This window comes from Pezoporus occidentalis, unplaced genomic scaffold, assembly GCF_034315485.1.
Source record: "Pezoporus occidentalis ecotype Australia unplaced genomic scaffold, CSIRO_AGI_Poc_V1 ctg289, whole genome shotgun sequence".
In the NCBI taxonomy this organism is placed as follows: domain Eukaryota; kingdom Metazoa; phylum Chordata; class Aves; order Psittaciformes; family Psittacidae; genus Pezoporus; species Pezoporus occidentalis.
The window spans coordinates 608,011-746,688 of NW_026914818.1; the positions used below are offsets into that span (position 1 = coordinate 608,011).

The 138,678-nt window shown below is 56.7% G+C and overlaps 5 protein-coding genes across 11 annotated transcripts in view; all 5 read right to left on the reverse strand.

Moving 5' to 3' along the window:
- Nucleotides 1–26,629: 26,629 nt before the first annotated feature.
- On the reverse strand, nt 26,630–107,002 carry OSBP2 (oxysterol binding protein 2). Of its 6 annotated transcripts, XM_062626073.1 has the most exons (15): nt 106,755–107,002; nt 98,448–98,525; nt 82,940–83,148; nt 55,098–55,348; nt 40,293–40,491; nt 38,530–38,647; nt 38,045–38,111; nt 37,531–37,698; nt 33,005–33,250; nt 31,952–32,072; nt 31,220–31,323; nt 30,741–30,836; nt 30,190–30,374; nt 29,101–29,321; nt 26,630–28,612 (listed from the first exon to the last, which is right to left on the reverse strand). In XM_062626073.1, the coding sequence occupies exons 1-15, from the start codon at nt 106,985–106,987 to the stop codon at nt 28,470–28,472; spliced, it is 2,439 nt and encodes an 812-aa protein (XP_062482057.1). In that variant the 5' UTR covers nt 106,988–107,002; the 3' UTR covers nt 26,630–28,469. The 6 variants fall into 6 exon arrangements, with proteins under 6 accessions (XP_062482057.1, XP_062482058.1, XP_062482060.1 ...); XM_062626074.1 differs by lacking the exon at nt 98,448–98,525; XM_062626076.1 differs by lacking the exons at nt 82,940–83,148; nt 98,448–98,525; nt 106,755–107,002 and adding an exon at nt 74,717–74,777.
- Nucleotides 107,003–109,304: 2,302 nt separating this feature from the next.
- On the reverse strand, nt 109,305–116,332 carry IQCD (IQ motif containing D). 2 transcript variants are annotated; one of them, XM_062626080.1, is made up of 4 exons: nt 115,606–116,332; nt 114,156–114,389; nt 110,778–110,849; nt 109,305–109,607 (listed from the first exon to the last, which is right to left on the reverse strand). In XM_062626080.1, the coding sequence occupies exons 1-4, from the start codon at nt 116,287–116,289 to the stop codon at nt 109,329–109,331; spliced, it is 1,269 nt and encodes a 422-aa protein (XP_062482064.1). In that variant the 5' UTR covers nt 116,290–116,332; the 3' UTR covers nt 109,305–109,328. The 2 variants fall into 2 exon arrangements, with proteins under 2 accessions (XP_062482064.1, XP_062482065.1); XM_062626081.1 differs by lacking the exon at nt 110,778–110,849.
- A 7,570-nt stretch (nt 116,333–123,902) lies between these two features.
- LOC134167434 (uncharacterized) lies at nt 123,903–126,589 on the reverse strand. Its single transcript, XM_062626090.1, has 3 exons — nt 126,212–126,589; nt 125,646–125,742; nt 123,903–124,415 (listed from the first exon to the last, which is right to left on the reverse strand). Exons 1-3 carry the CDS (start codon nt 126,394–126,396, stop codon nt 124,071–124,073), a joined length of 627 nt encoding a protein of 208 aa, XP_062482074.1. The 5' UTR covers nt 126,397–126,589; the 3' UTR covers nt 123,903–124,070.
- A 5,712-nt stretch (nt 126,590–132,301) lies between these two features.
- On the reverse strand, nt 132,302–135,064 carry SLC35E4 (solute carrier family 35 member E4). The gene is made up of 2 exons (XM_062626091.1): nt 134,363–135,064; nt 132,302–132,756 (listed from the first exon to the last, which is right to left on the reverse strand). The coding sequence occupies exons 1-2, from the start codon at nt 134,970–134,972 to the stop codon at nt 132,347–132,349; spliced, it is 1,020 nt and encodes a 339-aa protein (XP_062482075.1). The 5' UTR covers nt 134,973–135,064; the 3' UTR covers nt 132,302–132,346.
- A 649-nt stretch (nt 135,065–135,713) lies between these two features.
- TCN2 (transcobalamin 2) overlaps nt 135,714–138,678 on the reverse strand; it is a 3,710-nt gene continuing 745 nt past the window's right edge. The window contains exons 2-10 of the mRNA XM_062626083.1: nt 138,498–138,678; nt 138,358–138,414; nt 137,516–137,658; nt 137,282–137,443; nt 137,026–137,201; nt 136,419–136,593; nt 136,134–136,326; nt 135,904–136,025; nt 135,714–135,817 (exon numbers count right to left, since the gene is read on the reverse strand). The exon at nt 138,498–138,678 is cut by the window's right edge and continues 6 nt beyond it. Of these exons, the coding sequence (XP_062482067.1) occupies nt 135,756–135,817; nt 135,904–136,025; nt 136,134–136,326; nt 136,419–136,593; nt 137,026–137,201; nt 137,282–137,443; nt 137,516–137,658; nt 138,358–138,414; nt 138,498–138,678 (1,271 nt within the window). The 3' untranslated portion in view covers nt 135,714–135,755. The remainder of the gene's footprint in view (nt 135,818–135,903; nt 136,026–136,133; nt 136,327–136,418; nt 136,594–137,025; nt 137,202–137,281; nt 137,444–137,515; nt 137,659–138,357; nt 138,415–138,497) is intronic.

Consider the following 138,678-nt stretch of genomic DNA (forward strand, 5'->3'; position numbering starts at 1 on the left):
ACTGAGAAAGATAACAGAATCAGCTCAGTTCCTCCTGATAGCAACTCAGCCTGGCTTGTTGCAAGCACAGAAAGCGGAGGAGTGGCAAATTCATCAGGGAAGTTACACCCTAGGATGAGACAGTGAAAGCAGCAATTGTTCAGCTGTTGATCTCCCACCAAAATATGTGGGAGGAGGCTGAGCCCAGTCCCAAACTAGCTAAAATGGATTCAGTTACGATTGGGATGCGCAGCCAGTTCACACACCATAGCTCTGAACCTACAGCTTTGCTGAGGACAGTGGGAAGAGAGCAGGGGAAGCTTGCACCAGTGGGCATTTTAAACATTCTTGTCTCTTAACTGAAGATAGAAGGCTGAAAAATGTAACGGGAAGTCCTGTTCCCAAATGTTTATTTAGGCTTTGGCATACAATAAGCATTAAAGGCTCCTTTACGCCTGAAACATCACCTGCCTCTGTGAACAGCACATCCACAGCACATCTTCCACCAGCTCCCTGCCCCACAACACCCATAGTAGGTGGGAGTGACTGGGGCTGCTGAGGGAAACCAACTGGCATGACCAAACTGTGACCAAAGGGGCTCGGATGGCTCCGGGGACCTACGGCACAGCCAGGTTCCCCTGACAGACCAACATCAAAGTACTCCAGAGAGATCTTTGGAGGTTTGCAAATCATAAATGTGTGTCTTTCCATAAAGCTCAAGGGCATAAATTGCCCGAAGGCTGTAAATACACACCAACGTGTTTAAGAAGGACCACAGTCTGTGAAAGCAAAACAGTTTTCCTCTCTCTGGTGCATTCACCACCCATGAGCAATGTCCCAGACCACAGCGAGAAACTTCAGGATAGTGAAAAACTGGGAGGAACAGGCCTATAACAAAGCTTATGTTGTAAAAAATTACCCTTGGCAGCATGACACCCTCAAGTGAATAGGCAAGGGGCTAAAGGGTAGGATTGCTTTCTCTTGCTTGGTTTGCTCTTTCACCACTATGTCCTGGCAGGGGAACTCAGCATAAGGGCTTTGCTTATTTCTTTTCAATTTCACATACCACTGCTTTTTGGGTGGCCAAGTGAAGGCAGAACTGATTTCCAGAAAGTGCTGAACCCTTACCCTTTGTCCTGGGTTCAGCAGTAGCAGTCATTTTTCCCCTTCTTGGTAGCTGGTGCAGTGCAGTGTTTTGACTTTCAGCTCGGGAACAGAGCTGATAACAAGGATGTTTTGGTTTGGCCAAGGGCTTTGTGAGCCTCATGCTCTGCCAGGGAGGAGGGGAGCCGGGAGGAAGCAGAGACAGGACACCTGACCCAAACTGACCAAAGAGGTATTCCATACCACAGCACGTCATGGCCAGGATGTAACTGGGAGTTAGCCGGAAGGGCTGGGGGACTGCAGGGTTGGAGGAGGTATCGGTCGGAGCTTGGTCAGGCTTGGGGGGCGAGTTATCGGTCGGCTGGTGCTGAGATGATGTATTCTCTTCCCTTGTTATTTCCTTTATCATCATTATTACTGGTAGTAGCAGTAGTGATTTGTGTTATACCTTAGTTACTAAACTGTTCTTATCTCAACCCGTGGGAGTTGCATTCTTTTTGATTCTCCTCTCCGTCCCTCCGGGAGCAGGGGGAGGGCAAGAAAGGGGGGGAAGTGAGCGAACGAGTTACCTGACTGGGTTTAAACCACGACACCCTTGAACTCTAATCCTGTTCGAGTTATTAAAACAGCCAGAGCACCCGGCAGCTTGTAACAGCCTTGGCAGGAGGCCACATCTGAGGCCTGAACGGATTTTTAGAAGACAAATCTTCTGGCAGAGGAGCAAGGGTGGAAAAGAAAAATGAGACGCGTTGTTGGAGCCAGGCCACATTAGAAGACTTGTTCCCCCCGGCTGCCCTGAGCATCCCATGGACAAGGGGGGCCGTTCTTCAAGCACAGCCATCAAAACGCCCGTTCCAGCAAGAGCCACAGCACGGTGGAGTTTGTTCCCATTTGCACCTCTGATTGGTGTCGCTGGAAGCACAGCTCTGGGCACAGCACAGCCACCACAGCTCTCCAGGCTGAGGTGGAGGAGGACCCTGGAGCTCCCAGGCATGTCTCCAGGTCCCGTTGCGAAGGGAGCATCCGTACTGGGTTGTTTTCCTATAGGCAAAGCGGGTTTGGGCCCTGCAGCATTGCACAGTGCCATGCCCAGGCACAAGATGCATCAGCCCAGCCCTGTGAGAGCAAGAGCTGGAGGGGCTGTGCGACCACACAGGGAATCATAAAACTCAACTACCCTTTTCATTTCCTCGATGTGGAGAAGCTGCTGTGTGCGCGTTGACAACCTGTGTGCTTCCTCAGGGGATTCTCCCACAAAAAAATATAAGGATTCGTTTAGAGAAGAAAACAGCGAGTTAAAACAAACACACAGGGTTTAGATTCCACTTGAAAGTGATACTGCAGGCTGAATGGATTGATGCTGCTGGAAAGTAACAGTGGAGTTTGACATCTGCTTGACTAATGGTAGCGCTGGGCAATGCACCGCAGTGGGGGTGTCAGGGCTCACATGCAGCCAGGTTTAACAGAGGTATTTTTGGTAACACAGATGTAGATTCCATCTCTTAAACCTTTAAGGCTTATCAAAGAGGGGTTTTTTCTTCCATTTTCAGCTCTGTCTATTCTTAACCACTGAGATCTTCTTATGTATAATAAACACAAAAATGCTTCTCTTTTCAGCTTTGCTGCTAAAGCCTGGATGATTATAAAGCTAAATCCTCAGCATATGGCATGGGTACTGCTCCTGCAAACTTCTCAGTGTGTCTTGTACGGAAGGGCGAGTTAACCCTTGGTAAGCAAACAGGGCTGTCCCCTCTCAGCTACCTGTGCCAGGCAAGGACCTGACCACAGCGTGCAGCACGGGACGGTGGGACACACACGGCATGGGGCTGGTGACATTTCCTCCTGCACAGGCTCACATGCAGGAAGGGAAGCAGAGGGACAAGAGGCAGGAGAAAGCTCTAGGTAATGAAAGCACCTGCATTACACCAGAATTTAGATCCTAGCCTTCTGAAAGCCAAGTGCAGAGAAGGCCAGGGCACAGGCACCATCCCATCAAACAGGATGCAGCCACAGGGAGCTGGGCTTCTCCAAGCTCAAAGCAGGTGTGCCAGGGGTTCTCCCAAGGCACTTTGAAGATGCTCCGTGCAGAGGCCAGCTTCTAAAACCAGACACTCCCTCTAAACAGTGAACGGCTCCGCTGCCTCCTCCGCAGACAGGGATGGTCATCAGGGGAAACTCAACCACCAGCAGCACCCAAATGGGTAGCAGAGATGCAACTGGCTGGTGTTCGGAGGGGTCCCTGACTCTGCAGATGGGAAAAGCCTGAGGCACTGCAGTGCTGAACACACCTCGAGAGGGTCAAAAAGAGCTGCAGGTTAGGGATGTGTCTGCCCTGAAATGCAGCTCCAGTAAGAGCCCAGCTTTCATCAGGTGGGGTAACAGCCCCACTGTGTGGCTCCAGTGAAATCAAGTGCATCTCACACAGTGTAGAAGCACTGGCAGAAGCCTTAGCAGGGAGCAAGGGACAAATTCTGAACATCATTCAGAGGTGAGGCTGAAAGGTGGAGGAAGGCAAAGATGTACTGTAAACCCTTAGGAATTTGTGGTTTTCCTCTGTGTGTGTGAATTCCCAGAGCTTTTCTGTTTCATTCCCAAGTTTTGCAAAGTTTTTCTCAAAAGTATTATTTTTTCCAGTGAAGAGGAAATGTCATTTTTCTCTACCATCACCTCTTACCCACTAGTTGGATGTGAGATGCCAGTAGAAGTATTTATATCCTCAGAAAGAGACAAGGTTCCACAGAGCCTTCAAAAATAGCTAAAGTGCCTTCCCACTTTATCTTGCAAGGATTAAAGAAAGTGATGCTGGTCCCTAAAGTTAGCTCTGACAATAGTGAGCTCTGAAAAGGGACAGCTCCTGGCTTCAGGCCAGGGAAGGACAATGAGGCACCAATGGGTGACAATTTACAGCCTGAACATGCAGCTCTCCAGTGTCTTGTGGTTCATGGGCTACCCTCACATACAGGGAAAGAGCAGGAGGATTCTACTGTGTTCTATGAGAAGGCTCCAGAGACACACTGCAGCTCAGGCTTCTCTCAGGAAGAGAACAGGAGAAAATGGTCACTAGAGAAGGGTTTGGGGGAGAAGAGGGGAGTGGGGTGCCTGTGGGTACACAGACAGCGGAGGTTTCTCTGATCAGCCCCCACAATATTGCAATCCTGTGCCTGGTTGGCACCAGGGATTGAGCTGGAACGGGTACTGCTGCAAGCGTGCTGTGGTCAGAACCCAACACTGCCTCTTTCCATGCGACTTTCCAAGGAGGAAAGCGAAGAACAAAGTGACAGCACTGAGCTGTGTCAGCATCAAGCAGTTTAAATGCTTGATTTGAGAGGAGGAAAACTTCAGTCCAAAGTCACTCTCGGGGCTCTGCCTGTGGCAGTCATTAATGAGGAGCTGGATGGCTGCACAGGTTCAAACGTGGATTCTTGATCACATCTCAAAGACAGGGTGCGTGTGGTCAGCTGAAGTTGTGATTAGTCAGAAGCTCACACGTGGCACCATAAATCAAGCAGTCCTGAAGGCAGTTCAGAGCCAGAGGACTTTGAAAGTATTTTTTGAGTTTCAAAAGCAGGAGGCTGCATTTATATACATATATTGCCTCTGTTCCTTAGGGATCCTTTAGCACTCTGTTCAGGGCACGTGTTTAGTGCATATCATCAATACATCACCTAGATGAGTGCTTCAGACAGCTCTTTGAACAGTGGACACATTTTGTTCCACGGGTTCCTTTCAAATATGTTTTAATCATGGACAAGGAGCTAGCTACACAGATAACACGAAGAGCTCTCTCCCTGCTGGCTCACATATCTCCACAGCTTTTGATTGCTGGACCATCGCGGTGTAATTCATCATAGCAGAAAGGTTGTCAACGGTGAATAACCCTGGTCCTCGTGCATGAGATTAACAGAATAACATCAGCCAACCTCCATGCTTCGCTTACATTGCTGCCCATCCTCATGGACAAGATGTACTCCCTTGTTACTGGGTACCTGGAATATCTCAAGGATCAAGGAGTCTGGAGAACTTCTTTCTTTCAGAAGATGAAAGAAGTGCTGAGATATCTGGAAATCAGTTCTGTGACTCCGGAAGAAGCTTTCAGCAAGGTCTTTTACAGGTAATTTGTCACTTAGCAAAGAAACATCCAGCTCAATGATTGCATTAATGTCTCAATGGGAAGGAAAACCAGAGGTCACTCAGACATCCACTTTCTAAAGGGCAACAGTGTTCAGTCCAAACAGAGTTCCTTTTATGTCATGCAATATTACTGATTAGAGCTTTATTCCCAACTGCATTGCCAGCACTCCCTCCATTGAGCCAGCTGCCTGCTTCCCTTCAGAGCCAAGTGCTCAGCAGTCATCTCCTTTGACCATATTCTACAGCAAATGACCATTGGAATGTTCTAAAGAGGCTGTGGAAACCCACCAGGCATCAAACACAGCCTGATCCAGCAGGATCTGCAGCATGACAGCGTCCTGTGAAAGATCACCTAAGCCAGAACACAACTTGTGCCAATCAGTCTTCTCTATTGCAATCACAACTGTGATTTAGTATTTCACACTCACTCTTTGAAAAGTGGCTATTACTAATAATTAAACCAGCTCGCCTCCCAAACAGGAGCAAAACAATGGAGCGGACAATCCTGCAGATGGGCTTAGGGAGAGGAATGGGAGCCCAAATGCTGTGAAATTACAAGGCAAGGAGAGGAAGACAGTGCATAGCTCTTGGGATGTCAGGTAGGAACAGCAAAAGCAGACCTGTAAATCACAGGATGTAATCGCCAAGCAAACCCAGGAGAAGAGCATGTTTGTGAATCATTGTGACAAGAGGACACCAAAACTAACTGCAGGTGGAGGAAGTTCATTTGTAAGAAAGCGTCTCAAATGTCAAATGGGTCACCTATGTTGATAACACATCATTGATGCCTCTTTGAAAACCTAGTAGAAAATGGTAAATGGTATGATCAAGAGGAAATGCAGTTTCACTGCTCCATAAATCCATGGTTCAGCCATACCTTGGCTTCTGCATGCAATTTTGATCTTCTCATCTCAGATATATACTAGAGCCAGGAAAACATCAGACGAGGTGACCCAAACAACAGCGTGATCAAAGGTCTGGAATGGCTTTTGTATAAGGAAAACTGGCAAACAAGACTCTTCAGCAGAGAAGAGATTGCCATAATGGGCATTTGAAAGAAGTCAACAGAATCATAGGAGCCCCAAGAGGATGTGTGGGGCTCAGCTTTTCCTTTCTCTTCCTACAGAAGGACAAAGAATATAAAATAAAACTAGAGGGAATGAAGCTCAAAGCAAGCAAAAAAAAGAGCTTATTCTTCATCCAACACGTAATAGATTTGCTGGCCTCCTTGTCCGGGAAAATTGCAGATGCTAAAACCTTGCACAAGGTGAAGGGAACAGTGGAAACGATTTGGGGGAGAGATTCACTGAACCCCTCACTGCTCCTCAGGAATCTGCGAGGCACTCTGGAGCAAGACAATGGTACCACCAAGAGCTTGCAGGTCATCTGGGATGCCAAAAGAGAAGATCTTCATAGATAAATGTCTGCCTAAAAAGCAGGAAGCAAAGGACTGGAGTATGTGCTCAGTTTCTGGAGCACAAGGAGGTGGCTTTTTGAAGGGATCTCTGCCGAAGACAGGACACTTATGCATGATCTGTGAAAGGAAATGGATGGAAACATAACCCAATTTGCTGAACTGAGTTACTGAAGGCAATAAGGGCAAGGGCTGACAGCAGAGAGTTTCAGGAGGAGCTCATAATATCAAGAGAGAGGATGACAAAACGGCAGATGAAATTGAATGTAGACAAATGTAAAGTGATGCACACCTAAAAACCAACTCCTAACTTCAGGCGCACCATAATGGGCTCTGAAAAAGAGCTCCAGGAACAAGAGCTGGATTGATAATGGAAATAGCTCTGTGGAAATGTCAGCTCTCTGCAGTGTTCAGAAAGTCAGAAAATGGAATGTTGAGAACAAACAGAAAGAGACAAAACCCACCCTTGTGAAACACTGAGGTTCACCTGCAAGCGCAAAACTGTGGTCTCCCATGTCCCCATCCCAGCTTCAAAGGGCACATGGCAAAGCCAGAGAATACACCAAAAAAGAGTGATAAGGAAGAAAAAAAACAAATGTTATTTGATCAAGAGCTATAAAAGAGAGGTCAAAAGGAGTCCCTGAGGCACAGGCTGTTGGGACCGAGGAAATCACATCTCTATGGCCTGATGCTGCCCTCAAAGCTCCCCTGAGCACTGACCTCTGCGCTCATTGCGGCTCCAGGTGAGCAGATGCCACACAGGACTGTTGGGATGATGAACATGGCCAGCTCACGATGAAGCAGAGGTGTGGAGAGATCAGGGATGGATGAGCACCAAGACGTGGATCCAGGCAGTCAGCAGGCTCCCATTTCCAGCCAGTGGTATTTTCTTTCTCAAGGACGAGCAGATTACATCCACTGGATCCCTGGGCCACTTGATTCCCTGCCTTAGCTGACTCCTTCAGAAACTCCTAGGAGCTCCTAAGGTAGGGTTTCCATTCACAAAAGCCTTGCTGGATTTTCCCATAAGTCACGTCTCACTTACATGCCTCCTAATTCCCCTCCATACTGCAGTTTCACCTCCTTTGGACATCAGTTTTAATAACCTGCTCTTCCTGGATCTGCTCAGAAGCACTTTTGAAAACGAAGGTCTCAGTGCTTGCTTTCCCTCTGATACTGAGAACATTTTAAGTGAGAGCTTTCACAGTAGGTTTAATACAGTTAATAGTTTGGCTATTTCATCCTTGAATTCCTTTAGAGCTCTTGACTGAATAATATCCGGCACTACCGAACTGTTACCGTTTATTTTGTCAAGTTGGTTTATAACTTCATCTACTGAAACACCACTTGGAGACACATCTTCTGACTCGTCCCCCACAGAAACGGTTCCAGGCTGGGGACTCCTCCACAAGGACAGAAAGCAGCTGCTGAGCTTCCCTGCTGCGGGCTTATCCACTTCATCCCATTCACATCCTGGGCTGCAGCAAAAGGAATGTGAGCAGCAGCTCAGGGAGGGGATCCTGCCCCTCTGCTCTGCTCTCATGAGACCCCACTTGCAGCACTGTGTGCAGCGCTGGTGTGCCCAGCACAAGAGGGACATGGAGCTGTTGGAGCAAGGCCAGAGGAGGCCACGAGGATGAGCAGGGGCTGAAGCACCTCCTGTATGGAGCCAGGCTGAGAGCACTGGGGCTGTTCAGCTTGGAGAAGAGAAGCTGTGTGGAGAGCTCAGAGCAGCTTCCAGTGTCTGAAGGGGGCTACAAGGATGCTGGAGAGGGGCTCCTCATCAGGGACAGCCCAAGGGGAATGGCTTTAACCTGCCAGAGGGGAGACTGAGCTGAGCTCTGAGGCAGAAGCTCTTCCCTGTGAGGGTGCTGAGGCGCTGGCACAGGGTGCCCAGAGAAGCTGTGGCTGCCCCATCCCTGGCAGTGTTCAAGGCCAGGTTGGACACAGGGGCTTGGAGCAAGCTGCTCTAGTGGAAGGGGTCCCTGCCCGTGGCAGGGGTTGGAGCTGGAGGAGCTTTAAGGTCCTTTCTAACCAAACCATTCTGTGGTTTTATGATTCAGTGCTTTTGCCTCTAAATCATTAGGGGGCCTTAGTGGCGTGGTCCAAGAGCGGTAGGGTGCCAACAACGAGACAATATGAACATGAAGGAGAACACGTTCTGCTCTAAAACTCCCTTGGCTCCAGTGAGGCTGGCTATGTAAAAATGCTGGTTTATAGAAGAGATGTTTTCTTGACCTTGCTTTGGCTTTGTGGGTCCATGTGAAGTTTCACCAGGGAGGACGATGTGCTTTGAGAGTTGGCTCTGATCTCAGCCAAAGCTTCTCAGCTTGCAAGTGGTGAATGACATGCTGATTGCAACTTGGCAGAGATCTGCATGGGGAAAGACAGCAAATATTAATGAAGAGGGGTAACTCTTTGTTATCCCTCTTTTCTGGGGTTACAGCCCAAGCCACAAGGGTTGGCTTTTGGGTGCTAGATCCAGTTTGGATCTCAGAGGTGGCACATAGGAAGGGTCCTGCAGGATTTGGTCCTTGACAGGTGCCCTTGCTCCATGTCACATCCTGATCTTGAAGAGGTCAGGCTCCACCATCAGGTGACAATAAAACCCAGGAGACAGTGCTTTGGAAACAGCAGTCTTCTAAGACAATGAAAGGCCAGTACCCTCGAGATGCACCCAGCCATGGCTTCATATCGGGCTGTACAGTCTGTCCCAGAATGAAGAGCTACATCCCTCCTTGCTAACCTGCAGCACGATGCATCCATCTAAAGCAAAGCTGCACCTAGATTTGCCACTTTGGCTCACAGCCTTGATGCTGCTCTATATCCTGTTTGCTTCTGCAGGAGTAAAAATGCTCTCAGTCCCTGGGGAAGGAGGGCCTCCTGCTTTTTCATTATGCAGCTTTCCAAGTGCTCTGCAGATGAGCAGCGCTGGGCAGGGGCCTCGCGTTGTGCAGAGCAAACTTGCCATCTAGTGGGTGAGAGCATCTCTGCCTGCCACAGTCAGAGTGGGATTTAGCTCTAATGGGTAGCTTCTAAAAGGCAGAGCTCCCACCTAACCCATCCTTTGGGGTGAGAGGAGCACCTCCCCATAGCATCTGCTCCAGCTGCTCTACAGCTAATTGCAAAGAGACTGGATGCCTGGTTCTGACTCCAAGCTTGCCTTTAACCCACCACTATTAGGCAAGACAGATCCTGTGTGCATGGCCACAGGTAGTGAAAGGAAACAGGACACTGTCCTGGGCATTTATTCTCTGTCTGTGGCCTCCTTTTGAGCTCTGTGGCTCCAAGTGGACCTCCAATGCAGGCTTCTCTGGCAGCTTCTACAGGTTGGCAGTGTACAACGTTATAGTGAGGCCTCTCCATCGCACACCCACAGACATGCTCAGGCTGTAATGTCATGGGGTGGTGGCTGTTTCACAGCTCTGTCTCCTGTTGACTGTGCCCACTTATGAAAGGATGCGGCAGACGCTACAATTCACAGTCCTTTGGTAGAGCAAGCATCAGAAATCCTGCAGGAAGAGTGAAGGCATCCTCTGAGCTCAGCTCCCTCTCCCGATCCCAGGTCCTATGGAGCAACCATGGTGAGTTTTGGTTACAGAAGTGCCACTGGTGCTGCAGCAAGAGCAGGATTTTATCATCCAAGGAGCTGTGTGAGAGTTCCTTAACACTAACGCACAAGTCAGGAGTTACTGGCTCTCATCTGCAAACTCAGGGGCCATGACCTCCATAAAAAGTACAGGTAAGTTTGAAGCGTGATGCAGAGCAAGGTAAAAGTATTCCTCACGCTGCAAGGATGAAATAGTTTGGGTGCCAGGTTATTACTGGCTTTTGCCTATCATAAAAACGACTCTTGAAAATCATTTAAACATTTCTATTAAAGTTGCTGAACAAAAGGGAAAACAGTTAACGTGTTGGAATATGAAGTGGTAAGGCTCTTCATTTGATGGCAACCATTACTCTCGTTCTCCTGAGCCCTAAAGAGTTTTTATGGCCAAGAGCCTTCTGTTTGATGGTCTTTCAGATGTGAAACCATTAAATGTGAACCTGTTTCAGGCAGGATTAAGAGGAATCAGAGAATTAGCACTATGAATACCCAAGCAGTGATAGGTTGCAAGAGTGAAAGGTGCCTGTCCTTATGTGCTTCTTGGGCATGGGGAGGAAAGCCTACAAGCAAAGGAGGGTAGGAGATCCCAGGGTTTGCCTTCCTAAACCAGTGCCCTATACATGGGGTTTGTGGCTTGATCCATCTCTATTTCTCCCCATGGCAGCCCTCCAGTGGGAAGGGATGGAGGATCCAGGGCTGTTTCCTGGTGGTGGGATCCCTGTGTGAGCTTTGGAATCTCTACCCCTAACTGGTTTGCACTGGGGTTATGGTCTCTGTCCATCACCTGAACTTTCCTAAGGATAATGGAGTCTGGTCAGCAAAATCACTTTGGATTGACCAGCTTTGTGTGGGAATTGCTATCTAGGAGACCATTCAGTGCTGTATGACCATGCTGCTGCAAGAAGTGGGGACAGAAACACGAACAGAAAAGATCTTGTTGGCTGGTGTCCTCCAACATAAATCAAACGTGCTCAGTTAATTACAGTCATTTCCTCAGTGATGCTGGGAATTATTAGGAAAACACCTTTGATTAATCCCCATTACCTAGAACTGATGGGAAAAATGTTAAATCCTCTTGTTAAAGCCTCTGCTCAGCCACTGCTACTCACAATGAAATTCATTAGAAAGCTCAGAAACTGCTGTTACAAGGTAAGCACGGCTCATCATCACCCTCATTGCTCAAAATTGCCAGGAGAATGGTCTTATCCAGAGTGAAAACAGATATCCTGATCCCTTATACAGACGATGGCATTTATCACCATAAATTATATGTATTCCCACTGCATGCAGCTGCCTCAGAGTAATTCATGCTTTCAGAAAGTCACTGGTCCCTCCAGCACACTTTGTCTTCATGGCAGTCAACCAGCATACCACGAAACTGGTTTCCAACACAACCGTTCCCTTACGACTGCTGGGAACCGGGTATATTGGTGGGAATTCCCAGGGATACTGGGAATTAACCAGCTGATGACAAACCTGCACCTGATCAGCCATGTCCCCAGGGAAAGGGGGGGAATTACTCACCGTGTACACACACAGGTACATGCCACGTAGCACAAACCCTCTCCAATTAGCTGACGCGGTCCATGGAGAATAGGAAGGAAGCAGCTTGAGACAATTGACTGCCAGTGCCCCAGCCATAAATAATAACGGGAGTTCTTTGGTGTAAGTACAAACACTTAATAAATCTAATTCCCTAGAATTAATCAGCAGAAGACAAGCCATGCCCTGTTTAACAATAGCAGCCACTCCATGCAAATGATCAAATTATGCTTTCTCAACCGAATATGTACCTGATGAAGCAGCGCTCTCCAGGGACGGTGGGAACTGGTCACTGCAGCCAGAGGAATGGAAAGAAACACAAACAAGAGCAAGTAGGGTTCTCAGCATCGGATGGGAGCTTTTGTCACAGGACAAGCAGGTCTCTTCACCCCCAAATCCCCCTCTTCACACCCCAAAAAGCCTCCTTCCAAAAGGAGTTACTCTCTGTAGGCAAAATACTCTTTGGTACTTGCAACTTTCAGAGGTGTTTAGGAACTAAATGTGTTAAAACCAGTGAACAGCTCATCCTGATCATCACAAACACCCTCGAAATAGCAGGAGATAGTATGGGCAAAAAAAAATGCTGCTGATTAAGCACTGTCCTACAGAAATTACTGGAATTAGATAGTAGACAGCAAATATGCCTTTAGTTCAGCGCTGCTGCACCCTGCATGGCTGTGTGACACCAATAACTAACCAGGAGAAAAGAAAACAGTCTTTTCCAGGCTGATCCTGCCTCAGAATGGCAGAAATTACTCAGCAGATGGTAAATGTGCTTCCATAAAATCAGTGCTCCACACTCCCTAGTGATGGCTGGGGTTAGTCATGATAATCAAAGGAATGTAGCCGATTAACCGGGATTGCCTGGGAATAGTGGGAATTTGTTAGTTAACATAAGGCAGGTCCGTTTGCAGTTAGTCCAGGCTGACTGGGAGCTGTAGGTATTTCCCATCATAAGCAGAAATTGCCTGCTTACCTGGCACTTCCCAGGAAGCTGCTACAATCAAATGTGACTAAGATTAAGTGCCATCCCTGAATACAGCAAGAGCATCAGACTGTATCAGCAGAAAGTAAATATACCTTCAATTAGCCACCACCTGTAATTCATACAAATGATGGGAGTCTTTCCCACATCCCCAGATGGCTCTGATTAACCAGCCTGGCCTAAGAATCAGGACAATGAAGGAGCAGGAGGCAAATACATGCAATATACACAAATAAGCACCCTTATTCTCCATCCCCTGGGAGGGCTGGTGCTCCTGCTGTGCTCTTTTTCTCAGTCCATGTGCCCAGGGGGTGACTGCAGCCCAGCTGAGCCCCTTCCTCCCAGCCTCCTGCTTGGCCTGCATGGATGCTCTGACTCTTTGGGAATAAAGCTTCTGCTGAGGGATGCTGGATAAGACCGAGATGCATTAATGCTGGGCCATGACAGCAGCTTGCTCTCCTGGGTGCCCCTATCCCTGGCAGTCAGACTCATTCCCAACACTGCCTCTCCAGCCTCCAAGGAAACCAGCCTTGCAAATGGTTTTGTCCACCCCACTCAAAGCCTCGTACCTCTGCTTCCATCTCTGGCCAGCCCTCAGACCAACACCGGCCAGGGCCAGTACCTCCAGGTAACCAGTGCTGGTCCAGCCCCAGGCTTGGCTGAGAACAGCTTCAGCCTCTTGCTCCCTGGGTCAGGCTGCCCATATTTGCAGTCTGCTCCTATTCAGCTTCCACAGCATCTTTTTCTAGGTTGTAGTAAACCCTTTTCACGTTGCCCTGGGGTCTCCACGCTGTCCTTAGCACATGCTTTGACTTTTAACCTTAATGTTTCTGCCCAGTGGTGGTACCCGTGGCCCAGCTGTGTGTGTGTTAACACATACCTGCTCACAGCTGTGCAAGGAGATCCAAGCGGCATCTATGGAGCACCAGGAGAGGGCGCAGAGCTCTGGCCGGGGATGCAGGCACTCAGAGGTGGATCATTTCCTACAATTAGTAATTCCAGCTAATTACCCTCACCTGCAATTCCTGCAGAAGGAATTCTTGCAGTTTTCCTTTTGCCGAACACCACCAACTATGCGGAAGCCTCTAACATGGCTGGGATGTGATTATCCCAGTGTAACTACTCTGCCTTCCATCTCCCTTTCGGAAAAGCTGAGAACTACTCACATGAAACGAGGATGCCACCAATTACTCTGCATTTCTCAAAGGGGGTATTTAATCAGTGCAAGGCAAGTCTATCAGCCGTGAACCAGCAGTGTCTGCGATCCCCAAGCATTAGGAGATGCTCTCCATAAGTAAATGCCTCTAATGGGTGAGTGCTCTTCATAAAAACATACAGAATTACTCCACAAGGCAGGAAGTGATCTTCCAGCTCAGCAGCAGTGCTGCGGGTGGGAGTCTGACAACGGTGGAAAATATCAATGTGGCCTCTACTCATTCCATCCCAGCATGAGGGGAGGAGCATCTTCAGCTTCACCTCCTTGGAGCCCCAGGACCACCATAGGACAGTTGGGCAGTGACGGTCCCAAGCCTTTTCGCCATCTGATTTAGGATAGTTCCTTCTTTTTAACTTGGCAAAGCATGTTTCAGAACCCCTGCAGTCAGAGACAGGCAGACCCCAACGCTGGGAGGCTGCAGAAGAGGAAGGAAGATGTGGAGCTCAGTTACCAGAGGCTGACATGCAGTACATGCAGAAGTACATGCAGATATAGCTATAGGATTGCTGCTGCCTGTTCAAGGTCTGTAGCAGTAAGAGCCATCCTGTCCTGGACAGGTTTGAAGCAGAGAAGCGTGCTGCTGGCACAGCAGGATGGTTAACCTGGGCTGAACCAGCATCTGAACCTAACCCTAACCCTAACCCTGATGTGACAAACCCTCAACCAGGAGAGAAGCCGGCCCCAGAATCATAACAGCAGCACGAGTTTTAAGAGGTCACATCTCTACCTGGATATATGCAAACGTATAAGGGTTTTCTTTTTAAACCTCTTATCTTTATAAGCAAATCAAAAAGCAAGCCTCAAAAATCTGCCAGGGTTTGCTTAGCTCAGGTTTTTCCACCTGAGAGCTGGAAGCTTCGGGGTTTTTGAATAGAGGAACATTGAGTAACACGTAAGGAGGAGTCCCAAGCACCCCTGGCAAGGGGAAAAGCCGGATCCACACACCCATGGTCACCGTTATCACAGTGGAAATGGTGACAGATGACAACTGCTGGAATTAGCTTCCCTGATTACAAAAAACAGCTTTCCCTGGGGTTTGCCCTTGTGCTACAGGGTCTCTCCCCTATGCTTTTATTTCCTCTCTATAGACGGCAGAGGTGAATGCTCATGGTGCGTTTTCATCTATTACCCCTTCCATCCTTCAGCAAGGTCTGAATTTTCACCTCACCAGAAGCCACGTGGAAACCAGGTACCAGGGAGAGGCAGCCCCAACCCGTCCTTGCAGCCCCATTAAAAGACTGCCAACATAAAGAGCACAAAAGAAATGAGCAGTTCAGGTCTCCAACCTGATTAAAATGAGTTATGCCACAAAAAGAGCGGATCTGATGGGATTGTGTGGCGGTGCCTGCAGTGAGTGATGGGGCAGCTTTCACACAGGAGGTCTTCAATAGAGGGCTTTCATTCCTAGCAGCCTTTCTCCAGCAATTCCTGTTAAACTCCTCCTGAAGAAAAGGTTTTTTGTTAGCCAGAGCATTTCATTTCTGAAAGCTCCTCCTTACCCCTTCCCCATAACCCAGACCTCTTCTCACCCCAATAAGGATTCAATGCCGGCGCTGGCAGCGAGGCCCTCCCAGCTCATGCTCTTTGCACTGAGCAGGTTTCAGCGTGGGGGCAGCTTTGGAAACCTTTAACTAAATAGATGCTATCGGAAATGTCAGCCAAGCCCACGCAGCAAAGGGTCCAGCAGGGCTGGAATCCCAGCTTTAACTACGCAGCCCCATGGTGCTCGTGCTGTTTAATCCTTGATTGAGATCTCTCAAATCCTCCCTAGTCCACCCCTTGCCGCAGGTGCACAAAACGCTATCAAACAGCCATTGTCAGGTAGCACCTTCTTAAAGGATTTTTTCCGTAGCATCTCAAATTCCACGTTGCTTCAGCAGAACTTTCCAGATTCTTTCTAAGCACATCCTGTTCTCATTCTTTTCCCTACACGACAGTCCATCGCTTCTGGTGCAGAGCGGTGGCTCCGGGTATTCCATCCAGCTTTCAACCAGGCTTGGATTACACTAAATTAACATTAACTGCTGCTCTCACATTCCTGCATTGCCTTCAACAGGGACACATCTTGTACCAGATGCTCTCAAGGGCTCCTGAAGCTGCTCTGCCTGAGAGGCCCTCCAAGCACAAGGCAAGGCAGAAGCATCAGGGTGTGTAGTTTCTAGTGACACAGGTTGAAGTCATCTGGCCTGTCCCTCCTCGGGTCCCCAATGCACTGTGCAGCCTCTCCTTCACAGGTCTGTCTCTTCCTTCGTGTCTGTCTCCTCAGCATTTTTCCTTCCCACCAGTTTGTGCATTCCCAACCAAATCCCTTTGTATTGTTCTCACTCTGCATTTCAACCAGAACCTTGGTTTCTGCAGCTCATGCCATGTCTCCGCTTTAACAGCACACCCCTTCTTGCTTCTCATTGCAAGACTCTGTTTTGGCATCACGCTGTGTCTCTGCCTCACTGTGCTTCCATTTTCAACCTCATTACACCCTGTGTTACATGGATGTCAACGTGTACGTGTCAGCCACAGCACCCACAGAGCCAAGCACAGCCGGATCCCTGTTCTTGCACTGCCCCCCTGCAGCAAGCACATCTCATCCTCATTAGTGGATTGAGCCCCAGGAGCCAGGGAAAGAGCCTTGTGGATGCTGCCAAGTGGGAGCTCAGGCTGGGGCACATCAGCTCTGCCTCTAGCAGCTCCCTCCAGCTCAGGGGGGCTGCACATCCCCTGCACCCAGGAAAGGCAGGTGAGGAAGTGAGCACCCATTGAACTGCTGGAACCATTTGAACCACTGGAACCCTGGCACAGGGTGCCCAGAGAAGCTGTGGCTGCCCCATCCCTGGCAGTGTTCAAGGCCAGGTTGGACACAGGGGCTTGGAGCAAGCTGCTCTAGTGGAAGGGGTCCCTGCCTGTGGCAGGGGTTGGGACTGGGTGAGGTTTAAGGTCCCTTCAACCCAAACCAGGCTGGGATTCTGGGATTCAAAAGAAAAAGTTCCAGTATCCCCTCATGGGATTCTTGTGCAAGAACATGGGGAAGAGAGGGGGAGGATGCTGCAGGTCTGTCCTGTCAGACCCCCATCTCTGCAGTGTATCCCAACAGGCCCACGGGACACCCCTCAGCAGGGCTCATTCTCTGTGGCAGTTACCCTCCTGCAGACTGAAGAGCCCCGGTAACGAATGGCTGGGCTGTGACCCGCAGTGCAGGAGCAAAGGGAATTACTGAGCATTTGAAGGACATTCACCCTCTCCCTGCACACTGGCAGGTGTCAGCTTTGACTTTGATTTTTCCCCCTTTTGTAACTTGTGTTTTTCCTGCAGAGTAAACTCGACACTGATGATGCTGGAGACAAACGGACCAAAGCCAGGCCCCAGCAGGAGCCCTGTGCCTTGCAGCTGCACAGCAACAGGCTCGCTCCAGCCTCAGCCCCAGCACCTACACCTCCTCTTGGCTACACAGCTACGGTCTGGGAGGCATGAGCCTGCTTGGGATTAGCGACATCTTTGGCAGCAGCAAAGCTGGCACTGCCCTGCAGGACTTGGCCAAGCCCCAGAACCTTGTGGAGGAGCCAGGGAAGCACCAGTGCATTGGTGCACCCAATGGAAGCACCATTCCCTAAATCCAGCGACTCCCTCTTTACCAGTTAGTTTTAAGGCCATTTTGCAGCTTTGGTGGCAGGAGACCTTAATCCACTGCACAGGAGCTGAAGGCAGCAATGGGACATCCCAGGGATCCCCCGTTTTACACCACAGGAAGGTTACAGGAGCACGTTCCAGACACGCATCTCCTGCCACCTCCTGCCTGCCAGTTCTCCCGCACAGGGCTCCTCTGAGCATTCACCAAGGCAAGGCAGAGGGAATGTTTTCCCCATCCCCTTCTCATCGCAGCTGCTGTGGTCATGGGGCTTCTCTGTGGGGCACTGCAGAGAGGACACTTCCCACCCTCACAGCCGACATTACCCCTGAACCCCCACAGGGTCCCTGCTCCTCTTCAAGTGGTTACTGGAGGAGTCCTCCTTGCCCTGAGGATCTGCCCGGTCCCTGCTCTTTGCTTTCTGCCCACAGGACAGAAAATGCTCAAGAGTTACCTCAGGGACAAGGGGTGATGGGTTCACACTGAAATAGGGGAAGGTCACGTTGGATCTAAGGCAGAAGCTCTTCCCTGTGAGGGTGCTGAGGCGCTGGCACAGGGTGCCCAGAGAAGCTGTGGCTGCCCCATCCCTGGCAGTGTTCAAGGCCAGGTTGGACACAGGGGCTTGGAGCAAGCTGCTCTAGTGGAAGGGGTCCCTGCCTGTGGCAGGGGTCGGGACTAAACGATCTTAAGGTCCCTTCCAACCCAAACCAGGCTGTGATTCTATCATCTTCCTGCAGAGGATGCTGCTCTTCCTCATTTCATTCCCTGGCTTGCTGGAACAAAGAGCAACTCCAGAGCAAAACCAGAGACCTTACATGAACATGCAAAGCAGCCTGGACATGCAAATGCAAATGCAAGATAAGGACCTGATTTGAGGACAGAACGGTTGCACTTTAGGCACTTTAGAAGCAGCAGTAGAATCAACAATCTCAGGATGGTTTGCCCCTGCTCCTGGGATAGGCGTTGTCGTGCACGAAACAGAGCAGCGGCTGGCTTTGGACGTGGGATAATTGAATTTCCATTGTTCAGAGCTGTTTCTTTACACCAACAGGTCCTCCAACAGGAACAACAAAATATCCAAGATCTGAATCCCCCCTGAGCATTCATAGCCCCTTCCAACAGTTCCTACCATGCGAGCTCAAAGCCTCCCTGACCATTTTCATTCATCAGCCCTTGCTGGAGAAGCAAACCCCACCGTTTCCATGAACAGCAGAAGAACCAGCAAGTTCAGCTATGAAAGCCCATCACTAAAGCAAAGTTAACTGTGGCTGATCTTCCACTGACGATGTCTTCAACCACCCCCAGAACCAAAACCTTCATAACAACCGAGATTCCAATGGGGAAGAGGTGAAACTCCCAGTGATGAAAACGTTGTTGTGATCATTCAGAGATATGGGGAGCATTCCTGCCTCAACCTCCTGCTAAAGAGTCAGATTTGTCTTCCCTGGTATTATCCATATGGCCAGGAACCTCATCCTGCTCTTCGCAAAGATGTCCATGGACTTCTGCAAGCATTTGGGGCTTCAAAGTTCTTGAGAACAACAACAAAATACACCGAGTCTGCACCACAAAGCTCTTTGTGAAACTTCAGATCATGTAGTAACCTCAGCAAGGGAACCACTGGGAATTACAAATCATTCCAGAAACCTCCCCAACCCAGCACTGCAGAAACCACCACAAAAAGCCCTTCTGACGTAGCCTGAAAGTCAGCACCCAGCTATTGCAATCCCGTCCCTCCCTTCCCCTGGAAGGAGGCATAGGAAGAAAATACTGCAGGGAACTGGCATCCCCCCCCTTGCACATGGAGAAACCCTCCTTGGACTCACTCCCGTGAATGAAGGACAGTGTCCTCCTCTCCAGTGAGATGCGGAGAGAGGGAAAAGCAGGTGGTGGACTCTGCACCCCTTGCTTGCTTTGGCTCAGTCTTCGGGTGAGGCTGTGGCAGAAGGCAGGTCCCTTGTCCCAGGCTGTCCCTGTGCCTCCTGTGCTGTGGTGCCCGGTTCTCCTCCAGCACTGTCAGGTTACCCAGGCTGCAGCTCCCGGAGGTGGTGCAGGAGCCCCAGGGACCCATGGCCGTGCTGTGGGAGGGCAGGCGCGGTGCTCAGGGACAAGGAAGAGGTGGGACGGGGGCACGGGTCTTCACTCCATCTCTGTGCATGAGAGAGGAAAAGGTCACCAGTTTGGAAGGGACGGGGCTTGGAGCGAGCAGCTCCAGCGGAAGGGGTCCCTGCCCGTGGCAGGGGTTGGAGCTGGAGGAGCTTTAAGGTCCCTCCCAGCCCAAACCAGGCTGGGATTCTATAGAAGCATCACCAAATCCTCAGCCCCCAGCTGCTTGGCACAGGCAGAGGGCACAGCGGGGGCTGCTTCCTGGGTCAGACACCATCAGTCAAAGCCCTCCCTGGCTCAATGGCTCCAAAGGGAGAGACCCATCCCCAATCCCAGATCACCTCCCTCCTTCAGCCTGGGCTCCCTCTGCAGCTCCCTGATGTGCTGCTGGATTTGATCCCGGAGGCCACACAGGACACGGAGCGCGGGGCTGGGGGAGAGGAGAGGAGCTGCAGGACACAGCCCACAGCCAGCCCAGGAGCACCCATGGCTCCTCCACAGGAGCCCACATCACCCCCCTGTGCGTGAGCACCCTGCAGCCATGGGACTCACCTGACCGCTGCCGGCAGCGGGCCCTGCCCCATGGGGTGCAGGTTGTGTTGGCACAGGCACGCTGAGGTGGTCCCCATGGCCGGGCAGCTCCCAGCCTGCTCCCATGGGTGGCTCAGGCGGTGCTGCAGCCATGCGGTCCCGACAGCCCTTTCCTTGAGGAGCAGTTGCTGGGAGAGGCAAGGATCAGAGCGGAACCCGCACCCCCAGGTCTGCCCCCAGCTCCATTCAGCCTCTTATAGAAACTGCTGGCCTTGCAGCCAGGTCAGAGCTCCTGGGAAAGCCCTGGAGCCACCTTGGACGCATAGGGCTGAGCAGGAAGGGTTTGGAATGAGCAGGCACGAGGGCACCCGATGGGCTATCTCCTCTGCTCCCTGAGCATCCCCAGCCCTGCCAAAGTGCAAGCTGCTGAGCTTGCTGCCTGCTGCACCCAGCAGTCCAGGGTGACCCCGGGGGAGCAGCACATCTGGGCTGATGTGCTCCCCAGTGCTGCTCCCATCCCTGTGTGAGCCATAGCCCCTGGACCGGGTGGTTTGGCTGTGGCTGAACACAACGGGCCATGGTGTGTGCTGGCAGATGGACCCTGCCCGTGTTCATTCAGCTCCAGTGCCCTTGAGTTATTCCATATCCCCCCCATTCCTTTCTCCCTTCCCCACCTGCTCCAGAGCCTCCTGGAGCTGCTGAAGGGCGTCCACCTTCTCCTTCAGGAGCAGCACATGGAGCCGGCGCAGCACCTCCTGCCTCTGCCGCAGCAGGCAGTGGGAGCGATGCTCCAGCTCCCGGAGCCTCTGCAGGAGAAGCTGGGCTCACGGCACCCCTTGGGGCAGCCCGTGCCCCCCTCCTTGCTCTTCCCAAGGGCAGTCACTGTGCAGGACACCCCGAGCCCCCCCTCAGCCAGGCACAGGGGGCGGTGACACCCCGGGAAGAGCTGGGGTTTGCCGGGAAAGGGTCACCAGCACCAGGATCACCACCCGGCATCAAGCCCTGCCTGCACCCAGGGGCCTCTGCCGGGACTCTTCAGAGCAATGGCCAGGCCTGAGCACAGCCGAAGTCGTTTCCCGACAAATCCTTCCCTCCGAAGCTCCAGCCCTCAATAAACCCTTCCCACAGGTAAATTTAGTTTGGCTCCTTAGGAATCTGGGCAGTGCTGAACACTTCCCATAGGACATGTGCATGCCTGGCTAAGGGGCTTAGCCTCCAGCGGGGAATGTGACGTGCTCCTTCCCAGGGAACCTCCAGTGTGATCCTGACCGTGCTGGGAAGCCAAGAGGCCACTGACCTTCTGTAGCTCCAGTTTCTCCTCTTGCAAAGCCATTCTTTTCCTCCTCTCCATCTCCAGCCCCTCCTGGCAGCAGTCACAGGCTCTTTGCCCCTGCCAACACTGGAAAATCCCCCTTTTCCACCTCCCATGTCCTTGTCTCTTCCGGGAGCCGGCTCTGGTCCCCCTGTGGCACTCAGGAGCCCCAGTGCTCTCCCCCCCTAAGCCCAGCGCCTGCAGCCCCCTGTCCCCCAGCCTGTCCCTGCCACCGGGGCTGTCCCTGGCCACCCCGCTTTGCCCAGCTCTAGGGCACCTCACCATCCTCTCCAGGCCCATCGGGTCCCAGCAGCACGCGTCCAGCCCAGCCCTGCAGGGAGGACACCATCACCCACTTCCCCATTGGCACCACTGCAGACAGCGGCCCCACAGATGCCCACTCTGCACCAGCGGTCCAGAACCCTCCTTGGGCTCCCAGTGTCACGTTCTGCTCCCAGGCACTGGCACCTGTGGGCATCCCCGAGCTGTGTCTCCAGCCTCAGCACAGGATCCATCATCCCTGGACCCACGGTACCTGGCTCTGTCCACTTTGCTCCGAGTCCCCTTTGCAGCAGCTCCTGTGTCCCACGTCCCCTCCTGCCTCCCCTGCTGGGACCAATGCAGCGACACCGGCCGCCTCGCTGCATGCTGGCGACAAACCCATTGTCCTTTCCCACCGCATCCCCATGGCCACCACACGGGACACGAGGATCAGGACCAGGTTTGGTCTCCAGGGGCCCATTCCCACCCCGTGCACCCCGACACAGCCGGGGCTGCTCCCTGGGCAGCCCCCACCCCTCGGTACCCCACAGCGGGGCACAGCCGTCCCTTGGGGGCTGTGTTTGGGGCCGCACCTTGCAGGGCAGGACAACCCCCTGCTTCCCACGTAGCCAGGGGGCCGCTCGTGCAGGGCGGGGTGACCCCTCCGCCCCGGCCCCACATCCCCCGAGGGGTCCTGATGCTGTGGGACCTGTGAGAGAAACGGCATCTGGGGCTGGGGGGAGCCCACGCACCCCGTGAGCAACTGGTGCCGTGCCCAGGGCTGCCTGCCCCGGCCATGCCCCTTCCCCATGCTTGGCACCCCCAGCACCCTGCAGCCAGCCCAGACTCACGGGGAGGGGCGCAGGGAGCTCGGACCCATCTGCTGCCTGCTCCTCCCTTCGCGCTGCCACGGGCACCGCTCCCGTGCTGTCCCTGGGGTGCCTCCCGCCGCAGCGGGACCGGGGCCTCGCCGGTGCGGTGCCCCCTGCTCCTGGCATAGCCGGTCCACGGCACAGGGCCCGCAGCTCCCCGCGGACACCGGGCAGCCGGGTCCTTCCCTTGCCCGCCCCCGGTGATGCCCCATTGCTCTTGTCCGTGGGGAGAGGCCCCCAGGGCCAGGGATGGGTGCGGGGAGGGCCCTGGCCGGGCCCCCCCTCCGCTCACCCCCAGAGCTCCGCTCCGGCTCAGGCTGGAAATCCTCCCTCCCAGGGAGTCCAGGCTCCCCGCCCTCACCAGCGCTGGGGACCTGCCCCGCACCGAGGGCGGCCGGACACGAGGGCTGCTCCCTGTGCGGACCAAGGGCTCATCGGGCCCAGGAGCACGGCCCGCAGCGGCCTCCTCCTCCTCCTCCTCCTCCTCCGAGGAGAGCAGGGCCCGCGCCGCGCCCGCCCGGAACCTGCCCGCCGAGTCCTCGGTGCGGACGGAGCCGGAGCTGCCCCGATCCCCCGGGAGGGGCCGGGAGCCCAGGAGCGGAGCCAGCCCCCGGCAGCGCTGCTCCCCCCGGACAGCGCTGGCGCCGCCCCGGGGACACCCGGCTCCGGGTCCCTGCAGAGCTGCGGGAGAGAGCAGAGCCCTGAGCACCCCGCGCCGGACCCGGACACCCGCGTGGGACCCAGCTCCGGGGCACCGGCACCGCCCGTTCCCACCGGGGAGCATTTGGTGCTCCCCGAACCCTGGACTCTTCCCACCCTCCCCAGCCAGATCCCGACTTCAGCCGCTCCTTCCTCAACAGGGACCTGGAGAGGGGCCTGGGACAAGGGATGTAGGGACAGGCCAAGGGGAATGGCTTGAACCTGCCAGAGGGGAGACTGAGCTGAGCTCTTAGGCAGAAGCTCTTCCCTGTGAGGGTGCTGAGGCGCTGGCACAGGGTGCCCAGAGAAGCTGTGGCTGCCCCATCCCTGGCAGTGCTCAAGGCCAGGTTGGACACAGGGGCTTGGAGCAAGCTGCTCTAGTGGAAGGGGTCCCTGCCTGTGGCAGAGGTTGGAGCTGGATGAGCTTTAAGGTCCCTTCAACCCAAACCAGGCTGGGATTCTGGGATTCAAAACACAAAGTTCCAACATCCCCTGCTGTTTTTTTAACCCTGGTGATGTTTCCTCTGATGGACGCTCCCGGGTGCTGCTGCAGCAGCTCAGTGGGTGCAGCACAAAGCCTTGTTGGGGCTGCAGGGCACAGGGGAGGATGCTCTTAGCTCTTCAAGCACAAACTATGGGAAGCCACTGCCTGATGGGAGAGCGCTGCTCCCAACCCACCCTTTGGCATCCCTGCAGGAGCCCCTCTGACATCTCCCAGCACCAGGTTTGCTCTCCCAGCCCTTGCTGCTCTGCCATCTGCCATGTGCCTGTCCCCACCGGGCATCACTGCAGGACAGGGGGCAAGGCAGAGCTGGGAGAGCACCCAAGTGCCCTGTCCCCACTCACCAGCCAGCCAGGAGCCATTGAGGAAGGTGTGAGGAGCGATGGCACCGTCCCTGCCGCTGCCTGTGCCCAGGCTGTGGTGCTGCAGAGGGGACACCAGGACATGGGGCACTGCGCACCCTCCATCAGTGCCCCCCGGGGCTGTCCCACTGCACCCCCACAACGTGACCCCCTGCCCCACACCTGGCTGTGCTGGGCATCAGCGGGGTCCAGCCCTTGGTCCTGGTGTTTCCTTGCCCAGGATCCTGCAAATCCCAGCAGCTTCCCTGGGCCCAGCCCTGAAGAGAGGAGGAAGATCAGTGCTGCAGGTCAGGACAGAGCAGCAGCTCTTAAAGCCCTGGGGGGCAAACCCCCTGTGCTGGGGAGTGGGGAGCAGGCAGGGAGGGCAGCACCAGCAGCCCTGGCCTGTTGCACCAGGGGCTTCCAAACTGCTCCGCTGTGGCGTGGATGGGACAAGCGTGTCCCTGGCAGTACGGGACCAAAGGCATGGGGAGAGACAGACATCCCTCTGGCTGCAGCCTTACTGCGGGTCTGGCCTTTGGAGACCGCCTCCTCCAGCTCCATGCCTGCCCCCAGGCCTGCAACACAAGGCAAGGTGAGGGTAACACGCTAGAAGCGCCCGTGCACTCATCAGGCTTCAGAGCGAACACACCGACATCCCCACAGCCCCCCAGCTCCAGCGCCGTGGTGCCGGCGGCTCTGCAGGTGCTGTAGGACACAGCTTTGCCTCCCATTGAAGCCAAGATTCCGGCACGCTGGAGCTGCCAGGCCCTCACCTGGGGCCGTGTGCCCCATGTGCTGCTGTCTGCACCCAGTGCAGGGATGCTCCTCCCCAGCTCCAGGGCCTGCATGGACAGAGCGGGTCCAGTACGAGGGTCCCCAACCCAAACCTTTGCTTACCTGATCAGACTGGGCTGGTGTGGGCAGGACAGTGGGACGGGACAAGACAGAGGGACAGGACAGCGGGACAGGACGGGACATTGGGATGGGACAGCGGGACAGGCTGTGCTGTGTGTGCCTGTCTCCTGGCAACGCTGCAGCCTCCAACCAGTCTGAGCCTGCCTGGGCTTCCCCCACCCGCCTGCAGCTCCCCTGGGCCACCTCTCCTCTGCCCTGGGCAACCACCTTCTGCCTTGGCCAACCTGCACTGGGACATCTCCTCCCGGGTGCTCTCCTCCCCTGGGCTTCCCCCTTCTCTAAGCTCTCTCCTGGACAACCTTCTTCCATGGGTCCCTGCCCCTGGACGTCCTCTCGTGTTCCTGCTTTCCTAGACCTCCCCTCGGACATCTCCAGCCTTGGACAGCCCCTGCTGAGCCAATTCCTCCCCTGTCCTCCCCTCCCTCTCCCCAGACCACCTTCCCTGCACCATCTCCTCTCTGGGCAACCTGATCCTTCTCCATCGACGCCCCTTGTCCCCTGGGCCACCCCTTAAAGCCCTCATCCCTGGGCCATCTCCTCCCTTGTCCCTCCTTCCCTGAGCTACCTCCCACAGTCCATCCCCTCTCTGGATCCTCTCCCTGGCCACCCCACCTGCCATCCACCATGGAGCTCACCCACCTCAGGGCTCCTCCATGCCCCGCACCTGCATCCTTGGGGGAGCGAGTGACCATCTCAGCACTGCGGCTTTTAAAACTCCCGAATCCAAGTTTTATTTCCGTGTAGGAGAAGAGGGATCACTCACAATATATTGTTCCAAAAGAAATACATCCGACAGCATTTACAGTGGAATGACATTAAAATCCTCGGGGAGGGGCAACAGAAAGAGCAGGGGATGTGCTGTGGGTAAGTGCTGCCGTTAGGACGTCTCCGAAGAGTGGAATTCTTAAAATCAGCCTCAAAAAGAGGGAATTCTGCCTTGGGGTGCTCCTGGTGCTGCCCCACGGGGCTGAGCGGGGTCTGGGATGGGCTTTCAAAACGGCAGCAGCAATGGGGGTACAGCAGAGAGCACGCCCCAGGCTCCCAGAGCCCAGCAGGACCCTCGGTGCCAGCACTTACTGAGCTCTCCTCTGGATGGGGAACGGCCGGGGCAGGAGCTCCTCACCCCTCCAGCTGCACTGACAGAGCAGACAGGGCACATGAGGCAGCTGAAGAGCTCCATTTCCAGCCCCTTTCACAATAAGCCCCACCCTGGGCAGCTTTGGTTGCCAGCACAAACCACGCTGCAATGCCCATGGAGCCGGGAAGTGGCCTGGAGCAAGGGGGGGGGACACCGAGCACCTCCCTTCAAACCCCAGCCGCAGCGTTCCCAGAAGGGGATGCCTGTGTAACACTGCCTGAACGCTCCCGCATCCAGCTCTGGGGTAACGTGTTGCTTCTCTGCTTTGGGAGTTACTCGGCTGCCATCAGCCCTACATCCTACCTCGGGGGTGAGCCCAGGGAAATGGTGCTACAAAAACTCAGACAGACACTTCTGTCTTCATTATTTTTCATCTATTGTGTACCATAGAAATTTAAGCAAAATAATTTTATATATATTTATATATATATGTATAAATTAGAAGCAAATAAATAAGATTAAAGGGTACATGGGAATCCGTGGGTGTTGCCACTCCCAGGAGCCAACTCACTACTGTTATGCCATATAAGGTCTATATATACTGTACATGTAGGTGTGCTGTGAAGAACGGGTATGGAAGGTGCTGGAAGAGAAGCCAACCAGGAGGAGACTGATGGTTGAAGAACCTGATTGCATACGTGTCCCATGTGCAGCCTGGGGATTCCAGTTACCATTGCCTCAAAGTTCATTATTGCTAATTATCTTCCAATGTGGATGTGACAGTCCGGCTAGGGGCGGGCTCTGAGCCCTGCGAGGCAGCAGCGGGTGATATGGTGAAGACATCAAACAGATCCGATGGGGCAAACGTCCAGGTCCCTGACACTCTCTGGCCCAGCAGATCCCACGTTCAGGACCTGCCACCTCCATCCTCCCGTTCCATGCCCCAGCACCGCTCGCTCCTGGTCCTCGCCGATCATCAGCAGGGATTGCTCCGCTCCTCCCGGCAGGTCCAGGGCTGCAGGAGGGGCCAGGAGGGACGTGGGGCTCCCCCAGCCCCGTGCTCAGGCTGCGTTAGCGATTACCTGAAACTACTCCTGCAATAGAGCAGCCACAAGAGGAGGACGAAGGGAGCTGGGCTGTGGGTGCCCTCCAGGCTCAGCCCCACCATGCCAGGGGACCATGGACCAGAGCTGCATGGCTTGATGGGGAAGACACAGGGATGGGAGACCCAGGACCAAGACTGTGCCTCAGGGAGGCTCCATCCCATTGGCACCATGGCACCTCTTCCCTCCCGGTGTCTGGCAGAGCTCAGCAGGGAGATGCTGCCTACAGAGCCAGCACCGAGGTTCAGCCCCTTGGCTGCAGTGGTACGGAGCGGGAGAGGGCCAGAACGTGGACCCCAGAGCATCACTGGGGACAAACCTCTTTGCCCTGGGTTTGCCAAGTATTCCCAACATCGGCAAGGCTGTTTCTCCTTTGGATGTGGCTGCAGGAAAACCAAACCAACCCAAACCTCACTCAAATCATTCTAACAAAGCATCATGTTAAAGACAGTCCCAAACCTTGGCTAAGCACAGCAGACTGCAGGGAATCTGCTCCAGTGCTTCTTAAAGAAAAAAGGAAAAAAAACAACCCAAAGTCACAGCTGAAATATCCAAATTGGTGTTACTGGGACCACTGGGCACCGTGGGACCCACCAAAAGCCTCCAGGATCAAGTGTCACAGCCCCTGGGGACCGATTTCCCAGCAGGACACCGCGTTGTTCACGTCTGTCTTTGAGGGAACCCGAACCAGGAGCCGACGTAAAAAAATAAAGTAATTCCATCAAGTCCACACAGAAACGGGGGGAAAAGAGAACACCACGTCAAAGGGAAGAGCTCACACGTGTGCACTGCATCCCCACAGCGTGAGCATCTTTGGAAGCTGACATCTCAGCCAGCACAGCCGAGATGCTGCAAGACAGAGGCAGCAGCTCCTGGCAGCAGCAAACGCATTCGGGTAGGATGGAGCCAGCCTCGGGGCTCCTCCCGCCTCGGCAGCTGCTGCAAACCCATCGGTGAACCCCACCAGCCATTTATTAGTGCGTAAAAAAATAGGTTTGGAGACCCTGGGTACGTTTGCTTCTCACATTCCTGCAGGGGCTGGCTCGGGGGGGATGTATTTGCCCTGTCAAGCGCCAGCGGGATGCTGCCAGCGTGGCCTCGCTGTCCCTCTGTCTTGTCCCGGTGAGCAGAGGCCGGCCCGGGGGCGGCTCAGAAGATGTCGGGGCACGTGCTCCAGTCCTGCTTGTCCTTGGCCTCCCAGTAGCCACCTTTATAGACACAGATGAGCTCCCCTGTCATGGCGTCCAACTTGCGCTCAAACCACAGTGGGATGTAGCCCTCGTAGTCCTTGCCTGGCAGGGGGAATCGCAGAACAGTTCGAGTTGGAAAGGACCTTGAGATCATCCAGTTCCAACCCCCTGCCATGGGCAGGGACACCTCACACTAAACCATGGCACCCAAGGCTCTGTCCAACCTGGCCTTGAACACCGCCAGGGATGGAGCATTCACAACTTCCTTGGGCAACCCATTCCAGTGCCTCACCACCCTCACAGGAAAGAATTTCCTCCTTAGATCCAATCTAAACTTCCCCTGTTTCAGTTTGAACCCATCACCCCTTGTCCTACCACTACAGTCCCTAATGAAGAGTCCCTCCCCAGCATCCCTACAGACCCCCTAAACACAGGATAAGGGATGCTTTTCCCAGCCAAAAGCTGGTGAATCCCACGCTAAGAGCCACAGGGCCCTTCCTGCATCCCCCAAACCGAGCGGGGGGGGTTCAACGCTGCATCCGCCCCTCCCAGGGTGGTCCCTGCCCCGCCAGCATCCCACAGGATCTCACCTTCCTCCAGGGCCTCCACGGCCTCGGCCTCCCTCCGGCGCCGCACGGCTCGCTGCTTCTCCTCCAGCCGCTGCTTCTCCACGTTGGCCTCGTCCCAGCGGCCGCTCTCCATGAGGCGCTGGTCGGGGCGCAGGCGGCTGTCGGTGGGGGCCACGCGCTCCTCGGGCTCGTTCAGCGTGAGGGCCAGCTCCGAGAAGAAGTACATGTTCTCAGCGTTCTCCCTGCGGCCACAGAGCCCCGGTCAGCGCGGTGGAGGTGCTCCCACCTGGAGCAGAGCTCCCCAGCCCCCAGTGTCCTCACGTCTCATCCCAGCCCCACTGATGCTTCTCCTGCCACCCCAGACCAGAGGTTTTTTACAGGGTGCCCAGAGAAGCTGTGGCTGCCCCATCCCTGGCAGTGTTCAAGGCCAGGTTGGACACAGGGGCTTGGAGCAAGCTGCTCCAGTGGAAGGTGTCCCTGGCCGTGGCAGGGGTTGGAGCTGGAGGAGCTCTGAGGTCCCTTCAGCCCAAACCAGGCTGGGATCTGGGGAGCCCCTCCTCCCACCTGCTAAATGGAGATGCCGGTGATGCTTTGACGGGTGTCTTGGAGGGGAGCAGATCCCTCCTCTGCTGCCTCCACACGGGCAGGCTAAAAGCCAAGCCTATGACTTCTGAGTGCACAGCCAAGACAGAGAATGGCTTCACCCAAAAGCTGCTGGATCACAGAATCACAGAGAATTCCAGCCCGGTTTGGGTTGGAAAGGACCTTAAGATCATCCAGTTCCAGACTCCTGCTATGGGCAGAGGCACCTTCCACTGACTTCAGAGCATCCCTGCTGTGGGCAGGAGAGTCAAGAGGACCACTCTCCTGAGGGCTAAAGCAGCTGGTGGAACAGGACGGCCAGGGATGCCTATGCAGCCAACACACCTCCTGCCATCACCAGCAGCCCAAAAACCAGTACCTCCAACTGCCCCAACATCCCTCAAAGCCACCCTCCCCTTGCAGGGACCTGCTGTGTGCAGCCACACAAGCCCTGCTCCCCTTCCCACGTCCTTGGCTCTGGGCACACGAGTTCAACCCGTGGGGCTCAGGGTGACAGGAGGGACTCACGGGAGGGGGTACTTCTTCCACAGGACCTTTGGAGACAACGTCTGGTAGACGGTTTTCTGCTTCCCCTCCATGCTGGTGCTGCCGTGGCTGCTCTGCACGATCTTGGAGCACTCCATCTTCTCATCCCACGTGCCAGACATGACGTAGTGCGCTTTGCCATCGGCGTCGCTCACCACCCCTGTCACCTGGCAGGAGGAGATGGCTCTGGTGACGTTTGGAAAGGCCCAGAGGACAGGCAGAGGTGCAGGGGGGACAACACCCTCCAGGTCCCCAACCAGAGCCCAGGACGGGGGAGTGTGCGCCCATTCTGACCGTGAAGGGGGGTCTCCAGCCCATCAAACCCTTCCCAGGTCTCAGTGCTGCAGCTCCAGCACATGGAGAACCCAACATGGGCTCTGCTTGGAGGTGCCCCCCAGCCCTCCCTGGTGACCCATGGCAGAGGGGCCAGCATGGGCAGGACTGTGGCCCTCTGAGCCCAGCTTAGAGGCAAGAGCCAGGTCTCATCCCAGCCAGGCCAGGCAGAAGGAGCAGGGAGATTGCTGGATACACACCTTTCGGGGAACATCTCTGGAGAAGTAGCTGTAGGGGGTAAATTTCAGCTGGCATTTATCTTTTGACTTATGGTTAACAATCTCTATTTCACCAGACTAGATAAAAGACACAGAACCAGAGCAAGTGAGAGGCTTGGCAAGGAGACAAATCAGGCATTAGTTGTAGTGCAGGTACAGATCAACACCAGCTGCAGCATCACCCACGTCTGCAGCCCCCACCCGGCCACCCCAGGCAGCCCCATGGGGTCGAACCCATCACCCACCCTGCCCCATGGAGGTGCTGGATTTGGGAAGAACCATGAGAAGCTGCTCCGGGAAGCTTCGCCCCATCCCTGCAGGGAAGCACAGCTTCCTACTGTGGTAGGAGTACGGTGAGGACACCAACATCCACCTCAGGAAGGCAATGCCTCTCCAGCCCCCCTGCCCAGAGCCAGGTGAGGCCAGGCAGGACCCATCACCTCAGACCCGTAGGCACCAACCTGGTCAATCCAGAGCTTGCCCACAATGATGTTGTGAACAGTGGAGGTGACTTTCCTCCAGACATAGTGATTCCCACTGGAGTGGAACTCGAGGTGGATGGCACCTGCAGAGAGAGGGCAGGGCTGTGGGCACCACCCCAGCACCATGCTGGTCCTCAGAGCCAGCCCAGCCCCTCTACCTGCCTCTCCCATCATTCATCCCTCTCATTGCTGCATGCTCCATTTTCTGCTGCAGGCAGGGACCTGCAGAGCCTCTGCCCTCTTCCCAACACCCCAAAACCACTCATTTCAAAAGCAGGTCAGAAAGGTGCTGCCTGGTTGACTCTCAATGTCAAAACCACTTCTACTCAGCCCAGGGACAGGCAGAAAACAAACAGAACAGTGGAAGGAAGCAGCTTATTGCATCTGGCTGCTGGGGAGGGGGTTAAACCAGGCAGCAAGACAACCTGTAAGTATCACTTTGAGAAATCAATTCATGGGCAAGCAGGGCATTTCCAAAGCACCTCTGCTATGGTGCCAGCAGCAAGCAACGCAGCCTCTTTGCAGCTGATACATTCATTTCCAGGGGAGATGAGTTAGCACCAGTCATCAGGAGCACCAATCCGTGCTCCCAGGGTGGAATTCATTGAGCCCTGGGTGAGCCCAAGGCACTGCCAAGCTGCTCTAAACTTTAGGTATCGCGTGAGCAGTGCAGGGATAAAAGCAAGCCCCAAACCTCGGCGTGTCACCTACCCAGTGGCATGATGGAGAGGTATTTGCCCCTGAACTTGCTGGCGATGGTGATTTCCTGCCACAAAGTCCACCCTCGCGTGGAGAAGACATGATGGGCAGCTGCAGGGGGGTGGTGGCTCACCTGGCGAGAGGAGAAACAGCCCGTGAGGGACAGCCACCAGCACCAGAGAGCCCTGGTGAGTGCTCGCAGTATGGCTCCTGGGAGCTCCATGCCAGCTTCAGCCCTAAGGATGCTCCACTGCGCTGACCTGAACACCCTGCTCTTCTCCTGGGCACTGGGGTGACCTCCCGTGAGGTTCCCCAGCAGCAAAAGGAGGTGAATGAAGCTCCTGCCAGGATCTGCTGAGGCTTGTTAGCAAAATGTTACCTTAGAACCACGGCCTGGTTTGGGTTGGAAGGGGCCTTAAAGCTCCTCCAACTCCAACCCCTGCCACGGGCAGGGACACCTTCCACTAGAGCAGCTTGCTCCAAGCCCCTATGTCCAACCTGGCCTTGAACACTGCCAGGGATGGGGCAGCCACAGCTTCTCTGGGCACCCTGTGCCAGCGCCTCAGCACCCTCACAGGGAAGAGCTTCTGCCTTAGAGCTCAGCTCAGTCTCCCCTCTGGCAGGTTAAAGCCATTCCCATGCCAGGGTGCTGAGTGCCCCAGGCTGCTGGATTACACACAGGAGCACAGCAAAATGCTCCCTGTTAAATCCCACTGTCACCAGCAGGAGACAATCCTATTTGGATAACAGGATTTCAGGCACCAGATTATCAACGCTTTGCTCAGTGCCCTGGGCTGAGCAGCACATGCAGCATTCAGGGGAGGTTCAGAGCAGCTGGAAGAGCATCCATCTGTCTGTCCCACCTTTTGCTCTACAACACTGGGATGGACACTCTGCTGCTGAAAAATGGCTTGGGTTGTGCCCGCTGCAGCTGCTGCCAACACCAACACCAACCTGCAGGCTGCCTCAGCCAGGAGGATGCTCAGTGCAAGGAAATGCTGGTGCTTTGGCTGGACATGGGCAGCAGGACAGGCACACTGAGCCCCTCCACAGCCCCCGGCTCACCTGCTCGCAGAGGGAGCGGAAGCCCAGCTCCTCGAGCCGGTCCAGCTCGTAGGTCTCCCCCAGCAGCGGGTTGAAGGGCTTCGCGGTGCGGTGGACGGTTGTGGAGTAGGAAGACACAGAGAAGGCAGCCACGAAGCACATCTGCTCCGTGGAGCTCTCGCACTTGGCCGCCTTGTCCAGCAGCTCGTGGTACTCCAGGTCCTCTGTCAGCCTCTGCAGCATGGAGAGTGGCTCGTTGAAGTTCACCTGGAGGGGCACAAGGAATGCTCAGCAAAGCAGGAGAGGTGCCAAGCCGGGCGCTGCACCCTCTGCCTCCTCACCCCCCAGCACCGGGCCCTGCTGCCACCAGCACCCCACACGTGTGGCTCTCTGAGCGTGGAGCAATGTGCGCCAGGAGGCCGGATCCAGGGAGGATGGAAAGGGCTGAATGGAAGCAGGAGCCCCCAGGGCGGGGGGCTGGATGAGCCAAGGCATCCTGCCTGCACCTTGCCTGCTCCCTGACTGCACACTGCTTGCAGCCTGCCTGCACACTGCCTGTTCACTGCCTTCACACTGCCTGCTCCCTGCCTCTGCAGCATCACAGAGGCATTAAAGGTCAGAAATCCACGCTCTGCTCCCTGAACTGTACCACAAGAGCTGGGAGCCCCGTGAGCTAACCAGATAAAGCATCATGGAATCCAGCCTGGTTTCGGTTGAAGGGACCTTAAAGCTCATCTGGCTCCGATCTCTGCCACGGGCAGGGACACCTTCCACTAGAGCAGCTTGCTCCAAGCCCCTGTGTCCAGCCTGGCCTTGAACACTGCCAGGGATGGGGCAGCCACATACAGTCTCAGGTATAAACTTGCTCTGGTGATGGAGCACCAGTGACCCCCAAAACAAGCCACAGCAGCAAAACCAGCTCCCTCCTGCCTCCCGGCCAGTGTCCACCACCCACAAGCAAGAGGCTGCACAGGGCAGGGACACGCTGCTCTCTGGCTGCCCTCCATCTCCTCCATAACCTCCTGACAAAGCCATTCTCACACCAGCTGCAGCCCCGCTGCTCAGAAAACCTTGAAAAACCACATTTGGGGTTGTCCCTGCATAATACTGATACTAATGTCATAATTCCTGGCAGTAAAGATTCACTTTTCACTACCAGTTCAGAACAAAGAAACGTATTTTAGAAGGAGCAGATGGTTGAAGGATGGGAGCACCACTTCTATAAGCCAACCTCCATATTTCATCCTAGAGAAAACAAACTCCAGCTTGTTCCACTCGTGGATTTAGCCTGTAAATAGCAGGGCTCTTACAGCACCTGAGAAGGAGCGACAGACAGGCAGCATCACATCCACATGATAAAGCAAATCACTGCTGGCTCGAGGTAACGCTTGGGAGAGATGCAGAGAGAGAACAAAGCAGCAGCTGCATCCTCCCCACTAGCATCAGCAAAGCTAAACCTTTCCACAGGGAGAGAATATAAATGGCTGTTGGAAGGAGATGAAATTGTCCTCACATTGCCTCACCATGGGCTGCTTGTTCTTGGGGTGAATCTGCCAATGAAATGCCACGTGTGGCTGAGCTTGTGGAGGCAAAGCATCTCCCTGCTGAGCTTGTGGGGTGCGAAGCATCTCCCTTCCTCTATCTGTACAGATATGCAGAGGGGAGCTGACAGTGAGTGGCTGAGCCCCTTCTTAACAAGCAGTGCTGGGAAACCAGATCCACTCACCCCAGGGAGGGATGGAGGAATTACATCCCCTGAGCCAGCAGAGGGGCTGCTGTGCCAGCAGAACATACTGCCCTGAGGTTTGGGCTCGTTTTAGCAGCTCCTGGCACGATTGGATTGATAGGGAAGGTATTGATTTCCTCTCTCCAGGAACCAGCAGCTGCTGGTATTTCACATCCTGAGCTTATTTCTGTTCCCATCATGCCTCTATCTGACACTGACACTGCTGCAGAAATGCCAACAGACAGTGCTGGGCTGTGTATCTCGGCTGGAAATAGCACAGGCAGAGAGAACCCAGCGGTCTCACTTGGAGAACATCAGGTACTGTTTTAAGAAGAGATAAAATACCAACAATTCAGCATCCTGGCCCCTGTAACACATTCCTTCTGCTCTACCCAGCAAAGGAAGGACCCCTGATAAGGCTCATGGCTCATAAGGCTTTTTGAGGGAAAAAAAGAGGCTTATAAAACATGGAAGCAAGGACAGACAGCCTGGGAAGAATACAGGGATGTTGTCCAGGAAGCTAGGGAGCAGGTTAGGAAAACTAAGGCCCAGTTAGAATTAAACTTGGCTAGGGATGTGAAAGATAACAGGAAGGGATTCTACAGGTACATAGTGAATAAAAGGCAGACTAGGGACAACGTGGGCCCCCTCTGGAAGCCATCAGGAGAACTGGCTACCCTGGATTTGGAGAAGGCTGAGGTTCTGAATGACTTCTTTGCCTCGGTCTTCACTGGCAAAGGCTCTGACCAAACCACCCAAGTCTTGGAAGGCAGATGCAGGGACTGTGAGAATGAAGACCTTGCGCCCACTGTAGGAGAGGATCTGGTTCGAGACCATCTTAAGAACCTGAATGTGCACAAGTCCTTGGGACCTGATGAAATCCATTTGTGGGTCCTGAAGGAGCTGGCAAATGAAGTTCCGAAGCCACTGGCCATCGTATTTGGGAAATCATGGCAGTCAGGTGAAGTTCCCAAGGACTGGAAAAAGGGAAATATAACCCCCATTTTCAAGAAGGGGAAAATGGATGACCCGGGGAATTACAGAGCAGTCAGTGTCACCTCTGTGCCTGGCAAAATCCTGGAGCAGCTTCTCCTGGAAGGCATGCTAAGGCACATGAACAAGGTGCTTGGTGACAGCCAGCATGGCTTCCCTGAGGGGAAATCCTGCCTGACCTATTTGGTGGCCTTCTATGATGGGGCTACGGAACTGATGGACAGGGGTAGAGCAGTTGATGGCATCTACCTGGACTTGTGCAAAGAGTTCGACACTGTCCCACATGACATCCTTGTCTCTAAATTGGAGAGACATCAATTTGATGGATGGACCACTGGGTGGATAAAGAACTGGCTGGATGGCCGCACACAAAGAGTTGTGGTCAATGGCTCAGTGTCCGCCTGGAGACCAGTAACGAGCGGCGTCCCTCAGGGATCGGTGTTGGGACCGGTCTTGTTCAACATCTTTGTCGCTGCCATGGACAGTGGGATTGAGTGCGCCCTCAGCAAGTTTGCCGATGACACCAAGCTGTGTGGTTAGGTTGATACCCTGGAGGGAAGGAATGCCATCCAGAGGGACCTCGACACGCTTGTGAGGTGGGCTGATGCCAACCTCATGAGGTTTAGCCATGCCAAGTGCAAGGTCCTACACCTGGGTCAGAGCAATCCCAGGCACAGCTACAGGTTGGGCAGAGAAGAGATCCAGAGCAGCCCTGTGGAGAAGGACTTGAGGGTGTTGGCTGATGAGACAATGAACATGAGCCGGCTTCAGTGTGCGCTTGCAGCCCAGAAACCAACCGTGTCCTGGGCCGCATCCAAAGGAGCGTGACCAACAGGTCGAAGGAGGTGATCCTGCCCCTCTACTCTGCTCTTGTGAGACCTCACCTGGAGCATTGTGTGCAGTTCTGGTGTCCACATAAAAAGGACATGGAACTGTTGGAACAAGTCCAGAGGAGGCCACGAGGATGATCAGGGGACTGAAGCACCTCCTGTATGAAGACAGGCTGAGGAAGCTGGGGCTGTTCAGCCTGGAGAAGAGAAGCTGTGTGGAGACCTCAGAGCAGCCTTCCAGTATCTGAAGGGGGCCTATAGGGATGCTGGGGAGGGACTCTTCATTAGGGACTGTAGTGATAGGACAAGGGGTAACGGGTTAAAACTGAAACAGGGAAAGTTTAGATTGGATATGAGGAAGTTCTTTACTGTAAGGATGGTGAGGCACTGGAATGGGTTGCCAAGGAAGCTCTGAATGCTCCATCCCTGGCGGGGTTCAAGGCCAGGTTGGACAGAGCCTCGGGTGCCATGGTTTAGTGTGAGGTGTCCCTGCCCATGGCAGGGGGTTGGAACTGGATGATCTCAAGGTCCTTTCCAACCTGAACTATTCTGTTATCCTATGTAACAGCCATGATGTCAAAGCCTTTCACCACAAAGCAACTGGCACTCCATCCCCATGCTGCTGGGGCAGGTTCAGCTTCCCAGCTCTCTGGCAGCAGAAAGATGATTCCAAGGGGCAAATAAATTGCAGTGAAAATGCCAGGGCTTGGAGTCAGCAGCACAGAGCAGTGAGGACACCCTGATGCTGCAGAGCAGGGCTGGGGCGGAGAGTGAGGGGGTTCCAGAGGGCTCTGCCCAGTGCAAAAGCCAGACCCAGGACGGGGTTGGCTCCTGTCCCACTCGGGGCTGCTCTGCTGCCATGGGACAGAGCAGGACCAGCCAGAGCCATCGCCCAAAGCCTCTGCACAGGCAGGAGCCATGCCCACACCAAACCCTCAGCACCAGCACCACAGCAGCACCCCCTCCCCTGCCCTTGGCACTGGGACATGCTCACTTACGGGCATGGGGATCTTGGAGAGCTCTTTGCCAATGCAGTTTTTCATGATGCTCCAGAGGTTAAGGCTGTAGTTGGGCTTGTCGGGGATGCGGCTCCGTCTCCTTTTCTTCGGCAGGAGATCTTTGCAAGTGGACTCATTGTAGCTGCTTTGATTTGAGCTTTCAAAGACCTGCAGGAGCAACAGAAGAAAACGCGGATGTAAGTTGGACTTGCCCCAAATGACCCAGCGGCTCCCGGGAGCAGCAACCACAGGTCAGGAGATACTGTGGGCACCTGTGCTGGGGAGCAGTGCTGGAGCCTGTTCTCCAGGGCATGGGGGAAATACCAGTGTCCCCAGCACCCTCCTGCTTCCCTTGGAGGGGGTTTGGGTGCCACTCTAAGAGTGCTGACATCTGTGGCTCACAGAGCAGCCAACTCTGCTCCTTCCTGGAGGCATAGAGAGTTCCTTCCCTCCTCTCCTGCTCCTCTCCCATGGTCCTAAGAACCATCCCTTCCGCCCTGCCCGGCCAACTCACGCTGTCCTCCAGGGTCCAGTCCTCGGGGTGGCCCTCGCTGGCCCCACTCAGGTTACTGCCCGAACGCCTGTGGGGCAGGAAGTACAAGTCAGGGCAGAGAAAGGGAGAGAAGAGCCGAGGCTGGTGCAGCACAGCCAACATCACCCACAGCATCGCCCTGCACCACCCCAGGGTGCTGCAGGAGAGGCAGCAAGGTGACAGGGGCCATGCACAGGCGCTGGGAGGGGATGCTCAGCACGGTATGACCCAGCCTGTGGGCAGCAAGCCCAGTGATGTGACCATGGTTCAGATCACCAGTACCTGCAGCCCAAACAGATGTCCAGGGAGGCACAAGAGCATGAGCTCTGCACACAGAGCAACCCCATGGAAGGGGATGCTGCCCTCAAGCCCAAGCACAAGGCCCAGCAAACCACTCCTTCCTGCTCTTCCTGCGCTCACAGCAGGTCACATTCTGCAGCACATGGCCCTGGGGCAGGGGCTCGTACCTGTGGTGCTTGGGGTCTGCAGTTACAGTGATAAAAGCTGGTGCATCCTCCATGGCATCAAAATACTCTGTCTCTTCATCTTCATCACTGGCCTCTCCTTTCGCAGACTGCACACTCCCTGCTGGCACAAAGCGTGTGAGACACTCAGGTGCTGCTGGTTCCCTTTAGAACCAATTGAGCACGAGTCTGTCCCCAGCACCCACCCTCCACCAGCCATTTCCCTTCCAACACTGCCTCCATCTACAGCTTGCCCCCTCCTCTCCATCCCACTCCACAACAAGAAGATGCTGTATCGATTTCCAGCTCCTAAAAGGATGTGCCCTGGCAGCACATCTCCTGCTCCCGGTGCTGCCACACAACAGCTCCCTGCTGTGCTTGGGAGAACCTCCAAATGCCACCCAGAGCGTCTGGGACCAGCGCAGCCACCCGGCTCCAGCCACCCCACCACAGCAGCCCATCAGGCTCAGCACTTGACTCAGCTTCCCAGCAGGGTTCAGCAACCTCCTTCCCTGCATCATTCCCAGGCTCCTCCGAAGGCACAGGGTCACCCATTGTGATAGGGTTGGGCTGGATTTGTGCAGCGTTCCCCTGCTCTCCCTACAGTGCCCCAGAGTCATTTGGGTTGGAAAAGCCCTTTAAGCTCATCCAGTCCAACCGTTCCCCAGCACTGCCAAGGCCACCACTAACCCATGTCCTGAGCACCGCATCTTACACGGCAACTCCATGGCATCCCTGGGCAGCCCGTTCTGGTGTTTGACAGCCCCTGTGATGAAGAAATTGTTCCCAATATCCAGTCTAGACCTCTCCTGGCACAGCTTGAAGCCGTTTGCTTGAGGCCACACAAGAAAAAGGGCAGAGCCTGGCACTGCCATCACCCTCCCCACAGCCACGATTCTCCTGCTTGAGTCTATCTATCCTTTACAATGAGACAAGGCACAACTGGCAGGATTTGGCACTGCTGCTTCCCACAGGGAAGGAGATTTGGCAGGAATACAAAAGCTATTTGATTTTATTGCCCAGTAACTCCTGCGAGCAGCAAACAAGTCCCAGTGGAGCCACCAGCACCCCTCACAGCCGGGAACCCTGGGATTCCTCCAGGCACTTCCAGCAGCCAGAGAGGTGCCCACAAGTGAGGGTTCTGGCTACCAAATAGTCTGGGGTGAGTCCTCTCCTACATTTGTATCTTGGGGACATCCTCAAGCAAGGAGCAGCAGGACAGTTAGGAATAATTAATGTGTAATCATGGAATCCCAGCCTGGTTTGGGTTGGAAGGGACCTTAATGCTCCTCCAGCTCCAACCCCTGCCACGGGCAGGGACCCCTTCCACTAGAGCAGCTTGCTCCAAGCCCCTGTGTCCAACCTGGCCTTGAACACTGCCAGGGATGGGGCAGCCACAGCTTCTCTGGGCACCCTGTGCCAGCGCCTCAGCACCCTCACAGTGAAGAGCTTCTGCCTAAGAGCTCACCTCAGTCTCCCCTCTGGCAGGTTAAAGCCATTCCCCTTGGCCTGTCCCTGCAGGCCCTTGGCCAAAGCCCCTCTCCAGGTTTCTTGCAGCTCCCTTAACACACTGGAAAATAGAGGGCCTTTGGAAGGTGATGGATTGGGCAGTATTGGAAGTAATGGGACCTGTTAAAAGCTATCGCCAGGAGCATGCAGGGCACTGCTCTTGGCATCCTTCCCATCCATGACACCTTGCTGGGACCAACCAAGCAGAACCCCTCACCCATCCCACGCTTCCCACAGGGCTCTGCCCCGGCGCTCACCCTTGGTGGTGCTGGTGATGCCCGTGGTGCTGGAGGAGAGGCCAGGGGCTCCGCGGCAGGCTCGTTCCAAGCTGTTGTGCTGCTTGGCTAGCTGCTCGATGGTCTCCTCCAGCCGGATGCGCTGCTCCCGCTCATACTGCAGCGCCCGCTGCCATTTCCGGCTGTGGGTCTCGGCTAAATCCAGGAAATCACGGCAAGCCTGGAGGGGAGGAAGGGATGGATCAGCCCCGGCACAGCCCTCGAGCCTGGGAGCTTGCCATGGAGCCAGTGCTGGCACGTGCTGACTCCAGAACTGGCTCCCCATCACCTCATCTCCCAGGACCCAGATCTTCCCAAACACATCCCAGAGCTCTGCACAGTCACCCATAGCCACGGGGCAGAGGACACAACTCTGACCATCCAAACATCAGTCATGTCCAAGGAGCTGCATCATGGACAGTGCCTGGAGTCCATGAAGTGATGTCCCCGCTCCTGCGGCCATGCCCAGCCCCTCAGCCTGCTCCTGTCCCCAGCCCCATCCCTGGTCCCCCATAGCCCAGGCTGGGCTCACACAAACCTCAGCCCTGAAACGTGGATGCCCTAAAACCTCAAGCAGCCACATCCATCCCCAGTCCTGCAGCTGAGGCAAAGCTGAACAGGACAACAGGGACAACAGTCTCCAGGGTGACAGCCACAAATGGCAGAGAATGCTCTCACTGGAACCAGCCCTCTGCTCCAAGGAGGCAGAGAGGGAGGGTGCCCAGCTCCTCCCAGAGCCACACAGCCCAGAACACAGTGAAGGGCCTGGCCCAGCCCTCATAACATGTTCACCATGGCCAAAAGCCCTCTCCTCTCCACAGTGGCCCCTTGGGACCCAGCAATCACAGGGACACACACAGACACACTGGGCACAATGAAGGAGGGCACATGGGATGCACCAAGCGATGCCTTAGAAGTCCTCTTGAGATAAAACACTGCCTGAACAACCCTAAACTATTCAAAAGGACTAAACCCAGAGAGCCCTGCATGTCTGACACTTTAACCATCGCCCAGGACTCGGTGCCTTTCTGTTTCCATCGACTTGGGTTTCAAGTGTGATTTATTCAGCTCTTCTTGGCAGGTTACTCTGCATTTGGGCTGCAGGTGGCACCTGAATATTGAGTTACCTGCTGATCAAGCAACCAGCTCAGAGCTTCAGCCTCCATGACCTGGCCTGGTTTTACCACGATTTGTCCAAGAAAGGCACCAATTCACCAGTTCTTCACCAAACCAGGAGCCCTCCACTGCCAGAAGATCAGGTCAATGAAGAACAATGAGTTTGGGTCTGCCCTTTGCACAAGAAAACTCGTCACCCATCCTGTTTAAAAGCTGTTTTGCTTTGTCCTCATCTCTGCACCCTTCTGCTTCCCGATACAGCACAGAAGGACCTGACCTTGCATCTGTGTCATCTCCATCCCTCCTTGCTCCTGCCTGCTCTCACCATTCCATGGCTCTCCCTGTCCCCCAGCCCATGGGGCTACATTATTCCCACATCAAAGCGCCGGGTGGCTTTAAAGCCACAGCCCTGCTGCAAACCTGCTGGTTTTTCCAGGATGGACAGGTATGTGGAGCATCCAACACACGTCACTCCGCAGCATCATTAAGGCTCCCTAATGAGACCCCATCAGGCGCAGCCTGGCCAGGCAGGAATGATTCAGCCAAAAAGCCTGTGGAAGCTCCACAACGTGGGTTTGCCCTGGAGCACCAGCATCTGAGCCTCCTGCTTTCCATCTGTGGCCATCAGAGACTCCAGTGGTGCTGTCACACTGAGGGGGATACCCAGAACCCCCCATGTGCTGGCCTGCACCCACAGAGTCTGAGCAGCAGCTCAGGGAGGGGATTCTGCCCTTCTGCTGTGCTCTGGGGAGTCCCCACTTGCAGCACTGTGTGCAGCTCTGGTGTCCCCAACACAAGGACATGGAGCTGTTGGAGAGGCCAGAGGAGGCCACAAGGATGGGCAGGGGCTGAAGCATCTCCTGTATGGAGATGGGCTGAGAACACTGGGGCTGTTCAGCCTGGAGAAGAGAAGCTGCGTGGAGACCTCAGAGCAGCTTCCAGTGTCTGAAGGGGACTACAAGGATGCTGGAGAGGGACTCTGCATCAGGGACTGTAGGGACAGCACAAGGGGTGATGGGTTCAGACAAACAGGGGAAGTTCAGGTTGGATCTAAGGCAGAAGCTCTTCCCTGTGAGGGTGCTGAGGCGCTGGCACAGGGTGCCCAGAGAAGCTGTGGCTGCCCCATCCCTGGCAGTGTTCAAGGCCAGGTTGGACACAGGGGCTTGGAGCAAGCTGCTCCAGTGGAAGGTGTCCCTGCCCGTGGCAGGGGTTGGAGCTGGAGGAGCTTTAAGGTCCCTTCCAACACAACCCAGACCAGTGATTCTACCTGCCTGGTTCTATAAATGCTCCCCTGCAAGCACCACGCTGCCCTCTGGAAACAATTCCACTCCTCTTCCCAACCCAAAATGTCCCATCAGCAGCCTCCCATGGCCACAAAGCCCAGTGGCAGACCCTGCCTTGATGGCTTCATCCCCACCTGCAAGCTGAAGCCTCCCCCCCCCAGTTAAAACAATCCCAGCCCTGAGCTGGCTTCTTTCATTACGCTGATGCATTGCACTTAAGAGGATGAAACCACAAGGGCAAGTAACAAGATCGTGGCCGTGCCCTTCCCAGGCCAGCAAAGCTCATTATCTGCTCCAAGGTCCCTCCGTGCGGGCAGCAGGCACAGAATTAGCCCTGCTGGCACAGCTCGCCGGCATGGGGCATGGAAAGTTCTGGCTGTCCCCAGCTCTGAGCGCTTTAAAGCGATGCTCTAGGAGATCACCTCTTACCCTCCTGCAGCTCACCATGGGCTGGAAGGTGCAATGGTAAATTCAAGGAAGAGGTAAGGAGAGAAGGCAGCTCTTCAGAGCATCACCCAGCACCTGGAGCTGGGGGGCATGGAAGAGAAATGGCTCCATCAGTCTAAGGGAAAACAGCAGATAAAACCTGGGATCCTCTCATCCCGAGGATGCCGAGCTCCACAGAGGATCCCTGCTGTAACCCAAAGGGAAATGTGCAATCACAGGCTTCATTCATAATAACCCAAGTGGTGGAGAAGTGGCTCCATGGAGCACAGGCAGGTTTTGGGAAGATCAACCCGGGCAAGTGATGCTGAGGATGGCAAGAACATCCTGCAAGCAAGACCCCCCAAGCCCAGGTCGCCAGCTCCTGCAGCAGCCAAGCCAGTTGAAGTTATTCAGTTGGTTTTACACCTCCTGCAGCCAGACAGAGCAGAGGCTCACAGGGATGCTCACCAGAGGGGCAGCAGCACTGAGGGGGCCTCAGGGTGTATTTTATCACCATTCCTGAGCTAAAACGTGCCCCAGACCCCAGCATGGAACAGGGGCAGCACCATGAGCTCCCTGGGGCTGCAGGGAGCTGGGGGTGAGTAGTTCAGACATGAGCATCTCCCCTCCTTGAGTCTTGACCCCAGGGAGGTCAATACTGAAGGGAAATGAGTCCCAGCCCTCAGCTTGGACTGGTTTTCCCACCCCTCGGCTGCTGACGTGGCCCACAAGGAGCCTGAGACACCTCAGCCACGTCTTGGCTCCATCCAAAGACAACGCTTGAGATGCAGGATGGAGCCCCCAGAATGCTCCACACCAGAGCTGGCAGCAGCATGGCACTGCTGCTGTGTGGGGAGGGCAGCCTGCTGCTCCCCAAGGAAACAAATCCAGAAGGAAAATGTTCCTGGGGCTCTTCCAGGACCCATCAGCCGCGTCCTCTGCTCTGGGCTGGGCTGGCTTCACCACTGCTCCCAGTGACATCCGTCACCGAGATGCTTTTTCCAGCTGGGTGAGCACCACCAGCTCCCAGGGCTGGTTGGTGCCACTGGAGAGCAAGAAAACGTGGCTGGGAAAAGGGTCCTGGTGGAGAGGGAAGTGAAGGCAAGTGGGAGACAGCATTGGAAAGAGAGAAGTGTTGCCAGGTGTGGGGCTGGCAGGGAAGAAGAGCGACATTCACCGAGTGAAAGAGCTGGAGCAGGAGGCAGCACAAGTGGGATGCTCTCTACACGCCTTCCCCAAACAGATCTGCAGCAGAACCCCAGCCTGGTCTGTGTTGGAAGGCACACGAAAGCTCCTCCAGCTCCAACCCCTGCCACGGGCAGGGACACCTTCCACTAGAGCAGCTTGCTCCAAGCCCCTGTGTCCAACCTGGCCTTGAACACTGCCAGGGATGGGGCAGCCACAGCTTTTGTGCTGGAATTGGATGAGATTTAAGGTCCCTTCCAACCCTTCTGTGATTCTATGGTTCTATGATGCTGGCACAGGGACACGCAGCTCTCCCTGCCCTGACTGCCCCAACCACACCAGCAGTGCCCTGGGATCCCCAGCCATGATCCAGCCATGCCCAAAGCAGTACCAAGAGTGATGGTGCTGCACCTCAACCCACTGGGGCAACCAAGGAGGACTGGCTGCAGCAAGGGATGGTGTGACAAGGTTCCAGATAAGGAGACAAATCCCTTCATGCCCCTCCTCAGCCATGTTCTGATTTTGGATGGGGTCGGCTGCTCTGCACCGTGCTGGGATGAACTCAGCTCCACTCCCTTTCTGTGCCACTGACGCTGCCACAACAGCTCAGCCAACGCTCATAACCAGGGCTGAAAGCAGCCACAAGCAGCTCACCCTCATTGTCCCCATGCCCTCTGATTCAGGAGGAGCCAGGGAGGCCAGGAGCTGTCACCCCGGCACCCACCTTACCTCAAACAGCACCTGGGGGGAGCCTGGACATTCTGCTTCACCGCTCACAGGCATCCCTGCTTCCCACCTCCATTGGGATTGTGTGGTGTCATCCCCAGCAGCAGCAGACCTTGCAAATCCCTCGGGATCAAGGCTGGGAGCTGTTTCCAGCAGCAGCAACCACCCCTCTGCAGGTGGCCGAGGAGCAAAGGGGTGATGGCCCCAGCTGGTGACACTGGAGGGACACAAGTGGCACCCTGGATCAGCCCTGGTGCAGATTAAGGTGAGGGCAGGAGACACGAACCCAGCTGGAACTCCAGCATCCCAGGTCATGGCTCCTTCACTTCATTCATCCCCCTGGCTCCAAAGGTGCAACCAACTGCACACCTCAAATCCAGCTTAGAGAACCCTTAGGGAGCAGCAGATAAATTTAGTCAGAGCTGAGCCTGATCCGGGTTGTAAGACACAGCCCCAAATCCACGCTGCTGCCGCAGGGACACAGACCATCCTCACAAAGGTCAGAGGAACCTGTCGCAGGGAGGGCGCAGGGCCTGGACTGCAGGAGGGAAGCAGAAGATGAACAAGCCCCAGTGAGCTCTGTGGCTGGGAGTCAAGGCTACGGGCACCTGAAGATGCAGCCTTTGCACAGACACTGCATCATTTGCAGAGTACATTACCCACCCCACAGATTCCCAGCAGCACAAGGAAGATGAAGTCACACCCCATATGCCCATGTCCCCCCCATGCCATCCCTGCCACAGCACAGCTGCTGCAGTTTCTTGGAATGGAACAGAACCTTAAGGCTCACCCATTTCCAACCCCCTGCCCCTCTGGCAGGTTAAAGCCATTCCCCTTGGCCTGTCCCTACATCCCTTGTCCCAAGCCCCTCTCCAGCTTTCCTGCAGCCCCTTTAGGCACTGGAGCTGCTCTCAGGTCTCCCCTTCAGGAGCCTTCTCTTCTCCAGGCTGACCCAGCCCAGCTCTCTCAGCCTGGCTCCAGAGCAGAGCTGCTCCAGCCCTTGCAGCAGCTCTGTGGCCTCCTCTGCACTCGCTCCAACAGCTCCACATCCCTCTTGTGTTGGGGGCCTGTTTCAAACCGGCCTGCTAGACAAGAGCAAGCTCCATCCATCTGCAGCACAGGCACAAGTCTCAGGGCAGCCCAGCGGTACCTGCAGGCAGGTGGCAGGAAGGATGGAGGGGGCTTCTCATCCTCTCCAAATTGCAGCAGGACCTAATCCAGCACTGGATGGTGTAATGTAAATCACCCTCAAGACAAGGAAGCACAGCCAAGGTGGCCAAAAGAGTGTGTGTTCATGGGAAAACACCACTGAGGCTCCTGCAAACTGCCATGGAGGAAGAAGCAAGGTGGCACCAAGCCCCTGCTGAGGAGCCGGAGGTGAGCCCTGGTGCCACCACTGCCATCTGTGCCCAACAGCAGTGGGTGAATTCAGCACCATTCACACATGTGTGATGGCAAATGGAGCACATTTCACAGCTTGTCACAGGTTAATGGGAACATCAACAGCCCACGGGTTATTTATGCAGCTGGAAAGGATCAGCCCGAGGTCATCCACATCCTACCCAGTGGTGGTGGTTCCTCAGTTAAAACGAGGGACAAGGAACAAAGAGGTGAGGTTCGTTAGCTCAAATGATCCAACTGACACACCAGATTTCTGCCCAGGGTCTGAACCACACGAAGTGACAACCTCTGAGGAAGTCCTAGCAAGGTTTTATCACCTCCAACGCACTGCTGATGGGAATGCACTCAAACCCCCAGTCCCGCTTTCCCTGAGCATCCTGGAGGAACAGTCCTGTCAATCTAACCTTTAGGGAAGAGAAAACCTTCCAGGGACGTGCCTACTGTTCCAGGAGCAACACCTCCTGCTCCTCAAGCAGACCCTTCCTTTGCCTGCATGGGACAAGGACCACTTCATCACCCAGGAGTGCCACGAGAGAAAGCAACCGCCAGATGTGTTCAATCATCTCTCTTTCAGTGGTGAATTATACAGCAGGAGCTGTCACTTCATCAGCTCCACACTGCGGCTGCTGCCTCGGAGATAAGTGCTCCCTTCCTTCCTGGAGTCATCAAAACCCTGGGACACATCTGCTTGCTGCAGAACAGCCCTCAGGGGCAGGGCGGCTCCTGATCCTCATTAGCTCTGAACACATTCCCAACACATCAGTGCTCCTGGCACACGGCATAAACACGAGTGCATAAATGAACCAGGAGAGGGTTCATTTGTCCTTTCCCCCACCACAAGACTGAGCAGGAAGGAAAAGGGAAATGTAAGGACAGAGGCAGCCTGAATCCCAAATCACATCAGACTGGGATGTGGTTTTGGGTGTAGCCATCTGCTGTGACAGGGATGGTCCCCACAGCCGTGCCAGTGGCAGGACAGCACCAGGAAACACCCACATCAACACGGGCTGCTTCAGTAACAGCAGATCTGTCCCAGACCCTCGGAGTGACCTCAGCCAGCTCACGAGCATCCCCCCTGGCTGGAGCAGGAGGATGCAGGCATAGCAGGAGCTGCTTCTCCCTGAGGCAGGGCTGGTGGCAAGAGGAGAGCCTGAAAGAAAGTGCTGGGCTCAGCCCTGCCAGGCTCAGTCTAAAAACCCGAGTTTGACACCAAAAATCATCCCACTCCTTATTGCTTTTATAGAATCACAGCATCCCAGACTGGCCTGTGTTGGAAGGGACCTTAAAGCTCCTCCAGCTCCAACCCCTGCCACGGGCAGGGACACCTTCCACTGGAGCAACTTGCTCCAAGCCCCTGTGTCCAACCTGGCCTTGAACACTGCCAGGGATGCCCTGAAGACACAGTGCTCCCCCTTGAGCCAGGCTCAGCACTGCATAACCCACCAAGCACACCTTGCCCATGTTGGAGCTCCTCAAAGCGGACCTCACCCAGGGCAGTCCTGTGCTGTCCCTGCCTGCACCATGGCAGACGTGTGACCCCATGAGATATGGAGAGGATTAGGGTCAAACAGTGGCAAATCCACCAGCCCGGCTGCATTAACAGGCTCCAGTCCCTAACCCACGCAGCCCTTACGTAGGCTGCCCCGTCTGTATTCACAAATCATCAAATCAGCTGGGTTGGAAAAGAACTTTAAGCTCATGCAGTCCAACCTTTACCCCAGTGCTGCCAAGGCCACCAACCCATGGCACTGAGGGCCTCAACCATCTCCTGTTTGGCACAATGAAAAGAAATTCCCATCGTGGCTCTAAGAAATGGAATAAGCCAACACTGGCCATGGGTTATGGACCAACATGATGCCAGCCAGGCTCTGCTGGGTGGTCCTTCAGGGCACCACAGCATGGCGAGGACATGCTGGGACCAGCACAGAAGATGCACAAGGAGCAGAGACTTCGTGCTGGGATCTCCTGGACCCACACAGCAATCTATAAAGCAGAAGAGCCAACGCCATGAGAGGGGCCGGTGCCCACCTGGAGTCGCAGGGGCCAGACCCTGGCTCTGATGTGCTCGGAGCGCTCTGGCCTGCAAAGGGCTCTCACAAACAGATTTAATGAGGCTCTTGCTGGCAGCTTCTTTCCTCTTCTGCCTGACAGAGCAAACTCCAGGCTGGGAGAGCATCTGTCCCGGTGCCACGGTGGCAGTGAGCAGCTGGCACTGCCCACGGGCAGCTCCGGCCCCGGGAGCTGCAGGAAGCTGCTGCCACCGGGACCGCGGCTCCAGCCTCGTGCGATGCCTTTGCCGACAGTTCTGCTGCTCAGAGGGGCTGCAGGAGCAGCAGCTCCTCGAGCCCACTCGTCTCCCAGTGCCGTGACTCCTTCCTGGGTAAAACCATGGGAGACCCAGCGCTGCCATTGCAGTGCCTTCTCCTTTGGCAGGCACGGGAGGAAGGAGGTGAGAAAAGCATCCCAGGTGCATCAGCCGGGCAAGAGGTGAACACAACCCTGGTGACAGCAGGGGCAGAACCCCAGAGGGATTAACCCAGCAACACTTTGCTACCTGCCCTCCCCATGTCCCCAGGGTGCCAACAACCACCGGGCGCAGAGGCTCACAGGAGGTAGGGAAGGGCTCACCCGGTCACAGCACTGCGGTAGCACCGGAGGTAGAGCCTGGCTGGGCTGGCTCACGGTTCAGCTCTGCTGACCCACACCAGGCACTGCTGACGATGCAATCCCCGTCTCGGACGTGCTAAGCCCACTGACACACAGCCCTGCTGATCCCGCAGCCGGGAATGCTCCAAACTCAGCTCTGAAGCTGCACAGAACACACGGATTACTGCTTTTAGCCAAAACCCAGGAGGGCTGAGCTGTGAGAGGCGTCCTCGAGTGCTGGTGACAACATGTCCTTCACCTTCTCACACGAGGCTCTGTGGGGAACCCCAGGACAGAGCCTGAAGCCTCCTGGGGGTCAGATGAATACAGTGAGGAGGAAGAGACTGAGAAGCCCTAAGGCACGGTGAGGTTAAAGCAGGAGCATCACCGAAAGCCCCGGTGGCTCAGAGGTCTCATGGACACACTGTGCAAGGGCTGAGCACAGACCCCTGGGACAGAACCTGGCTGGGAGGACTCAGCATTCACAGGGAATGATGATTACAAGGTAGGCAGTGCCTGCCTGGACAGATCTGATCAGAGACACCCTCTAAATCAAAACACCAATAAGAAGGCTCCAGAGAAAGCTGCAGCAGCTCCAAGCACGGGGCCAGGCTCCACAGCCCCACATCCTGGACCCCAGCCCCATGGGCAGGGACAGACCCCAGGGTGACACCCACCACCCTCCACCCCCTCCCCAGAGAACAGCAAAGCACCCACCAGTTATTCGTCAGCTCGGTGCATCCGCAGCCAAACCATCCCGCACACACGGAGCCCTCGCTGCAGCCTCGCATCCAGCGAGGATTAGGGGTGGAGTGAGGGATTTAATCCCAAAGCCGGGGGTTTTCTGGGTCGGTGACATGGTTTCCAATGGGCTGATTAGTGTGTGTGTATGTGTGTGTGTCATTAGCACAGCACGGATCATTATCACAGGCAGTGGGACATGCCAGAACCAGCTCCTCCTGTGTAATCACCACTGGAAGTCACAGGGAGAAGCAGCCCTGCCCCACTGCTGGGGTTTGCTCTGATTTTAGGCAGCAGAGCACCCACTGAGGCCTCCGAGGGCACACGGGGACAATCCCTGCTGCTAAAGAAGCAAATGCAGGGGATGAAGTTGGAGCCTGCCTGAATCAATCCCTGTGGTACATGGATGCATGGGATGGAGAGCTCCTCCTGCCCCACCGGCTGTGCTGGCATGAACTGGGAGCACCCCAGCAGGCAGCTGTTCCCTCCCTGCTCAGCATCTCTGCCCCAGCTCCCTGGAGCAGGAGGTGGGTCCCATCATCCTGTGTCAGGATGGGTTTGGGGATCCCAAGGGACTGCACCGCACACCCACCACACCAGCCAGGTCCACACCAGCAGCATCACCCCAGCCCTGCAACACCTCGGGGAGGACACCCTGGGAATTCTGCTTCCCACCAGCCTGAAGCAGCTTCACAAGCACAGACACAGACAGTGGTTACCTCACTACTGAAAGAAACCCTTAGAAACTACCTACCAGGCTGGAGGCTGCTGCGGGGAACCCGATGCAGGCACTTGACATCCATCAGGTTTATATGGAAGCAGTTTTAGAAGTAGGGATTAATCACAGCAGCATCCCACGGGAAATGAACGCAGCAGGGAGGCTGGGACACGGGAAGGCAGAGGAGCAGCTCCACAGAAGCAGCTCACCCCAGCACAGGCACCCAGGAGGTCTCCAAGTGCTGCTGGAATCCCACAGAGAGGCTTAAACCAAGAGCCCCCAGCCGTCCTTCCCGGGAGAGCAGTAGGATGTGTTGTTACGGATCTCACGTCTGGTTCAAGCCCGGAGTTTCACACACTTAAAAACCCTCCCTGCAGGTTCAGAGCCCTGAAGGATGCTCTTTGGGTGCCAGAGCTGCAGACAGGTCCATGAGCAAGCTGCTCTAGTGGAAGGTGTCCCTGCCCGTGGCAGGGGATGGAGCTGGAGGAGCTTTAAGGTCCCTTCTACCCCAAACCAGGCTGGATTACATGATTCTGCTCCTGCAGGAAAGGAAAACCCGGGTGGGAAAGCTCGGTCTGCCTCAGAGTGGGAGCTTCCATGTGATGGGCTTGTGGTCACCAACAGGCATCCTGCAGGGTGCTGTGGTACCTGGGACCACTGGTTCCACTCCAGCCCCACAGGGGCTGCCCACTCAGCATCTCTCTGCCCCAACAGCCTCTCAGCCCTATTTGCCTGGGCTGCACCAGCCCCACAGACCCGTCCCTCCACCTCTGCTCCTCAGGAACCCCAAGGGATAATGCAGGAGTGACAGAGCCAAGCCCAAGACCCGCTGGTCTCCATGCCCACATTCCTTAAGGAAGCACAAGGCAATCCAACGGCAGAGCACAGCTCCTGAGCAATGCCACAAGCCCCATTCCCATTAAAACCCCATTGCCAGCACCACCCACAGCCCTGGGAGCTCTTCCCAATGCCAAAACCGCTTCCTCAGCGTGTCCCTGCTGCTGACTGATGAGTCGGAAGCTCTCGCTGCTCCTTGAACAAGTCTAAGCACTCCAGCGCCGTGCTCCTCAGCACTGTGCTCCTCAGCCCTGCACCTCTAATTAGCCCTTTAATTTGTTGCTGCTTATTTTTACACGCCTCCCCCTCCTCCCCTGCAGCAGATTGCGACTCGCTTCCCTGCATCCCCTCGCTGGGTGACACAGGGACACTCTGACCCCTGTGATCTGCCGGCAGCATCCCCCATGGGGTGTGATGGACACTCCCAAGTGCAGACAGGAGCAAAGGGCTGTGAGCAGGAGGTCAAGGGAGGGGATTCTGCCCCTCTGCTCTGCTGAGACCCCCCCCGCCCTGCAGTCCTGATCCAGCTCTGGAGAAGACTCCAGGCAGAACTTATTGCAGCCTTCCAGTACCTGAAAGGGGGCTGTAAAATGGGGAGAGACTTTTTAGCAGAGCCTGTTGTAACAGGACAAGGGGTGATGATTTGAAACTAAAAGAGGGGAGATCCAGGCTGGATGTGAGGAAGGAATTTGTTACCGTGAGGATGCTGAGGCACTGGCACAGGTTGCCCAGAGAGGTGGTGACTGCCCCATCCCTGGAGCCATTCCAGGCGAGGCTGAATGTGGTTCTGAACAACCTGGTCTCGTTGAAGATGTCCCTGCTCATTGCAGGGGGTGGTCCAGATGAGCTCTGAAGGTCCCTTCCAGCCCAAACTGTTCTATGATTCTGAACCGAAGCCCTACAACACTCTGTCTCTACATGGATCAGACCCTCACATGTAACACAAAGGTTCCAGCACGTCCCTCTCCACCTCTGCCCAAACCTTCCTCCACCATCCCGAGCATCCGAGGGGCAGCTGGAGCCACCTTCCCCTCCAGATCCTGGGAGGAGCAGCACCGGGAGCCAGCAGAGGCAGGATGGGGAGCACGCAGCGAGGTCACCTTCGCAGTGAGGCTCTTGTCATCTGCAGATTCACTTCCCTGCACTCACTCCCTGCAGCTCCCGGGGTATTTACATAATCGGATCACAGGAGGCTGATGGAAAACACAAGGACCAGCCCCGAAGCATCCATCCCTTCCCGCTGCGGGCAGCACAGCACAGCCTGCCCCTGCCCTGCCACACACAGAGCTGGGCCCAAGGCTTCCCACGTGCTCCAACCAGGAGTAACTAGTTTCTGTGCTTCAGCCTTGATTGCCTTGAACTGCCCCTGAGAAGACGTGTTCATGCCCATGGGCTGATGGGGATGGAGATGAGAACAGGCAGGAAGAGGCCTTGAGGTACTTGTGCTAAAGTCTGGCTTTGGGCATCCAGTCCTGCAGGGAATACAGCTGAGAGCAGAGAATCACAGTCACAGCCTGGGTTGTGCTGAAGGGACCTTAAAGCTCCTCCAGCTCCAACCCCTGCCATGGGCAGGGACCCCTTCCACTGGAGCAGCTTGCTCCAAGCCCCTGTGTCCAACCTGGCCTTGAACACTGCCAGGGATGGGGCAGCCACAGCTTCTCTGGGCACCCTGTGCCAGCGCCTCAGCACCCTCACAGGGAAGAGCTTCTGCCTAAGAGCTCATCATTTTCCTGCAAGGAGCCACCCATCCACCCAGGCACCCTGTGCTCCCATGGGATGCGTGTCCCTGCGAAGCCTGTGGCAAGAGCAGGGGGTATTTTCACTTACTGCCAGAAGACGGCTGAGCTCCCTGTGCTTTCCTGCAGCAATGGTTCATGGTTCAGTACAGAAGATCTGGGGACCTTTGCCTTGCACAGAGCCCCCAGACACCCCACAGGAGTCTACCTGGGCAGGCTCCATGCAGCAGCATCACCCCATGCTAACATAAGGCACAAAAAGGGACTCATGCAGGACAAGGTGACCACATAGCTGGCAGCACCATCCCATCATGATGGTGCTCAGGATCTCAGTCCCCCTCCCTCTCATTCCCTACAACCCTGCCCTGCTCACCCTCCTCCTGCCTTCCTAATCCAACCCCCACAACAGAGCATCACTGCTTCCTGGGGTCAGTGTCCCCCTGCCCACAGCTCTGTCACCCACACCCTCCACTGACAGGCTGGGAGAGCCACAACTACTCCAGGAGCCACTGCTCTGCTCCCATCCTGCTGCTTCCACGGCACAACCCTTCCCCTTCGGACACGTGGAGCTGCTCCTGAGCCACCAGAGGATGCTGCTGTTCAAAGCTGATCTCTAACACGCACCTGAAGCCCCGCTCCCTCCCCAGCCCCTCTCACCTCCTCAGTGTTCGGTCAAACCCCGTTTCTGCTGTTCCTCTGCCCAGTTTTTGTGCTGTTCCCACTGTCCAGATGGTTTCACTCAAGCCTTTATCACACTGCAGCCACTGCAACCTCCTCCTTTCGGGGCTTGACAAGGCAGGGATTGCTCTGCTTGTCTCTTCCCAAAAGGCTGCTACAAAACCCATCTCTCCCCAGCCATTCCCTGCACACATCCCAGCGCTGCTCTGCCTCCGAACCACCTCGGCAGCACCAAGGGCTCCGCTGTCACCTCCCACTGCTCCCACCGCACTGCCAGCCCCGCTCCAGGAGCTCCCACAACGCCTCCCCAGGGAAAGCGCCACGCATTCACCCCCGGAGCTGCTCCAAAACACAAGGCACCACCTCAGGAAGCCTTATCCCCAACAGCTACAACCTTCTGCAAGCAGGGACAGGCTCCCAAGTGCCCCCAGCTCCTGCTGGGGATTACATTATTAAGGCTGTATTTAAAGCCCACTTAAGCAAGACACAACTTCCTTTAGCCCAGGGCGAGCCCAGCACGGCGGTAGCACTGCTCCTTTCACAAGTCCCCAAGCTCTACTTCAATACGTTACTCCAGGTCTGTGAGGCTTTGGGCTTGGGTTTGCTGGTTTTTTCCCCTCAGTTTTGGTTTCTCTTCCATTCCCCAGAGCTCCCCAGGGAACACGAGGCTCCCCCGAAGTGCATTTGGCTGTGACAGAGGCAGATCCGCACCCCAAACAGTGTCCGAAACAGAAGCCGAGAGCACAGTCAGGCTGCACAGGGCAGGGAGCAGCGCTGGAGCCAGCACACGCTTCCCGACTCCAGCCAACCCGGCTGGGAAGCACAACCAGACCCCGAGGGGGTTAAATCCCCGCTCGTGTGAAACAAGGGCAGCTTCATGGAGGTCAGTGAGGATGTGACTGCCGTGTGGGTCTGAATGCGCAGTGGGAACTGGCCCCCAGGTCTGTGCCAGTCAGAAAGCCTTGTCCCGGAACGGCAGAAAGCCCCTTTGCATTCCACACCTCCACCCGGCTTTTAACATCCACAGTGTGTCAGTTCAGAGCAGCCTCCCCAGGAAGCATGCCATGAGGATGCAGCAGACCATCCATTCCTGCTTCCCCAGCTGCCTGTTCCCAACTTCCCATCCCCTCCCCGTGGCACTGAGCTGGCACCAAGCCCCCAGCCGTGCTCAAGCCCCTCCAGCACACGGCTCCAGCGGGAAGCTGGTGCCTGGGGACAACACGGGGCCATGCCGGGGGGGGAAGAAGGATGGTGGAGGGAGGAGGAGGAGGAGGAGGAAACTACAGCAACTTACGTTGATCATAGCATTGGAGGTGATGCGGAAGAGCGTGGCGCGTTCATTCACCGCCTTGATCTTCTCGCCGCTCTCGGCCGGCAGCTTGAGGTTCTCCAGCTCGCTGAGCGAGCGCTGCAGGGCCGCCCCGTGCTTGGCGATCAGGTCATTGCAAGTGCTCAGATCCTCCAGCTTACTCGAGAGGGTTTTCAACGTGCCGTGCAGCTCGCTCTTGTCTGACTGCGAGGCAGGCTCCTCATCGCCCGAGTCATCTGCAAAGGGAGGGATGGAGGAGAATCAGTTTCCATGGTTACCCCCGGACGTGGCGCGGGCAGGGGACCTCCTGCCTCCCCCCGTGCGCAGGCAGCTCTGCCAGGGATGGGGCTGTGGCCACCGTGTCCCCCAGGAGCAAAGCATGGAGTGTTGGAGCAACACAGGAGTCACCCGGAACACCGAGGAGGTGACCAAAGGGCTCCCACTGCTGTCACTGAGACTTGGGTCAGGGCTGAGCAAGGGGGGGCAAATACCAGGGGCAGTTTGAACCTCCTGAGGGCTCTGCACACTCTGCTTTGGGCAGGATGAACTACTTCAAGCAAGGGAAAGGGCAAAAAGGCACAGAGCAGCCTTTACCCAAAACCATAATTACATCCTCAGAGGGCAGAAAATCCACGACTGACAGCGCAGGTACAGCACAATCGGTTACTCCAGCAACTCCAGAGCACTGAGGTGACTTAAAACCAGTAAAACAACTTAGAGCAGTGAGGATAATGCAGCATCTCTTCAGTTTGTCCCACCACTCCCCAGGAGGTGAGGGGCTGCAAGAGGAGGCACTGCCCAAAGCAGATATGAAAAGCCAGAGCAGAGCAGGTCCTGTGCTGGGCCTGCACCACATCCTTGTGGCCAAACTCGAGCCAAGGTTTCTCCAGGTGCACCCAAAATCCACTGAGGCTGCAGAGCAGGGAGCAGCCCCTTCATCTCCCCTCCCTCCAACAGCTTTCTGGATTAGAAAGAGGTGGGGACCAGCAACACTGATCCAAAACTTGTTCAGCCTGGACAAGGGAAGGCTCCTGAAGGGGAGACCTGAGAGCAGCTCCAGTGCCTAAAGGGGCTGCAGGAAAGCTGGAGAGGGGCTTGGGACAAGGGATGTAGGGACAGGCCAAGGGGAATGGCTTTAACCTGCCAGAGGGGAGACTGAGATGAGCTCTGAGGCAGAAGCTCTTCCCTGTGAGGGTGCTGAGGCGCTGGCACAGGGTGCCCAGAGAAGCTGTGGCTGCCCCATCCCTGGCAGTGTTCAAGGCCAGGTTGGACACAGGGGCTTGGAGCAAGCTGCTCCAGTGGAAGGGGTCCCTGCCCATGGCAGGGGTTGGGGCTGGAGGAGCTTTAAGGTCCCTTCAACCCAAACCATTGTGGGATTCTGTGATTCTATGGCTGGGGGACTCAGAGGGATGAGGACCAGGTCAGCCAGGCTGAGACACCCGAAAACTATAAATCATGGACCTCAGGATGCCTCAGTTACAAGGAGAGGGGGGCATAACATCCCCTTTCTGGGCTGCAAGGGGAGGAGAAAAGCCCATCGTTCACTGACAGGGGTTGGGGTGTATCCATGGCTCATTTATGAGATCTTTCAAAACGCTGTAGATCCCATGAGTGATGTTCAGCCATCGCTCATATCCACTGCACTGCTCTTGGGCCAGCTAAGGGCAATGAGAGACAGAGCTGCCTTCATGGAACAGCACCAAGGCTGCTCCCAAGGCAAGAGCCAGAGCAACCTGAAGACAGCAAAGCACTCGGGGTCGAAGCAGCAGCAGAGCACACACGGTGCTGCACCAAGTCTCGTGGCTCTGAAGCTACCCAAAAAGGACATGATCTGACAAGGAAGGACATGGGAGAAGAATTCAAAGCCCTGCTGGGAAACAAGGCACAAAGCAACACAGAATCAAGGCAGCATCTCCCAAAACAGCCACTTGGTCCATCTGCAACCCAGCCCCGAGCATCCTCACACAACAGCCATGAGGAGCAGTGGTTAAAGCTGGGAGGTGAAGCAGCTTATGGCCACTGAGGACAAAGGGCTACCAGAGCCAGCATTCCCAGTCCCCATGGAAGCTCCCTGAGAACTCCCCAGGGAAGGAATGCAGCTGGGAGATGGCTGGGGTGCCATGGAGCTGGTGGAACAGCCCCACTCTTAGGGATGGGAGCACACACCGTGCCAGGGAAGTCTCCAGCATACGTGGAAGAAACAGGCAGGGGAAGGGGAATGGCAACAGGCAGGATTTGAAGGGCTCCATCCCAGGAGGCTGCTCAGAGGCACCACGGTGATGGGCATGAGCTTACACCACAGCATTCTGTACGTGCCAGCTGCACGAGATTCAGCAGGAAAATTTAAGCCACTTTTCCACCAGTAAGGAAATAACCAAAACCTCCCTGGGGCCCACTTTCTGCTCCAAATGTTTCCAGTACTCCCACAGTGCCTTTCATTCTGGGGCACACAAAGGCAGGCTGGTCCCGGCAGCACGTACACATCTCCCTGCGCACTGAGCACTGCCTGTCCCTGTCCTGAGCCTGTGCACGGGAAGGATGGAGCACGGTGTACCCAGCAGCACACGGATGCTCGCTGGGACAGGGACCTCGTGCTGCTCTGAGCCACCTCCCTGAGGTTTTCCAGGGCAATCTTGGGTACAGGCTGGAATCCATCACCTTCCATAGTCTCCACACAAATACAGCATGAGCTTTCACCCATCTGCTGCACAGCAACACAAGTTCCACCCGTGGGCATGGATCCAAACGATGCTTGGACAAACATACATGGTGGGAAGGGGGTGGTGGTGGACTTCATACAGGTCAGCCTGGTCCCAGTTCAAGGTGCCTGGGAAGAGACCTTAAAGCTCCTCCAGCTCCAACCCCTGCCATGGGCAGGGACCCCTTCCACTAGAGCAGCTTGCTCCAAGCCCCTGTGTCCAACCTGGCCTTGAACACTGCCAGGGATGGGGCAGCCACAGCTTCTCTGGGCACCCTGTGCCAGCGCCTCAGCACCCTCACAGGGAAGAGCTTCTGCCTCAGAGCTCAGCTCAGTCTCCCCTCTGGCAGGTTAAAGCCATTCCCCTTGGCCTGTCCCTCCATCCCTTGTCCCAAGCCCCTCTCCATCTTTCCTGCAGCCCCTTCAGGCACTGGAGCTGCTCTCAGGTCTCCCCTTCAGGAGCCTTCTCTTCTCCAGGCTGACCCAGCCCAGCTCTCTCAGCCTGGCTCCAGAGCAGAGCTGCTCCAGCCCTCACAGCAGCTCCACGGCCTCCTCTGCACTTGCTCCAACAGCTCCACATTCCCTCTTGTGCTGAGGGCCCGGGAACATGCTCACATCCTGCCCACACCATGCACTCTGAAGCAGGCACCCTGCGAGCTGAGCCCCTTCCTCCCCATCTCACACTTGGTTGTGACTTCCAGGCAATGTTGTGCCTGTTGTTTGTAGGGCCCTCCGTGAGCAGTTGCCATGGGAACAGCAGCATCACATAAACCAGGAAGATTATTTTTGGCTCTGATGCTATTTAATCCATGTAACATGGATGGGCAGCCACCGTCCCTAAGCTTTCCTGTGCTTGCTCCTCAGCCCAGAGAGCAACACAAGCCCTCAGTGCCCAGAGCAGCTCCTCGCCAGGAGGCCGTTAAGGCAGGAGCTCTCTTTAGAGGCCGTTTTCCAGCTCTAAAATAGCCCTCAGCTAAATTCTTCCCATCACTTGCTACTTCCCCGGAGCTGGTGGGGAGCCGCCGGTGGAGGCATGACGTGGGGACTTCCCTGCACTGGGAATGCTCCTGCCTGCATCACCGCCCACGGGGAAGGCAGTGACACAGAGCCTGCCAGAGGCAGCACCATGCTCCCAGCCAGCCTGCTCAGGGCTTCAGAGCCGGGCAGAGCCTTTCCATGGGATAACCAGGAGGAAAAGGACTGAAGGGCTCAGCGTTAGACTCCAAAACTCCCAAACTGCAGCCGGAGCCTGGCTGCGACACCTCCGGCCCAAAGCACCACCACTACACGGCACCACCCCAGTGAGTCCCTGCTTGCCTCCCTTTCCAGGTCCAGCACCTACATCCCGCACCTTCCTTCTCCACCCTGTGAGTAGAAACCTTCCCGAGCGCCCTCGCCTTCCTCATTCTTCCTATATCACCTTCTCCCTGAGCCTCCTGCAGCCCTGAGCCGCTACCACCACTCACCGGAGCCCCTGGAGCCTCCCAAAGGCAGGGCTGCCCTGTGCAAGGAATGGAACCTACCTTGCTGCTGGCAAGGAAGGGAATGAGCAGAAGAGGGAGCTGGAAGCGTGGGATCGGTGCTGCAGGAGCCAAGCCAAGAGACTGGCTCCGGCACCACGGCTCTGCAGCGCCAGGAACCCACCGAGGATGCCCAGAGAAGCTGTGGCTGCCCCATCCCTGGCAGTGTTCAAGGCCAGGCTGGGCACAGGGGCTTGGAGCAAGCTGCTCTAGTGGAAGGTGAGCGGCTCCCAAAGCAGGGGAGCCCAGCCCCATCGCTGCTGCACTCACAGACCCAGCAGCAGCATGTTCAGAGCAGCAGCATGAGACTGCTGTCAGAGACAATAAAGCTTCCTACTGAAAACGCAGAGCTTTACCTTTCCCAAGAGCCCCTCTATGCTCAGCCCTCAGGTCAGTGTTTATCACTACCTCAGGCCAGTGAACATTTAGCACCCCTATTTCCTTCCAGCACTTACAAAGGAGCATCCATTTAATGCCTACACATCTCTGTCACCTGGTTTTGGGGCTCTGATCCCCAGAGCCAACCCCCAGCCCCTGATGATGACAAAGGCAGCCCTATGTGTCTGCACCAGGGATCTAACTCCAGCTGGCTGATCCAGGGACAATGAACCTCTGCTGAAGTCCTGCCCCCTCCCTTCCCTTGCCCAGGGGAAGGAGAAAGCTCCATCCACACCATAGCCAGCAGTGGGTGGTGCCTGGCCATTGCCTGGGGAAACACCACCAGAGCAGAGTGGAAGGACTACGGGATGCTCAAGGGATGCAGTGTGCCAAGAGGTGCCTGCAAACAAGATGGAGGATTCGCTTCTACAACCAGGAGCAGTCCCAGAGCATCCCCACTGCACCCACCCCAAAACCATCACCTTGTTGAGCCATCTGAGGAGCATCACAGACTGTGCCTCAGTATCCCCCCCACTGCCAGCCAGAGCCAGTGCCTGGGAACCATAGAACCACAGAATCCCACAATGGTTTGGGTTGAAGGGACCTTAAAGCTCCTCCAGCTCCAACCCCTGCCACGGGCAGGGACCCCTTCCACTAGAGCAGCTTGCTCCAAGCCCCTGTGTCCAACCTGGCCTTGAACACTGCCAGGGATGGGGCAGCCACAGCTTCTCTGGGCACCCTGTGCCAGCGCCTCAGCACCCTCACAGGGAAGAGCTTCTGCCTCAGAGCTCAGCTCAGTCTCCCCTCTGGCAGGTTAAAGCCATTCCCCTTGGCCTGTCCCTACAGGCCCTTGTCCCAAGCCCCTCTCCAGCTTTCCTGCAGCCCCTTTAGGCACTGGAATCACGGCACATTTGCTGCGTTTGGAGAGGATAAAGCAACAGTGTGGGACAGGGACGGGATGGACACAACACAACCCAACTGCAGAATACTATAGGAAAACAGCAATTTTTCACCCTCAGCCTCCTTTTTCCCAGCTCCACCCCTGTGCACCTTCTCCTGCCCTTCCCCACATCTGTCCTGGAGCTTTGTATCTAAATTCCTGAAACACTCCACATTTATCTGGTAAAAGCCTTTTCTCCCCACAGAGCAGAGCAGAGCAGAGCTGGTCCATGAGAGCAGCAAGCAGCAAGCCAACCTCTGCTGAGGCAATCCCAGACAAACCTTCGGGCCCTTGCTCCCCACAGATGTTTCCACAAGCAAATACCACAGAAACCAATCCCACCTCCTTAGGAGATTCCCCATTTAACCCGACATCAACCAGAGTCCCTGCTGACACCAGGGGAGGGATTCAGGAACGCCAGCCCTTCCTGCCTGGGATTATCCAGATCTCTTGGAAGCGCTGAGCGCCCATCGTTGCTCAACCAGAGCAATTTCCACGTTGGCACTAGAAGACACATCTGCTTTCATCCCTTTTAATAGCTATGAATATTAAATGGAAATGGGTATCTATATTTAATAGTCCAGCCTGGCTGCCAGAAGATAGATGGGTTTTGCAGCACCTCCAGCTGCAGGCACAGGAGGTTCTTTTGTGGTTACAAAGAATGAGGCTGGAAATGAAGCACCAAAATAGCACAGCAAATAATCACCCATAAATCATTCCAAACTCGGGTGATCACTTCCCAACTATCACCAGCCCTGCTGATGCAAAGGGAAAGCTGTTCAAGCACATGGAGGCTTAAAAACAGCAAATGGTGCTTGTGGCAAGCAGGGACATCTCCTGAAGTCACATGCAGTGGAAGCTGACCATGGGCCAAGCAGGAGGACCCCAACCCAGTGATGGGGCTCCACAGAACAAACCCAGAGCAAATAACACTTGCCCCATTATAGCACAGGACCACGAGCTACCCTTGTGGTAAGGGTCTTGGAACCAGTGAAGCTACAGCAGGGATGAATCCTGACCCACCTTGTGCTGTCAGGCTCCTTTCCTAGGAATTACCTCCTAAAACACAAGCCTGACCATGGAGCAGACATGCCCGGCCATGGATGCACAGAAAGGACTTGTTTCTTGAAAAGCAAAGCAGTGGGAAAGCACAACTTATTCCTATTACAATTACTGCAGCATTCCCAGTCCAGCTACTGAACATCTTAACACTGATGATGGCACCAGTCAATGAAGCTCAGCAGCAAACACTGCACCTCATCTGGACCGTGCCCATTCTCCTCCCAGCACATACAGGATCCTCCGATCACCCAATCCCCTGAGCAACCCCAATAGCTGTTAGGTGAGGCTACAAAGACATACATAGGGCTGGGCATGCCAAACAGCAGGGTATCAACTCAAAACAGGATGGGAGAAATGTAGAGCAATCCAACCCAACAGAGAGGTTAGCGGGAAAGGGGCCAATGATCATGGAATCCCAGCCTGGTCTGTGCTGAAGGGACCTTAAAGCTCCCCCAGCTCCAACCCCTGCCACAGGCAGGGACCCCTTCCACTAGAGCAGCTTGCTCCAAGCCACTGTGTCCAACCTGGCCTTGAACACTGCCAGGGATGGGGCAGCCACAGCTTCTCTGGGCACCCTGTGCCAGCGCCTCAGCACCCTCACAGGGAAGAGCTTCTGCCTAAGAGCTCAGCTCAGTCTCCCCTCTGGCAGGTTAAAGCCATTCCCCTTGGCCTGGCCCTACAGTTCTATCACTACAGGCCCTCTCTGGCATCCTTGTAGCCCCTTCAGACTCTGGAAGCTGCTCAGAGGTCACCAGCAGCTTCTCTTCTCCAGGCTGAACAGCCCCAACTCTCTCAGCCTGTCCCCATACAGGAGGTGCTGCAGGCCCTGCTCACCCTCGTGGCCTCCTCTGGACTTGCTCCAACAGCTCCATGTCCTTGTGTTGGGGACACCAGAGCTGCACACAGAACCAGGCCGAGTCCCCAGCCAGCACGTTACCCAGGACAGCCCTGCAGGGAGACCCACCCTGCCTCTGGCTTCAGGACCAGCTCCACCAGGCCAGTGGACACTGACCCCACAGACACCAGATCTGTCCTAAACAACCAAATCGTTTGCTGCTGACAGATGAACAAAAGCAATGAGGAAATGTACAAACCGTGGCATTTAATTGTGCCTGTCCCGTAAGTCACTCAATCCTTTAGGATCCAGGGATTACTATGGATGCGCACAGCTCTCCTGTGCTGAAATGCAGGAGATGCTGCAGTTTGGTGGCACCACAAGTGTGGGAAGAGGTCCCCGTGTCTCTGCACGAGCTGCAGGCAGGAGCAGCTTGCCCAGCCCGAAGCAGGGCAGCAGCATCAGCAATGGCACAACACTGAAATGTCCTGGTACCCGGGAGGCCATGAGCTGTCTTCAGAGCAGACACCCACAGACGTGACCGCGGCGGCCATGGGGAGATGCTCTCTCCTTGCACAAACAGCAGCAGCGGCAGCGCCTTGGCACGCAGCTACGGAAAACCACCGGAGGTCTTGGATGTCCTCCCGAGTGCGTCACTGAGCATCCATTTTTAATGATGCTTAAGCATTTTCCACCCTCAGGTCTAGCTACGATTTCAGCAGCGCGAGGCCTCTCCTGACATCCACCAGTGACCCACGGCAGCGCTGATGGGAGCTGGGAACCGGACAGCATGAGACAGGCACATAAGCGAGCACACACTGCACCCCACACAGGAGAACATCATCCCTGCTGCAAGCGGGAGTGCTCCCAGGGGGTTCATAGAATCACAGAGTCCCAGCCTGGTTTGTGTCGGGAGCCACCTCATCCAGCTCCAACCCCTGCCACAGGCAGGGACCCCTTCCACTAGAGCAGCTTGCTCCAGGCCCCTGTGTCCAACCTGGCCTTGAACACTGCCAGGGATGGGGCAGCCACAGCTTCTCTGGGCACCCTGTGCCAGCGCCTCAGCACCCTCACAGGGAAGAGCTTCTGCCTAAGAGCTCAGCTCAGTCTCCCCTCTGGCAGGTTAAAGCCATTCCCCTTGGCCTGTCCCTACATCCCTTGTCCCAAGCCCCTCTCCAGCTTTCCTGCAGCCCCTTCAGGCACTGGAGCTGCTCTCAGGTCTCCCCTTCAGGAGCCTTCTCTTCTCCAGGCTGACCCAGCCCAGCTCTCTCAGCCTGGCTCCAGAGCAGAGCTGCTCCAGCCCTCGCAGCAGCTCCATGGCCTCCTCTGCACTCACTCCAACAGCTCCACGTCCCTCTTGTGCTGCTGCCCCAGAGCTGGATCAGGGCTGCAGGGGGGTTCTCCACAGAGTACAGCAGAGGGGCAGGATCCCCTCCCTCGACCTGTGAACAAAGATGCCCACCTGATCTCCATAGCTCTTGACAAAGGGAAGACACATGGCAGGGGCTGAAGACACAAATCACCCCATATCACAGCCTGTTTTTCCCTTACCATTATCAGTAGTAGTATATTGTACTTGTTATTAAACTGTTCTTATCTCAAGCCATGGGTTTTACATCCTTCCAATTCTCTCCCCGTCATGCTTGGGGCTGAGCGAGCAGCTGCTGGTGCCGAGTTGCCAGCTGGGTTTAAACCACACCACCATTAAAGCATGCCCTTATGTGCATCTAAATCCACCCATGCTCAGCTTACTGGTGTGTAAGAGGATCGGGGCAGGTGTAAGTTACCCACCTTCCTCCAATTCCCAAAGGTCAGGACACACCAGCGCCAAGGGAGCAATGCTGCAGGACCTGGAAGTCACCCGGCCCCTTTGCTCTGCTGCCCAGCACGTAACTGAGAGCTCCAGGCATGGGGAGGGGCAAGAGGGTCACAAGCACCCCCCCAGAAGGCATCTGACACCCCCTTCCTACTGTGTTTGCTTTGGATTTCAATGCTGCTCCCCTGGTCCTTGAGGGCAGGCAGGCAGAGCCCCAGAGCAAACACCTGCACCAGCCTGCCCTGAGCACCAGGACAGCCTCGGTAAGGGCTTGAACTGGAGGGAAAGACAAACCCTCAGTTAGCCCCTTGGTAGGGAAGGATTTTCCAGCAGAGAGCAAGGGGAAGCTATGGGGAAACACAGAATCCAACCTGAATGTCAGAGACCTCAATGGGGTGTAGAGCAAACCTGCACTGGGACTGGGGAACGCAGGGAGTGCGCAGTGCTGGGACCCCACCATGGGCTGGAGCCTCACAGACACATATGGTGACAGGTCTAAACCCCTTCCCTGCTCCTTCCCTCCTGCCTTCTACTCGCTGGGCACCCAGCCTTTCCGAAGAGGCCAGAGCAGGCAGTGCACACAGCCCTGTTCTGCTCGAAGGGGACACAAGAGTGATCAGTAATGGGCACACAGACCCAACACCACAGCTCCTACAGAGGGAAAGGTGACTTCAGCAGTTCCACTCAGTAACAGATTCAAGCCAGGGCCCTGTCACACATTCAGAGCTCACAGAACCACAGAATCCCAGCCTGGTTTGGGTTGGAAGGGACCTTAAAGCTCCTCCAGCTCCAACCCCTGCCACAGGCAGGGACCCCTTCCACTGGAGCAGCTTGCTCCAAGCCCCTGTGTCCAACCTGGCCTTGAACACTGCCAGGGATGGGGCAGCCACAGCTTCTCTGGGCACCCTGTGCCAGCGCCTCAGCACCCTCATAGGGAAGCACAGCAGGTTACCCTTAAGCTCTCAAGCCCCTGCCAGGTGACCGGGGAGCCTCAACACGCTCTGCAGGACCACAAAGCAGGACGGCAGCAGCTTGCTGGGGCTGGCCACACACTGCTCTTGTCACAGCAGCTACTATGGATGATTTACTGCAGGAAGATCCTCTGAAGCAGGAGTTTACCCCTGGATTCCCTCCCCTGTCAGCAGCCCTCAGTCCAGGTTCGCCTGGGGAAGTGCAAGGACCGGAGAAGGTCAGCCACTGTGATGCAGCATCTTCTCATGCTGTGCTGGCTCAGTGCAGCCTTGTCAGTAGAAAGGGAATAAACTACAGAATTCCACTTCTGCTGTGCACAGGGCCCCTCTTGGCAGAGCCATTCAGATGGAGCTGGGAGCTCGACTCCTCTCCAATTCTGTAAGTGCATTTCTGGTCTCTAATCACACCCTCAGCCTGGCAGGGCGACCACTTCCGCCCTAATTACTCTGCTTTGTATTTAAGGCGCAGCTAATAAACCCAGATCATTAGTGACTGCTGCCCAGGAGCTCCAAGGAGGAGAACATCTCCTGCCTAGTGCCAAACTGCTCTGGCACCCATCCTGCACCGCCAGCACTGGCAGTGTATCCAAACCCACCAGCACCTGCACGTCCTTGGGGCGCATCCTCCTTCCACCAAGCAGGAACCATTTCCATGATCCCTTAGAAATGAAGGGGAAAGGGGCAGAGAGGGCATGAGTCCCATAGTGAGAAAGGGCAGAGACTTCATTTCAGCAGGGACCTGCTCCAGTGAGTGCAGAGGAGGCCACGGAGCTGCCGCAAGGGCTGGAGCAGCTCTGCTCTGGAGCCAGGCTGGGTCAGCCTGGAAAGGGGAGACCTTAGGGCAGCTCCAGTGCCTAAAGGGGCTGCAGGAAAGCTGGAGAGGGGCTTGGGACAAGGGCCTGCAGGGACAGGCCAAGGGGAATGGCTTTAACCTGCCCAAGGGGAGACTGAGATGAGCTCTGAGGCAGAAGCTCTTCCCTGTGAGGGTGCTGGGGTGCTGGCACAGGGTGCCCAGAGAAGCTGTGGCTGCCCCATCCCTGGCAGTGTTCAAGGCCAGGTTGGACACAGGGGCTTGGAGCAAGCTGCTCTAGTGGAAGGTGTCCCTGCCCGTGGCAGGGGTTGGAGCTGGAGGAGCTGCAAGGTCCCTTCCAACCCAAACCAGGCTGGGATTCTGTGAACTATGGAAAACCCTGAGCACATCTGAATTAGAAAGCTGTTAAATTTGTGGGGGAAGAACAGAACGAAGGAAGCACGCTGTGCTCTGTGCCACTCGCTGCTGCAGGGAGGTCAAGGCCACCTAATGCCTTCCCAGTCCCAAACCAGAAATTATCTGACCTGAACCACCCTTGGGACACATCTCCCTGGGTTCACTCCCTGTAGTTCCCGAGGTCTCCCTGAAGCCCCAGCACTGTTTCACCACTGCCCACCTTCCCCTCCATCGCCACACAAGAGCAGCCAGCCTGGGTTCAGCTTTTTGTGAGAATAATTCTGGTTTGGGGCATTTTATCCTGCACTGAAGCCTGGTTACATAAAGTGCTGCGCCTGCATGAGCACATCTCCTGTTCCACACGTGTCCTTACATCACCCAGCGAGAGAAAGGGCTTGAGGAGAACCAAAGGAACAACCGGGATTTGACAGAAAAGCTTTTCTATTCTTCCTGTCATCTGAAGCCTGCTGCAAACCCCCCATCACTTGAGTTTTGATTTGACCTCTTTGCCTTTCCCCTGCCTTTGCCTTTCCTGGGGAAGTAAATCACATTTACCTACAATAACTTCTTGTGAAGTGATGCTTGAGAGCAGGATGGGGATGGGATGCGTGGCCACTGCACAGGGAGCGGCTCATGCTCACACCCCACACACTGAGGAGAAGGAAATGGGTGGTGGTGACCTTAACACTTGTGTCTAAAGAAGATGGGATCTCATCCCCAGCTGAAGATGTCCCTGCTCACTGCAGGCAGTTGGACTACACCAGGTTTAAGGTTCCTTCCGACCATAACTATCCTATGATCTCACCTACCTTCGGGCAGCCAGACATGGAATGGCCAAACCCGAGCAGATCCATGCCCACACTTCCCTCAGGGTCAGAGGTGACCTATTTTGGGAGGAAGGGAACACCTCTTGGAGGTGCTGGTTCTCTACTGACAACAAGGACAGCACTGGGACAAGCTTTTACATTGGAGATAACATAAGCCCACCTAGTGTGAGGCAAGATGAAACCTACACAGGACAAGTGACATGAGTCCTACTGGATTCCTGTAGGAGGAGATACTTGATTCCTGAAGAATTTTTTGTCCAATTTGCCCCTTTTCCTTCCTTAAACCTATTAATTGTCCCAAACTACAGGAAAGGAGTAACTATGACATGTGAGCACCAAGGAAGCCCAGGAGTGCATCACCCAGCACCACCAGTGCAGCAGGCACAGGCCCTCTAGGCACCACAGCAACTCAACACAACACAGGAAGGACTGAGCTGTCAGTGCCTTAGAGCAGAGAAGGTCAAGAGCATCCTGCAAACCCTCGTTTCTCCCCATCACCCCTTCTCGTTTGCCGTGAGCACCCTGGGTTCATTTGGCCACTCCACCAAGGAAGCAACACAGAAGTGGTCCAAATGCAAGGCAGGGGCCAACCCCCCCAGAGCTGGTCTGCATCGCAGCATCCAACCGAGGAAAAACACACCCAAAGTGTTCATCAGCACACCCAGAACAGGGAATTCTGCCCCAAAGCAGCCCTGATCCACACAGAGCATCACTTGCTCCAGAAAGGACACAGCTGAGCTCTCCTGGGACTGGCAATGGGAAATGGCTGGAATAACCTCAGGAGCAGTAACAGATGGGAGATTAGAGTGCACAGCCTGGAGTTACAGCTCACCACCACTCAGGTGCTGCTGGAGGACATCTCTGCCCCTCCTGGGACATCAGACTACAGCATGGGCAGGGTGGATTACAGTGCAAACACCATCACCACAGAATCATCCCACAATGGGTTGGGTTGGAAGGGACCTTGCAGCTCCTCCAGCTCCAACCCCTGCCATGGGCAGGGACCCCTTCCACTAGAGCAGCTTGCTCCAAGCCCCTGTGTCCAACCTGGCCTTGAACACTGCCAGGGATGGGGCAGCCACAGCTTCTCTGGGCACCCTGTGCCAGCGCCTCAGCACCCTCACAGGGAAGAGCTTCTGCCTCAGAGCTCATCTCAGTCTCCCCTCTGGCAGGTTCAAGCCATTCCCCTTGGCCTGTCCCTACAGGCCCTTGTCCAAAGCCCCTCTCCAGGTGCCTCAGCAGCCTCACAGGAAAGAGACTCTCCCATTTCACCTCAACTGCAAAGTTATTTGGCTTTTAACTGAACATTTACTGAAACCACAACCAGCTCTGACCAGGCTGCAGCAGGAACCACCTTCCCCATGATAAAACAGCCAATTCCTCTCTGTGATATTACAGACACATAATAAGAACAATCTACCATCAAATGTAACTCCCTTAGCAGGAAAACGCAGTAAATCCGAACCAGGGGTGATTCTAACACCTGATAAAGCAGAAAGAGCAAGCTGCCACACATTACAAACCTCAAACCAAACCCAGAAGGACATTGCACGTGATTCCCCAGAGTCCCATCCCTGCTGCCACGTGAACGCCAGCAATGGACCCGCGCGGAGCATGGTCTGTATCTCCCTGTGTCCCAGGGCTCCTGTATGGGGTTAAACACCCCCCATCACCCCAAGAATGCACCTCGCCCGCTGGCGCAGCCCCTCCATCGCTCCCGAGGAGCCCAGGCCAGGCCAGACCCCTGCGGCACAGCGGGAGGACGCCGGGAATGCCACTAACCCTGGTGAAATTTATTCAGGCAGGCGGCGTTGCAGAAGGCGCGGATGGATCCCGTCTCCCAGCAGCCCCTACCCTTCATCCCCACAGCGGGACCGCTCTCGCAGAGGCTGTGTGTGACATGGCTCGTGGCTTTAGGATGGAGAAGAAGGGAAAGAGAAAGAAAGGAGAAATGAAAACGTCCAAATGTCCTTCTCCAGCAGCAGCGCGGCGGCCGCAGCGCTGCACTTACGGCTCCACGCTGCCCACCACCACCGCTTGCCACATGCTGTCAGCAGAGCACAGCAACCATCAAACCACCCTCTTACCAGCATGCACCACGGAGCCAGGCTTAACTCCCTCCCTGCCAGAAACAGGCAGCATCCTGCCCAAAAACAGGGGGGGAAAGGAAAACCTGAAGCGCGGGCGTCCTGCCAGGGGAGGTGTTGCTGGGGCTGCCCCCGGAGCAACGCGGGTGGATATTCAGCCTGAAAACCAAAGGGATGCTCTTTTGGGGGGGAAGAAGGTATTTAGGGGCTTGTCCCTTTAAATGCTGCTGGAGGTTATTTTTAGGCCCTCTGCTTAAAATATACAACAGAATTTATTTGTAGCTGAAACTTCATTATACATTTTCCTCACGCCGCTGCTTCCATCCCCCAGCAGCTCAAGAACAAAACCTCTGAGGTTTCACAACCACGTGGCTCCCGAGGTCTGTTTTCTCCCCCCTCCGCAGTGGGATGACTGGATTTTCCCAACCTTTCCCATTTTACAGGTCTGGGGGATTTGAGCACGTTGAGGGGGAAATGCGGCACAAGTCACAGTTCATAGAATCATGGAATCAACCAGGCTGGAAAAGCCCTTTCAGCTCATCCAGTCCAACTGTTCCCAGCAGTGCCAAGGCCACCACTGCCCCATGGCACTGAGGCCTCATCTCCACGGGGTGTGAACACTTGCAGGGACGGTGACTGCAGCCCTGCCCTGGGCAGCCTGTTCCAATGCCTGAGCACCCTCTGGGGCAGGAATTGTTCCTCAGCTCCATCTAAACCTGCCCTGGTGCAGCTTGAGGCCGTTTCCTCTTGTCCCATCCCTTGTTCCTTGGGAGCAGAGCCCAGCCCCTCCTGGCTCCATCCTCCTCTCAGGCAGTTGTAGAGGGAAATTCAGTGTGCTGGGCAGTAACACACAGCCACAGCATGGGATGCTGGAGACCACCCACTGGCAAGTACCAACACGTAGTAAGAGCTCATACTTGTAGGTATCTCCTTTTAGCTGTACTGCAAGAACCTTACAGCAAAGAGGGCAAGGCTCATAGTCCATCTTCTAAACTGCGATTGCTCTTTGTATCCATACCTTAAAAAAGAGGCAGGAACTCTGCAAGATTCTGAGTAGAAAAGGGACAAATCCTGGCAAAACAAGCTATTGCCTCACTATGCCTTGGAGGCAGGGAAACCCCAGGCTAGCAAGGTACATGCATGCAAAAACATTTATGCCCTTGCCTGCAGACATGTTCATGCTTTACGGAAGAACCAGCCACTTTTCAAGAGGAAAAAGCCACAACAACCACAAGAGCAGCAAGTGTTAACTGGAGGGAGAGGCCTTGGTGGGGTTTAGGCCAAAACCAGCACTTCATTTCTGTTATCAGGTCCAAGAACCAGATGGAGCCAGGATCTGTGCCTGACACTAACATCAGAGCCAATACATCTGTGTCTATGTATCAGTGTGTGTACTCGCACACCCCAAGAGAGGCAGGCATACACGTGCACACACACACGGATACACATCTCTCATACACACAGAATCCCACAATGGTTTGTGTTGGAAGGAACCTTAAAGCTCCTCCAGCTCCAACCCCTGCCACAGGCAGGGACCCCTTCCACTAGAGCAGCTTGCTCCAAGCCCCTGTGTCCAACCTGGCCTTGAACACTGCCAGGGATGGGGCAGCCACAGCTTCTCTGGGCACCCTGTGCCAGCGCCTCAGCACCCTCACAGGGAAGAGCTTCTGCCTAAGAGCTCATCTCAGTCTCCCCTCTGGCAGGTTAAAGCCATTCCCCTTGGCCTGTCCCTACAGGCCCTTGTCCAGAGCCCCCCTCCAGAGGTCAGGATGAAATGTCTCCTTACTTCCTACAGGAAATACTCAAACCACGATGTTCTCACTGAGCGAGAGGCAAGTCAGTACATGAGCCAGAGGTGGGAAAGGGTTTGGTCACCCAGGGGTGGCCCAGGGGAGCAGGAAAACACCAGGAGAAGAACGATGAATGAGAGGAGCCAGAGGAGGAAATTCCACCACCCTGTGGCACACGCAGCATCCCAAGGGACACGTGCTGCCTCCCAGACCACCAGCTCTACCCTCAGCTCCACTGGCAGTATCAAACCATTCTGTTTGCAGACAACTGTATCAGATAGCAAAAAACACCCCGTACCTTGATGCTTCCACCTTCCAAACACCTGGTGTGGAAGCAAACCAGGCAGGAATGTTGCTGGGGTGATGATGTAGTTCGGTTTTAGTCTGACTCCATCCAAACGCAACACCAAATCAGTCTCCACTTTGGTTTTGCATTTCAACTCTTTTCTGGTTTCCTGTTCCCGAGTGTGACCACTACCACAGAGCCCCATCACAGCTCCAAGGTCTCTGCTCTTTAGTGACATTTCCTTTTCTCATCATTCTCATTCAACTCATCCGGAAAGCATCCATAGCCCTTAATTTTGGAGCATCTTTGTACCTATATACATCCATCTCCCAAGCCAATCCGTGAAACATGAGGTGAATTTAAAATCCCAGAGCTCCAGGTGGACGGAGGCACTGGAACAACTCAAATTCAAGCCCATCCATTAAAAATGCATGCGAAACACTTGATTTGTAGCAGTTGAAACACCTTCCCTCTGGTTTAGGTGCAGAAAGCAGTGCTGGGTGCAGTGGGGAGCATGGGCTGCCCCATGCAAGGACTTGCTGTGCCTCTGCAAGCTCTGAAGACCACTCGCACATGGGGAGAATCATCCCTTTATGAACTTAAGACATCAGTTTCAGCATCCAACCAATTTCAAGGTCTCCCTCAAACACTTTCACCCCCATTGCACACCCAAAAGGAGCACAGCCCCACAAGCTCCAAGCCCCAGCACTCAGCCAGTACCAGCACTCCAGAGCCCAGCCCTCCTCCTGCCCCGTTAGAGGCTGTAGTGATGGGATTACATACTGCGCTTCCCACAGCACCTCCTCCTCATCCAGGGCTCGGGAGGCTGCGGCTCCACGACGAGGGGACGTGTGCTGGGAGATCACAACTGGAGGGCTCCAACCAGAGGTGATGGTTCCCTTGGGATGCTCTCTGCAGGCTCCGTATCCTCATTGCTTCCCTTCCCGTTCTCTCTCCTCTCTGCAGATCTCATTCCCCCAGCACTCAGGGCTGGGAGATACCTCCTCCTTCTCCTCTTCCTCCTCCTTCTCCTCTTCCTCCTCCTTCTCCTCTTCCTCCTCCTTCTCCTCTTCCTCCTCCTTCTCCTCTTCCTCCTCCTCCTCCTTTCCGTCCTCCTCCTCTCCCTGTCCCACACTGCCCCAGCACACAGCAGGCATGGAACAGGCTCAGAGAAAACAGGAACGTTGGACATCCCAGCTGGCTGGGTTTGGAAGAGCACCGAGACCTCTCCTGCGGCGTTAGAGAGCAACAACAGCCACACGGGGACAGGCTCCTCACCACATTCCAAGTCCTCACTTCAAACCATACGGGGGCCAGCACTGCAAAGCGCCTTCAAATAACTCTGGGGGCTTCTGCACACAGTGGAACCCTGTACAAGACACTCATTAGAATAACTACTATGGTATAACAGAGTTATCCTGACACAGACCTGCCAAACCCTGCCCTGAAAATGCTGCTTCCACATGGCCCTGCTCTAGAATTCATTTCCAGGAGGGAGCTGCTTATTCCCAGCACCCAAGTGATTTTCTCGCTCCACACTCAAGGGACCATCTCTGCCCCCTGCAGACACATGGAAGAAAGGGCCACCCTTCCCCTAGCAGAAACCTCCAGTGTTGGAAGGCACCATCACATCTCCATAACCTGCTTCCTTTCTTTAGGTTTTACCATTTGACTTTAATACTCTTCCTGGAATGCTGGGTGCTCCTCACACCGCCCCAGACGCCTGCCTTTCTAAAGTGTGATGCTCCAGTAACACCCGTATTTACCCACACAAGTGAGAAATAAAATGCGTTTTGAATATAAACCTACCCGAAAGCAGCCAAAACACCACTAATTTCCATTGTAGATTATTATATATATATAGAAATATATACAGTATTGATTGGTGATTCTCCCCTTCTCTGTGGAGACCCCTCCCTTGCAGCCCTGATCCAGCTCTGGGGCAGCAGCACATGAAGGACGTGGAGCTGTCGGAGCGAGGCCAGAGGAGGCCACAGAGATGCTGCGAGGGCTGGAGCAGCTCTGCTCTGGAGCCAGGCTGAGAGAGCTGGGCTGGGGCAGCCTGGAGAAGAGAAGGCTCCTGAAGGGGCGACCTGAGAGCAGCTCCAGTGCCTGAAGGGGCTGCAGGAAAGCTGGAGAGGGGCTTGGGACAAGGATGTAGGGACAGGCCAAGGGGAATGGCTTTAACCTGCCAGAGGGGAGACTGAGCTGAGCTCTGAGGCAGAAGCTCTTCCCTGTGAGGGTGCTGAGGCGCTGGCACAGGGTGCCCAGAGAAGCTGTGGCTGCCCCATCCCTGGCAGTGTTCAAGGCCAGGTTGGACACAGGGGCTTGGAGCAAGCTGCTCTAGTGGAAGGGGTCCCTGCCCATGGCAGGGGTTGGAGCTGGAGGAGCTTTAAGGCCCCTTCCAACACAAACCAGGTCCCAGCAAACACCCCTCCACCGCTGCCTGGCAGAAGCAGCACTCCCATCCATCCATCCATCCATCCATCCATCCATCCATCCATCCATCCATCCATCGCCAATGGAGCCAGTGGAAGAGGCCACACGTTACTACCCAGGAAACATTTCCTTGCAATAAAACTAAACCTGAGCAGAACACAAGATAGAACCATCCTACCCTCTCACAGCTGACCCTCACTTCCCAGCATGTTCATCTGAACTGAAACACTCCTCAACAACAATCACCCGTTTCCCAAGTTGGATCCCAAAGGAGCATCTGCCAGCAACCAAGCTGATTCCAACGCCAGGAGCCAGGAGCTGCAGGAGCACAAAGCACCACAAGATGCCAGCACAGCCCGGCTGGAGGAGCCGTGTCCACCCCGGCAGCTCAGTGTGCACTGTTCTGATGCCATCACGGGGTCCCCATGGGCTCTGAGCACCCGGAGCCAACCTGGCACCAGGGAAAGAGCTGAGATGCTGGGGGTAGGAGTAGCAGCGCTCCCCCCATGGGAGCTGCTCTCCTGCCCCATGCAGAGCATTGGAGCAGGGTCTGACTGCCAAACCCCTCTCCTGGAAGTCATCCATCAAGCACAGGCAAGCAAATACCTTCAGCACTGGGCTCTCTGCAGGGACATCTCCCATGCAGGAGCTGGTGAGCCTCAGGGCAAATCCTGCTGAGTGTTCACCGGAGTCAGGGCTTCATGGAAGAGGGTGCCAGAGGAGGATAAACCCTCCCCTGCTGCCCTACCTTGGCACAGAGCATGGAGCAAACCACCAGCAACCCTGCGCTGCATCCTGAATCACAGCATCCTCTTCACCAGACCCTGCAGGGACAGGCCAAGGGGAATGGCTTTAACCTGCCAGAGGGGAGACTGAGCTGAGCTCTTAGGCAGAAGCTCTTCCCTGTGAAGGTGCAGAGGTGCTGGCACAGGGGTGTAGAGCAGGAGCTGACTTGCTCCATGTGATACGACCCACACTGCAGCAGGGATTCCTTCCTGTCCTCCACTGCTCGCTGTGGACCAGCTCTGCCGCCTGCACCGCTGCCCAGCCAGCCCCCAGGGACGTGCTGCAGGCTTCCTGGAGGGATCAAGCTTTCATCTCATCACAGGCTCATCCCAGACTGACTCATTTCTAATCAGGAACTATTGTTATTGTCAGGTCAAAACCGAGTTTCCTCCAACAGGCTTTTTCCGTGCCAGTGAAAAAAAGAACCACTTGGGAGTTTCAGAAGCCTAAAAATAACACTAAAATCCAGGGAAGTGCTGACGTGAGCTGGAAACGCTCCCCCTGGAGTTCCCGGAGATGAAAATCCTCATTAGAGAACCTACTGAGAAGCTCCCCATGAACACAGTGCTTGAGCCCAGAACCCTGCTGTGTGCTGGGCTGCAACCCCAGAGCGTGAGCAGCAGCTCAGGGAGGGGATGCTGCCCCTCTGCTGTGTTCTGGGGAGACCCCCTGCAGCCCTGATCCAGCTCTGGGGCAGCAGCACAAGAGGGACGTGGAGCTGTTGGAGCGAGGCCAGAGGAGGCCATGGAGCTGCTGCGAGGGCTGGAGCAGCTCTGCTCTGGAGCCAGGCTGAGAGAGCTGGGCTGGGGCAGCCTGGACAAGAGAAGGCTCCTGAAGGGGAGACCTGAGAGCAGCTCCAGTGCCTGAAGGGGCTGCAGGAAAGCTGGAGAGGGGCTTGGGACAAGGGATGTAGGGACAGGCCAAGGGGAATGGCTTTAACCTGCCCGAGGGGAGACTGAGCTGAGCTCTTAGGCACAAGCTCTTCCCTGTGAGGGTGCTGAGGCGCTGGCACAGGGTGCCCAGAGAAGCTGTGGCTGCCCCATCCCTGGCAGTGTTCAAGGCCAGGTTGGACACAGGGGCTTGGAGCAAGCTGCTCTAGTGGAAGGGGTCCCTGCCTGTGGCAGGGGTTGGAGCTGGAGGAGCTTTAAGGTCCCTTCCAACCCAAACCAGGCTGGGATTCTGTGATTCTAAAAACTGCACTAAAAACTCCCTACAGGTGAAACTTGCCTGGCTTCAATGTGTAAGTAACAAACATCCATCCTCAGTGCTTGGCAAGAGTTCAAGGCATGAGAGGCAGCAAGAGCCAGGCTGTGTGACCAGGTCATGGGCCTCAACTATGCAGAGCTGCAAGTAGAGCATGAAGTTAAACTTCAACGCAGGCAGAGCATTAGAACCAGCATCCCTGCACTGGTGGTCAATAGAAGGGACCACCTGTGCTAACTTTCATCCCAACTCTGGTTTTGATACCAAAATGACAAATCAAGCTAATATTAGCCAGCGCAGCAGAGAAGGAATGGCATGGATCATCCTTCCCACTTCTGCCACCAACGCAGGAACAGCGATTTCTAAGATCTCAGGGAATACAAACTGCAGGCTTGGAGAGAGCCACAGGGACAATTCCTTGGTGACAAGCTGGGAATGTTCAAGTGCACCCGCTCTCCAAAGGAGAAGGGAAACGGTGGGATGAGCACCAGGATGGTTCACCAAGGCCAGCAAAGATGTGAGCTGCCATTCTCCCTTGGCCTGTCCCTACATCCCTTGTCCCAAGCCCCTCTCCAGCTTTCCTGCAGCCCCTTCAGGCACTGGAGCTGCTCTCAGGTCTCCCCTTCAGGAGCCTTCTCTTCTCCAGGCTGACCCAGCCCAGCTCTCTCAGCCTGGCTCCAGAGCAGAGCTGCTCCAGCCCTCGCAGCAGCTCCGTGGCCTCCTCTGCAGTCCCACAGGAGCTCCATGTCCCTTCAGCCAAGGTTCTCCTTTGAGATCACTGTAAAAGCACTCTTCACCCAGGATGCTGTCCACACCCCGGAGCCAGCGACACCCTGCAGACCCCCGTGTGCTCACCCAGCACCTCGGGGCTCCGCTGTCAGCCAACACCCTGGTGCTGCACACGCCATCCCCCTCCTCCTGCAGGAGCATCTTCCCCAGCACCAGCGTGGGGGCAGAGGCTCCTCCCCGCGCTGCTGCTGCAGCTCCTCACCCCTTCCCTCCTCCGCACTGTCACGCTCGGGGGTTATTTTTAGGGGGTTTATGGAGGCAGCCTCACCTGTAGCACTGAGTGCACCAGAGCCCAAACTGTGGCATGAGCAGCTCCGGCCGCCCAGGCAGGGTCAGTCACTGCCCCAGGCACAGCTCACTGCTCACTGCTCACTGCCTGCTCCAGCGCCTGTAGATCAGCAGCCCTGAAGCGTGTCAGGAATGGAAGCACAACCTGCCAAGAGCACCCAGGTGCAGGGTGACAGCTCGGGAAGCAGAGCACCAGTGTTCCCCTTGCCTCCTGCTCCCCTAGGACAGTGGGGCGGTGGGGATGGTCCAGGGCCATCGGGCAGGAGCATGAGCACGTCCTGCAGATGTGGTGGAGCTGGGACATCACTGTCCGTCCCACATCAAACCCCACTTGTACACCACATGCTTGCAATGCTAACATGGACTGCTGCCCCAGTACCACTCCACACACAATAGCAGGCTTTTTTTTCCACAGGAGATCTTAGAGCAGCTCCAGTGCCTAAAGGGGATCCAGGAAACCTGGAGAGGGGCTTTGGACAAGGGCCTGTAGGGACAGGCCAAGGGGAATGGCTTTAACCTGCCAGAGGGGAGACTGAGATGAGCTTTTAGGCAGAAGCTCTTCCCTGTGAGGGTGCTGAGGGGCTGGCACAGGGTGCCCAGAGAAGCTGTGGCTGCCCCATCCCTGGCAGTGTTCAAGGCCAGGTTGGACACAGGGGCTTGGAGCAAGCTGCTCCAGTGGAAGGGGTCCCTGCCCGTGGCAGGGGGTTGAGCTTTAAGGTCCCTCCCAACCCAAACAGGCTGGATCTCGGGATTCCATGATTCTGCCAGTGTTTCCCTTGCCTTTCTGTGCTGCTGTCACACACAAACCCTCTCCCATCCCTGCACACCAGCTCCTTCACTCACTGCAGCGGAGGTGGCCTCAATTCCACAGTCCCCGCTGAGCTCCTGCTGGAATGTTGAATCTGTGCTGTTACATAAGCCACATTTTCGGTGTGCCTTCCCTTTAAACCATCACCACAGATTCCACCTGCAACAGAATCACAGAGATCGGAGTGCTGTGCCGGGGAAACAAGGGCCAGAGCAGCACCCACCCCAGGGGGTACCCGCATGGCCTGGGTAACTCCATCCCCGTGTGGAAGCGCAAAACAGTGGCAAGAGGATTCCAGCCAGGTATTTCCTGGCTTGTGAAATACAGCAAGATCCCAAAGATTCCTGCCCTCCCTCCCACGTCTGCACTGCCAACAGCAATTGGAGGCTGTGCAGACCTCAGACTGACTATAGCCCATCTCTGCTCAATGTCCACCCATCAGGATCTCACCAGCTCCAGCACCCACACTGCCTGGCCAAGTACTCACCACCTTGGGCTTCCACCCCAAGGCCTACAACGTTGTCTGGTTGGGAAGCATTCCCAGGCTGGTCAGACACACTCTAAAAGCAGCAACAATGGGAAACCACTTCTTGTTCTGTCACCTGACTTTCCCAGAACACATCACGTACGTGCTCAGACCACTTCAACCCCTGGACTTAAAAGGGACTCAGTGCTTCATAACCCCCTATGTTTAGGGCAATTGCTGATGGTCCCATCGCCTGTGCCACCCCAAGCATTCAGCTGCAGCAGATGTGGAACGCCACAGCCATCTACTGCACATCCCAGACCCAAAACTCTCCCCTTGCTTGGCAGAGCCTTTCCATTCCTTATGAGATGCCCAGGAGCCAGAATATTCCTAAGAGCTCATCTCAGTCTCCCCTCTGGCAGGTTAAAGCCATTCCCTTTGTCCTGTCCCTACAGCCCCTTGTCCAAAGCCCCTCTCCAGGTTTCCTGTAGCCCCTTCAGGCACTGGGAGCTGCTAGCATGTTACTGTCCTAGAGGATATTTTTACTGCCATGAAAAAGGAATACTAACCACAGTCAGCAAACACTCCTCCGGAGGATAGCTGCAGAGAAGAGTGAGCACAAGGAGCAGATGAAAGGGTTTCTGTGCACCCACTCTCCAAACTCAACATTGCCCAGAGCCTGATGTACGAGCTGACAAAAATCCAAGGGCCGATGTGGGTGCAGCGTGGGGAGTGGGGAGGCTGGAATTACCCCAGGAGCTCACAGCAACGGGACCAGAAGGGGGTTACAGGCATCTGACTCTCCATGGGGTGACAGAGCTGGGAACCCTGTGGGCAAATCAAGTTTCCTCCAACTTCACCAACACATTCTAAGCCCAACCAGGAGGAGTAGGAACAGCAGTGGGGGCTGAGCAGAGGCTGGAGCCGAGCTCCCCACCTGGCCCCTTCTGTCCTGACTTACACTGTACGTTTATCCCAGAGGAATTACACACCACGTGGTAACAGAGGAGAGAGCTCCGAGAGCAGCTCGCCTCTACTCTCACTTTCTGCCACTAATCCCCAGTATCAGCAGGCCAGTTTCTCACCAGGGAAGCAGGATGAGGACATGATCTTCCTCCGGTGACATCCATCAGCACATCCCTGCGCCCCTGCTCACAGCTCCTGACCAAAATAGTCCTGGCTACACAGCGGGTACAGGGGAAACCAGAGCTCCTTGAGTTACCGCAGGAGGGAACAGCGGTCTCCCATCTTGGGGGGGGTTTGATGTTTCTTAGAAATAGAAATGAAACCCAGGGCTGTGGAAGCAGCTCCTCCGAGCGCACGGCACCAGCCAGCAGGGCAGGCACCAGCGCTTTCCTGCCTGTTCTCTGCAAGAGAACCACAGGGGGAAAAGACTCTTCATCCACCCCAAAATAGTCTCCTCCAGTCAGGATATTTGCAGTTTACACCATGTGCCAGTCCTACACCCCACCAATCCCAAGAGGAAAGCACCAAGGAACCCCTGGTGTCTGCAGAGCCACAGATGACCAGAGAACTCCAGCTCTCACTGGACCATGTATCTTCAGTAGAGCCCCACATGGGGCTCACCTTTAGAACATTTCAAGTTACCTGGCTTTGCTTTCCATGGCTTTAATGAACTCATTCCACACTAACACCCTGGCCCTTCTGGATGCAAGGAGAGAAGCCAGGTTGCTTGTACCTCCTGGGGTGTCAAAACTGGCTTAGACATTGCTCCTGCAGGAACAAATGAATGTGGCTGTGAGAGGGAAGAGTTCAGCGTGGGGTTGGAGTTGCATTGGCTCCCTGCGGGGGGGGATGAACACCAAGGTGCCTCAGAGGGCTTGTTGAGGCTCCCCGATCACCTGGCAGGGCCTTGGGAGCTGAAGGGTGACTTTAACCTGCTGTGCTTCACTGCGAGGGTGCTGAGGCACTGGCACAGGGTGCCCAGAGAAGCTGTGGCTGCCCCATCCCTGGCAGTGCTCAAGGCCAGGTTGGACACAGGGGCTTGGAGCAAGCTGCTCTAGTGGAAGGGGTCCCTGCCCGTGGCAGGGGTTGGAGCTGGAGGAGCTTTAAGGTCCCTTCCAATCCAAACCAGGCTGGGATTCTGTGACTCCAAAGGACATCCCCTTCCCTCTCCTGGATGCTCCTTGCATGCTGAAAAGCTGCTCCACATGTGAGACTGCCCCAGGGCTCAGCAGCAGAGACACCTCAGCAGCAGCTGACTGGAACCCAGCCCTCTCCACCAGCCTGGAGCATCCATAAGGATGCTCCTCATGTCTTTTCCCAGCAGGACAGGCAGCATTAGAAGCTTCACTGCTCTCCTCACCTATCCCCTGCACTGCTCTCCCAGTCTTCCGGCCACCCAGAGCCCCCTCCTTGCACTGGGAATTGGATTTAGGCTCAAGCGAACCTAACACAGATTCCTGCTTTTCCTTAACTGAAAGACCTCTAACTGGGACAAAACACCATCAGCCTGGTGCACATTGGAGTGTAAAGTAACCCACGGCCGTCCCCAGCTCTAACTGCACAGCACAAGGGCTCAGCGCCTGCTTACAGTGCCTTATCCCCTCGGAGCAGCTCAGAAAAGCCTGGAAAAACAGGCGTTTGGGTTGGTCTGTATCTCCCATCCCCTCCCTGGCCTGGATCACTGCAGAGAGCTGAGTCAGCACAACCGTGAGGCAGCGCCGGAGCGAGCGCCGCTGCTGCACCACCCTGCCCGGGAAGCACGGCCCCAGCTGCCTGCAGTTCGGAGCCTTAGGACAGGAAGCCCCTGTGCCGGCTGTTTCGATGTAAGGACACAACCCACAGTGCCTGTGCCTGGCTCCAGGAGCAGCGCTGCCGTCCTGCAGCTGCCCCAGCATCCCCCATCACCCCATGCCCAGCAAGGGGAAGGTGAAGCCCACACCAGCCTCTCCCACACACAAGATCCTTTTCCAAACATCCACCCAGCTTAGGACGTGCTTCCCGCTGTGGGATAAGCGGCATTCCTGGGACCGACAGCCACCCCAGCCGTCACCTGGCACAACATCATGCAAAACTCTGCCCAGGACCTGCCCTCTCCATTGATATTTCCACACGTCCCAGAGCTGGAGCTCTGAGGAGCAGAGCTCACAATACTGCATGTCGTGAGTCCCACAGACACCAGTGCCTCGGAACACAGCACCCCGGCACAGCGAGGGGAAGCAGGGAAGTGGCTCACACAGTGCTCAACCTCTGCGTGACCTGGAGGCCTGGCTGAGGAGACACAAGTCAGACCACGTCATCCAGGACCAGGGGTCTGCTCTCCTGCAAGTCAAACCGCTGGCGCTCTGGCTTTGTGCTGCTCTCTACAGCACGACATCAAGCACAGGCTCTGCTCCCGGCAGCCAGCATCCCAAGGGACCATCCCACTGGCACATGGACAAAAACATGAATGCGCTGCCTTCCAAACCCATGGTCACACGGATTTGATGCTGACTGTGTGATTTCCTAAGCCAGCACGTTACAGAGCAGCCTCCATCCACACAGCCATGGCGCACAGTGGGTTCAGTGCACCAGCAGCAGCAGCGCCCCTGGGGAAGCACAGGTTTGTACGGAGGCACTGAACCAACCCCCAACCTTCCCTGGAATGCTGAGCTGCAAAATATTTGACTTATGTAGCAGTCCATAGCACAGAGCAGCACCTGCAAGTGACCCCAAGCCCTAACCCAGACCAGGACAGTGAGATGCTCCACAAGCACTGAACCAAAGGAGCTCCAGGCTGTGCTCCAGGGCCTGGAATGGTACAGTACCTGGTCTCAGCCTCACCCACCCCCTTCCTACAATATTTGGGGCATTTTTTGAAGCTACATTTTCCTTTCAGGCAGAGCATTACAAAAAGCACAGCTGATGTATCAACTGACATCAACTCTCTTGTACAAGGCCTGGTTTGCTTTTCCCTTCAGCTACTGGAAGCAGTGCTAGCTTGTGGAAGAAAACCAATTGTTAGTCCCAGAAGAGCTATGAACACTGAAATACTTCTGTAACACTGCTCAGCACTGAACAGAGCCATCACACAACGAGCAGCAGCAATGACACCCTGGGGAGGGGCTGTGTAACAGGCGCAGCACTGGGACATTCACAGATCACAGCCATCCCAAATGGACACCGATAACCCCCACCCCACAGCGAGGTGGTGGACGGAGAAGGAGGAATGTGTGTGGAAGAAAACAGCTCAGCTACATGTGTGTGTCATCCATCTGCCACACTCCCCTGAGCCCTGGGTGAATGCGACTCCAGCACCCTGTTGTGCACTGGTGCTCCCTGCGGTGCCTCTTCCAGCACCCCCCATCCACACAGACCAACACAGAGTCTCTGGGAGACAGACACATCCATCCTGCCTTAAGCATCAGCTCGTTTTGACTGGTCCTCTACAACTCACAGCCAGCACCAGGGACTTTGCAGCCCTGCCCAATGCTGCGCAACCAGACGAGATGACGTTTGGTGCACACAGCGTTGTTTAGAACCCTTTGTGTCTGCGTGACACCATCAGCTCTGTTTAATTACGTGTGACACAGGATCTGCCAGGCTTCCTGCACGAGTTAGCAGGCACAAAAGCACTGCTTTACAAGGAGGTTTTAGAGAGGACCCAGCTGCAGGGTCACAGCCTCTACCTGACTGGTTGTTCCTCATGCGGATGGCTTTGGCTTTGGCCAGCTCCAGGGCCGTGACCCAGCGTTGCCTCTCCACTTCCGAGTTGGCCTTTAAGTGGTAGGTCCTGCCCCCGTTGGAAAGCACAATGTTACAGGAGTCCTCCGTGTCGATGTGAGCCGTGGACAGGTTGATGGTCCCGCGACACGTGTGGGCCATTTCTGCCTGCGTCCTGCAGAGGAACAGAGGGAAAAGGAAGTGTCAGCCCCCCTTGCACCCAGCCTGTCCCCGGAGCACCCGGCCACACCACAGAGACCCATGGACACGACCCCAGCAGGAGGTAAGGACAGCAAAGCCATCACAGTCAGAGAGGCTTCTGCAGCAGAAGAAAGGGGATGGGCTGAGGCACCCTGAATCCCTTGTTCACCTCTGGGCTCCTCACTACAACAGAGACATTGAGGTGCTGGAGCAGGGCCAGAGAAGGGCAGCGGAGCTGGTGTGCTAAGATCCTGCATGCAAAGATCACCACATAAAAGGCAAATGGAAGCAACACAAGTCCTGAATCAGCTGTTAATTCAAACACCTTTAATACTGCCAAAATGCACAGTCACAGACTTGTCCAGCCTGGGGAAGAGAAGGCTCCTTAAGGGGAGACCTTAGAGCAGCTCCAGGGCCTAAAGGGGCTGCAGGAAACCTGGAGAGGGGCTTGGGACAAGGGCCTGGTGGGACCATAGGTTAAGTTCAAACCCAGTGCACAGCCCTTACATTTGCGTGAGGGAGGGGAGTGAACTGGCATCAGAGGAAATCAAGCTCCGATGCTCACTTCCAAAGTCACCCTCTTTGTGATGCAGCACACACTGATGTGTTCCCAGGAGGGATTACTTCCCCCTTCAGAGAACTGCTAAAATGATTTTCTCCTCTACACAAAACAGAGGTCTCCAAGGTGACTTCCCTCAACCAGCTCCAGTCACATTCCCAGCCCTGTTCTCCCACCCAGAGCACCATCTCAGGCCAGGTTTTTGCTCTGCAAGCTCCATTCCCATGCCAGTCTGCACAGAAACCAATCCCTACCCATCAGCACCGGGACACGAGGCAGACACCTGACCCAGCCCTGAGCCAGCAACCAGCGACTCCTCTGTGTGCACGGGCAGAGGCGGGAGGCGCGGGTGCCCTTGAGGAGCGCCGCTGCTGGGGTGGATCTGCTCGGCACCACCAGGAGCTCAGCTCCTGTGTAACACAGCCCAGGCACATCTCCTGGCCCTGCGCTTCCGGCAATAAGCCCAGCGCTGCACGTACGGGAGAGGACCTGGGCTGGCTGCAATGGAGCCAGAGGGAGGTTAAACCTGGGCTCAGGGCACAGAGGTGGAGGCGGAGGCGGAGGAATACCTGGGATTTTTTTGCTGTTCCCTTGCAAAGCTCATCGTGGAACCATCCCAGCCTGGTTTGTGGTGGAAGGGACCTCAAAGCTCCTCCAGCTCCAACCCCTGCCATGGGCAGGGACCCCTTCCACTAGAGCAGCTTGCTCCAAGCCCCTGTGTCCAACCTGGCCTTGAACACTGCCAGGGATGGGGCAGCCACAGCTTCTCTGGGCACCCTGGGCCAGTGCCTCAGCACCCTCACAGGGAAGAGCTTCTGACCAAGAGCTCAGCTCAGTCTCCCCTATTTCAGTTTAAACCCATCACTCCTTGTCCTACCGCCACAGCCCCTATTTTGGTAAGGACAAAGTGCCTGCAGATGTTCATGGCCTGAGCTCAGCAGGAGAGGCAGATCCCACAGCAGCACCCAAGACCCGAGCACAAGACCTGACAGATTTGTTCTGTTTGGCTACAGTTCCAGGTCAGTGAGACATGTCCCAAGCACGCTTAGTGCCCTTCATCCTATCACTACACAGATCAACCCTACCCAGGCTGGACGAGGTTCTGGGTGACCTGATCTAGTTGAAGATGTCCCTGCCCATGGCAGGGGGTTGGACCAAATGAGCTCTGAAGGCCCCTTCCAACCCAAACCATTCCATGATTCTGTGATGGATTTGCCTTTAGAGATCTATAATGAGAGCTGTGCAGGGGGAGGATGAAGAGGACCGCCTTGCAGGGAGCGCTTGCCAATGGCACAGTGAGAGATGCCCTGCATCTCCTGGAACACAGGATAAAGGTTACCTGTGGGTGTTAGAAAGCAGGAGGAGGAAAACATCCAGCAAGGGGGAAGCCAATGACCTGGGTGAACAAAACCCCTTCCCCAGAGCCCAGCAGCGAGATGCTCAGAGCCCCAGGGCAGCTCCATGCGAGTCCTGAGATACCAGCTAGGGCAGAGGCTCCGCTGGGAACGTGGCTTGGACTCAGTGGCCATCAACTGCCCAGCATGGATTATTCCCCAAATCCCTCCTGGGGCAGGAATGGGGCTTCCCTGTGAGGGTGCTGAGCAGGTTGAGGGACTGGTAGAGGCGGAAGCTGACGAAGCCCAGGAGCGTGGTGTAGAACTCGGTGAAGGTGGCCATCACCCGGTAATCCACGTCCGTGGGGTGCTGCGGGCACAGCGAGGGTGAGGACACAGGGACAGACTCCAGGGATACAGAACTAATGCTGCCTGGGCAGGACATGGGCTGGCCAAGGAGATGCTGCAGGCTGAGCTGGAGGGGTGAACCTCAGCAGGGGCCAGACAAAACACTGGGAAGCCTCAACCCAACTGTGCCAAACCCAGGGGTGAAATGAGAGGGTCCTGCCTGGCAAGGGGGAATGGTTCTAAACTGACAGAGGGGAGATGGAGATGAGCTCTGAGGCAGAAGCTCTTCCCTGTGAGGGTGCTGAGGCACTGGCACAGGGTGCCCAGAGAAGCTGTGGCTGCCCCATCCCTGGCAGTGTTCAAGGCCAGGTTGGACACAGGGGCTTGGAGCAAGCTGCTCTAGTGGAAGGGGTCCCTGACTGTGGCAGGGGTTGGAGCTGGAAGGTCCCTCCCAACCCAAACCAGCCTGGGATTCTATGAATCACCAGAAAGATTTCTTACTCTAAAAGCATCAATGCACTGTTGTGATGCCAGCAGGTCCCTATTTCAGCAGCCAAATCTCCTCTGGCAGCATGCAGGGATCCCAATTCCTGCAGACACCGATCAGAGGATGCTGCTCTGAACACAGCTGAAAAGCTGCTCCAGCTGCTTTCATACCACAAACCTAAACATACAGAGCTTGACAAGGCAACTCCTCAGCATCAGGTACTTAAAAAGGCTTTTGCTATATAACTCCTAGAGTCTTAATTTTAGCAACTCCTACTCTGCAGCCTGACAGATGAGCCACACAGCACAGTGCCATCAGAGAACAGCAAGTCACCATGTAAAGCCCTGCTTTCCAGTTCTGAGGCTGCTCAGGCCGCCAGCGCTATGCAAAAGATGCTCCAAGACATCTTTCTATATATAAAACCCTGAAACTCCTTTGTAAGAGCTCTGAAGACAGACTGATAAACAGAGCCAAGAGAAGAGGGGGGGGGGATACAGAATAAGCTGGTTTTCATCTCTCAGCTCCACAGCTTTGCTTTCAGCTATATCACAACAGCCCAACATTTACCTGCAGATGCTGGCACGACGCTCACAGGGATATTTTAATTACAGCTGTGTGGCTCTGTGGGAAGTTAACAGGACACAGCAAGAAATGGAGAGCTCCAGAGCTCACACCCTGCCCCGAACCACCGCCCACATACAGCAAGGAAGCATGATGGATGCTCCTTGGGTTTATCTGCTAAGATGGACCTGCTCGAGTGAGTGCAGAGAAGGCCACGGAGATAGAGCTGTGCTCTGGAGCCAGGCTGAGAGAGCTGGGCTGGGTCAGCCTGGAGAAGAGAAGGCTCCTGAAGGGGAGACCTGAGAGCAGCTCCAGTGCCTACACCTTCAATGCTAAATCCCCATCTTGTCACTCCCCCGGCCACTTGCTCTCCAGTGAAGAGGTCACTGCAGGGCTCAAACCTGTGTCCATGCCCACCTCCCCTGACAGCCTCGGTGACCACAGGGTGAGCAGCACTCAAGGCCTCACAGGTTCTATTCCTGCACATCCTTCACCCGGGGGTTTTGCTCACCGTGGCTGCCCCACAACCACATTTGGGCACGTCCATGAGGCTGCACCTGAACCTCCCAGCCTCTGACCACACACTCTGGGGAATTCACCCTGGTGAGAGCGGGGAGGCTGGAGCCAACACGTTCCCAAGCAGCCACCCGAGCATCCTTCCCTTGGGAGCGCAGCGCCGAGTGTTTGAACAGGAATGTGCTGTGACTGCAGCCCTGGCAGCAGGCACCGCCAGACACACGAGGCTTCTCCAGGCTGTCCCTCAACTGCCTGCTCCCTGTCTGCCAGCCAGGAACCATTCCAGTTTAAATGGCATTCCCAGGGAACCCTGCTGCTGCTGCCGTGCAGCCTCGCGGGGGTTTCCATCCCCTCAGTGCTCTCTTGAGCTGTCACAGCTCACACCACGCAGCTGATGCTTTACAAAGCTTCCTGCCCACGTCTGGGTTTAGAGCATAGGCGAGGAACAGCCTCCCCAGCACCACCAGCACCACCACAACAGCCGGTTCCTGCAGCTCATGTGCTTCGGGTGGGTAGATCAACACAGCCCAGGGACAGCCCCTGTTCAACCTGAACACTGCCAGGGATGGGGCAGCCACAGCTTCTCTGGGCACCCTGTGCCAGCGCCTCAGCACCCTCACAGGGAAGAGCTTCTGCCTGTGGCATGAAGCTGGACACAAATCCCAGATCCATTGCTGGAGCTGGCAAACAGACCTTGAGGAGTTTTTGGCTGTCCTGTGTCAACAGAATTATGGACCTAGGCTTCTGCAGGGCTGCAGATCACACCCAAACCCCAACCCCAGCACAGCCAGAAGGAAATGCTGCACCATTCCAGCACAAACCCAGCACCGCAGGGCACACCCCCCGGCACACCAGGGGATCTGGGGAGGGTGAGGCTGATGAACACATTGGCCTGGAGCTGCCGGTGCACCTCTGGTGTCAAAGCAGCTCAAGGACCCCAACCACACCTCAGAGCCCAAGAACTGAAGGGCGCTGCAGCAAGACAACTGTGCCAGCCACCCCCAACATCCCCCTCTTGCTGCCCTCGCTGCAGTCCCAATCCAGGCAGCCCAGCATCCCCTTAAGCTGAGCACTCACCCGCCACCAGGTGAACACCACCGGCGGCTGCATCAGTTCTCTCAGGGAGACGATGAGGACAAGCGTTTCCATCCTGATGTATCCAGAAGAGCATAGCAAGAGACACGCACAGGGCAGCGCAAGGGCCTCAAAGCAGCACAGCCAGGAGGCACGGCCCCAGTTGGAGCCCTGGTCCTGCAGCTGCTCCAGCTTCCCAACAGCACATCCCATGGGGAAAGGGAAGTCCCCGCACTGGCAGCTCGGGAGCAGGGGAGCACATCCCAGCCAGGAGCCCAGGGGGTTCCTCTGCAGAAGGATGTGGAAGAGCATCACCCTGCAAAGCACAGTGGTCCAAGACCCTACATCGCACTAGAACGAAATCCTTTACAATGAGGGTGAGCCATGAGGCACTGGCACTGGTTTCCCAGAGGTGATGGATGCTCCATCCCTAGAGACATTCCAGGCCAGGCTGGATGTGGTTCTCAGAAACCTGCTCAAGTTGAAGATGCCCCTGCTCATTGCAGGGGGTGGGAACTAGATGAGCTTTGAAGGTCTCCTCCAACCCAAACTGTTCTATGGATGTAATGGTGAAATGTAGTGTTGTAACTACAAGAAAAAAAAACCCAAACGCACATCGAGGCTCATTTAAACGTGGGTGGTGCTGTGATCAAGTGGTACATCACAAACAGAGGACACCCAACTATAAACAGCTCAAAGCATCCCCCAGCTGAGCTTCTCACTGCTGCCATTTCTACCAACATCTCAATCCAGACATTTAATCCAGGAACCTGCAGAGCTCCCAAACCCAGGTTTGTCCAACAGGATATTTCATACCCATTAACCCTGCACACAACATAAAGGCCATTTTCTAGCGGCCAAAGGGTAGATGTTTGACCCCTCTTACCACCCCATACCTGATTCACTGGGATCTCATCTCTGCTTCCACATTCTCAGCTATTTGGACACCTGGAAACCAGAAGTTCAGCCAAAAAAAACACAACTCCTGTCCCCTGTGCAAGAGAAGAAATCACAGGAACACAGATCATGGAATCCCATCCTGGTCTGGTTTGGATGGGACCTTAAAGCTCCTCCAGCTCCAACCCCTGCCATGGGCAGGGACCCCTTCCACTAGAGCAGCTTGCTCCAAGCCCCTGTGTCCAACCTGGCCTTGAACACTGCCAGGGATGGGGCAGCCACAGCTTCTCTGGGCACCCTGTGCCAGCGCCTCAGCACCCTCACAGGGAAGAGCTTCTGCCTTATCTCCAACCTGACCTTCCCTTGTTTGAACCCATCACCCTTTGTCCTGTCACTACAGTCCTGGATGAAGAGCCCCTCTCCAGCATCCTTGTAGCCCCCTTCAGATACCGGAAGCTGCTCTGAGGTCTCCACGCAGCTTCTCTTGGGGCTGAACAGCCCCAATGCTCTCAGCCTGGCTCCATACAGGAGGTGCTTCAGCCCCTGCTCATCCTCGTGGCCTCCTCTGGCCTTGCTCCAACAGCTCCATGTCCCTCTTGTGCTGGGCACACCAGCGCTGCACACAGTGCTGCAAGTGGGGTCTCATTGAGAGCAGAGCAGAGGGGCAGTATCCCCTCCCTGAGCTGCTGCTCACACTCTGGTGATCAGCCCAGCACAGGGAAAGAAGCTGGAAGCTTCCCAGTGGACACCTTGCTGCTGCTTCCACCACCCACCTCTCCTAACTGGGAGATTAACACCCATTTTTCCTATTGTATCTTCACAGATTAAGTTGAAACCACCTTATTCATCCCACTTTCCCATCAGACTGGAAAACATCATCTCATGAACTAAGTGAAGGGCCCTGCAGCCACAGAGAAATATTTCTACCAGCTGCAAGACTAGGAAATACCTTTAGAAGAAGCTGCAGAGGCTGCTGCAGGCAGAGGCAGGGCCAGAAATGAAAGACAGGGATACAAAATCAGCAGAACTGGGCAAGGCAGGAGATGGGGACAGAAGAGGAGATAGTGGCTAGATGTGGAAGAGTAATGCTTTGCAATGCTTTCAGCACCCTTCTCCTTCAAGATGCTGCAGAACAGGCAGCACAGGGGTCATCAGGCTGATCCCCTCTTAACTGAGTATGACAATTTCTCCCAAGGGATTTTGTTCCATTACCAGGGGTCGGGACCGCACAGAAGATGAGGCGGCCACAAGCCCTTGTGGTGCAGGAAAAGCCATTGGTACCCTGGCACCGAGCAGCACGGCTCTTCCCATGGGATGCTGCTCTCTGCTCGCCCTCCACAAGGCACAGGCTGACTGTGGACGATGCACAAGGGTTTCCACAGGGAATTCACAGCCTAACCAGGGATGAGGTGGAGCTCTCCATGCCCCAGCGGTGCCGCAGCGCAGGGACAGGTGCCGCGCTCCCCATCTCACCCCAGTGACAAAGGGCTGTTGTGCCACCACCAGCACCCCGGCAGCGGCTCCCTCCCACCACACAGCAGCTTCCAGCGCTGTGCCACCAGGGCTCAGGGTGCTCTGAGCCCCAGCAGCTCCTCCACGCCGAGATCTGGTGCTCCATCCTCACCCTGCGCTGCATACAAGCACATCTGAAACATCCCCTGCAGCACACGTTACAGACACCCAACTGCACGAGCGCCCCATGGTGTGTCTCCCGTGAGCTGGGTTTTGCACATCCTTTGGTCAGAACAACCGGAGCACACAGCCAGTGACCTCTGCATTTGCTTTCAGGCATGAGCAATCCCAAACATCACTTTAAAACTGCGTTCCTGTTGAGGCCGAACACTCATGTGCCTGCAGCTGGGGGGTGGAAGCACAGACACCAAACCTCCCCTGGTTCAAGAAGGAAGGGTTTTGATGCTGACTCAGTGCCAGCACACAAATGCCCCGGAGGAAGCGGGCGCGTGGCTCGGGCAGTGAGCAGCGTTCCCTGTCAGCACATCACCAGCTGCTTCAGCTCACACAAACCACAGGCTCCACGTGACAAAGAGCTCGGATCATGTTGTTTTCCTTCCTCTTTTTGCCTTCACCAAACCTACCACATCACAAAGCAACCCCAAACGAGCATATGGCCAAGTGCTGCACTGAGATTGCTGCAGAAACACCCGATTTAGTGCTATTTAAAGGCTGACTAATCCGACACTGACCACAGTCAGGATGGGCACAGATTAGGAACGCTCAGGTTCCAGGGACAAAGCCTGCAATTCCGGCTACAATCCTCATCCCGCAGCACAGGAACAGCCCCCCCAACCCATCCAGCAGGTTCCCAAGCTGAGTCTGGGATAAGTCCCTAAACACTTCAAGGACCCAGCACTGCAGAGCCTCGAACAGCGCTGCACAAGGAAGGATTTAGGGGTGACCTGACTAAAGCTCCCCTAGAAACACAGGGATGCACTAAGCAGTGCGATCTGGATTTCACAATTCTTCCCTGACCAGACCACCTCGCACATCTGCAATGCTTTGCCAGCAGTGAGTTTTCCATGACTCACTGGTACATGAAGATGTCTCCAACTTCAAAGTGCTGATGCCGGCAAAAAGGGCTTGTGAGATGTTGCATTAAACCTTTACGGCCCAGAGCATCCGGGATGAGCGCAGAGCCTTGTCCTGCACTGCAGTGCTGGGAGGAGCACGTCCTTCTGATAAATAACCTTCCTTCAGCTCCCTTAGAGGTTTGGTTTTCTCTTTGGGAAGCACAGGGAGATACAGCATTGGGCGAGGAGAAGCACCCCATGACCCACAGCGTGTGCTTGAGCCAGAGAAGCTCCAACCGTGTGCTGGGCTGCACCTCAGCACATGAGCAGCAGCTCAGGGAGGGGATGCTGCCCCTCTGCTGTGCTCTGGGGAGACCCCCCCCCCTGCAGCCCTGATCCAGCTCTGGGGCAGCAGCACAAGAGGGATGTGGAGCTGTTGGAGTGAGGCCAGAGGAGGCCATGGAGATGCTGCAAGGGCTGGAGCAGCTCTGCTCTGGAGCCAGGCTGAGAGAGCTGGGATGGGCCAGCTTGGAGAAGGCTCCTGAGGGGGAGACCTGAGAGCAGCTCCAGTGCCTAAAGGGGCTGCAGGGAACCTGGAGAGGGGCTTGGGACAAGGGATGTAGGGACAGGCCAAGGGGAATGGCTTTAACCTGCCAGAGGGGAGACTGAGATGAGCCCTTAGGCAGAAGCTCTTCCCTGTGAGGGTGCTGAGGCGCTGGCACAGGGTGCCCCGAGAAGCTGTGGCTGCCCCACCCCTGGCAGTGTTCAAGGCCAGGTTGGACACAGGGGCTTGGAGCAAGCTGCTCTAGTGGAAGGGGTCCCTGCCCATGGCAGGGGTTGGAGCTGGAGGAGCTTTAAGGTCCCTTCAACCCACACCAGGCTGTGACTCTACAAAAACTCAGCTGCGGTAAGGTGAAAATAAGGCAGCAGCAGAGCAGAGCAGGACAAGGTCTGACAAAGGGACTCCTGTTTGGTCATTTATGAAACAAATGAAAACAAAAGAGTTAAAAACCCAAACCTCAAACCCAGTTACCGAGAGCACCCCCTGCCCCCCCCAGCCGTGCTATCTCCTCTCCCCTCTGCAGAGGCTGGAGGTGGCCCTGGCTGATAAGGGCACGAGCCCTGTTAACAGGGCACCAGCAGAGCTCTGGAGGCACAGCTTCACGTGCTCCCCAAGGTGACCCAGCTCCTCGCTGAGCCGGCAGGAGCAGCTCTCCATGCTGGGGTGACAGCACACACACAGCCCTGCTGCACCACAACGCTGCCCCGTGCATGGGGCTTGGAGCAAGCTGACTCAGCAGAAGCAGGGACACGGGTCCAGCCTTCCCCTCAGCACATCCTGCTTCTGCAAACCTCTTCTTCAGAGGTCAGCTTTGGCAGCTCCCTCCCTCCCTCCCACACCAGAATCAAGTTGCTGGTTAGGGGCATGAAACTGCTACCCCTGTCTGAGCAGAGAAGGGAGCGTGAACTTGAGAATGGAAACACTTATGTATGTGCAGAAGGTACCTCCAGGATCTCCATTACCTATGAAGGGATCAATGAGCCTCCAAGGCCATGCTCCTGAGGAGCGCAGAGGTCAGTGATCCAGTGAACAGCATTTGGTTCCATAAGGAAGACTGATGAAGCAGAGGGGAAACTGCAAGCAGGCTCTTAAACCATGCCTGCAAAGTGAGTGCATGGGGCAGGGGGACACAGGGTAAGATCTTTCCCATTCCTTACGACACAACCCAAAAAATAAACTTTGGCAGCAGCTTGTCAGCCACTGGAGATGCCAAGAGCTTCCATAACACAGAAACTGGGAGTTAACTGCTTAGTGACCCATGCCTCAGACAGGGAAACTTCTCGGAACAAATACTGCAGGTGCTCAAAGGGCCTTAGGAAACCACTGCTGGACAAACCAAACACATCCCCACTCTGGAGAGACACTCAGCATCCTGCATCCAGCTCTGGGGCAGCAGCACAAGAGGGACGCGGAGCTGTTGGAGCGAGTGCAGAGGAGGCCATGGAGCTGCTGCGAGGGCTGGAGCAGCTCTGCTCTGGAGGCAGGCTGAGAGAGCTGGGCTGGGTCAGCCTGGAGAAGAGAAGGCTCCTGAAGGGGAGACCTGAGAGCAGCTCCAGTGCCTGAAGGGGCTGCAGGAAAGCTGGAGAGGGGCTTGGGACAAGGGATGTAGGGACAGGCCAAGGGGAATGGCTTTAACCTGCCAGAGGGGAGACTGAGCTGAGCTCTTAGGCAGAAGCTCTTCCCTGTGAGGGTGCTGAGGCGCTGGCACAGGGTGCCCAGAGAAGCTGTGGCTGCCCCATCCCTGGCAGTGTTCAAGGCCAGGTTAGACAAAGAGGCTTGAAGCAAGCTGCTCCAGTGGAAGGGGTCCCTGCCTGTGGCAGGGATTGGAACTGGAGGAGCTTTAAGGTCCCTTCAGCACAAACCAGGCTGTGACTCTGTGATTCTCTGCTCTTGGCTGTGTCCCCTCCTGGGCTGGATGCCCAAAGTCAGACTTTCAGCACAGGTGCTTCAAGGCCTCTTCCTGACCAGTCCCATCTCCATCCCCATCAGCCTACAGGGATGAACACGGCTCCTCAGCAGCAGCTCAAGGCAATCAGGGTTGAGGCACAGAAAAGTTACAAAGATTAGAACAAGATGTTACTGAGGGTTTATGTAGATAGATGCGTATATATGATCGAATTACTTCACACTGTATCACCCCCATTGTACCATGTCATATGTATTACCAGTAATACAATATCGATCAGATGTAATATTACAATGCATCCTGTAATTTGTCACTGAACTCAAATAGCTGCAAGCGAGCCTGAAGTGACACCATGTGTCTGCATCCACCTGCACAAGGGAAGTGCAGGAGGGCAATGGGACCACTCCCGGCACTAGGGACACCCCATTCCCTGAGCCTGCACACGGGAATACCCACATGTAGGTTACTCCCCTTGGGGATCCAAGACACACGCGTGCTCTGGGATCAGTGCTCCCGAGAGATGCTGCCTGTGGACACCGAGTGTGGGTCACCAGGACCACAAGAGTTAAATGTGTGGCCAAGAGGGCAGGCAAAGGCAGTGACCTCCACAGGGCCCTGCCGGGATGAGTTTCAGCTTGAAGGCAGTTTCCCAACAGCTCACACCAGACTCTCAGCGCCGTTCCAGGGCATGTGGTGCAAGACAGCTCCTGCGGCACCAGGAGCTGCTCAGAGCTTGCCAATGCAGAAACATCCCAACTGCTTCAGCACAGCCCAGACCTGCCCCTGCCCCTCTGGGGACAGTCAGGCACCAGGACCAGCCGCACAGACAGCACTGCACAGGATACCCCCACACCTGCTCCAGAAACTGCCACCCCATCCCTCTCCTCCATGCAGGCAAAGCTGGCACCACAACAGCATCGCCAGCACTGCGGTCAGGCTCGCTGCCAGCCAGTTCTTCATAGGAGAGGAGCAGCTCTGCTCTGGAGCCAGGCTGGGAGAGCTGGGCTGGGTCAGCCTGGGGAAGAGAAGGCTCCTGAAGGGGAGACCTGAGAGCAGCTCCAGTGCCTAAAGGGGCTGCAGGAAAGCTGGAGAGGGGCTTGGGACAAGGGATGTAGGGACAGGCCAAGGGGAATGGCTTGAACCTGCCCGAGGGGAGACTGAGCTGAGCTCTTAGGCAGAAGCTCTTCCCTGTGAGGGTGCTGAGGCGCTGGCCCAGGGTGCCCAGAGAAGCTGTGGCTGCCCCATCCCTGGCAGTGTTCAAGGCCAGGTTGGACACAGGGGCTTGGAGCAAGCTGCTCTAGTGGAAGGGGTCCTTGCCCGTGGCAGGGGTTGGAGCTGGAGGAGCTGCAAGGTCCCTTCCGACACAAACCAGGCTGGGATTCTGTGATCTCAGCAGCCGCTCTGGGGAGCCCAGGCGCAGTGCAGGGGCTGCTGTACACGTGCCATGAAGGCAAAGCAGCTGCTGAACAGCAGAACCAGCCTTAGCCCAAGCAGGCACTTTGCCAGGTCAGACCCCCCTGCTGGGCTCTGGGGCAGCAGCAGGATTTCACCAGCAGGTCCCACAGCCCCAGCGCAGCTCCAGGCCCTGGTGCTCCATAAAGGGCATTAGAACCCTCTGACCGAGCACCCGTGTCCAGCAGTTCCCGTCTCAGGGCAGGAGCAGTCTATTTTTAGAGCTCAGGCTCAGCAGCATCCATTTCCGCAGCAGCCATCGAGCGGCTCCGACAGCTCCAGCCCCGCTGCTGGCGCACAACAAAGGCGATGCTGTTTGTCAGCAGGACAATGTGAGCCGGCCGGGGCAAGCAGGGAGCCTGCAAACACAGGGGCAGCAGCAGCAGCAGCAGCGTGCCAGGGCAGAACACACGGAAGGGGAGCAGGCAAAGCAGGGGGATGCTCGCTGCGGGGCTCTGCAGCTCCAGGTGTGCTCACACACGGCCCAGTGCGGTGTCAGAGGAGGGCAGTTACACCTTTGGAAAGGGGTATTGACCGCACAGCTCAGCAGCACAAGGAACGCTGCCTTCTGAGGCCTGCCCGCAGCCCAAGAGATGGCTTCTGCTGCACAGCTTTAGATTAGAATATATTGAAGACCAAACATCTGTAGAATCACGGAGTCCCAGCCTGGTTTGAGTTGAAGGGACCTTAAAGTTCCTCCAGCTCCAACCCCTGCCACAGGCAGGGACACCTTCCACTAGAGCAGCTTGCTCCAAGCCCCCGTGTCCAACCTGGCCTTGAACATGCACCTTCCAGAGGTGCATTTGTACTGGCTTCCAAGCCTCAGGCTGTCCTTTGCTCAGTCCAGAGCGACATGGAACAGGGGAGTCAACGCCAGACACAGAAACCACCGGCGTTCCTGGCACTGCCAGGGCAACCCACAGACATGATGTGGTTTTTCATCATCAGTACCCAAACAGTGAAGGTAAACTCACCAAGCTTCAAGTATCCAAAACCAAGGACTGACAGAATGGCCCTTTATCCAGGGCTGGAGGCACCTCAGGAGGCCTCAGAGCCATTCTCCTCCCCAGGAGCAACCAGATGAGGTTGCTCAGGACCCTGTCTAGCCACAGCTTGAATATAGCCAGGAGTTTCCTTCACCTCTCCAGCCCCTACCCCAGTTCTCAGCCCCCACTCCCTATTAAAACATGTTTCCTTGTGTCCATGTAGGATTTCCATGCCCTGGTACCAGCCCATTGCCTCATCCCGTCACAAGCAGAGCCATGTCCTCTCCACACACTCTCACCATGGGCAGCAATCAAACCTCCTCCTCCTCTCCAGCCTTGTCCAGGGGACCCCACAGCAGACCCACAGCCCTGATGGGCTGAGCAGAGGGCATGCTTCCCTCGACATGCTAACACAGGCAGAGAGGCTGCTGTCCCCTGACAGCCCCTTGGTGTCCACACGGACCCACCAAGGGCTCTTCTGCCCTCATGCCAGCTACCCCAGGGCAGGGCTGCATCTGCCACTGCTGACCACCACAAGGATCCATCGCCCTGTTTCTCCTGCCTGCCAGAGTCCCTCTGAAACCCAGGGGTGCCTTCTCTGCTACATTTGCTGTCATCCACAGCCCGGCTGTGCTGCACTCACCCGTTAATAAACACATTATAAAGCAAATACCAGGACTAATGCGGTGTCACATCTCCAAAACAAACCTCAACTGCTCTGTTCAGACACTACACACTAACAACTGTGAAGCCACACACTGGTTATTCCTAACCCATCCTTGGCAGGGTATGGCTACCACAAGCAGTAGCACCACGCCAGCTTCCAAAGGGGGGCCCATGTGCTGTCCCAAGGCCATGAAGGTACCGTGAGCTGACAGCACACCAAGCATGCTCCACACAGGGTACAGAAGGTGACCCATGTGCTGTGTAACACCACAAACTGGCTGTTGGCTTGAGCACTCTATTCCCTCCTGCTTATAAAAATGACACCCAAGAGACATTCATAGCTGGGGTGCCCGACGACCTTCCCAACAGACCCAACCAGCAAGGAAAGGAACAATCCTACTTGGATGAAATAAAGACACGTCTTTCACCTGAGCCCACACTAAAACCTGCAGTACTCTGTGCTCCATATGCTCTCCTGGGAACACCTCAGAGGGAGCATGGGAGTAATAAAAGTAGATAAACAGAACCCAGCTTCAGTCACAGGAACACACACACTGGGAACAGCAAAGCTGGAGGGTCTCAGTCCTTGAGAAACAAAGGATGGGATTGTGAAGTGCACAGCCCTGACACGTCACCACCAAGCAGCCACCTCCCAGTCTCCAAACAGGACTTCAAACCACAGGCTTCAACACTTCACTAACACTGAACCAGCTGCAGGCTCAGCTGGCACTCGCCTGCGGCTCATCCCCTCTAGAGTCACAGAATCCCAGTCTGGTTTGGGTTGAAGGGACCTTAAAGCTCCTCCAGCTCCAACCCTTGTCACGGGCAGGGACACCTCCCACTAGAGCAGCTTGCTCCAAGCCCCTGTGTCCAACCTGGCCTTGAACACTGCCAGGGATGGGGCAGCCACAGCTTCTCTGGGCACCCTGTGCCAGCGCCTCAGCACCCTCACAGGGAAGAGCTTCTGCCTCAGAGCTCAGCTCAGTCTCCCCTCTGGCAGGTTAAAGCCATTCCCCTTGGCCTGTCCCTACATCCCTTGTCCCAAGCCCCTCTCCAGCTTTCCTGCAGCCCCTTCAGGCACTGGAGCTGCTCTCAGGTCTCCCCTTCAGGAGCCTTCTCTTCTCCAGGCTGACCCAGCCCAGCTCTCTCAGCCTGGCTCCAGAGCAGAGCTGCTCCAGCCCTCACAGCAGCTCCGTGGCCTCCTCTGCACTCACTCATGCAGATCCAGAGGAGGCCATGAAGGCGACCAGATGATTTTTAAGCCAAAAAGGTTCTTCTCTAACCATGTCACCTCCCTCATGCACAATCCATGTGGAGGTAAAGATCATGTCTCTGACTGGCACAAGCACATCTCCATCACCCATGTCCATTCTGCAGCCCAATACACCCAAACTCACCCCATCCTCCGGGCTGGCACCGGGGTGCTTTTCACACGCTTCCAAGCGGAGCCATCACTCCTGACAGTTGCTGAAGACCTGAAAGAAAAAGTTGGTGGAGCCACCCCTGTGCACTTCACAGGAGGAGTCACATCCAAAGCCCTGCAGGTTCCCAGCACCAGCGAAGGAGTTGCCATGGATATCCCGTGCTGTGCAAACACTCTAATCCTGTGCCCGGTCAAGTGCTGGGCACAAACCACCGAGTCAGCTGGGAAGAGCCTGACACTGTGCTCTGCAGCACAGCCCAGCATCACCCAGCGCTGCAGGGAGCAGCCCTGAGGACACTGAGGCAGGACCTGAGCGTGCGCCCAGCAGCAGGAGGCTCAGTGTCCTCCCAGGCAGCTCTGCTGAGGCCTGGTACCACACCTGAGAGGCAGGCCAGGGAGAGCAGCAGCTGCTGCTCCTTAGCAGAGCACACAGCCACCGCGCTGCACAGCCGTACGGACTGACAGCCTGAGAACAAAGACCTTGTGCACTCAGATCAGCAGCTCAGGGAGGGGATCCTGCCCCTCTGCTGGGCTCTGGGGAGACCCCCCCCTGCAGCCCTGATCCAGCTCTGGGGCAGCAGCACAAGAGGGACGTGGAGCTGTTGGAGCGAGTGCAGAGGAGGCCATGGGGATGCTGCAAGGGCTGGAGCAGCTCTGCTCTGGAGCCAGGCTGAGAGAGCTGGGCTGGGTCAGCCTGGAGAAGAGAAGGCTCCTGAAGGGGAGACCTGAGAGCAGCTCCAGTGCCTAAAGGGGCTGCAGGAAACCTATGAGGGAGCTTTAAGGTCCCTCACACCCACACCAGTTTGTGACTCTGTGCAAGGCAGGACTGCTGGGCAGACACATGCGATAACTCCTCCCCAACACACACAAGCCAGCCAATGCTCTCACACTGCAAACATTCCATCATTGTGCAGCCCTGTCTGCTCCACGATGACACCTGCAAGCAGCAGCAGCCCCAGCAGTGCTGCAGTGTCACACGGGGATGAGAACATCACCTGGTGACAGCAGGAGGCCGGGAAGACAGAGAGCAACACACCACACTGCCAAACAGCTTTGGAGCAAGCCCAGGCTTGCAAAGATGATGCAAGTCGTGCGAGTGCCTGGAATAAGACCAAAGGAGGAGATGTAGAATCAAAGAATGGTTTGGGTTGGAAGGGACCTTAAAGCTCCTCCATCTCCAACCCCTGCCACGGCAGGGACCCCTTCCACTAGAGCAGCTTGCTCCAAGCCCCTGTGTCCAACCTGGCCTTGAACACTGCCAGGGATGGGGCAGCCACAGCTTCTCTGGGCACCCTGTGCCAGTGCCTCAGCACCCTCACAGGGAAGAGCTTCTGCCTAAGAGCTCAGCTCAGGTCTCCCCTCTGGCAGGTTAAAGCCATTCCCCTTGGCCTGGCCCTACAGTCCCTGAGGAAGAGTCCCCCTCCAGCATCCTTGTAGTCCCCTTCAGACACTGGAAGCTGCTCTGAGCTCTCCACGCAGTTTCTCTTCTCCAGGCTGAACAGCCTCAATGCTCTCAGCCTGGCTCCATACAGGAGGTGCTGCAGCCCCTGCTCATCCTCGTGGCCTCCTATGGACTTGCTCCAACAGTTCATGTCCTTATGTTGGGGACACCAGCACTGCACACAGTGCTGCAACGGGGGTCTCACAAGAGTAGAGGGGCAGGATCCCCTCCCTGACCTGCTGCTCATGCTCTGGGGATGCAGCCCAGGATACAGAACATTTCTTGTGCTCTTACCCCATTGCTGCCACTGCCAGTGGCTCATGTCTGCCCCATGGTACCATGCTTTCAGTTTGCATCTTTACTTGTGAGGTTGATTCCTGCATCTCCTGAAGGCTCAGCACTGGCCTGTGTGAGTCAGCAGTCACTGACTGCACAGCAAGCAGCACGTCCAGCTTTATTATCCTCCATCCCTAATCCTGCTGAGCATCCTGCTGCCCTCAGACACTGACCCATGAATCAGTCATCATTAAACACGCTTTTCACCCTAAACCAAACCAGTGCTGATACCAAGTGTAGCAGGATCCCTGCCAAGGTGCCACAGGAATGACTGCAAGCATTGAACAGCATCATGAAGACGACCTGAAGGGAAATTTAACACCTGCAGTGAGGTCACGTTTTGGAGCACTATCCCATTTAGGGGACAAACCTCCAGGCTGTTGCAGCAGGACGAGCTCCTGCCCTCTGACAGCAGCCTGGGGCTGCCACCATCTCAGGGTGATGACAGAGTTGCTGGCCACGAGCAGCAAAGGGTTCTGCTATCACCACACACTGAAGTTACCTCAAATCACCCAAGCACATTCCAATGCAATTCATGAAAAGCACAGAACAATACAGGAAACTCAACAGTCTGACTTGCTGCAAAACGAATCAACCTACAGGTGATGGAAGCACAGGTTGTTAAGGAGCAATGAACTCTGCACATAGTGCTGGCTGGAAACTCCTCTTGAGGAGGAGCTCGGGTATGTTAAAGGGTTACTGCAAGGGAAAACCCAGCAGGTTTCTCACATTACTTCTGACAAGAAGGCTCAGCTCCTTCACCAGTGATTCACTGTGGCACCAGAGCGACAAGCACAAACTGAAACCTGTAACTGGAGCAAGCAGGGTCAGAGCTGAATTCCTATTACCCTGGCAAGGAACAGGCGTAGGAGCTACAGCCGCAGGGAAGCGATGCCATCACCTCGGTGTGCCGGGGCCAGCCATGCCAATGGACACAGCCCCAGGCTGATGGCAGTGTCTGGGGGGAGCAGCAGCCACCCCACGCAGCCCTGGGCTGCGACAGGCAGAGCTGACACAGCACCAGCACACAGGGAGCAGCACAGGACCAGAGCACTGACCCTCCCCTGCCCCTGCAGTGGACGGGACAAAGGCTGCAGCAAAGGTGGAACCACACCGACAGGTTCTCCAGCAACTAAAGCTGGAGCAATTGAGCCCAGAAGGGTGAGAGGCACCTTCCTCTCCATAAAGAGCCCAGCAGCTGAGCCCACAAACATGCTTCAGGAGCTACAGCTGCAGTGTGACAGTTCACAGTGCAGATCACCTTGAGACAGCAAGACAGGCTGGGGTCACAGTGCACTGAGCCACAGGCACTGCCCCGCTCAAAGCTTCAGCTCTGCGCAGGACAAACCAGTTACTTTGCTACAGTTCCACCAAATGAAGCATTTGGGTCAGTACATTTAAGATTGTATGGGTGGAAATAAAGCATCAAGACATTTGACAGCTCTTGTGCTGCTGGGACGTGCCAGGCCTGGCTGGAGCTGAGCAAGTGCCGTGTCCCCAGTGACAGAAAGGAGGCTCCTCAGGAACAGGCAAAGGATGAACAAGAATGGAGAGCAAAGTGCCATGGGGATAAAGTGAGCGTCAGGAGAAAACGGGGTGAGAGGGAACAGAGATTGTTTAAAACAAGGAGCTCAAAGTCACCATGCAGCTATGGGGCTGTCCTCAAAACCTGCGCGCTCCAGCACCCCAAGGATGGCCAACAGAGAAGGACAGGACATCCTTCCAGTACTTAAAGGGGCTGCAGGAAAGCTGGAGAGGGGCTTTGGACAAGGGATGTAGGGACAGGCCAAGGGGAATGGCTTTAACCTGTCAGAGGGGAGACCGAGATGAGCTCTTAGGCAGAAGCTCTTCCCCATGAGGGTGCTGAGGCACCAGCACTGGGATTCACTGATACTCAGCTGCTCCTACGCCTGCGGAGGGAGCAGCTATTACAGAAATCATTCTAGGAAAGCCTCTCTCCTCATTTTATAATGTACAAACTAAATAGAAGGAAACATTTTACCCCCGAGGGTTGTCCAGCACTAAACAGGGGCCCCCAGAGGCTGCATAGCCTCATACCTCAAAGGCATTCAAACCTCAGCAGCCTGGCTGGGGGGGCCTGGGTCAGAGGCTCTCAGAGGTCTCTTCTGGACATCCTCAACTCCTACACATCTCCAGTACTGGCAGCAGCTTCCAAGCTCCTTCCTGACCCCATCACCTCAGCTTTCAGCTGGAGTCTCAGGGCAAGCAGCAAGAAAAGCCCCACTGTGTCGTACTCGACCTTACAGCGCTCACCAAGGGTTAACCCAATGCCAGTGAAGAATGCTGCTCCGGGGAACACCGAGCACTCATCCCGGGATGAGCCCAGCAGAACCCAGACAAGGCAGCTAAAGCATTCCCCTGCTGAGGGCTCTTCAGACACCAATCCCTGGGTAAGGGGCTGAGGACCAAAGCCACAGGGAGCACAACACGAAACTCAAGCTTTGAAATCTGAGAAAGCTGCTTGGAGAAGACAATGCTCACCTGGAGCATCCATCACAAGAGCCAATGTCAATCTGTGATGAATTAATACCTCAAGATCCTCTCTAATCTCCTTGAGAACACTTATCTGTTCAAGGTGATTAGATTCTCCTGGACAGGCTAATTACAGCTAATGATAACTCTGGGAGTGGCAGCCTGCCAGAGCAGCTCAGAAAGAGTTTGGATCCTGAGCAAGTCAAGTAGAGCAGTTGTGCCCTGTGAAACTGCCTCCCTGCACAGGCATCGCCGCGGGCATCACCTCTGCCCTGCAGGTTTCCAAGTCAGCCACAACCCTTGGTCAAAAACCAGCCTAAGAGGGACAGTCAAGGGCACTGCAATGGTCCCAGTGCGGGGACTGAACTCCTGCCGCTTAGCTTTGCTGACTGGGTGGGTTTGCTCAGCATGAGCAGTGCCCAGAGCATGGGGAAGCTGAAGTTCACTCCCAAAACTTAACCATAACCTGTGCTTACTTATGGGAACAAAGGCCTTGAGACCAGAGCAGGTTGGAAGAGGAAGGAGTTGCATCTCTTAGCAAGGAGCTACAACCTCACAGATGAGGACATTTACGGCCAGCCTGGAGTCAAGGAAAGAACCCAGTGATGGACGTGGAGACCCCAAACCAAATTTCACTGCTGGACCAAGAGGCACAGGAACAGTGTGTGGTGGTCTGGTGCAGAACATCAGGGTATTAAACCCCAGTGATCTCCTTGTCCTGAGTCCATTCCCAGAGGCCCCCAGCTCCAGCTCCTCCCATCCCTGTTCCACTCCAGTATTTACTTCAGAATTGAATGTCCAAGACCCTGCTGGGGAAAACCCAGGGAGGAGAATTCTCCTTCCCACAACCCCCTTGCTGTGTGACTCCTGGAGCTCCTCAAGCCACGTGCATCACTCCAGAGCAGGGTATTGCAGGGGGAAACTGCAAGAATTACTCAGCTGTTATCACTCTGCACAGCTTCAGAGCAGGGAATACAAAGTGAAAGCACATGACCTGCAGGGAAGCTTCAGTGGCAGTGGGAGTTGATGTCTTCATAGATTTACAAAGATACAGGAGGCTTTATACCATGGAATCACAGAATCCCACAATGGTTTGGGTTGAAGGGGCCTTAAAGCTCCTCCAGCTCCAACCCCTGCCACAGGCAGGGACCCCTTCCACTAGAGCAGCTTGCTCCAAGCCCCTGTGTCCAACCTGGCCTTGAACACTGCCAGGGATGGGGCAGCCACAGCTTCTCTGGGCACCCTGGGCCAGCGCCTCAGCACCCTCACAGGGAAGAGCTTCTGCCTAAGAGCTCAGCTCAGTCTCCCCTCTGGCAGGTTAAAGCCATTCCCCTTGGCCTGTCCCTACATCCCTTGTCCCAAGCCCCTCTCCAGCTTTCCTGCAGCCCCTTCAGGCACTGGAGCTGCTCTCAGGTCTCCCCTTCAGGAGCCTTCTCTTCTCCAGGCTGACCCAGCCCAGCTCTCTCAGCCTGGCTCCAGAGCAGAGCTGCTCCAGCCCTCGCAGCAGCTCCATGGCCTCCTCTGCACTCGCTCCAACAGCTCCATGTCCCTCTTGTGCTGCTGCCCCAGAGCTGGCTCAGGGCTGCAAGGGGTCTTCCCAGAGCACAGCAGAGGGGCAGGATCCCCTCCATGTCCTGCTGCTCACACTCGTTTGGAAAAATACACTCCATTTGGAAAGAAACACTTCAATTGGAAGCTTTAATTCAGCAGAACTTCCCTGTGAAACCAAGCAGGCAGCAAAGAGGCATCACATGAGGCTGCGAGAGCCCCAGTGAGCAGCTCCTGCTGCCCACACACACCAAAGGGAGCTCCCGATGGGCTGAGCTCAACTCGCTCAACAAACAAACCCACCAGGGATCTCCACCAGGCAACGTGCTGGGCTGCTCCCCCAAGCAAAGCTCAACAGCGAGCACTCAAACAAAACCCACAGCTTCATCTGCAACTACAGCAACACGCACCAGGAGCCACTCGGGCAGCACGGCACAGCTTATGCAATGAAGATGATTTCAGCACATGAGCAAAGGGAGGTTTCTATCAGCTAGTCCCGAAGAGCCAACAGAGGAACGAGCCGGGGTGTCTGCCAGGGCAACCACCTCCCAAACTCGAGCTGTTAGAGGTGTCAAAAGCCAGGGAGGCACAGCGAGGGCAGCACTGAACCTGCAAAGCCTTTAGCAGCACAGGCAGAAGAAGGGACTCCTGGCACACACCTTCTGAGCTGGGCTGAGCCCAAAGACCCAGGAGAAGGGACAACAGAGCAGCAAGAGACCTTTCCAGAGTCATTCCTTGAACTCTCTGCACTCAAGTCAAACAAGCAGCAGTCTCCACGGCCGCTCACATGCAAGAGAACACATTGGAAGAGCTCCAGCCCAATACCTGGAGCTATCTTGCTCCTGTCATTACCGGAAGGTGTAATTACAACACAGAGCAGTGTGAGCTGGCAGGGGCGGGCACGGCCACCAGTGAAGAGCAGTGGTTTTGAAGAGCATCACAGAGGCTTTATTCCATCCATGAGAAACTTTCACCGTGCGCTGTATCTCCGTGCTCCCGACTCACAACCACATTCACTCAGCTCTCATGGAGCCAGGGCTGAGAAGGCAGCACAGACACCTCCAGCACTGCTCTCCCCCAGCAGCTGCTGAAGGCTCCACGATGCAGAGCAGCTCCAACCCCTTCACATGCTGCTCACAATCATTTCCTTGGGTGTTTGTGTTTGTTGTTTCAGCCTAAAACAGGTCAAATGGTCTTAAAATAAACCCGGTCGTTCCGATCTAAAATAATTGGGGGGGAAAGCCACTTGTTTGCTCATGGCTGACTTGGCAGCAACACAGAACAAGAAATACTCTGACACGGGCTCAAGTGGAGCATTAGAACTTCCCCAACCCTCCCAAGACAGTGCTGCTGGTGCATACCTGGACTAGTTCGAGAGCATAAGCATACCAGAAGGGATTAGAAGGGAATTAGCCAAACTGCTCCGAGGGAACCACATTCTCAGGTGCATTACAGGGCGTTCTTGTTGGGCTGGAGATTGGGGGGTGGGATTTAAACAAGTCCAAGTAGAAAAACACACCACTGACCTCCTGCCCACAGCCTGCGTGCAGGACACCGGTCCCAGGTGTCCCTTTAGAGCTGCAGGGGTTTACATTAACACCTGACAAGCTCCAGGATCTGCTTCAGGCTGGAGCACAGAGGGGAGCAGAAGATTAACTCTGTGCCCGGAGGATAAACAGCTTCTTACAGAGCTGAACTTGCTCAGGGGGTTCGGTCCTTTAGAGGCGCATTATTTTATAAAGCTGTGACCATCACTAACACCCTTGCTCTGGAACAGAGCCGACACACACTCCACAACACCGAAGGTGACAGAGCACTTGTGCTCCAAGTGACACGAATAAACGGGATCCTGCCAACACGGTAACACCCCCAAACCCCTACAACACCAACACGTTTACGTTTGGCCGGCTGAGCGCAGACAGGCAAGGAAAAGCACTAAGACAACACCGCTTTGGATCAGCCCTCACAGCCCCGGTCCCTGCGGCACCACCGCCCCACAGCCTGTCCCAAACCCATCCCCTGCAGCAGCGGGGGGAAGCGGGGCAGGACCTGGGAGTCACCACGAAGCGCTGGAACCTCCCTCCTGGCCCCAACCCCAGCGCCACGGCCCCTTCCCGCGGGACACGGCCACGGGGATGGTCCAGCCCCGGCGGAAGGAACCTCAGGGGACAAACACAGAGCAGCGCTGGCGGTGCCGGTGCTGGCGCCGGTGGCTCCGGCCGCGGAAGGTGGGGGGGGGGGAAATGGGGACCGGGACCGCAGCCGCTGCAGCAGCGGGAGGCGGAGGGACGGGGCTGAACGGGGCGGCCCATGCCGGGGGCGCGGAACGAGCAACCCGGGCGGAAAGGCTTCGATCACAGCAGAGGCGAGGCACGACCCGGACCCGGACCCGGACCCGCACCCGCACCCCCAAGGGGTTCACCCCGCACAGGCCGCGCCAGGCCCCGCTCCGGCCCGCGGTACCTGTAGTAGCTGAGCAGCCCGTTGCTGAGCACGAACCAGCGGCGCTGGTAGCCCTTCAGGTAGTTGGTCCACTTGAAGAGCCAGCCCTTGTAGGTGTCGGAGCCCGGCGCGGCGGGCGGGCCCGGCTCGGCGCTCATGGCCGGCAGGTCCCGGCGGGCCAGGCAGGGCACGGCGCTGAGCAGCGAGACCAGCCCGCGGGTGCCGCTGCCGCACGGCGCCGCCGCCTTCCCCATAGACCCGCCGCGCTCCGCCAGGGGGCGGTGCCGCCGGCACGTGACGCGGTGGGAGGGGGGGGGGGGGGCGGCGCGGGCGCCCCCTGGCGGCGGGGCGGGAAAAGACCCCGCCGCCATTTCATGAGGCGCGCCCGGGCAGTGGGGGGGGGACGGGGACCCACAGCCCCTAACGGAGCCCCCCGGCCAGCCCTGGCTGTGCCCTTGCCCCAACACCTCTCTAATACTGATGCGCGGATTGACTCCACAACTCGTTAAAGTTGTAAAGCAGGTATGCTTTTATTCAGCTCTGAGACGCACGGGGACAATTCCTCAAAGTATGCGTGCCTCAGTGTTGTTTCCATCTACATTTATTCTCTAAAGTTATATATATTCATAAGGTTGCACAACACGCCTATACGTATTCATGTCCTATCCCCGCTTCGGATTATAATGAGCCAGAAGGTCCTCTGCACCTGCGCAGTGCCCCCTCTGGTCATGGGCAGGGGTCTCAAGATGAAGTAACTGAGTCTTCCTCCTGTGGGTAGGGGTCTTCAAGATGAAGTAAATGAGTCTTCCTCTTCTTGCACTTTTCACCTTTTTTAGTCTTTATGTGTGGTCTTAGAGTTTGGTCAGTGTCCCAGCCGTAAATCCTCTACTTCTCCCCTTTATCAGTAGATTCAGGCGTCTGCTTATCAACAGGACCGGAGGTCTCTGTTCTGCTTAGCAGGCATTTACAACAGATAGTCCTTTTGTTTAAACAAATTCCTCTAACCCCCTTGTATAACCCCCCTTGAGGCTTCAGTTCGCGTTGTGGTAAAAGCACCTCAGCCCCTCTGCTGCAGGGGGAGCGGAGGCAGAGGGCAGGCAAGGAGCGGGGCCCGGCAGCTCCAGCGGCACTGCCCTGTGCTGGGCAGGGAGCTGCCAGGAAGGGCCCTGGAACCAGGGGTGCAGAAACACCTGGAGCCGGCTGCTGAAATACCGAGGGGAGCGGAGGAGCCTGGGGGGTGAGGCCGGGGAGCCCAGCTTCCCCAGGGAGGGCGGGCACAGGACACAGCGCTGCACGCGCCCTGCCCGGTTCAGAGGAGTGCAGAGCTCTGCGCCGTGAACCATAGAATAGTTCGGGTTGGGCAGGACCTTGAACACCTCCAGGGATGGAGCATTCATAGCTTCCCTGGGCAACCCATTCCAGTGCCTCACCACCCTTACAGGAAAGAATTTCCTCCTCATATCCAATCTAAACTTCCCCTGTTTCAGTTTTAACCCATTACCCCTTGTCCTGTCACTACAGTCCCTAATGAAGAGTCCATCCCCAGCATCCCTATAGGCCCCCTTCAGATACTGGAAGCTGCTCTGAGGTCTCCACGCAGCTTCTCTTCTCCAGGCTGAACAGCCCCAACTTTCCCAGCCTGTCTCCATACAGGAGGTGCTCCAGTCCCTGATCATCCTCATGGCCTCCTCTGGACTTGTTCCAACAGTTCCATGTCCTTTTTATGTTGAGGACACCAGAACTGCACACAATGCTCCAGGTGAGGTCTCACGAGAGCAGAGCAGAGGGGCAGGATCACCTCCTTCGACCTGCTGGTCACGCTCCTTTTGATGCAGCCCAGGATACGGTTGCTTTCTGGGCTGCAAGCGCACACTGAAGCCGGCTCATGTTCAGTTTCTCATCAACCAACACCCCCAAGTGAAGGTGCTGCAGAGATGGGAGAGGAAGGGAGCGAAAGCACTGGAGCCGTGCCCTGCAGGAGGGACAGGCTGCAGTGTGCTTGGGGCATCCCCCACTGCAGAGCAGGGATCTGCACCCAACGGGCACCGTCTGCTGCCCGGCTGAGGGACAGGCTTGGACAGGCAGCAGGACACGAGCTGGGCTGTGCCACGTCCCACCTTGGGCTGCTCCTAACTGCAAACTGCCCCGTCAGCACTTGTGCCACTTCTGCCCCTGCTGAGCCACGTCCTGCAGCATCCTCCTGCACAAAGGGGCACGGCCTCTCAGAGCCACACAGCAGAAACCCTGCCAGGTGAAGGGACTCATCCTGCCCCCAGGAACAACTTCATTGCCACCTTCAGTAAGAACACAAGCGTGGAGAAACTGAAGCGAAGGCGACAGGGCAGGAACCTGCCCTCCTGGCCCAGTGCCTCCATCAGGAGACATCCTCCTCCCTGCAGAGGCAGCAAAGCCAGACCTCGAGTGGTGAGACCTGTCTTCATGCCACTGCTCCAACATGCTCCAGCTATGAGGGGCAGCCCCAGCCCTAGAGCCCGCAATGCACCTGCTCTCTCAAATCTATTGCTTTGCCTGGAGGCGCTCAGTCCCAGCAGAGCCAGCAGCTTTGCCAGGAGGAAGGAGAATAGATTTTGTGCTTTATTTCTTGCCCTTCTTGCCCTTCTTGCCCTTGCCTTTCTTCTTTTTTGGCCTGTAGAGGCGCCGGACCAAGTAGCCTTTCCAGAGGGCCTGGATGCGGGCAGCAGCGCGGTTCTTGGTGGTCAGCTCCTTCAAAGCCTCCTCCTCCTTCTCCCGAAGCATCTTGCGTTCCTCCTCGATCTGGGTGTACTCCTGGAGAAGCAGAGCGTGTTTCTCTGTCAGCAGGGACAGCTGGGCCTTCTCCTCGGCATAGGCAGCATCAACCTCCTCATACTCAGCCTAGCAAGAGAGCACATACCAGGTACAGCAACTGTGAGAGCCTTCAGCAGCTCCTCCCTGTACATCCCTAGGTAAGGGCTCCTAAACCCATCCCAAAAGCAAGCAGAGCCACAACTGGGAGCAGAGCTGAATCCTTCCAAAGGGACTCAAAAAGTGCCCAGTACCCAGGGAACTCCCTGAGACACCAGGTCCTCATGGTACTCTCATCATTCTCCGTGTTGCATCCACCCTCAGCTGGGACGAGCAGGTCAGAGCCCCTCCTGCAGATGCTCTGCACAGAGCCATGTATCACTGTGGGTAAGGCTGAGCCTGAGCTACCAGCTCTGCTGGGAAGGTGTTTAGATGAGCGGCTCATCTGCTCTTCATCGCTGAGAGCATGTGAAAAGCCAGGCCACGGCAGCCTGGGAAAGGCAGTTTCCATGGTGGCACTGCCCTCCCAAGCTCAGCAGCAGTTTATGCCTTTCTTAATGGTCTTGAGGAAGCCACAGGGAGAAGGAAGATCAGGGGAACCAACTGAGTGGATGTGTGGTGCCTTAGTGAGTTCTGCCTCTAACATGCTGTGACATGGTGCCACCCAGCAGGAAACAACCTCAGTGCTAAACCCCTGCCAAGAGGGACCATCTCCTACAATTAGCAGCCAGCTTTTAAGCCCCTCCCCACATTTGGCTTTGTCAGTAATCCAGCAGCTTTTCTCCATCTCCAAAAAGAAGGTGAGAACAGGAAAACAAGCAGGGCCTTCTCAGAGGTGAGGTTGGAGGTGCTGAGTGCCCCTTAGCCTGCTGTGGTTCAGCTGGAACCAGCGGTATGCAGCCTGTTCGGTGTCAGCACATCTCCCTGGGGTGCCAGCAGAACCAGGAGTGTGATTTGGACAGCAGGCAGGCCTGAGGAGGGAAGCCACCCTGCCCCATGGCAGCAGGTGGATGTGTGTGACAGAACGTGGCAACCCTTTTGCTCCAAATACAGTGGGATTTAGCAGCGGGTAACTGAAAGTCAAAGCAGCTGAGACCTCCTGAACACACAGGTGGGACAAACATAAAGCCTGTGCTGCTTCTGGATGGAGAGCTGCCCCTCACTTCCACAGCCACCCGTGTAGAAGCCACGTGTCCATGTGGGCAGGAATCCACCTGAACTCATCACCTCCTGGGGGAGCACAGCACTGAAAGCAGATACCTGTTTTTCTGCCATGTCTGTGTCGTATTTCTGGACCCAGTTCCAAATTTCCATCTCCAGTCGGCACTTCCTCTGAAACAAAAGACAAGTTCCTTGCAGGGACCTGAACCCTGGGAAAGAGTAGCCTGAGCTAGAGAGCAGGGAAGCTTTGAGCACCAGCACATGGGAGTGTAACCCCTCCTCCTTGTGGCAAGCTTCCTCCAGCTGACACACACCCTGCGCGCCCTCCTTTGGGATTCTCATGGGATATTCCCTGAGGCCAAAAGGGCCTTATTTGGTTTACAGCTTGGAGCCAGGGTTTGAAACACATCTAAAAGGTGTATTCTGCAGCAGGGGATGAACATGCCTGATGGAATGTGGCAAGTCATCGACAAACTGGGGCAACCACCCTCAAATCAAAGCAATAGAACTGCTAAACATGGAAATGAGACAGAAAGCTCAGAAAATTGTGCTTTTTAAAACAAAGAGGTGATTCTAGCTGAAATACTGCAGGCTATACTGCAGTTACCAGATACATCAGTTTACCCCTGTGTTCCACGGAACCATCAAGGGAAAGGTCAGCTAGAGCCCAGCACAAGTGCTTCCCGTATGGCAGTGACCCAGGGTGTCCCACAGGCTCCCAGGCCATCATGAGGTCACACCTCAGCTATTTAAACCACAAGTGCAGTCTTGGGCCACGCAGGGCTAGAGGATGTCCTAAGGAGGGGGAAAAGAGACTTGTGGGGTCAGGAAATGAGCCTGCCTGAGCATTGGAATGAGCTGAGCAACTCCCCAGCAAACACTGCGGTGCCCGGCAGCCTTGGAAGCAGCTGCCTGGTAAAACCACTCCACTAAAGGAGGTGAAAATGCAGAGATTTGGGAATTGTACTTTGTCAGTGCCCAGCCCCACTGCCAGCCTGCATGGTTCAAAGCAAGAGTGAAAGAGAATCCCATTGCATATGTGTGCTACCCTGCACTTGTTTGGAATAAATACCCACCAAGAGCAAGCTGAGGGGGAATAACGCCCCTTTTCCAGCTATCAATTCTCTGTGTCACCAGCATGTCCTGCCCACTGCTCCTGTTTCCTCCTCCTGCATCTGCTCAGCACTGAGATAAATTACATTTCCCGCTCATTTGACTCAACCACATCCTTGGCTTGTGTCTTCAGCTGAGAGCCAGGCAGATCAGGAGCTGTTCAGCTCCCAGAATCAGCTGTGCTCAACCTTGAACACTACATCACCTCTAAAGATGGCTTTATTCATAAATCAGAGAATCATAGAATCCTTCGGGTTGGAAAGGACCTTAAGATCATCCAGTTCCAACCCCCCTGCCATGGGCAGGGACACCTCACACTAAACCATGCCACCCAAGGCCTCGTCCAACCTGGCCTTGAACACTGCCGGGGACGGAGCAGTCACAACTTCCTTGGGCAACCCATTCCAGTGCCTCAGCACCCTCACAGGAAAGAATTTCCTCCTTATATCCAATCTAAACTTCCTCTGTTTAGGTTTGAACCCGTTACCCCTTGTCCTGTCACTACAGTCGTTAATGAAGAGTCCTTCCCCAGCATCCCTATAGGCCCCCTTCAGATACTGGAAGGCTGCTCTGAGGTCTCCATGCAGCCTTCTCTTCTCCAGGCTGAACAGCCCCAACTTTCTCAGCCTATTTTCATACAGGAGGTGCTCCAGCCCCTGATCATCCTTGTGGCCTCCTCTGGACTTGTTCCAACAGTTCCATGTCCTTTTTATGTTGAGGACACCAGAACTGCACACAATGCTCCAGGTGAGGTCTCACGAGAGCAGAGCAGAGGGGCAGGATCACCTCCTTCGACCTGCTGGTCACGCTCCTTTTGATGCAGTCCAGGATACGGTTGCTTTCTGGGCTGCAAGCACACACTGCAGCCGGCTCATGTTCATTTTCTCATCGACCAACACCCCCAAGTCCTTCTCTGCAGGGCTGCTCTGAATCTCTTCTCTGCCCAACCTGTAGCTGTGCCTGGGATTGCTCCGACCCAGGTGTAGGACCTTGCACTTGGCATGGTTAAACCTCATGAGGTTGGCATCAGCCCACCTCACAAGCGTGTCGAGGTCCCTCTGGATGGCATTCCTTCCCTCCAGGGTATCAACCGAACCACACAGCTCGGTGTCATCGGCAAACTTGCTGAGGGCGCACTCAATCCCACTGTCCATGTCAGCAACAAAGATGTTGAACAAGACCAGTCCCAACACCGATCCCTGAGGGACCCCACTCGTTCCTGGTCTCCAGCCGGACATTGAGCCGTTGACCACAACTCTTTCCGTGCTGCCATCCAGCCAGTTCTTTATCCACCCAGTGGTCCATCTATCAAATTGATGTCTCTCCAATTTAGAGACAAGGATGTCGTGTGGGACAGTGTCGAACGCTTTGCACAAGTCCAGGTAGATGCCATCAACTGCTCTACCCCTGTCCATCAGTTCTGTAGCCCCATCATAGAAGGCCACCAAATTGGTCAGGCAGGATTTCCCCTTAGTGAAGCCATGCTGGCTGTCACCAAGCACCTTGTTGATTTTCATGTGCCTTAGCATGCCATCCAGGAGAATCCGCTCCAAGATTTTGCCAGGCACAGAGGTGAGACTGACTGGTCTGTAATTCCCCGGGTCATCCATTTTCCTCTTCCTGAAAATGGGGGTTATATTTCCCTTTTTCCAGTCATCGGGAACTTTACCTGACTGCCATGATTTCTCAAATATGATGGCCAGTGGCTTAGCAACTTCATTCGCCAGATCCTTCAGGACCCATGGATGGATTTCATCAGGTCCCAAGGACTTGTGCACATTCAGGTTCTTAAGATGGTCTCGAACCAGATCCTCTCCTACAGTGGGCCCAAGGTCTTCACTCTCACAGTCTCTTGGGTGGTGCGGTCAGAGCCTTTGCCAGTGAAGACGGAGGCAAAGAAGTCATTGAGAACCTCAGCCTTCCCCAAATCCAGGGTAGCCAGTTCTCCTGATGGCTTCCAGAGGGGGCCCACATTCCCCCTCCTCCCTTTTATTAAAGCCAAGTCTGTTTATTAAAGCCAATATTATGTCTATCCTGCTTACCCTGCACCAAACCCTTGTTTCTTTCACCTCTAGCCCTGCTGCTCTGCACCCTGCCCTGAGCCCAGGCTCCCTCCATGCTGTATGAAGGTGCTGAGGCAGCAGCAGCAGGAGGAGGTGAGGGAGCTGCTCTTGTTGCTGTCACTGCAGGGTTGCTTGCCACCAGAACCAGCAGAGCGTGAGGACAGTGCAGGTAAGCTCTGACAAACAGCATGTGCATCCTGGCAGCAGCCAGCAGGAGCTGAGCCACTGCTCACAGCAGCCAGACCTGACAGCAACACTCCAAGTTCTCCATCTCCTGTTCTAGAGCCCTCCTCCCGTTTACCTTCCTGAGCATCAGCTCAGATGCTCGGTGCTCCACCACAAGTGTAGTGAGTTGTCTCTGTAGCTGCTCAATGTCCTGCTGCAGCCCAGCACACCTGCTCTGGGAGGCTTGCAGCTCCACCTTCTGCTGGTTTTCCCCTTCCTCCTTGATCCTCTGCATGCTGATCTTGGAGTCTTTGGCCAGATCTTGAATTCTGGTTTTGAGGTCTTTGATCATGTTGTCCTTCTTGCTAATCTAGACCCAGAAAACAAGGGAAAGAAATACCATTGAGGAGCCCTGGTGAGGCATAAGCCTGGCAGGAGTATGGAACCCTTGTGAAGGCGCAGGAGATCCAAGGAGCCACCCTGCTGATGTGGCAGCAAGAGGGACCTGCAACTGCTGGCTAAGGGAACAGAGGTAGATTTACATGAGGTGCTCTGGAAAACTCCCCCTTCTGCTCCTCTGGGGTCCTGTTAATAAAAGCAGAGAATGAACAAACCAAGTGAGACCCACCAGCACTGTTGTCTGAGGAACACCCAAAAGCAGAGCCAGTGGAGCAAGCCCCATGGCTCCCTGGAGCTTTGGGTTAGCTCAGAGTGAGTGCCTGGGGGACACAGCTCAGTGTGCTGTGCTGAGCTGGGACCAGTGGAACACATTTATTCATGATGCCCTGGCCAAGCTGCACAACAAGATCTCAAATGTCTGGATCCGCAGATCCCCAAAGAGCAGAGGGAATGGGGAAAGCAGGTCCTGGCCTCCATTAGCACCATTCAGTGCAGCGAGCACATGACAAAACCTTCCCCTCTGTCCCCTCTGGCAGGAAGGAGAGAGAAAAGCACACGTAGGAAACAAAGCGGTGCTTGTCAGGAGCTCAGCCTTGGCTGTGCCACAGGGCTCGCAGCAGGAGCCTGGAAAATGCCCATTCACTGCTCCGTGCCTCAGCTGCCTGCCCTCAACAAACGGAGGGCTCCTCCAACCACACATGAACCGCCAGTGCTCTGAGGAAGCTGGGGTCACCACGCTGCAGCTCACAGCAATGATGTGCTTCAGCAGAATGAAGATAGAGCAGACATTAAAGATGGACTTCAATCAGAGCAATCTCTCCCTGGAATGACTTTTCCTCCTTTCAGCAGCAGTGAAGGGAGGCTTGTGCTGGCAGCTACAAACACCACCCCAGCAATTTGTGCCTGTCCTACAGCTCCTTTGAAACACGCTGACTTGTGTCACTCAAGTTGGATGGTGACAGCAGGTTCCAAACACACCAAATTCCAGTTTTAAAGTAATCTAACATGCAATAAGCATTTTCATTATATTTTCCATGAAAATAGTATTTTTTCTATTTAGGATCTGGGTTAGAAATCACTTCTGGGAACTTCTTCTTTAGGAATTGCAAGCAAGGGATGAGGTTTTAGCTTACCAAGTTTGGCTTCAGTTACACTGTGTTGGAAAACATACTCCTCCAATATCATACCTCATCCTCTCGCGTCTGAATTGCTGCTGCCAGCTTTGCCTGCAGGGCTGTGATTGCTTCAGCGTGCTTCTTAATCTGGAGGGAGATGTCTGCCACAAACTGGATCTTTCCTTCCTCTTCCACAGGACTAGTCAGGAGTCTCTCCAGCATGAAATTCCTGAACACCCCGAAGGCTCTGACAAACACTTCAGCTGGTGAGTCTGCCACCCCAGCTTTGGGTTTCAGAGCCTGGAGAAGTGAAGGGTTGGCCAGGAAGAGTCTCAGCACATTTCTAATGGAACATTTCAGGCTCTGCTCTAGAAAGCAGAGACGGCCCCGTTGTTCCTCAGCTTTCGTGGTCTCTTCCCCAGAGCTGGCAAGCAGGCACTCCATTTCCATGGAAAGCTCTTGCAGCTCCAGCAGGTTCTTTGTGATCTCAGGACCCAGCATATCAGCAAACCTATCGAGAGAGTCAATCACACGTGGGATCAAACTGCTCATCTCCAGCTTGGCAGCTGTCTCATCCAAAACATTCATGATTCTGTCTGTCTCCATGCTGTCAGGTTTCAGGTGACGAGGATCTAACATCTTCATGGCATTGAGTGTGATCTTTGCCTTCCTTGGCGATGCCATGCCCTTCACCAAGGGCTTGGTGCTTTGCTTCACATCCTGAGATGGGAATACATCTGGATCCCCTGTTGCCATGGCTCCAGTGGGTTGAGCTCTCTGAAGTTGTCAACGTGTGAGCCGAGTGCTTGGAAGTCTAGCAAGGGCACTACATCTCTTACATGAGGTGACAAAGATCAGTGAAGTCCCTCTGCTCCTGCTGTCACAGACTCCTCCTAGGATTTTCTCTCTGCAAGGAAAACAGTGACAGCATTAGAGAAACAGTGTAATTTGGGAGCACCTGGGAGTTTCAGCTGACACTGGCGCTCTCCCTGGGTCTAGGCATGGGGTCAGGACACGGGATCGTGCATCAGACGTGCTCTGTGCTCCAGAGGCTGTGGAACACCCACAGGAAGGGAGAAGAGTAATGGACTCCGGCTGTGAAGGGTGGCTGGGAGAAACCTCCAGCTGCTGGTGAGCAGCTGGAGGTGGAGATCACAGAGCCACAGAAACAAACAGGGTGGAAAAGCCCTTTAAGCTCATCCAGTCCAACCCTTACCCCAGCACTGCCGAGGCCACCAGCAACCCATGGCGCTGAGGGCCTCATCTGCACGGTGTGTGAACACTTGCAGGGACGGTGCCTGCCCCCCCCACGCCGCAGCTCTGCAGTCCCTAGGGAGCAGCCTGCAGGCCTCTGGGCCCAGTGCAGAGGGAACGGCAGGGCTCCCAGTGTGAAACCTCCATCCCTGCGGCCGGCAGTGCTGGAGGGAGGAGAGGGGAGCTGCATGCCTGGAGGGGAAAGAGGGGAGGAGCTGGGAACCAGGGAAACCCAGGGATCCGCGGCTAGGGGAGAGTTAGAGGAGGGGGGGGATGTGGCCTCCGGTGGGGAGAGCCCCGTGAGAGGGTCAGGAGGGCAGGGGAAGGCCTGAGAAGAGGCCTGGGGCCGCAGCGGCCCGAGGGGGGCTCGGGGTTATCTCGGCGGTGTCGGTCCCGGGCTGCCTCCAGCCCCTGCAGCGCACTCGGTCCCGGTCCTGCCCCGGCCCCGCTCGCCACGGCCCCGCTCGCACCCAGCCGCCTCCAGCGTCCTCCGGTTGCTCGGCAACCATCCGGGGCGGGGCCTCTCCCGACAGCCAATGGCGTGCGGCGTTTGCCGCTGTAATCGCTTGATGGACAGCGCCGCTGCCCAATGAGACCTCCCGTGAGGGGCCGGGGCCGCCATGTTGTGGCGCGGTGAGGCGGGGGCGCGGATCTCCCACCTCTGCAGTGGAGAAGCGGCATCAGGAGCAGTGTGTGAGCACGGCGGGGAGCGCGCAGCGCGCACAGTGCACAGTGCACAGCACACAGCATAGAGTGCACAGCACACAGTGCACAGCGCACAGCGCACAGCATAGAGTGCACAGCGCACAGCACACAGTGCACAGCGCACAGTGCACAGCGCACAGCGCACAGTGCACAGCGCACAGTGTAGAGTGCACAGCGCACAGCGTAGAGTGCACAGCGCACAGTGTAGAGTGCACAGCGCACAGCACACAGTGCACAGCGCACAGTGTAGAGTGCACAGCGCACAGCGTAGAGTGCACAGCGCACAGCGCACAGCGCACAGCATAAAGTGCACAGCGCACAGCGCACAGCGTAGAGTGCACAGCGCACAGTGTAGAGTGCACAGCGCACAGCGCACAGCGCACAGCATAAAGTGCACAGCGCACAGCGCACAGCACAGAGTGCACAGCGCACAGCATAGAGTGCACAGCGCACAGCATAGAGTGCGCAGCGCACAGCGCACAGCACACAGCGCACAGCACAGAGTGCACAGCGCACAGCGCACAGCGCACAGCATAGAGTGCACAGCGCACAGCGCACAGCACACAGCGCACAGCACAGAGTGCACAGCGCACAGCGCACAGCACACAGCGCACAGCATAGAGTGCACAGCGCACAGCGCACAGCATAGAGTGCACAGCGCACAGCACACAGCATAGAGTGCACAGCGCACAGCACACAGCGCACAGCGCACAGCATAGAGTGCACAGCGCACAGCATAGAGTGCACAGCACACAGCGCACAGCGCACAGCATAGAGTGCACAGCACACAGCGCACAGCGCACAGCATAGAGTGCACAGCACACAGCACACAGCATAGAGTGCACAGCGCACAGGGCACAGCGCACAGCGCACAGCGCACAGCATAGAGTGCACAGCGCACAGGGCACAGCGCACAGCGCACAGCATAGAGTGCACAGCGCACAGGGCACAGCACACAGTGCACAGCATACAGCAGACAGCGCGCAGAGCACAGCACACACCATACAGAGCACAGAGCACAGCGCACAGCACACAGCATAGAGCGCACGGCACACGGCGCACAGCGCGCAACACACAGCGCACAGCGCACAGTGCGCATAGCCTACAGCGCACACAGCAGCGCACAGCACACAGTACACAGCATACAGTGCACAGCACACGGCGCATAGGACACAGGACGCAGCGTTCCCGCTGGCTGCCCAGCAATGCACCCCTGACAGCCCCAAAATAGGCAGGAAAACAAATTTTATCCCCCCCCCCCCCCGAGGTTACGTTCGTGCGGACCCCATCCAGTGGCGACAGAGCAGAGCCAGGGCAGGGGCAGTGTGAGGGAGCCGGTGAGCAGGAGCCCTGGGGCAGTGCCACAGAGCCCGGGGAAGGGCCCGGCGGCTGTTGGGAAGATGGAGTCCTCCGGGGGAATCGGCAGCAGAGGCACACACAGCAGCCGCGGGGCACGGCACGGCCTCCGTGGGCTGGGAAAGAGCCTCAAGGTCATCCAGTCCAACCGTTCCCAGCCCTGCCAAGGCCACCACTGCCCCATGGCACTGGGGCCTCGTCTCCACGGGGTGTGAACACTTGCAGGGACGGTGACTGCAGCCCTGCCCTGGGCAGCCTGTTCCAATGCCTGAGCACCCTCTGGGGCAGGAATTGTTCCTCAGCTCCATCTAAACCTGCCCTGGGGCAGCTTGAGGCCGTTTCCTCTTGTCCCGTCCCTTGTTCCTTGGGAGCAGAGCCCAGCCCCTCCTGGCTCCATCCTATGGCCTGGAGATGGGACCAGCTGCCTGTGCCCCACGGCCTGCTCAAAGGGACAGGCTGGTCCTTGGGACATCCAGGGAGAGAGGACGGAAAGGTTGGAGCTGTGGGTCCCATCCAGACCTCCTCTAAAGCAGGGAAGAGCTGTGGAGCAGTGCTGCTCCTTCCCGGACTTGGGTAACTGCAGACATCCTGGCTCTGCAGGTGGGGACGGAGGTGACGGCAGTGCTCAGAGCAGCCTGACTGGTCCTGCAGCTTCACCCACCGCTCCCAGCCAGCAGCAGCTCCTCTGCCAGGGAGGCAGCCAGGTCCATGAGGGAGCTGCGTGACACATCACTGAACCTGCGTCAATCCCACCTCATCCAGGATGCAGGAAACTCAGATCCATCCTGGAACAATTGGCTGCATCTGAACCCACCGCACTGCATCACTGCCGGAGCCAGAGGTGCCCGAGGATCCCAACCACGTGTGCAGGGGAGAGCTGGGAGACGCTGGGTGCAGGCACATCCCTGTGTCCATGCCTGAGCTGGCACATGAGCGCCTGTGAGTGACCACCCGAACACCAGAGACCTCCCTGGCCCCATCTGGGCTTTCTCCCAGCACTGAACCTCTCACCAGAGCTGCATCCATCTCCACTGCAGCAATGGGAAGCGAAGCTCAGCACGTGGGTGCTTGGAAGGCCGCGATCCACCCCAAACAAATCCCCTGTTCCTGCTGCCCCCCGCCCCTGTGTGGGGCAAGGGAAGGGGCAGCGGGGGTGGGGGGGATGGATTGTGCCAGTTAAAACTGACACTGAAATGATGACAATAAGCACAAATGATGCCTGCTGCATGGAGCCCTGCATCGTGCTCCACCTGGGGCTCCACATCCACACCAAGCCCCAGGGGAGCCTGTGCCACCCACTGAGCCCTGACCGTGGAGCTCACCCATTGCCCTGTCTTGCTGTCAGTGGGGTGATGTGTCCCAGATCCCTAGTGTGAGCAGGAGGGAAGGAGCCTGCACTTCCCCTGGAGCCTGAGCCTGTCAGAAAAGCTCAGGCAGCGCTCTGGGAACATCATTGAACATCACATCAGTGCCTTTTCCCAGTGCTTATTCCGGGCAGAGGGAGAGGGAACACAGCATCACCACTGCACCATGCGGGGTCATCTGTGACCTGCATCCCCTGGTTCCCTCACCAGCTGATTCAGGGTTGACTGTAGCTCAGTTAAAGCATGACAGCTTCCCAAGCACCACTTTGGGAGCAGTAGTTCCTGTTTCTGTGGTGGCCCCAGGGGAGGTGGGCCCAGCGTGCTCCTTGGCTGTGCATGGGTCAGGAGAGTCATCGTGGCGAGGGCACCATTGGATGAAGTGGTGGAGCTGCTTGTCCAGGGAACCAGAGACCTGTCCAGCTCCGGGGGAATTTAAACTGAAAGCTCATGGTGATTTCAGCACCTGGTGCTGCTGGAAGCCATGCACTAACACTTTGCTTCTCGGGCTGGTCCCTGCCAGCCTCCTGCAGCTGTGGATGACAATAATGATGCAGCGTGCACATAAGGGAAGCCCAGGGAAGCTGTGGGGCTGGTCTCAGGACTGGCATTCGGGAGCTGCTGTTTCTTTTCAGCTGCACGTTCATCTCAGGGCTTTACAAAGCTTGCTCCAGGTCAGCACAAGCTCCTGTGATGCAGCACAGTGAACACACACCATTAACATCATATCCGTGGTCCGAGCCTGAGCACATGGGCAGGCAGAGGGGCTGCCTCTAAGCCAAATGCATGTGTTGAGGCTGAAGCACACAGCACGCACCTCCTGTCACACTGCGCTGGGTCCTGCCTTGTGGGGCTGCCCTGCATGGGGTCTGTCACTGCCCAGGTCACCTGCATGGGGTCTGTCTGCCCCAGGGCAGCTGCAGCGCTGTGCACAGTGTGCAGGGCCTGGCACGGATCAGCTCCTCCTCTCCTTGGAGCCTCCTGGGTGAGGACAGAGCCCAGATCCTGCTCATACCCAGGGACACAGAGCCGCAGGGAGGGGAGGGTGGGTGGTGTCAGTGCTGGGCCTGGGCTGCTCTGGGAATTCACCCAGCCCTGGATGGCACTGGCCCTGCGGCTCCGGCTTCCACTGCTCCCCTGGGGAAGCAGCAGTGCTATCCCCCTGCTCCCCGCACCGCCTTTTGAGGTGAGGAGCGCCGTGCTGACACAGCTCCGTGTCTGAAAACACAGCCCCCCCCCCCAGCCTGTCCCTCCTGGAGCGCTCTGTCAGTCACTGGAAGGGATGAGGAGCCCCTCCACAGTGGACCAGCGGGGCTGGGGAGCTCCCGAGCAAGCCACCATTGCCTTCACCTCCACCCTACCTAAAGAGAGAAACCAGGGCTCCTGCAGCGGGGAGTCTGCTGAAGAGCCAAGCGCCGTGGGGTTGGTTCTGTGAGCGCTGAGCAAGCACACTTCAAAAGGGGAGGACGGGAGGTGCCTGAGAGCAGCAGGGATGGCAGCGGGATGGAGGGGGCCCTGGCTCAGGCAGCAGCACCCTCTGCAGTCAGCTGTGGGCAGCGATGGGATCAGCTCCGAGAGGGAAACCTGCCTGGGGGGGCTGAGGACACGGGTGTGTGAGGACCACAGCGTGGTTGTGACCCTCATCCGCCTGCCTCGCTAACCCGGCTGTGCGCTGTGAGCTTCGCACAGAGCAGCACTGTGAGACACAGCCCCACAGCCCCTCTGCTTCCATGGCTTGGGGGGAAGGACAGCCACTGCTCCCCACAGCGTGCTGCTGCATGCCAGGCACCACCTGGGGGTCCACACAGGGTGGGGGCTGTTTGGGAGATGGATGAATGCATGGATGGATGGATGGATGAATGCATGGCTGGATGGAGGGATGGATGCATGGACGGATGGAGGGATGGATGCATGGAGGGAAGGAGGGAGGGAGGGCTGGCTGGCTGGCTGGCTGGAGGGATGGAGCTGTTACCATGGCAAAAGGGAGGAGGTTGGTGGACGGGGGACAAAGCAGAGGACTCTGAAATCATGAAGTGGGCACTAATCAGTCACTGCTGCTCATAGCACCAGAAGTGGGCACACAGCGGATTTATTCGGGTAGCAGGTTTGCAACAAGCTAAAGGGACATTTTCACACTACATTATTGAGCACTGAGAGTCGCTGCCCCAGGATGCTGCACAGGCCAACCACATACAGAAGAATCCAACAGCCCCGGAGGCTGCTGAGAGCTGGAAGGCAGAGAGATGGGTGGCAGGAGCCTGGGTGTGCTTTGGGTGACACATCCCCCAGGGACAGAGCCAAGAGCTCCAGGCAGTGCTCAAACAACAGCTCAAGTGTTGCGTGGTAACATGCAGTTGTCACCAAACCTGGGAGCTCTCACTTGTTTGAAACCAGCTCTTTCCTAACAGCATCCTCCCACAAGGAAACCCCTGGGTGACACCAGCACAGGTCACCCCAGGTGACACCAGCACAGGTCACCCCGGGTGACACCAGCACAGGTCACAGCTGGGTGACACCAGCACAGGTCACCCCTGGGTGACACCAGCACAGGTCACAGCTGGGTGACACCAGCACAGGTCACACCTGGGTGACACCAGCACAGGTCACAGCTGGGTGACACCAGCACAGGTCACCCCGGGTGACACCAGCACAGGTCACAGCTGGGTGACACCAGCACAGGTCACCCCCAGGTGACGCCTCCAGGCTCCTCTCTGAGCACTCATGGCATTATTTGTGTGTTGGCATTTCCTTGCTTTCCACCTCAGTGCACCTCTTCCTGCATGCCAGTGCTGCCCAAGCCACGGGATGTAGGTAGACACCAGCCTGTCACTGGTGCCAGCATGGCCCAAGATGTTTCCAAGCCCGACTTTCTCAGCCTTTCTTTGTATTGGAGGTGCTCAAGCCCCTGATCATCCCCATGGCCTCCTCTGCACTCGCTCCAACAGCTCCACGTCCCTCTTGTGCTGCTGCCCCAGAGCTGGATCAAGGCTGCAGGGGGGTCTCCCTAGAGCACAGCAGAGGGGCAGGATCCCCTCCCTGAGCTGCTGCTCACGCTCTGGGGGTGCAGCCCAGCACACGGGGGGGTTCTGGGCTCAAGCACTCACTGAAGCTGGGTCATGGGGAGCTTCTTATTGACCAGCCCCCCAAGTCCTTCTCAGGCTGCTCTGAATCACTGCTCCACCCGACCTGGAGCTTATCAGCTTCACTGCAAGCAGAACAGGTTTCTGCTGTTATGAAGCCCAGCACTGAACTGGGCTGACAACCAGGCGCCTCCAGAAACCAGAGCTCCTCCCTCAGTGCCAGGTTTGTAAGAACAAGTGGGACGGATGCTTGTCAGGGACAGTCAGGATGCACTCTCTGAGGCGGGGGTGGATGGTGCCAGGGTCTCCAGCCCCACGCTCCTGCACTCAGCTGGATCTCAGGGCTTGCTCTGTATGTCTGGTTGGGAAAAGAAGAAAGTTGACCAGTTGTGCTTGCCTACAGCCACCTTCTCCATCTGCTGCTGACACTTACCCCCTTCACTGCCTTCAATACCCCTTTCCTTGCTGTTTTTTCTCCGAAGTTGCTGAAGTCACTGATCCTTCTTTTCCCCAACAGTGGATTCATTTACCCTCCCTGAGCCTCTGGAAACACCCCTGGAAATCCAACCAGCCATGAAACACGTTGTTTGGCTCCTCTCTAAAAGCACAAGGAAAAGCTCTATCCCTTTCCCATCCCTGTTCTGTTCCCTCGAAGGACACCAGGCCTTGGAAGAGGTATTTTACTCCTGCTCCCTGAGCTGTCCCCAGCCCATGGCCCTTTAACCACAGCAGCCCTTGGTTTCAAACGGGCAGCAGCAGCAGAGGGAAGGACCGCGCTGCTTTATTGCTGGGACAGGACCGAGCTTTGGCTTCCTACCGGAGCAGCTGAGCGTTGCTGTGTGCTGGGAGGCCGCGGGCCGGAGCCTGCAGGAGGAGCTCTCCAGACGCCTGTCTCGGTCCCTTTTCCATCAGTGGGAGCTGCGTGTTCCGAGGGTGCTGCTCCATCCCCAGCCCGAGGGGCCGCCGCCTGCCCGCTCCTGCGGCTCAGCACTTCCAGTGACTTCTCAAACCTCTGCGTTGCCTTCCTCCTGCGCTCCAGCCTCCGCTCCTGCTGCTTCACGAACTGCTGCTGGAGCTGCTCGTGGAAACGCTCCGTCTTCCTTTTGGCCTCTTCAAAGTGCTTTGCCTTCGTGCAAGCAAATGCAAGATCTTCCAGTCAGCATCCCAACCATGCAAGAAAGAGTTCCAAGGGGATGCTTGTCTTTGGGAAGAGGGACATCCCACCACATCCCTCACTGTGCTCAAGGTGGCCTCCAGACATTCCTAAGTATAACTCTAACTTGCTCTGAAGAGCATTCAAACCATGCTGCCTCTGACTGCAATTCACATTGTGCCGCTGCAAGAAGCAGGTCTGGGGGACAGAACCATCACTCCCTGGCATTCTTCCTTCTCAAACCAGCCCCTCACACTGGTAACCAAAGGGCTGTGTTATCAGGCTGGCCAAGGCCAGTGTGGTCACCGGTTGAGTGGGCTCTCAACCCGCACTTACAGGGCAGATGAGCCTCACATCACCCGCACTACACAGGCTGGTTGTAACCCAGAGCTAATTCACCAGTGTCCACACTGCCCTGAGGCCTTGAACCCAGCATCATGAACACCGGCAGGCAGCAGGGAGGATCTCCTGAGCACACCCTGCCTGGAGGTTACCATCAGCCCTTGGAGTTGTGGGCTCAGGGAACACCCAGCCAAGGAGAAGGCGCTCTCATCCCTGTGAGCAGGAGCAAACCTCCAGTCAGGAGCTCTTGGTCACTGGTTCATGTCTCAAGGACAGATTTGAGCAAGAGACACAGGGAATCGAAACCATCAGACGTTCATTTCGGTGTTCGACTCTACCTGGCACATTCCCACAGGGGAGCCTATCTCATCTGCCATTGCTAATGAACCTGGTCCTGCTGGACCCAAAGAGGGAAGCTCTAAAGAGGGGCTCAGGCTGCTAAATGTTGTTAAACCTTTGCCGGGAGCCCACATGTCAGCACCTCACCCCTTCCTAGTACTTAACCCTCGGTCTCCCTACATAGGAACAAATCTAAGTCAGGTTAAGTCTGTAGCTTATGGCTCCAGACCCCAGCTCACTGGCAGGTAGGATGGGGCAGCAGCATTGCATCCTGAGGTCAGGCTGGAGGTGCAACCTTCCACACCAAAGGCAGCCCAGGAGCCTCGAGCTGCCTCCCCTGACCATTTGCCTCCTACTCCCCTGAAGAGATCCTCGGCACCCACATCCTCATCCATCAGGATGGAGGCCAAAGGGCTGAGGACCTCACCCATGGTTTAAGGACTCCAAGGCACAAACCCTTCCCTTGTGCTGACGGTGACCATGAACCCCATCCCAGGGCCCTGCAGGCAGTGGTGGCCTCACCTTCTTCTGCAGGAGCAGCAGAGTATGGCTGCTGCTGGAGCTGGACACCTGGCTCCTGAACCAGGCACTGTCCTGCTCGAGGTCCAAGTCTGCAAAGCTGCTCCAAGGGAGAGGGGGCTTCGTGTCACACAGAGCAGGGTGCAGGGGTGCTCAGCAGGACCCCTCTTCCCATAGACCCAGAGGCGTGAGAGTGCCCATGCCCCACGTGAGGGACCCCCATCCCTATGTGAGGGTGCCCATCCCCATGTGAGGGACCCCCATCCCCATGTGAGGGTCCCCCATGCCCATGTGAGGGTGCCCATCCCCCTGTGAGGGACCCCCATCCCCATGTGGGGGTCCCCCATCCCCATGTGAGGGTGCCCATCCCCATGTGAGGGTCCCCCATCCCCATATGAGGGTCCCCCATCCCCATGTGAGGGACCCCCATCCCCATATGAGGGTGCCCATCCCCATGTGAGGGTCCCCCATCCCCATATGAGGGTCCCCCATCCCCATGTGAGGGACCCCCATCCCCATATGAGGGTCCCCCATCCCCATGTGGACACCCGAGGTACCCAAGCCCTCACCGGGCCCCCCCAGGCTGCCGGCTCTGTGGCGGTGGGAAGAAGGTGATGCGAGGCCGCGCTCTGTCCTGCTCCGCCATGGCCCCGAGTGCTCTCTGCTGTGCTGGTTGCCATGGGAGGCCCCCGACACTCCCTGGTGCCCCGGCGCTCCCAGGCAGCAGAGCCTGGACTGACCCCTCTTGTCCCATCACCCAGCCCAGAGCCAGCTCTGGCAGCAGCTCTGCACCCGGTGAGCATCAGGACCCACAGCGACAGGACAAGGTGATGGGTTTGAACTGAAACAGGGGAGGCTCAGGTTGGCTCTAATGCAGAAGCTCTTCCCTGTGAGGGTGCTGAGGCGCTGGCACAGGGTGCCCAGAGAAGCTGTGGCTGCCCCATCCCTGGCAGTGTTCAAGGCCAGGTTGGACACAGGGGCTTGGAGCAAGCTGCTCTAGTGGAAGGGGTCCCTGCCCGTGGCAGGGGTTGGGACTGGAGGAGCTTTAAGGTCCCTTGAACCCAAACCAAGCTGGATTCTGTGATCTCTGCCAGGGGTGATTCTCCCTGTTTATGAAGTAAGAGCAGTACTGCTGCTCAGAGTACAAAGGAGCTGTTGTGGCCCCTTGGCAAGGCACCAAGGAAAAGCCAACAGCAGTTTTCCAGACCCGAGCCAGAGCATTAAAACTAAACTTATCCGAGGGGGCTGGAGCAGGGAATCTGTGCTCTGAACCCAGAGGATCTGCGGTACCACCAGGGAGGTGACTGGAGATAGAATCAGCACAGTTTAAGCTGTGAAGTTGGTTTTCACGTGTTCTGTGTCTCAGGGCACTGAGGGGGCCCCTGAAGCAGTCCCGTGCTGGGACAGGGTTGTTTTATCCCAGCACAAGCTGTGCTAGCGCAGGGCAGGAGCGAGCTGTGAGTCAGGATGTTTGGAGCGTTACCAGGGTTTGTTTTTCCTAACTGGGATGTAACTCCAGGTTTTGAGACAGCAGCTCCAAGCCCAGTCATCTGCTGCATTCCAGAGAGGGCAGGAAGAGACTCCAGCATCCGCCGTCATGGAACCATGGAGTCATGGAATGGTTTAGTGGGAAGGGACCTTGCAGCTCCTCCAGCTCCAACCCCTGCCACGGGCAGGGACACCTTCCACTAGAGCAGCTTGCTCCAAGCCCCTGTGTCCAACCTGGCCTTGAACACTGCCAGGGATGGGGCAGCCACAGCTTCTCTGGGCACCCTGTGCCAGTGGCACAGTTCTTTATCCCTCCGATACCGCAGTGACTGGAGCTCACACAGAGCCTGGGCCACCAGAGCATGGGCAGAAGTGAGCGCTAAGATCTGAGCCTGTAGAAGCTCTGCCTTTCTGGGGGATGTGCGCATCCCGTGCTCCTGCTCAACAGAAGGATAAACGATGTGGGCTGCAGGTTCCCGCAGGATACACCGCTGCCCTCGGCGCGGGGCACCCTGGGCTGGGCTGAGTGGGGTTTGTGTGTGCAGGGGCTGGGCTGGCTCTGGGGTTCTTTGCTTTCAGTGTTAGGCAGTTGTGCCCTGGGGCACCGGAGCAGAGCAGTGAGCGGGTGCCAGGCAGGGCGAGCAGGGAAGGCAGCAGCAACCCCAGGCTGGCAGGGGGGGGTCACAGCACTTCTGGAGGCGCTGAAGCAGAGGAGGGGCTGCAGGGGCCTGAAGGGTCTCCCTGTCCATCCCCTGGCCTCCAGCGGGGCTCGGGCTGTGTCCATCCCCCTCAGGTCCCACTCTGCACCGCTGGCCATAGCACCCTTCACGTTGTCCGGCCTCGGGCCTCACTGTCCTGCCACAGGGATGCATTTTCCTTCAGGTCTACCCTAAAAAAAGGTTTTTCCATGGTTTCAGCTCCAGAGCCGGGTGGTCCCTGGCACCGTGTGAGGACGGTGACGTGGTGGTGTCAGACCACAGCCCGCATGTGAGGGAAGGTGTCACTTGCTGCCTTTGGCTCCCAACTTAGCAAGTGCCCGTCCTGCTGCAGCTCTGAGCCTCCCGACATCCCTAGGGCAGCAGCTAATCCCCTGTCCTGAAACACAGATAATGTGAGCACAGTAAAGCCACCCTGATGTCCCATCCCCTGCATGGGGACACACTGCTCCTCCAGCAAGGGCAGCAGCTCCCAGCTCCCACGGCGCTCCATCACTGCCTCACAGGAGCATTGCAGCAGCAGTTTAACACCAGATCCAGAAGAAACTTCCCTCATAACAACACCACCCCATCGGACACACATCCCTTTCTCCCACCTGGAGCTCCTCGCCACCAGCACCTCCAGCACAGTGGGACCAAGCACATGGGGGTGCCACCCATCCCCACTGCTGCTGCATTCACGTGCCCATGCGGGGCCGTCCCCATCCTTCCCTGCCTCAGGGTCTGCTCCCCAGGAAGGTGGCTTCTGCGATGCCACCAGACCTGGCGCATGGGCACTGTGCCGGTGGGAAGCCTGATCCTTCCCAAGGCCGGAGCATTGGGATGCCACCGGGCTGAGGTCATGGCCTGAAATACCCATGAGAGGGCCACAGCTCCGGGCCAGCACCTTCATGGGCAGCACCACAGCCCCCAGCCCAGCTCCAGCCCCCAGCCCGCAGAGGGACCTGGCCACATCCTTGGAGCAGTGGGCATGGAAACCAGGGCCAGCAAAGCCCAGCTGAGCAACCGCCCCCAGTGGAACGGGTCCCTGCCCATGGCAGGGGTTGGGGCTGGAGGAGCTTTAAGGTCCCTTCAACCCAAACCAGGCTCGGTTCCATGCAGGCAGGATCTGGGCAGACCCTGGTGCCAGCAGATGGGTCCGGGGCCGGGATGGGCATTCCCTGGGGAAGGGCTCCGTGCCCACAGGCAGGTCCTGCTCCTCCCGTCCCTTGGCAAGGACAGCGCAGGTCTGGGGTCCCGGAATGTCCTGGGAGGGGTTTCCCCAAACCCATCCCTGCAGACACCCTGGGAGCGGCCTTTGGAGGGGAACTGGGAAACAAAAGCGACTCCCAACGCCGCCCGCTATGGGGCAGCCCCTGCAATGGGAGCCTGAGCGCCCGCAGGCTCACGGCCCTCGGCGTGCGCTGGGGAAGGAGCCGCTCCTGGGAGCCTTTGGGAAGTGCGCTGATGGGTGCAGCGCAGTCACCGCTCGGGAATGGGGAGGGAGCAGCGGCTCTGCCTGCGGGTGACGCGGCCGGGGGGAGGCACCGGCGGGCGCTGCTCCCCGGGACCGGGCAGGGCCACGCTGCGGGCACCACCCGGGCACCGGGTGCGGGTCCCAGGGCCCCGCGCTGCGGCACGGAGACGGCACCGGCCCTGGTGGGAGCAGCAGCGCCGGGAGCTGGGGCACCCGGGGGCTCCTGGGCCTCCGCGCGTTCCTGCACCGCGGGTTCAGAGAGCCACAGCCTGGGATGGGTGGAAGGGACCTTAAAGCTTCTCCAGCTCCAACTCCAACCCCTTCCACTAGAGCAGCTTGCTCCAAGCCCCTGTGTCCAACCTGGCCTTGAACACTGCCAGGGATGGGGCAGCCACAGCTTCTCTGGGCACCCTGTGCCAGCGCCTCAGCACCCTCCTCCCTGCCCCACCCGGGAATGACCCAGGAGCCGGGCGGAGCACGACAAAAATAGAGCTTTATTTTGGGACAAGGGCAACCAGAGCAGGGCCCTTCGCCCGCCGCGGTGCCGGTGCCGCTGAACCCGCGCTGGACGTCCCTTTGCTGTCCCGGAGCGATGCGAGCGGGTCCGAGCCGTCCCCGTCCCCTTTGCTGGGCTCCGGCCCTGCCGCTCTGCTGCTCCAGCCTCGGCACGCCGGGAACGGTGGGGCTGGAGCTGGGGTGGCCGCAGGACACGGGGGGGACGGGGACAAAGGGGGGACACGGACCTGGCCCTGGCATTTGTTCAGCCATGAGAACCGCGTGTACACGGCCCCGGGTGTACCCCAGCCAGCAGAGCAGTCACACACACGTGTGCGCACACGTGCACACAGACACACATGTGCACACATACATGTGCACACACAGACATACACATGTGCACACAAACATACATGCGCACACAGACATACATGTGCACACATACATGTGCGCACATACATGTGCACACACAGACATACACCTGTGCACACAGACATACATGTGTGGGCACACACTGCGCTGTGATAGCATCCAGATGCATGGAGCTGTGTATCCACAGCCGTGTCCCCAAGTGTGCCCAGCCTGGGGACACACATGTAGAGCCATGGCACACACATGTAGGTACGTGCCAGCAGTACCTGTCACACACGGGTCTGTGCAGATCTGGGTACATGTGGAGGTGCATCTGCACACACAGCTCCTGTGCACACCAACACACACATGTTCCGTGCACAGACACGTGCGCAGGGACACGCCTGTGCACAGCAGGCTCTGCACACGCAGCAACACACTCGCACACACAACACCCGTGCACACAGACACGTTCCTATGTACAGAGCGCACATGAGACCTGCTGGAACACACGGAGCTGCACAGCAGCACGTGTGCCCCAGGCACGCACGGCAGCACACAGGGCCTGTGCACGCAGAGCTCTGCATGGGCCCCCTCGCACACCGGAGCTGTGTACATCAACACACGTGTGCGCAGGGCTGAGCACACCAAGACACGCGCACGCGGTGCTGTGCACACCAGCACACACGTGTGCAGTGCCGGGCACACCAGCACATGTGCACACAGCGCTGAGCACCTCAGCAAGCCCGTGTGCACAGCTCTGTGCACGTGCAGAGCCCTGCGACCCAGCAGACACGCTGCACACAGAGCTGTGCACGGCAGCACACACGTGCAGTGCCGCACGCACCAGCACACCCGGCTCTGTGCACACCAGCAAACACGCGTACACACAGTACTGTGATGTGCACAGGGCCACGCACACCATCAGTTGTGTTCACACAGACCTGTGCGCACCAGCACTGCTCTGTGCACAGCACCATGCTCCTCGGCACATCCATGTGCACACAGAGCTGTGCACACCAGCACACCCATCACTGTGCATGCCAGCACACACATCACTGTGCATGCCAGCACACACATGCACACACACCGTGCACACCAGACGTGTTCACACCTGCACACCCGTGTGCACAGCCGTCACGGTGAGCTCAGCACACCCATGTGCACACATCACTGTGCACACCAGCACACACACCATGCACACCAGACGTGTTCACACCTGCACACCCGTGTGCACACACATCATGGTGAGCTCAGCACACCCATGTGCACACATCACTGTGCACACCAGCACACACACACCGTGCACACCAGACGTGTTCACACATCACACCCATGTGCATGGACATCATGGTGAGCTCAGCACACCCATGTGCACACATCACTGTGCGCACCAGCACACACACACCGTGCACACCAGACGTGTTCACACATCACACCCGAGTGCACACACATCACGGTGAGCTCAGCACACCCATGTGCACACACACCATGCACACCAGACGTGTTCACACATCACACCCAAGCGCACAGCCGTCACGGTGAGCTCAGCACACCCACGTGCACACATCACTGTGCACACCAGCACACACACACCGTGCACACCAGACGTGTTCACACATCACACCCGTGTGCACGCACATCATGGTGAGCTCAGCACACCCATGTGCACACATCACTGTGCACACCAGCACACACACACCGTGCACACCAGACGTGTTCACACATCACACCCGTGTGCACGCACATCATGGTGAGCTCAGCACACCCATGTGCACACACACCGTGCACACCAGCACACACACACCGTGCACACCAGATGTGTTCACACATCACACCCGTGTGCACGCACATCATGGTGAGCTCAGCACACCCATGTGCACACACACCGTGCACACCAGACGTGTTCACACATCACACCCGAGTGCACACACATCACGGTGAGCTCAGCACACCCATGTGCACACATCACTGTGCACACCAGCACACACACCGTGCACACCAGACATGTTCACACATCACACCTGTGTGCACGCACACCATGGTGAGCTCAGCACACCCATGTGCACACACACCGTGCACACCGGACGTGTTCACACATCACACCCAAGTGCACAGCCGTCACGGTGAGCTCAGCACACCCGCGTGCTGCACCGTCACCACCATGGCTCCCGAGCCCGGCTCCGCGCTGTCCCTCCTCATGGCTGCGGTGCCCGGGCCCAGCGCCCCGCGAGGAGCCGGGGCTGGTGGAGCAGGAGCAGCCCGGCCAGCGCCAGCGCGGTGCCCGCGTAGCTGAGCCCGCTCAGGCGGGTGCCGAACACGAGGCGCGACAGCAGCAGGTTCCCCACCACGGTGACGCTGCCCAGCACGTGCACGGTGAGCGCGGAGGTGAGGGCCAGGACGCGCGACGTGGCCAGGTTGTAGAGCACGGAGCCCAGGCAGCTGAGCAGCACCCAGCCCCACAGGGTGCTGTCGTAGTGCAGGACCCCGTCCCAGGAGGGCCCCACTTCCAGCACCACCGCAGCCCCCAGGAGCAGGCAGAAGCTGGGCAGGGACGTCAGGCAGAGCAGGGAGAGTGCATCCAGCCGGTCCTCCTGCAGCAGGACACCTGTGGGGACACGGGACAGTCAGTGGGGATGGCCCCCGGGGAACACCTGCACCCAGAGGGGCACCCACCAGCATGAGCCCTTGTGCCCAGGGCCCAAATCACAGAACCAACCAGGCTGGAAAAGCCCTTTAAGCTCTCCCAGTCCAACCCTTCCCAGCACTGCCAAGGCCACCACTGCCCCATGGCACTGGGGCCTCATCTCCACGGGGTGTGAACACTTGCAGGGCCGGTGACTGCAGCCCTGCCCTGGGCAGCCTGTTCCAATGCCTGAGCACCCTCTGGGGCAGGAATTGTTCCTCAGCTCCATCTAAACCTGCCCTGGGGCAGCTTGAGGCCGTTTCCTCTTGTCCCATCCCTTGTTCCTTGGGAGCAGAGCCCAGCCCCTCCTGGCTCCATCCTCCTCTCAGGCAGTTGTAGGGAGCCATCAGGTCCCCCCTGAGCCTTCTCTTCTCCACACTGAACCCCCCAGGTCCCTCAGCCCTTCCCCATCACACTTGGGCTTCAGGCCCTGCACCAGCTCCAGTGCCCTTCTCTGGCCCCGCTCCAGCACCTCAATGCCTCTTGTGAGAGGCTCAGAGCTGAACACAGTCACTAGGAAGGGGGAACTGGGGAACTGGGGGTGCCCTGGGTCAGGGGATGCCCCAGGAGCAGGATGGATGGAGCCGGTTCCTGGTCCTGTCCTGCAGTTTCCATGCCCATCTCCTCATCCTGCACCACTCCCGGGCACTGTCCCCCCTCTCTGGGTCACCAGAGGACAGCAGGCACAGCCAGGGGGGCTGCACAGGGGGGCACATGTTGTGTACCCAGCGCCACTCACCATGTCCCAGGTGGGTGCTGAGGGAGCCCATGGATGGGACTGGGCGGTTTGGGTGTTCCAACACTATGGCACTGCCACCCCCCAGGGCCCCAGGACATGGGGCAGTGTCACTGGGAGCCAGCCACAGGGACACCAGCGCATTTGTCACCAACAAAGCAGGGTCACACCAGGTCATGGCACCATGCTGGAGGTGGCTGGTGGGTGTGGGTGACACTGGGGTGACACCAGGGACAGGGTGGTACTAGAGTGACACAGGGTGATCACCGGAGTGATGCCAGGGACAGGGTGGGCAAGGGTGGCACTGGGGTGGCACCAGGAACAGGGTGGGCAGCGAGTGATGCCAGGGCCAGGAATGCAATTGATGGCCCTGGAATTGGGGTGGGACTAGGGCTAAAGTAGCATCAGGAGCCAAAGTGCCCGAGGGTTGGGGTGGCGCTGGTGCCAGGGAGCAGCACCAGCACCAGGGTGGTGCTGGGTGCCACCAGCACTCCTGTGCCCTGAGGGCTGTGATGGGGAGGGCATGCGGGCAGGGCAGGGGACAGGCAGGACAGGGGACAGGCAGCACACGGGGCGGGCAGGACAGGGGACGGGCAGGACACGGGGCAGGACGGGGCGGGCAGGGCAGGGGACGGGCAGGACAGGGGACAGGCAGCACACGGGGCGGGCAGGACAGGGGACAGGCAGGACAGGGGACAGGCAGCACACGGGGCGGGCAGGGCAGGGGACAGGCAGGACGGGGCGGGCAGGGCAGGGGAGAGGCAGCACACGGGGCGGAGGAGCGGCACTTACTCTGCTGGATGGACTTGAGGGCGCGGAGCACGGCAGCAGCCAGCAGGAAGCCGCAGCCGGGCTGGTGGCCGCTGGCGATGGCGCAGGCGGCCCCGGCGCACACGGGCCCCATGGCCACGTACTGCAGCGGGTGGTGCCGCCGGCGCCCCAGCACCCGCGACAGCAGCAGCGTCACCAGCGGCGTGGTGACAGCCACCGCCTGCGCCACGTCCAGCGGCACGGAGCTCAGGCCCAGGTTGCCCATGGCCACGCTGGTGCAGAAGGTGATGCTGAGCAGGTAGATCCTGGCGCGGTGCCGCGGGGCCGGTGGCGCCAGCCCCCGCGCCCAGCCCAGCGCCTGCCCCACGGCCGCCCCCGACAGCATGTGCAGAGCCGACAGCAGCAGCGGGTACCGGAACCCGTGCGCCGAGAAGATCCATTTGTTGAGGCCGGCCATGGTGGTGCCGGTGCCCAGCCAGGCCAGCACCGTCAGGGTCAGCGGCACCGACGGCCACGGCGGGGCCCGACCGCCCTGCGCCTGCCCCGGGTCCGGCTTCCAGGGCCGGCGGCTGCCCTCGGCGGTGGTTGGCATCATCGCTGCCTCATCGCCGCGCCGGGACCGCGGGCACATGGGCACCGGCTCCGCTCCCCGCCGCTGCCACCCTGCGCTCTGCCCCGTCCTCCCGCGCCGAGCTCGGCCGCCGGTGGTGCTGGTGCTGCCGGTGGCGGTGCCGGATCCGCCCGGTGCCCGCTGTCAGGGCTCAGCCGCGGGGCGCTGCTGCCATGTGCGAGGGCGGCGATGCCAGCGGCGAGCGGGAAGTTTGGCGATGGCGGGAGGGAGGGAGCGGCCGCGGGGAGGCTCCTCCCCGGCTCCGCGTCAGCGCCGCCCGGGCGGGGGCACCGGCTCCGCGTCAGAGCCCCCCGGTGCGGCTGCCCCCGCGGCGGGGACACCGCGACCCCGACCCGCAGCGCCCGGCACCGCCTCCAGGGGCTGGGGCTGGGTTAAAGCCCTGGAGCAGGGCTGGGACGCACCCGGGAGGCGGCACCGCGGCCACCACGGGGCCCCAACGCTTGGGGTTGGAGGGCGCCCAATGCGTCCCGCCCAGAGGATGGCCCTGGCTGTGACTCACGGGGGATGTGCTCCGGCTCAGGCTGCCCAGAGCCGGCCGCTTTGGGCACCCCAAATACTGCCTCCAGCAGCTGCTGCCCCATCCACTCACAGAGCTGCTGCTCTGGGTGCTTCCATCCCACCATGCACAAAGGACACAGGGCATCGTGTGTCCCCCCTCCTCTCCCTTCTCCCCCCCCCCCAGGGCAGATCTGGGGTGCTGGCACCCAGGCGCAGGAAAGCAGGAGGCAGGAGATAGCAGGGTCTGTGCCTGGGCAGGCAGTTCATTGCCATCACCCCTATCCTCTACCACTCGGTGAGGCGCAGGATGAGGGTCTCCCCATCGCAGGGTCTGTAGTCACCAACACCTGTGGAGAGAGGGACAGCCCCGGGTGGGAAAGTGGCCGTGGGGACAGCCAGGAACCCCCTGCCTCCCGTGGGTTCCGTCACTCACCCATCTGCAGGCTGGTGCTGGGCGCAGTGAGGAGCTGCCAGTACGTGCGCTTCTGCTGCTGCGCCTCCAGCCCCAGCACCCCGCTCAGGTAGGGGCCCTGGGGGGTGTCCCGGGTGTCAAACCTGGCGGGGGGCAGATGAGGGTGAGGGTCCAGCCCCAGCACTGCCGGGTGGATGAGCCCGCGGATGGGTGCACAGCGCACGGCCACGCTGGGTGTGAGGGTCACATACGTGAAGTCGGGGGGTCCCTGCTCAGTGGCCGCCCTAAGCACATCCAGGAGGGTGGCACCGGCGGGTACAAGCACCGGGTGGTCGTAGAGCCAGCGCTCGGGACACGGTGGCAGAGGACACTCCACCACCAGCCGCACCGTCTTGTTCCCCGGCAGCTCCGACAGCGGCTCGGGGCTGATGGGCGTCAGTGTGTCTGCGAGAAGCCATCACGGTGCTGATGGGCACCAGGCCACCACCGCAGTGCCAGCGGTGCCCGTGCCCCCCCCAGCTGTCCCCAGCTCCTACCCAGCTCCTCCTCGCAGCGCATGGAGGAGATGTCCAGGTAGGAGCGGCCGTAGAGCACCGGCAGCGCCTGTGCCAGCGTGGCGGCGGTGCTGAAGGCGTCCACGTGCTGCAGTAGCGCAGCCATGGCCCGGCCGTACGGAGCCTGCGCCTCGCACGAGTTGGTGGCGATGAAGACCTGGAGCCAGAGGGAAGAAGGGGATGGGGCAGCGTCCCGAGGAGGGAGGCGGCTCAGAGCACTGGGCTGTGGGCACCACAGTGAGCTGAGCACTGCCTCTGCCCCAGTACCCACATCTGCACCCATACCCCTGCTTATAGAGCCATAGGATCACAGAGTGAAAGGGAAAGGCTGGAAAGGATCCTAAAACTCACTCAGTCCCAACCCCCTGCCATGGTCATGGGGAGCTTCCCATCACCCAACACCCCTTCTCCTCAGGGCTGCTCCATCCCATTTCCACCCCGCCTTTGTGCCCTGACTCAGAGGCATGACATTGCACTTGGCCTTCTTGAACCTCATGATGTTCACACTGTGTCTATGCTCACACCCATGTCTACACCCATGTCCCAAACCCATAACCCATGCTGGTGTCCCCCCACACTGGACACCCACCTGCATGGCCCAGGGGGTGCTGTAGACGTTGCCGAAGAAGCCATCCTCGCCCTGTGCCTCCACCATCCTCTTCCTCGCCTCGTGCACCGCTCCCCGCAGCTCCGCCGCCAGCGTGGACCCCACCAGCCGCTCCTGCTCCAGGCAGGTGAAGGCCATTGCCACCACTGCCTCTGTGTCTGTGGGGACAGGGTGTCACCACGCAGCCACACACCCACCCTCGGTGCCACCACCCCACCGATCCCCAGGGACCCTTTACCTACGGCACTGCCGGCACTGTACCCGAACTTGGCGTGCTGCTCAGCGGCCAGGAGCCGGCGGATCACCTCCTCCCGCACCCGCTTGTGGTGCACGCACAGCGCCAGCACACCCAGGCCGTACTGGTAGTAACTGGTGATGGGGTGGCCGTGCCGCCTGGAGCCTGGGGACAAGGGCTTGTGTCACTGTGGCCAGGTGGGTGCTCGCTGTGGTCATGCCATGGGGCTGCTCTCACCTGCCCAGTCCTCCTCCAGGTAATACTTGAGCCACGTCACCAGTGAGCGCAGCAGCTTGTGCTCCAGCGGGGAACACGTGGCCCTCAGCCCCAGCAGGTACAGTGCCAGCCGCCCCGTCTCCAGCCACTCCGCATCAGTGCTCCTGCAAACACCCCGTCATCCCCCGCAGCACACCAGTACCCATCACCCCTGCAGCACACCAGTACCCATCACCCCTGCAGCACACCAGTACCCATCACCCCTGCAGCACATCAGTACCCATCACCCCTGCAGCACACCAGTACCCATCACCCCTGCAGCACACCAGTACCCATCACCCCTGCAGCACACCAGTACCCATCACCCCTGCAGCACATCAGTACCCATCACCCCTGCAGCACACCGGTACCCGTCACCCCTGCAGCACACCGGCACCCATCATCCCCACTGCAGCACACCAGTACCCATCAACCCCCCCCACAGCACACCGGTACCCATCACCCCCACTGCAGCACACCAGCACCCATCATCCCCCCCCGCAGCACACCGGTACCCATCACCCCCACTGCAGCACACCAGTACCCATCAACCCCCCCCGCAGCACACTGGTACCCATCACCTCCCCTGCAGCACACCGGCACCCATCATCCCCCCCACAGCACACCGGTACCCATCACCCCCACTGCAGCACACCAGTACCCATCAACCCCCCCCGCAGCACACTGGTACCCATCACCCTTGCAGCACACCAGCACCCACCACCCCCACTGCAGCACACCGGTACCCGTCACCCCCCCCACTGCAGTGGTGCTCATCACCCTGCCAGCAGAGGGGACTGTCCCTGTGTGGAACACACACGTACGTGCTGTGCTCGGTGTCTGCAGCATGGTGCTGGGGATCTCCAGCTGCCTGCAGGCTCCTGTGGGGACTCGGTGTCAGCGGAAGGCCAGGGGACACCCCGCAGTGACGCAGGGGACACGCGGGGTGCCCCACAGGACCTACAGGCCGTAGCGGTGCTGGAAGGCATCCTGCAGCCGCTCCAGGTACTGCTGCTCCCGGCGCAGGTCGTGCTCCCCGGCCAGGCGAAGCGCCAGGTACACGCTGGGGTCAGGGTCCCGCTCAGGATCCGCAGCCAGCGCCAGCAGCCGGGAGCTCAGAGCCCGCAGCACGGCCGCCTGCCCCG

Bases quoted from the DNA above. Each gene is read 5' to 3' on its own strand.
- IQCD (XM_062626080.1), bottom strand. From the start codon at position 116,289: ATGGCAACAGGGGATCCAGATGTATTCCCATCTCAGGATGTGAAGCAA. The intron at 114,390-115,605 runs GTATGATATTGG...TTCTGGGTCTAG, and splicing joins TTCAGACGCGAGAGGATGAG to ATTAGCAAGAAGGACAACAT. The intron at 109,608-110,777 runs GTATCTGCTTTC...CTCTCTTGCTAG, and splicing joins CAGACATGGCAGAAAAACAG to GCTGAGTATGAGGAGGTTGA.
- LOC134167434 (XM_062626090.1), bottom strand. From the start codon at position 126,396: ATGGGACAAGAGGGGTCAGTCCAGGCTCTGCTGCCTGGGAGCGCCGGG. The intron at 125,743-126,211 runs GTGAGGGCTTGG...CCCTTGGAGCAG, and splicing joins CGGCAGCCTGGGGGGGCCCG to CTTTGCAGACTTGGACCTCG. The intron at 124,416-125,645 runs GTGAGGCCACCA...GCTTGCACGAAG, and splicing joins TGCTGCTCCTGCAGAAGAAG to GCAAAGCACTTTGAAGAGGC.
- SLC35E4 (XM_062626091.1), bottom strand. From the start codon at position 134,972: ATGTGCCCGCGGTCCCGGCGCGGCGATGAGGCAGCGATGATGCCAACC. The intron at 132,757-134,362 runs GTAAGTGCCGCT...GTGTCCCCACAG, and splicing joins CCTCAAGTCCATCCAGCAGA to GTGTCCTGCTGCAGGAGGAC.
- OSBP2 (XM_062626073.1), bottom strand. From the start codon at position 106,987: ATGGGGAAGGCGGCGGCGCCGTGCGGCAGCGGCACCCGCGGGCTGGTC. The intron at 31,324-31,951 runs GTAGGTGACACG...CTCTCTCTGCAG, and splicing joins CCTCTCCATCATGCCACTGG to GTGCCATCCACCTCGAGTTC. The intron at 30,375-30,740 runs GTGTGTATCCAG...TCCTCCTGCCAG, and splicing joins CCAGAGATGTTCCCCGAAAG to GTGACAGGGGTGGTGAGCGA.